Source organism: Panthera tigris, chromosome B1, assembly GCF_018350195.1.
Source record: "Panthera tigris isolate Pti1 chromosome B1, P.tigris_Pti1_mat1.1, whole genome shotgun sequence".
Classification (NCBI taxonomy): Eukaryota; Metazoa; Chordata; class Mammalia; order Carnivora; family Felidae; genus Panthera; species Panthera tigris.
In genome coordinates this window covers 52,412,898-52,557,076 of record NC_056663.1, presented here as the reverse complement: position 1 = coordinate 52,557,076, position 144,179 = coordinate 52,412,898, and the positions used below count along the sequence as shown (strand labels likewise).

Below are 144,179 nucleotides of genomic sequence, written 5' to 3'. Positions count from 1 at the left end.
AAAGTTCTCAGCTGGAGTCACAAGGGCATTTCTGCTATTCCAGGACAAAGGATGTGAGGGGGACTTGTATTGGGAAAACAATCTGAGGTCATAAGATGAAGGGGCTACGGAAGAGGCTTGTTTTTATTCATCACCACTAACAATTGCTTCAGCCAGAAGAGGGATCCTGGCAGCCTCCAGTCTGCACTGTGCTTTCCGGCCTTGAACCCCTGGCTCTCTCTGTGCTCACGGTCTCCCCCTCTTGTCCTCTTGTCTTGCACTGTTACTTTCGCCTGGTCCAGCCCACACAGCACACAGCGTCTTCAAGGCCTCACGCCCAGCGCGGGGGGTGGGGGGGGGCCCAGGATGGAATTTCAGACTAAACTTGCATTGGCAAGCTACCTTCTCAAGGGCAAGGAGATGTCTCAGGCAGCAGCTGCAGCCGCCCAGGGAGAGCCAGAAGGTTCTAGTTGCTTGTAGTGCATTGAAGGGGATGGTCCTGACAAACAGCCCAATCTGGGGAAGGGCCTGAGAGCCCCATTCCCAAGGGGCCAATCATCTGGGATCCTGGGAATGCACAAGGACATTCGCAGGACCACCAGCAGCTGGCAACATTTTTTAACTGCTGGTCTTGTGCCATTAACACTGCTACTTTGGAAAGGAGGTTTTGTTTCGTCAGGCGGTGGCTACTTAAGCAGCACGTGGCGAACACCATGTGGTTGGTGCTTCATGACCTAGAGTTGCCTCACAGACATCCCTCCATTGGATCTGCAAGGTAGAGGGTGGGGCAGATTTGACTGTCCGTCCGTACCCCCATCTTGCAGGTGAAGAAACTGAGGTTCAGCAAGCGTTGCTCAGCTGTTAGGTGGTGTGTTTGCATCTGGGAACAAACCCTCGGGCTGCTCTCTGCCCGCATGGGCTCCTTTGATCGCCTCAACAATGCCTGACAGGAGATTCTGGCACTTTTCATTTCTCAGGTGAAGCTGATGGCTTGGGGATTTCGTGGGTGCTCCAGATCACACAGGGTTGTGGCAGAGTTGACTTAAACGGACTCTCCTGACTTAGATCTCGGGCACTGTTTCCTCCACCACGCCTGGGATGGGCAGGACCCAGCAGGTTTGGGAACAAGCCCTGCCCTCAATGTGCTTACAGTGCAGCTGCTTGAGATGAATGGTGGCTGGAAGGAATGGAAGGGGGTGCAGGTGGGAGCGTACGCCCTGGCTAGGGGCCTGATCCATCCACCCCCTGCCTCAGCTGCTACATCTCCTCAATGAGCCAGGGTCTGTGCTGGCAGCGGCTCTTGGGCCCACAAACCTAGGAGCACCTTGCGCTTCCCCAACACCTTCCGCTGGGGGTGACCACTCCCGGGAAGAGGCATGAATCACGGGAAAATAGAACACTGGCTAGAGAGTCAGACACATTCAAGTCCAGATTCTGATGCTGCCACGGATGAGCTGCTCCACCTCGTGGGTGTTGGTTAATTTCTCCGAGTCTCAGTTTTTCCACCTGTAAAATGAAGGCAATAATGCCTACTTTGTAGGACTGCTCTGGGGATGAAAATGAGATTGTGTATATAAATTATTGGCACTATACCTGATGTGTAGTAGATATTCAGCAAATAGTAACTAACATGAAGATGATTAGCATGGTGGGGGCTGAGTCCCTGATGTACTACAGTCCTGAGAAAATGTGTTGGTGCCCGTGGCTCAGAATGAGGTGTTGGGTTGATGTGTGTGCTTCTCTGCACTCCTGTCCTCCTTGCTGGCTGACCAAGGGCCAAAGGCTATGTGAGCAGTGGTTACTAGCTGGGGGACCTCGGACACAGAATGAGTTTCCAGTATACAGAGGCATGATCATTATTGTCATTATTGTTCCCAGTGCTAGGTGGGCAGTGCGTGCCTGGGTTCGTGTTGAGAAGACTGGGAACCTTGTCACGGTTCAGCAGGGAGAGTGCCACAATTGATCAAGGTGATGTGCGCTAAAATGGATTAGGAGCCTGAAACCCAGGAGTTTTCCTTTCCTGAAGTAGGTGGTCTGCAAGATCCTATTAAAATATGACTCTTCCCTACATTGGGTCTCAGTTGTCTTCTCCATCAATGGGGGAGTGGAGCCGGCTGACCTCCGAATTCTTCTTTAGTTTCATCATGCTAGGACCCCAGCGACTCTGTGCCTTGGCCGAGCCAAACATTACCCCAAATGCTCCTCTACAAAAAGTTGGCTGCAGCCGGGAACAGGAAGGAAACCAGCTCCTGCCTGGTGGGGGTCCTCTGGGAAGCGGCTCCGGGCCTCAGCAGGCAGTTTCTGATTGTCAGCAGGAGTCCCTTCCAGCCTGCACACGCAACCCTGGAGCGAGCCCTTACCCCGTGTCTGTGTCCGGGGTCCCATCCCCGTGGGGAGCAGTGGGTGAGACTCGTTGCTGTGCTCTCTACCCCAGAGGCAGCGAGAGTCTGGTGGAACTTTGTCGGTATCAGGGCGGGCTGTTGAGTCTGCTTGTGTGTCCATGAAACAGGGCACTCAGAGCTGTTCAGACCTAAGGAGCGAGGGACCTTGACCGCCAAGAGGGCCTGTGAACAGGCCTTACTCATCTTCCCAGAGGAGAGAAACATGGAAAATTAAACGTGGTCTAGAGAGGAGAATTAACATCTGCTGGGCTTCTACTCTGTCGGCACTGCGTGGTTTCTTAGAATTTGAAGAGGAAGAAGACGAGAAGTCTACTGTCTAGGAGGCAGACAAGTTGCTTAGTTTTTAGAATTTTTTTTTTTATGTCTGTCTCCTCCAACTGGAATATTTGCTGCAGGAGAATGGCAATTTCCTGCATCCTGTTCACAAAGTGTCCTCTGGACCTGGCAGTGTCCCTTGCACGTGGCAAACAGTCACTAAATATTGATTAATTGAATGGAACAATTGACAATATTTCAGAGTAAGACCGGAAGTGTGATCAAGGTTCTGGGAGAATAGTGGAGAAGGCACAAGCCTGAGAGGTGACAGCTGGACTGAGTTTTGAAGAGTTAATAGTGGTTCATCAGGGCGTGAATGTAACAAAAGGTTGTTTGTTTGTTTTTTCAGTTAGATTTCATGATAAACTTTCTATTGATGATGCCTATGAGCCCCTTAAAGTTATGACAGGAGGTGAAGGTGTGAGCCGTAAAGAAATTAGAATAAATGTCTTGAGGTTGCCACAGTGGGGAAAAGATATTAATAGCATGCCTTTTCTGTGCCCAGTGCTATGCCAGGCACTTAATGCCTGATATCTTGCTCCTTCTAACCCTCCCATGAGGTAGGCATTTGACAAATGGGAGTGCGGGCTCCGGGGGCTTTAGTAACTCACTCTGGGTCTCAGCGCTCACTAGGGCTGGAGGCTGGATGAGACCTAGGGGCTTTCTACCTCCCAGAGCTCCTATTCTTTCCTGGGAAGGCTGGCCCTCCTTCAGAGCAGAGGACCTGGTCATCTTAACCACGGGGTAAATATATCAAATGACCCTCCAGAATTAGAGCCTTGTCTGAAAGCTCTAGGCCCCAAGGCCAGACCTTGAAAATAAACTCTGAGGCTTTGTCATTAAAAAGTTTTTTTGAGCCTGTGGCCTTTCTGCTCTGATCTCTCCCAGGCCACTCCTTTGCCCCCACTGTCTGCCCACCAGCACAAGGTCTCAGAAACACTCAGAAGCTCCAGGAGGAGGCTGGAGAAGCCCCATCCATCAAGACCTTGAAAGGCCCCAGGCAGGTCTGGGGGGGGGGGGGAGGCAGGGAGGAGAGAAGGTTGGGGGAGCCTAGCTGTTCCAGAAGGGAATCACAGCCTGGAGGTCCCTAGCCCCATTTCCCTGGAGGGGAGGGCCTAAAGTGTGGGGGTGGAAAGGGGGAGAGGGGCAGAGAAGGAGGGAAGATAAGCCAGTGATCATTTGTCTTTTTAATTGGCTCAAATGCTCAGAGGAGAGCTGTGTTGTTATCCGGGCTGGACCGGGTCCAAGCGCCAGGCTTTGGCCGGCCCGGCGCAGTGCGGAGCCGCAGAGGGAGGCCCTGGTCTGCCCTTCACCCAGGAGGGGCCCCTCGGGCAAGACGGTTCAGGAGACAGGGTGGGAGGCAGCAACACGTGGTCAGAGGCGGCTTTTGCTTCTCCGGCATTTCAGAAATTTAAAACAGTAATTCAGTGACTGAAATAGACATATTTTGAAGAATCCATGGCATCTGAAGGCCCCTCCTAATTCACTCTTCTGCCTGTGGATGAAGCCTGTCAGCCAGCTAGATGTCCACAGGAGAGTTTTGGAGCTGAGTTTTGGAACTTAGAGCTTTCTGTTCATAACAATATGACACTGTTAAAGCACCAAGGATAATAAGAGTGCTCCCTCGTATTTGCCAGCTGATTTATGATCGGCAATGCCCTGTGACATTTGTTATCCCATTTGGGTCTCTGACACCGTCTGGGGAGAAAGACAGGACAGGTACACTGTTTCCTGTGTCCTGATTGAGGGAAGGAACTATAGCTCTGAGTGGCTGGGTGACATATGCAGGGTGGTTCAGCATTGTGGCTGGGACTCAAACACAGGTCATCTAATTCTGTGTCTGGGGGAGGCGCCCCTCAAAGCTGTCCACACCCCAGAGGAACTGCATCGGTGGATGCCTGGTGTGCTGTGATGGTCCCCGATGGTGGTTGTTGGTACAGCCTCTAGGGGATAGATGGCTTGGTTCAAATGTCCGCTCAGAGCACATGTCGGGCATTGTGGCAGAAGGAAGGATGCCCCCAATGCAGGAGGGAAGGGTTCCCGGGAGCATGATTGGTCCAGAGAGGGGGGGACATGGGCAGGGAGGGGAGGGGGAAGATGGCATGGTCCCAGTTAGTATCAGGGTATTCAGAGAACTGAGATAGCAGATTTAGCTGGGCCTGAGCGGGTGTTTGTGGGTGAGGGCCCTCTGGAAGCTGGAGCCTGCTGTGATACCGGGTCATTCAAGATCTTCCTTCAAGGAGATGCGTTAACCTTTTCTGGTTAACACATACATCCATTGCCTCAATACATATAGGCCCAACGCACCCAGTTCAAATCTTTGAATCCAAAGCGAAGAAGACACTTTTACTTTCACAAGGGCTCCCAGACCCTTGTGAAAAGGTAGCTAAGCTTCAGAATCCTCCAGCTGGTGAGCCGGCAGCTTCAGTGCCTTTGCCCTCTGGTCCCAGCCTCGGCTGGTCTGCCATCACCTGAACAAAACTCCTCCTGACTCCTCTTTTCTTACTGGTCATTGGCTTCCTGCTCCTGCACCTCACCCTCCAGGGCACTGGGTGGGGGCCAGGGGGAGGTGGCTCTCATCTCGAGAGAGTAGGAAAGTATGTCCCCAGGGAGTGGCCTGGCCCAATAGAGGGCAGGCCGATGCCTTCTGCTCCCAGGGTTCTGGAGGACTGGAGAAGGAGGGAGGAGTGGGAGGAAGCCAGTGGTGAGATGGTCTACACCAGCCTGTTCTCGCCCACGAGGCTCCGAGAGGGGCTGGTGAGTTAAGGAGGGTGACATCATAAGGGCCTGTTCTGCTTCTTGTGGTGCTGTGGGAGGGGTCGCCTCTCAGGGTACTGACTGAGGAGCCAGCATGGAGAAGTCACATCAGAGAAAAGCCTCCGGTGGCAGGGATAGTAGTGCAGAGAGGCTCTGGGTTAGTCCTGTGTGGCATGGAAAGGACCCAGACTGGGGGTCGGCTGAAAGCCCTGCTGGGTGGGCCTCTGGAGGTGACCAGGCTGAGGCTGAGGAAGTGACCCGTTAGGTGGATCACTCGGGCAGCACTGAATGGGAGTCAGAGGCAGAGGTGGGGCCACATCAAGCCCTGACCAAGTCCAAGAACTGATGGCCAGTTTGTCAGCCCCGGATCAACTTCCAGGGTGGACGGGACTCACCAGATCTCACCTCTGTGGTTTCCAATCCAAGGCTGGATCTGACCAGTGCAGACCCGTGTGGAGACAGAGAACCCAGAGGGTTCCAGCCCCTCCTCCAGCTGTCTCCAGGATGCCACGTGCAAGACACCTCTCTGTGGCCCCTCTGTACTCCTCCCCTCCCCACCTTGCCTGCTCCAGGAGCCGACCTGCGTGCACATTGGCCACCTCCGTGCCCTCAGGCTTCTGATGGGCTAGGATTATGAGGGAAAGTTGCCCACTTCAGGCAAAGTTGTTTGAGAGTTCAGTAGCAGTACAAGGGCAAGATAGGTGCTGGGCAGACCCCACTTCTGTCCTATCTTATTTGCCCTCAATTCCATGCCTTTGCTCCCTCTGAACAGGCCCACTCCATTCCCGTTTTCTCTGGATCTTTCTGGTTCCTGGGCTCCAGGAACATGTCTTCCTCTTTGACCCCCCAGGTGCAGGGTGGTGTCTTCCTGCACTGCTCAGCTCCGGGGACCTCACTGCCCTTTGTCAGGCTTGTCGCCAATTCCATCATCTGATTAACCAAATCTTCAGTGTAGAATCCCATGGGGCACCTGGGTGGCTCAGTCAGTTAAGTGTCCAGCTCTTGATTTCAGCTCAGGTCATGATCTCATCGTTCAGGGGATGGAGCCCCGCTGTCAGCGTGGAGCCTGCTTGGGATTCTCTCTCCCTCTCTCTCTGTCTCTCCCCTGCTCACACATGCACTCTCTCTCAAAATAAATAAATAAACTTAAAAAATCCCATGGCTTTAAGTCTCAGAACAGATTTCTTTTTCCAGGTTGGATCCCGACTGATGCATTTCCCGAGGGCAGTTAATGTTGACCCCACCTTACAGATGAGATTAGCCCAAGCTGCGGGGTCCAGTGATTTGATCAAGGTCCCATAACCAGTTGTGGAGAAGTTGGGATTTGAACCTGGATCTGGTGAGTGTGCAGCCCAAGTCCTTGTCATCACACCCACCAGCAGTGGTTTCACTGCCACTGCTTCACGCTCCTGTGGCTTAGAAGGCTGACAGAGGCTGTTCCACTTAGTCCTCATCGACAGCGAGCAGGCAGGGATTAGCATTGCCACACTCTGCCGAGGACAAGGCAGAGGCGTAGACACGTGGGGTGACTTTCTCTAGGTAAATGCTTGTACCGAGGATTTCAAACTCTGTTTCCGGTACGGATCAGAGAGATGCTTCGTGCCTTTGCTGCACCTCCTGAGTGCTGCCACCACTGGCCTCCAATCTCCAAATACACCTAACTTTTAAATTTTTTTTTTAACGTTTATTTATTTTTGGGACAGAGAGAGACAGAGCATGAACTGGGGAGGGGCAGAGAGAGAGGGAGACACAGAATCCGAAACAGGCTCCAGGCTCTGAGCCATCAACCCAGAGCCCGACGCGGGGCTCGAACTCATGGACCGCGAGATCGTGACCTGAGCCGAAGTCGGATGCCCAACCGACTGAGCCACCCAGGTGCCCCAAATACACCTAACTTTTAAAAGAAACCTTGGTGGGGCGCCTGGGTGGCTCAGTCGGTTGAGCGTTCAACTTCGGCTCAGGTCATGAGATCACGGACTGTGAGTTTGAGTCCCGTGTCGGGCTCTGTGCTGACAGCTCAGAGCCTGGAGCCTGTTTCAGATTCTGTGGCTCCCTCTCTCTCTGCCCCTCCCCTGTTCATGCTCTGTCTCTCTCTGTCTCAAAAATAAATAAACGTTAAAAAAAAAACTTTAAAAAATAAAAATAAAAAAAAAATAAAAGAAACCGTGGTAAAATATACATGATCTAAAATGCACCATCTTGATTCTTGTTGAGTGTACAATTCAGTGGCCTGAAGTGCATTTATAGTGTTGTGCAATCATCACCACCATCCATCTCCAGAACTATTTCATCATCCCAAACTGAAACTCTGCACCCATTGAGTGCTAACTCCCCTGTCTGCTTCCCCCGGGCCTCTGGGAACCCCCAATCTACTTTCTGTCTCTCTGAATTTGACTCATGTGAATCATACAGTATTTGTTCCCTTGTGCCTGGCTTCTTTCCCTTAGCAAATGTCCTCAAAGTTCATTCATCTTGAAGCACGTGTCAGAATTTCCTTCCTTTTTAAGGCTGAATAATATTCCATTGTATGGGTAGACCACCTCTGGTTTATCCACTCATCTGTTCATGGTACCTCGGATTGCTTTTGCTTCTGCAAATCTACCTACCTTTCGCGGCCCAGCTCAAATGTCATCTCCACGAAAGTGCACTGCACAGAGTTGCTGAAGACGTGCGGGACTGGAGAATGAGAGCACTGGGCAGGCAGGCCCTCTCTCACCCAGCATCCCCAGGTGGCCTGGACAGGATAGACAACAAAGGTCTGCATGTTGCCCAAAGCTTGTGGCTAATCGGGGCGTGGTACTGTATTCTTGGCACTGACGGTCATTTGTTGAAAGCAACTGAATAAATCAGACTGATAGAGTGGCCTTTTCTCCCAAGAAGGAAATGTCTGTATCAAGTCCAGGTCAGATACTCTACTGGGTTGGAAGCTACTGGAGGATGGGATTGGGCCTCTTGTCTGCACCACATGGGTCCCCTGATCAGCCCTTAGAGCCTGAGGGAGTGAGGATGATTGAGCTTGTCTCTCCTGATTGTCCCTCATGGCTCAGGGTTAGAGATTGGTAAAGCTGGCTTATTCTTCAGCAAGATCCATAATTCATTATCTCGCCTGCTCCATTCAATCCTGAACAAGGCAGCAGGGGTTCGGGCCCTGGGAATGAGGCATCAACATAGGAAAGAAGATGAAAAAGGCAGAGTCAAGAAAGCAAAAGGGGGTAAGAACAGAGGCTAAAAGTATCTGGAACTGTGAGATGCTTTCTGAAATTTAAGAGGATTGATCTAGATGCTTAAGACTTTTTTGTTTGTTCTTATAAAATAAATTCAAGAAATCACTTTGGCTTTAACTTACACATCACCAACCCCCTTTCTGTGCTGAGACTCCTGAGACTTCTTTCTTCTCACATCCCATAGTAAATGGAAGAAAATAGAGAGCCACAGTGCTGTGGGCTGGCAGGAGCAGGGTCCCCAGGAAGTGGGGCGCAGTTCTGTCCACCACACGGGAGCTTGGTGTAGTCTTCCAGCAGGTGGCGGTAATGAGTCTTGGAGAGAGCCGCCACTTTCTAACTCACACAAAGGCCTTGTACGGGTTGGTGGGTGTACTGGGGTTGGGTGAGGGGCAGGACTCAGCATTACCTAATTTTCCTTTGCCATTTGACAGGTGTGGACTATGCCCTGCCAGTGGGTTAGAGACTACTTCACACAGGATTGTGGAGGTAGGTCGCCCTCGTTCTACTCAGCCTCAGAGACAAGGAGGAAGACCAGGGACTGGATGGTAAGGGAAAGCAAACTTTGGTCCAACACAGAAAGAGCTTTACAATAGTCAAGATTTGTGGTCGTGAGGTGCCCATCACCAGATGTATTCAAGCAGATGATTCTTTCCTAGGGATATTGTAGAAGATCCTCAAACTTTAGATAAGGATGGATTCGACAGTCTTTCAGGATCTCTTCCAACCCAGAGAGCCTACACAGTTATTTCACTGAGAAGAAAATGATGACAAAATCTTGAGCTCATTGAAGGAAGGAATGTGCCTTATTTGTCATGGACTCACTATCCCTAGAACATATGGGCACATATAATAAATATGTCAGTAGATACAGTAGCCTTATTCAACAAATGAGGGTCAGAGGATCAGGATTGGGGCTGCTGCTTGCTCAGGTGAGCCACATGTGAGGTCCCCGGTCACCTGGCTGATCTAGTTAATGAGGCCCCACCCCATCTCTCTGCTGGTTAGTTACCGTATCTATGTTGCCACCTTGAAACTTTGGGTGTGCAATTAAAGAACCCCCACCTCCAAACAGTGGCCCCCAGCATCCACTGGACAAAAGATGGTCAGGGCGACAGTCCCCAGACGCTCTATCGCCCTTCCTTTCTCTCTCAGAGATGGGGCAAAGCAGGAGTGACATTGAGACTTCATAACAGTCTGAAGAGCTGGCCTAAATCTAGCCGTGGGCTCCAAGTGTCCTAAAAATACCAGTCCCCAGCCCAGGGTCCCAGCCCGGCCCCCACGTCCGGAAGTCCTGACAGTGACCATATGCCACTGCGGGGTCAGTCAAAGCAACCTTGGCAAATGTCAGCCACAGCTGCTTGTAATCTCCAGGGAGGTAAGGCGGTGCCAGAAGTGATCGGTTTCTTTATCCACATCACCCAGATATAAACAATATCGGGGAATCATGACAGGGAGATCCTTCTAGGCCAGTCTCCCTAAACCATTTCTTCCTGAGTGAAGTTACCCTGTAGCTCGGGGCCCTAATGGCTCCCGGGGATTGCAGCCTGTCGCTCTTATCTGCCGGAGGCAAAAGCACCTCAGTGAAAGACATTTTTGGTGCCCTGTTCTGGATGTCTCGGTAATCCTCTCATTTATGTATGCAGACAAGGAGATCAAAGCCCCCCGGGGGTGCATAAAACATGTCAGGGCTGGGAATTGTACATCCATTAAAGCTGACAAATGCTTTGTCCAGCTGATGGGCTGCCAGATAGCCACCCTGGGGGACGGGAGAGCAGCAAGTGGTGAAGCAGAGGGTGGCATCCTGTGGGGCGGGGTGGGGGTGGGGGGGACAGGGACCAGGAGAGACAGGGGCTGAGAGGACCAGAGCCGAGCTGTGCCAGGACAAGCAGGGGATGCAGATGCCCCAATCTCCACAGGTACCTGCAGGCTCTGAAGCAGCCTTATAAAAAGAGCTGTGCAGAAAGTCGGGTTCAAGGTGCCCTTCCAAGAACCCAGAGACCCTTCTATGTGGACATTCCAGAATCAACAGGCATGGAATAGGGATGGGAAATCTTGAGTGAAGGGAGGGTAGAGAAAAGAAACAAGAAAGAAAAGACCAGGAAAAAAAAAAAACCCAAAACAACGTCATCGATACTCTTTTTTACAAATCACAAGACCGCAGAGTTCATCTGTCGTCATGCGTGTCACTATTGTAGTCGCCGTCCTGTGCTGTGGTTCTTCCATGGCGGGGCAAGAGTGTGCTCTCTGCAGCCCCGCCGAGAAGAGACTTTCAACTGGCATTGGCTTTCTGGGAGGTCACTCTATGAATGCAGGGGCAGAGTGTCCCTGGGGTGGCTTGTAGCTCTTGTGGCCTTTGGGAGGACACAGGCCACCACCTTCAAGCCCCAGATGAGAGGTCCTAGGTGAGAATATGCTTGCATGCATATGTGTGTGAGTGTGTGTGTGTGTGTATGTGCATGTGAGAGAGACAGAAAGAGATATAGACACAGGGACAGACAGGCGGACATTGGCACCCTGCTCTTGCTCTCCCAGGGCCAGGAACACAGAAGATGAAATTCATAGTTTTGGGAAACTGCAGTTGGAGCTGCTGCTGAGCTGTACCAGTACCCGCAAGCATTATTCTGGTTTCCTAACTCGTGTGCCTTCCAGGGGAGCCTCCTGGGAACTGCACGGTCTCTTCCGACTAACCAGACCCGGCTTCCTGCTGCACCTCTCACTTGAAAGTCCCACCTGTGGCCCTGCCTTGCCTTTTGTTCTGAAGGTGCTCTGCCCAGGATGTGAAGACGGCCCAGTCACTGGGAGAGCAGCCGGTTTTCACAATTGCTCTGGCTTTGCCCTCAGCCCCTGGCTCCCTTTGTCCAGCAGGGGTCTTGTGGTAGTATTTCTAGAAAGAGAAGTTCAATCACCGAGTTCTCTGTCTTCTCCATGTGAAGCGGTCAGGATCTGCGGTCCCCCTTGTATCTCCAGCTATCCCCGCAGACCTTGTCTCAACCGCAAAGCTAGTGGAGTGATGGCACAGGCAGCCCCTGCTTATGGGTGGCTTTATCTGCAAATCGTGACATGCCTCCCTGTAAAAACAACGTAATACTTCCCATCCTCCCAACCCCCTGAATCTATTAAATCCAGGGCCTCAGAGGCCATATATCTGCAATGAAAAGTGAATGCTATTGCAAATTCATAATTTAAGTGAACAAAAGAACAAGTTTGATAAAGCGGTCAGTTTTCTTCCCCAAATGCTAGTTCCCGAGGAGAGATAGATTTAATCCGAAGTGGAGACACAGATGGGGGCACTCATCTGAGGGGGCTTCTGAGCACCAATTAGTGCTGTGCTATGAAGATGGATGGCATTGTTCTGTTTTTTAAAATTGTGCTTAGCTTCAAACCTAATACGTTTTCCTTCCATTAATACAGACCCTTCGCTATCTGTTCCCAATTACGATTGGGGTCATTTAAGGCAATCTCCTTCTGTCCCAAAACAAAATGCAGAAAAGCACAAGAGAAAACAAGATCAGACATGGGGGAGGGAGCTTTCCTCTGAGATAATTGGGTGAGAGCTAAGGCCGAGATGCAGGAGCTAAGAGAGGACGTGTGTATATGTGAGCATGTGTCTGATCGGGAATGTGCTAAGCTCTGGACGCAGAAACAAAGAACATTGCAAAGAGGTGAGGGCAGAGTGTATGCATTCCTTCAAGAGAGAAGCGGGAGATGGCCGCCCTGGAGATCTGGTCTCTCAGTTTTTATTGCCCACCACCAGGTGGCAGCATAGACCAGAACAGTTTTGTTGCTTCCTCATCAGCTTGTGGAGGCAAGATGCAGCTCCTGTCAGGACCTGCCTGCTCTCCAGCTTTCATGAGGCTCCTCCACCTCCCCGCTAAGGCCACTCAATCACTACCTGCACCCCAGGCTTTGAAGCCAGTCTTGATCTTAGTTACCAGAGTTTTAAGGAGCTCTGGTTTTCATGCTTACCCTCTGATCTTACTACTGTATCCCCAAAGCTTTTGATTTGTGTCCTTGATACTAACTTCTCATCCCAGTTCCCACCACCCTCTTTTGCCTCTTAACTGCTACTTCCTCTTCTTAAAAAAGCTTCTCTAGGTTACTGTTGTGTCTCCATCTCATCTCTCCTCGCTACCCTCAGGACATGAGACCCCCAGTCTCATGCCACGGGCCTTACACCTGGTACCAGAACTTCCTGAACGTCACTGCCTATGTAAAGAATGCCATCCATTGTTGATTCCTCCAACGAAAACTGCTTACCTGGATACTGCTCTTGACCAAGATGGTAGGTCTTGTCTGAAATCTCTCCCATCCCCTGTGCTAGGATTTTCTCTTTAGCGCCTCTTCTTCCTGATCTGCCCCCCATGCTATTGCAGTTAAAATTCTTGTGCTGGTAATATCGTGAGGCATGACGGTCGCATGCTTGGAGCCTTGTTGGTGCCACATCGCTTTTAGGATGAAGGACGCACTCTAAGGGATGGAGATGGTAGATTCCATGATCTTTCCGCATCTTCTTCTCCAGCCATCCCTCTCCTCATTCCTTTGTGCACTTTGCTCTAGTCATACAGAAACTCCTTTCCATCTCCTGGGTAAGTTCTTTTTGCTTGTGTTTCTGAGTCCTTCATAAGTGTTTCCTTCTTTCTAGAACATTCTCCCAATATAAACCTGGCTAGTTCCTCTACTTGACTGCAGAGCTCAGCTCAAGCAGCATGTTTGACAGGAAGACTTCCCTAATTGCTTACCTGGCATAGGTGCCTTCCTCCTTCCTGTGTGTCTCCAGCACCCTATGCTATCCTCTATTCCAACTCCTATTGGATTGTTTTGTGGAATTACACAGCCCCTGCTAAACCAACTGCCCATAGCATCTCTTATGTGGTGTGTTTCTGGTGGACAAGGACTGCCTCTTCTGCATTTCTGCATTCCTTGTGTCTGGACAGCACAGTCCATCTTTATGAATAGGCATCAACTGTTTAATGAATCATGGGGTGTGTTAAGGATATTTGAATGATATACTTAAGCATTTTCCTAAATATATTCCAAGAAAGTCTATTTCCATAGAATGATAGATATTGGTAGACAGAGGTTTTTGTATTTGTAGAAAATTATTTTGGAGAAATGCTACATCAGGCAAAGTACTTAGGTTAGATTACTTCTTTATTGAAGTCTTTTTCACATTTTAAAATATGCTAATATGTATTGTTCTTTCAAGAGGTCTCATTATATAGAGCTGTAGAGCACATCCTTTGGGAACATCTGACATAATTCCTGTATCAATTCTCACATGAAGCACATTGACTGGAAGACAACAGTGTGATTATTTTTGTGGGAAAAGTCACATGGCCATAGTGACGTTTATTCTGCTGAAATGTTTAATTAACCATGTGTCCTCTACACATACTGTCGTCATTGTCTTCTTCTCCTTCTCTTCCTCCTTCTTCTTTTTAAAAATATTTTTTAGTGTTTATTTATTTTTGAGAAACAGAGAGAGACAGAACACGAGTGGGGGAGGGGCAGAGAGAGAGGGAGACACAGAATCTGATTCAGGCTCCAGGCTCTGAGCTGTCAGCACAGAGCCTGACGCAGGGCTCGAACCCACAAACTGTGAGATCATGACCTGAGCCGAATTCAGACACATACTGACTGAGCCACCCCGGAACCCCTGTCTTCTTATTCTTTTTAATATTTGTTTATTTTTGAGAGAGAAAGAGAGCACACATGAGTGTGCATGAGCAGGGACAGGACAGAGAGAGAAGGGGACAGAGGATCTGAAGCAGGCTCTGCACTGACAGCAGAGAGCCTGATTTAGGGCTCAAACTCAGGAGCCCTGAGATCATGACCTGAGCCAAAAATGGACACTTAACAGACTGAGCCACCCAGGTGCCCCTCTTACTGTCTTCTTATACTAGTAATACTGGTTATTCATAATCTTTAAGATCTATGGAAAACTGATTAAATTTCAAATAAGGTTAAGAGAACATTGGGAGATCAAGCCATCTCATCATTTCCTTATATTTTCAACCAGGCCATTGCCTTAGTCAGGGACCTTCTTCCTTCTTGTTGCCAGATATAAATCATTTGCTTAAGTTGTGAGTTTTGACATTACTTGTTTATATTTTCCTGTGGTGCCCTTTGGCTGTACAATGATTTCTCTGGGTTTTCAGTGAGACTCAGCAATCACTAGTTGGCCTCCCTTTGGCTCCTGGAAACACACTTATCGGAGAGAGTCTCCAAAATGGCAGCTCACACAAACTGGGGGTCTTCAAAGGTGGCCTCATTTGGCCTCACAGACTCTGAGGGAATTCCGTGACATGGTGAGGGAACTTCCTGAGGCCATGCAATCCATCTCCAGCCCCAGGGGAGACCTCACCAACCCTCATAACATTTTGTCTGGGCTGATAGTACTTAAAAGGTGGCTGAGTCCTATTCTTATCCAATATCTTCCCTTAGCCAAGCGTGGCACTCCCCTCCCCCCCCCAACCTGTTTCTTCCAGGTGCCTCTCACATCTCTTCATCTCTTCAGGGGTATGGGAGGTTTACATCAGAGCAAAAAAAAGAAAAAAAGTGGAAGAATGTCCCATCAATCAAAGAGTGTTTAAAACATGACCCCGGGGATTAGAGTGACCTCTTCCTTGGAGGCCTTCAAGAACATAGACATTGATTGTCTGAAACATTTATTCCTAGAGGAAGGAGCATGAACAAATGACTTCTGACAGTCCCCTCCACATGGGTCATCAAAACCAAGTCGGCTGACCACCAGTCTCTGACAAGGATGGGGAAGGGAAGGTAGTGGGTGGAGCGGGAGGTAGGAATGAAGGCACACAGGGTTTCCACTACAGCATTCATGCATGCATTCATTGATTCATTCACTATTTGCTGAGGGCCTGCCATGTGCCAGGCATTGCTTAAGGCCCAGAGAATATTTCAGTGAGCATTTTGGCTGGCTCTCTCCAAACATCTGGAGGGCTGTTCCAGATTCTGAAACAAAGATAACTTGTCCGACAAATATTTTTAGGGCTATTATTTACCAAGTTGGATGCCAACTTTAATTTTCTTTAGTTTTTTTTTTTATATTGTGGTAAAATACACATAATGTAAAATTTGCCATTTTGACCATTATGGAGTGCACAGTTCTGTGGTATTCACATTTCTGTGCAATCATCACCACCACCCATCTCCAGAACTCTTTACCATCCCAAACTGCAACTCTGTCCCCATTAAATAGTAACTCCCCGATCGCCCTCCCCCAGCCACTAGAAATCACAGGTACTTTCTGTCTCCAGGGATTTGACGACTACAGGTGGAATTATACATTATTTGTCTTTTTGTGACTGACTTCTTTCACTTAGCATAATGTTCTCAAGGCTCATTCATGCTGTAGCATGTATCAGAATTTCTTTTTTTTTTTTCTTTAAAGGTTGAATGTATCCCACTGTATGGATATACCACATTTTGTTTATCCATTTATCTGTTGATGGACCTCTGGGTCGTTTCCACCTTTTGGCTATTGTGAATAATGCTTCGCTGAACAGGGTGTCCAGTCAACTTTAATTTTACTGTGATGACATAGGCATGCACCACTTCCATGAAGAGCAAGGGGAAGAGACAGCCTCCTTGAATCACACGAGGCAAATTAGGATGTCATGTATCAAAGCTTCAGTCTCATTCCGGCAGAACTGAGAGGCAGGAAATAGAAGATAAGAGACTTCAAGGCAGATTCTGAACTCCTCTGAAGTGGGTCTTGCAAGTTTTGGTGAAGAGGTGGCCTGAGGAAGGAACTGTGAAACAGAACACGAAATTAGCTTGAGGATCCCCATATCCCCTCAAGGTGAGTGAGGCCAGATGAGCACAATAAAGAATATGAGCTGACGGGCAAGTGCAAGACCTTCCTTGGAGAGCGTTCTGTAACTGGACAGAGAGGCTGAAGAAATGGAACGTCAAGTTTCACCGGGCTCCAGAGTTCTTATATACGACAGTCCACAAACCTACTAGAACAGTCGTTGTGAGTACTGGAAACTCAGTCCTGATTGTTAGTTGGGGATTTTCCAGACCTCCGGTTTTCCCATCCTAGCGTCTCTTGCCACCCCTTTGCTACTTACTCTAAGACATGTGCAGAGGAAAAGAAATGAGGGGAAATGTAAATCTTTTAACAGATTCTTAGGAACAGTTAAAAAAAAATTTTAATATTTATTTATTTTTGAGAGAGAAAGAGACAAGTGTGAGTGGGGGAGGGGCAGAAAGAGAGAGGGAGACAGAATCTGAAGCAGGTTCTAGGCTCTGAGCTGTCAGCATAGAACCCAATGCCTAGGTTCGAACTCACTAACTGTGAGATCATGATCTGAGCCAAAGTCAGACACTTACCTGACTGAGCCACCCAGGCGCCCCTCTTATGAACAGTTTTGACCAAGGTGAATTGATTGAAATAAAAAAGATTGAATTGAGCATGTGAAGATTTTGATTTGTTAAACGATCACTAGAATTCTTTCCTGACTCTCTATCCTCTCAAACAAGAGGAGTCTCGGTCAGTGAACCTGGGATTCTGGGTCTGTACAGGGGATGTTTCAAGGCAGGAGGCAGGAAGCATGAAGCATGAAGAACCCCAGGAAAGCAGGCTAGGCGATGGGGAGAGAGGAGAAGACAAAGTCTGGAGAAAGTCCTTGAGCCACAGGGACCCAGAACAAACATGGCAGAGGGAAACAGGCATAAAGAATTACAAATTTATTCATTTAACAAGTATTTGCTGAGAACTTACTATGTGCCAAGCCCTGTTCTAGGCCAGGGAACAAAACCAGCTGCTCTCACGGGGCTTACATTCAGGTAGCTTGTAAATGTTTACAAAATGTGTGGTGATTTCTGGAAGCCAAGACGGGTTCCCTCAGACCTCATGGGTCAGAACCTTTCTCTTCCTCCCTCCTTCTCTTTCATGTGTTAACTGTCAACTAGTTAATTGTGGAGTTGTTAAGTAGGTAGAGAAGGGGAATTGTTTCCTCCGTGACACCACTGATTTCCTGTGGGAATTGGAAGGAGAGGCTAGGAATCGAGGAGGCACTGTACGTGGAGAAGGACACTCAGTGGGGGCTGGAGATGGAGCCTCTTTGTCGCCACCAGGACTCTGATCTGGCTCGCCTAGGGCATGGCTGACAACAGAGCTCAGAAGCTGACAGGATTGTTCAGAAGTAAACCCAAGCAGCCTTACTCTGAAAAGACCGTTCAACATTGGTGGTTTAAAAGGAACTGGCAAGATTATACAGAGGGCTGGAAAGAATGGCTCAAAGTTTTAGAATCACAAGAGGCTGGAAGATGTGCATGGAACAGAGGCTTAATCCACGGGACTAAGGAGACGGGAAGAGTATTTAGAAAAATGGTAGAAAAAAGGGCAAGAATTCTGAAGTCAGAAAGACCCACGCTGTGGTCCCATCTCAACTGATTGTCGGTCTAATTAGTCCTCAGTTTTCTCATCTGTAAAATGGGGATAAGAACCGGCCCCACTGCCAAAGGGCAGAATGAGGTCATAAGACCAACCTTGAGGGGTGTAGTGAGCAGTCAATAACTGGTAGTGACCATCATTTTTGTGGTCATGATTGTGATGAAGTCATATTCTCCTGGTGGGCAGGGTCGTGCCTGACTATGTGTGTGTCCCTTAGCACAACACAATACCTGGCATGTGAGGCACACAGGAAGGCTGGAAGGGAAGTCAGGGCATCTGCATCTTGGGGATGGCGGGAGAAGGACGGATTCACTGGGAAGGTGCAGGGCCTGCACGCAGGATGCGGCCCCCACATGTCAGCTGTTAGTACTGAATTAGGAGCGGCAACGATGGAGCCTGGCTTCGACCCCAGGACTGCACGGACCAGATCCCCGCACTGGCCACCCCACCATTTCTGTGGGCCAGGGAAGGGAGGAGGCATGAAGGTCAGGCTGGGGAAGTCTGATCCCAAGCTAAGTTGGGGGAGCACTTAGCTACTTGAACCCCAGAAAACAATACAAATAACTAGTAGGAACTTTAAATTTACGAGGCATTTCCTTTTACCTCATCTCATTTATGTGAGATTGGCAATGCAGACCTTGTTATTACCCCCGAAGTGGAGGCAAGGACCCTGGGGCTCGGAGGCTGAGTGCCTGCTTGAAGTCCATACAACTTAAAATTGCAGATCCGACCTGAGCCAAGGGACCTTTATAAAGTAGAAAGATGTGACTGGGCTAGCCCAGCTCTGCAGGGCCTTTCAGCATGAACATTCTGAAATGCCATCATGTTCTCTTTGCTGAGAGACATCACAGGCCAGGCTGCCTCTGTGGCCCATCCCAGGGGCCTTAACAACTTGGGAAAGGACTTTTGGAGAGGGCAGAAGCCCCAACAGGAAGGTACTGAATGCTTCTCTGTGTAGGGCACTGCACTGTCCGTGCTTACCGTCACCCGCGGCTAAGTAGAGAGGACACAGTAGCCCCCATTCACAGAAGAGACTGAAGTTCACAGTGGTCCCATAGAATTCAAAGGAGTATAACAGGGAATTTCAGGAGTAAGTGAGCCAGAGGGGCAGTATTTTGGGAAAGGAGGCTTTGGAGACTATCCCTTCACCCACCTTGGGCACACTTGTGGGACACTGGGTCCTTGGCACAGGTGCTCCTGTGCTGGGATGCTGCCATTCTTGGCCAGGATCTCCTCCCCCTGGTGCCTGTGACTTCCACCAGAGGGAGAGGTGCTTCCTGGTTCATTCAGATTCGCTGCGGGTGCTGTCGTGTCCCTCTCAGTGTTTACAACGTTGTCTCTGAGACGAGAGCCTCAAGCCTCCAGCAAGGTCCCCCAGGAGCAGGGAGCAAGGAGACATCGAAGATGCCTGACCAGCTGCTGGCCCCAGGCTGACCCCCATGACCCCAGAGTTATCACAGGGAGACAGTCCTGTGGTGGGCGCAGGACCACCAACGATGCAGCCAGGACAAGGGCAGTGATGGAGCAAAGGGGGAAACTAGGGGAGGATCCCTCAGGCCCACGGTCCCAGTCCTGGCTCCACACAGGTGCTGAATAAATAAATGCCCACTCCTGTCTTGCGCAGTAACGCAGACACTGGCTACCATCTGCTGAGCACTTTACAAACGTTTCCCCACTTATCCTCTCAACAGCTCTTGAGGTAGTTACCTTTACCAGCCAGGTTCTGTAGCTGAGGAAACTGAGGCATATAGTGGAGGGACCGTTAATACTCCCTGTCACCTGGGAAGTGACAGCAGCAGGATGGTGATCCAGGTGGGCTGGCCTTCAGAGTGCTTATCTCACTCTGCCGCCCTGGACTGAAGCCCACCCGCATTCCTGCCATGACTTTATTTATATCAGTGTCTGGGGTCAGGAATCCTTGTGGGACACAAGAAACACAGAGAGACAAGTGAGGTAAGGATTGAGTGTTTCCAGCGTTGGTGAGTAGATCACCCCTCAGTGCTCCCACCCCGGCTCCACTCTCCCATGGGCATCACCATCAACCCACGGCACATTAGCATTAGGGCTCTTCCAGCCACGGGGGAAGGAACTTGCCCAAGACCGGGCACCGCCTCCTCGAGGTGGGGTGGTAATGGTGTAGGTGGTATCTCTTGAGGCCCAGCCATCGTTTCAGCAAGGCTGATCATAATTGCGATTGAACTCCAGGGACAAATCATAGAATCCTTGAGCTGGACAGAGGTCTTTCTTTCCAGTTCCTGTCTCTGTCCATTTTTTTTTTTTTTTGCACAATTTTCCCAACTACTATTGGGTGGATCCACATGAAATTGCTAATATTCAATTATTTTTGACCAACAAAAAATGGCAGTTTCATATGGCCCAACTAAATACCTGAGAGGGTCACACTGATCCAAAAAAATTTTTCTGGAAAGCCCCTGATTGGAAGTCTGAAATCAGACTCTACTCTGAGTCTTTGCTCACCCAACTGACTTCTTGACACAGTGTTCTCCAGAGCCAATTGTGTTGTGAGTAGCTGGGTCACGGTCCTAAAGGGGGTACAAGACTGGAAGTCTAAAGCCACGGTGGACAATTCACCCAACCTTCCTGAACCTCAGTTTCTTCATCTGTGCCTTCTCATAGGGTTTCTGTACCATTACGCACAATGAGACATGTGAAGCATCTGGCTCCATGCCAGGCTCCCAGTGACTGCTCTTCAAGGGTGTGTTGGGTGAATCTGAGTCACCACGAACAATGTTCAACTCAGAAGATGCATGCCCCAGAATGGACATATTGGCGTCGATCACCGCCACCCCAACTCTCCGGCTGGGGGACACCTGCAGGTTCCTGAAGCGATTGCTGGTTACTGCCTGTGTCCACTCTAGCCTTTCTCCATCCATCTCCTTTGCCCACTCCCTCTCTTCTACCAGCCTGCATGGACGTCTTGCCAGAGGCCTCACAAACATGTCTGACCTCTGGTGGGGGCTCCAGGTTGAGGAGACTGATGCTTTGTAAGACACACCCCCACGACCCACCCAACCTTCCCTAACCTCCCCCCAAACATCCCCACACCAAGACATCTACACCTCCAACACACCCATCCCTCCATGAAACTGCACTCCCCAAAGCCCACCATGTGCCCATGACACACCCACCACTCTTTGATCTTCTTCCTGAACCCTGGGACAGCGTTCCCAGCACTTTTAGTCACCTTGGGAAATGATCCCAGCAGAACGGAGCACAGTCACCAAAGGCCTCTGGGAGAGCCAAGGAGTTGTCCATGTTTCCTCAATCAGTTCCTCTGTCTTGATCGGCATCCTCAGCAGCTAGGGGGCACTAGGTAAGGACTTTCTCCATGCCGGCCTTGCACTCAGCATTCCCAGTAACCTCAGGAGGTGGAGTGGCTACAATTTGCACAAGAGGAAACTGAGGCACAGAGAATCTAGGTAAGTTGCCAGCGATTGCTTGGAGGTTGGGCCCAGGCACAAGAGATTAGGGGAACTCGGCCTTTCCAGCTCTGACGGTCTAAAGGCCCCTTCTATGCTGAAGCCTGAAACAACTTTCCCCACCTGCAAATGACATCACAACCTGTAAGAAAGCTGTAGTTTCATGACCAAGTAGGGATGGAGCTAGGAACAGGGGTCAAGTTTCTGAAAATCCAGGTAACTTTTCCAAATTCCTGCTCCCTAAGCCCATGAAGGGGTTTTGTCCAGAATTTTCCAAAAATTTCCAAAGCTCCCTCACATTTCCCCGAGACACCACACAACAGACTCCTTCTCCTTTTCAGTTATGCCAACCTTTCTAGTGAGGTAAAGGTGAGCTTGGCTCCCAAAAGCTCTGTGGTGGAAAGTTGATCTTAAAAGTAAGATTTTCCCAGGGCGCCTGGGTGGTTCAGTCGGTTGAGTGTCTGACTTTGGCTCGGGTCTTGTTAGGCTCTGTGCTGACAGCTCAGAACTTGGAGCCTGCTTCGGATTCTGTGTCTCCCTCTCTCTCTGCCCCACCCTGGCTCTCGCTCTGTCTGTCTCGCTCTCAAAAATGAATTAAAAAAAAAAAAGTAAGATTGTCCTGATACTTTCAGGGGTATATAGTCACTTGAGGAAGGAGGTTAATGGAATTGCCAGGCAATTGCTTTCCAAGTAGAAAGCACGTTCTACAGTTTTCCAGAGGTTCTTGGAAGACTTAGGCAAGTTGTTTCCTCAAATACTCAGAAGTATCTCCCCTGCAGTCTCGTTACTCTGGTTTGGCCAATCCTATTTTTTTCAAAGAAGGTACCAAAGAAACTTCACCTTGGCTGGTCATGATTATAAATATAGTTGGGAGAACCCTAAAAGATCATCTAACCTTTCCTCTTGACTTTACAAATGAAGAGACTGAGGCTCAGAGATTGGCACAAATGAGGGTGGTAGCGATGGTGGTGATGATGATGATACCACAGTTCTTGACACCCATTTACTTGACACCTAAGGGCATGATGTACATCGATTCCTCCTTTACTCCCACAGGTACTTTTATTATACCTATTTTACAGATGGAAAAACCGAGGCTGGCAAACAGCACGGCTGAGGTTCAGGGAGGCCTGTCAGGTCTCTGGTCCTGGGAAGTGTTCTTTTCACCCCAGTCACTCCCTCAAAAACTCTCAATTAGCTGGGCTAAGTTTAATGACATATTTGTGAGCCACCCCCCATGGAGAGGGTCCCTCACTAACTACCAAGGATAAGGAGGCAGAATGAGTCACTTCTGGGGTGTGAGGCACCTGGGGGTGACCCAGGGCTGGAACTGATGAAGTCCGCTGGGAGCCCCTTTCTGGACAGAAATCCCTTCGGTGGCTCAGGTCCAAATCCTGGTTCTGTCACATGTTTGTTGGTGGCCTTGGTCACTCATAGGTCTGAGTGTTTCCTCATCTGCCATGTGGGCACCCCGGTACCTGTTAGGGTGGTGTAAATATTAAGAAGAAAACAAAGCATGCTCCTTGCCTAACACAGTGGCTGGTCTGTAGTAGGCATATATGATCAGTGTTAGGTGCTGTTACTGTTATAGGAAGAGAGGGCTGTCTGAAGAATGTCACAGGGATGTCACAGTAGTAGAAGGCGGAGATGCCGGTGGTCGGAAGTTGTTCCCCTACCCCCACCCCATTAGCAAGCCGCCCTGGGCTGAGAGGTGGGGGCTCCTCACCGTCCGGCAACGCCAGTCTACCGCTTGTGACGCGCAGTCTCCGGACCTCCCACCGGCCTCGCTCAGTGCTGGCCCGATAAGCCGATAAGCCACGTGATGGCACATGAAAGGCGTGGTGCGGGGCTCGGAGGACGGTGATAACCTGGTGGAGGGTGCTATCTGGAGAGGAAATAGGCTGGGGCTGGGTTGGGGGGCGGGTAGGTAAGTGAGGCCCAACATCAGGAGGCCGCTTACAGCCCCAGGGCGGGACCCAACCCCAGGGGTCATGTCATCCATTCTCTGCCACCAGGCACAATTGCACCGAGCAATCCATCACTGACCTCTGCCTGTCTTTTTTTTTTTTTTTTTTCTTCCTCCAAATGCATTAATGCATTCTCATACTAAAAGTTTGGAGCAGTTCCGAAGGACAGGATGAAACGCCAAGTTCCCTCCCTTATCCGCCTTTGTCCTATTAACCACACCCCGCCCCTGGAAGGTCACACAGGGCTCTGTTGGGTGGGTACCACTTGGATCCCCTTGCCACACCTCTACATACACATAAATGTGTGTGTGATAAATGTAAAATCGTATGTATGTAAAATCATGCCACGTGTGTTTTCCTCCGCCTCTCCCCCCTCCTTGACGTGTCTTGGACGATTTTCCTTATCGGTGCCTATAGAAGTGCCTTGTTCATTTTGATGACACGACAGTAGTCCATGAAATACATGTGCCGCAATTTACTTACATCTTCCCCACCGTTGTACCTTTATGTGGTTCTCAGTGTTTGCTGTTGGCAAACCTGTTGCCATGAAGGGGATCGTACGTATATGTTTGGGAACAAGAGCATGTTTGGGAGGTGGATAAACTTTCTGGAAGGACAACTGCTCCATCACGGAGTAGATGCATCTCAGATTTGGGGTGTTACTGCCAAACACGCTCCCCCAAAAGGCTTTATCAGATTACACTTCTAGCAACACTTGATGAGGGTAACCCTTTCCCCGTGACTTCACCAGCATTATTGGAATTAGCAGTATTTCCATGTTGTCATTCAGAAGGTATTGCACTGCCATTCAAATTGCGTACTGCTGCGGTGGGGCGCATTTTCCTATGCTTATTAGCTGTTTGGAGTTCTCCTTTGGTGCAGTTCCTTCCCGGGTCTTACCATTTGTCCCTTTGTTTCCAGTTGTTTAGAATGGGGAGAACTCCTTAAGTTTTCTTTGCAGTAATGCTTTTGATATGGGTACCACAAGTGTTTTCGCCTGTCTAATGCTTGCTTTGAACTCGTTCGCCTGTCCTGCATGAGGTTCTCCTCTGTATCTTACGTTTCTGGATGTTTAACCCACATTTCGTCTGCGGGAATCTGGTAAAAATATTAACAGTTACCTTTCTATTGAGTGCCCATTGCATGCAGGCTTCCCGTGGAGGGACTGGGGAGCCACCGACTCGTCCACTCCAGGGCCTCTGACTAGTGGATGCATTTGACGAGCTGGAATCGGCCTCCCAGCTGAGCAGGACTTGAGGCTCCAGAGGTTTGACCCCTGTGTTCTTTTCTCCCCAGTCTCAGCCTCCTTGTCAAATATGGCTCAAACCATCCTTGCCTAGCCCAGATGGAGCATGTTTTGACTTATCCGTTACTATCTATGGGATGTGAGCAAAGAGCAAGATGGCAGCTTGTCCCTGTTCATTCATATATTTGACAAATAACCACTGTGCACTTTCCAATTCCAGGCCCTGTGCCAGGAGCTGAGGACACGATGGGAAAAAGAATAGCCCAGCTCAAGAGAGGGGACAGTCTAGCCAAACCGTTCTTTATTTGGCTTTATCATGTGTTTCCTCACTGAATAAGTATGTGTGAATCACCTGGGATTCAGGTGCGGTGCATGGGGTGGGTTGGGCCTGCTGTTTAATGCTAAGAACTAGAAATGAGTAAGATGATGTCATCAGATGTCACATAGGCGCCTTGGAAGTAAGAAAGAAACAACACGGAGAATGATACCAATGATGAAAAGCGTGCGCAATTCTGTGATTACATCTCCTCCCGGGGGCCCTGGTTTGGTTAGTTACGTGTGTAGGCATGTCCATCCATGCACACACACATACACACCTTCATATACACACCTCACCCTCTTGTCCAGCCTCCTGAATGGAAACACACATTCTGTTTGCTGTCTGGAGAGCAGAGGGCATGGCCTAGGCCCTGTCTGTACAAGGTCAGGTCCTGGTGGTTCATGGGAAAAGGCCATTCAGTCCAGAGCAATGAGCAGGAAGCTAATTTTAACCAAGAGATGCAGAGCGACATTGGCACAGAAGGAAATGCCTCCAAATCTCCAGCAGAGATGCCCCCAAATGGTACCCTTGCCCTCCCAGAAGACATCAGGCTGAGATTAGGGAACTCCTTTACCCTCTTGTCTTCCCATCTTCCCAGGCTGTGCTGTCAGCTCATGGAAGCAGGCCCTCTCCACCTCATCAGTCCTCAGTAATCTGCCTTCAGACCTGTTGGGACTGGCTCCCATCAACCCCTGTCATCCTCTGCTGCCCACAGGGACCTGGTGGCCTAGGGGCCAAGCTGCTGATTGCAGATGGAGGCAGATGGGATGGGGATGGGCAGGCTGGGCTCCCACACTGGCTCTCAGGTGACCCCAGGGAAGATGCTGTCTGGCTTGAGCCTTGACAGGGGGAAGGGAGTGTGCATGTTTTGACATCCTACTGCATGCACGACCCTGTACCCAAAGCTTTATCTATATTATCTCAGTTCATATGTTTGTGGTATGTTTGTGCCATTTTAAGGATGATGACACGGAGGCTCAGAGAGTTTGGATAATTTGTTAGAGGAGTAGAGCCAAGAGGTAAAGTGAACACACTGCCTGATTCCTCCAAAGCCTCTTTGTCTACAACACGATTTGCAACTGGCAAGGAAGAGAGGTCAAAGGGCTATGGGCAAAGCCCCCACCAGTGGGTTCTGGAGCCCGTTCCAGCTCTGCCTTCAGCTTGCGGTGTGGCTGGTGGCCTTCAAAGCCTTAGCTCCCTCCCTCTGCTAGGGAATTCTCGCTGGGGGAGGCTCTGCAGAGAGGCTGATCTGGGCTCGAGTCTCAGCTGTGTGAGCTTGGCAGATGACCTCACCCCTCAGAGCCTTGGTTTTCTCATCTACAAAAGGGACCAGCAGTAGAACCTACTTCCGAGGGTTGTCTTGTGGGCTAAATGAATTTGTGCACATAGAGCGTAAGTAGAGCGCCCGACACATAACGAAGGTAGGTGATGTTGCTACCACCATCCTCGGTAGTGAGCATGGGTGATGTGAGATTTCAGCTTCTGTGGACGAGGGCATATTTAAGAGTTCTTTCGGGGTAGGTTCTTGTCCTACTCATAGCTATATCCCTACACGGTCAAGAGATGACCTGAGGTCACTAGGTCCCTACAGGTGCCAGTTAGACATTTTCCATGTGCACCCACCCCTCTGCCCACAAAGTCAAACTTTCCCCCATTATCTTCTGGACATTCCCCGATGGCTATTTTTAGGTCTTCGGCTGATGTCAGGCAGAGTTGTTATGCTGTGAATCATCGGCACATTTCCTGACCTCATGCACGGGGACTCTGGCCACCTCACCTCTCCAGGGACGGCAGTTACTGTCACAAGTATGAGAACCCATTAAGCCCAGTGGCCTCATAAGTGCCAGATGTTTCTCTTCCCTGCTTCTTTTCCACCGGACATTCACAAAACCTCCCTGTCATCCTCTCCGAACGGTTTGCTTAACCTTATTAAAAGGATTGCCCGGTGGGGGCCACTCCACAGGCCCTGTTCCCCACTTCTCAAGAGCACTTTCAATCTCAGTGCACTTGCTGGTCCCTCAAGTGCTGGGCACAGAGCCAGGGGCCCAGGATTTGCGCTCCTGCCCCTCCACTCTCTAGTGCTGTGATGGTGAGTGACAGGCCAGCATCTCTGCCTTCCTCCTGTCCTGAACAAAGAGAAACGACAGCAAACACCCAAGGCCACACAGAGACAGGACACCCCTTGGTACAGTGGCAAGTGCTGCACCCGTTCATGCGAGTAACTGTTTTAAAGGCGTTATGCTCTGTTCCATGAAATAAGTAGCTATTCCGGCATGGCCAAGGAATGCGGTTTTCCAGGGAACCAGGGAACCTGATTTGGAGAATTCTCAGTAAGGATTTCTGATTTTCAGAAAACCCTGGAGTAAACGAACTTCTGTCTACCAGGAAGCTGAGGGCGTTTGGGTGGACAGAGAAAGGACCTTGCCAAGTGTCTGGAGGGCTGGGCCCTGGTGTACGGGCCCTGTCTGGCTATGGGCCCTTAACGAGGCTTCAGTTTCCATTTGTGAGATGGAGAGGGTGGACAGAGCTGGACTAGATGACTGATCTGCGAAACAACTTGAGAGCCGCACCGTGTTCAAACAACCCTTGTAACGCAGCTGAACAGTGAAACAGATGCAAGAGGGGCCAGTGCCTGAAGTGAGTGGGTGGAGCCTTCTTGACTCCCACCTCCATCCCGCTGTGAGCTTCCGACTCCTGAGACCCCAGCATAGATCCCCAAGGCCCCAAAAGGGGCACCGCTTGAAACATCTAGACCAGATTCTTTCTGGAAGCACGGTTAAGTGATGAGTCCTCACTCCATCACTTATCAGCTGTGTGGCCTTGGGCCAGTTATTCACCCTCTCCGTGCCCCAGTTTCCTCATCTATGAAATGAGGCTCACAGGACCTACCTTTCCAAGTTGTGACGGCGCTTTAGACCCAGTAAATGTTGACTGATCATGAAGGTCTTATTCAGCTAAGATTCTAGACATGGTATCAAGGGGGGCTCTTTATTCCAGAAGAATTTAAGCGCTCAGCTTGGCCACAGGGTGCACCAGCAAAACTTTCAGAGGTCCCGGTGTCCGTCACCTTCCCCGATCTGCCTGGGGTCACGGTGGTGGCTGCCTTCTGCTCTCTCCTCATCACCGCTGTGCTTGAGCGCCCCAAACTGGACATGGTTCTTTCTGGTGACGACTGAGATGCTGTGTGTCACGCAAATCCTTGTGAGCGCTGCGAGGCAGAGGCCTGAGCACGTGCCCACCAGGCTGCAGGCCCACCTGGGGACATCTGGTGAGAGCCTTTGACAGGTTCCAGGAGCCCCTGAGGTGGTGCTGTGTGTGTGTTGGGGTGTTGGGGGCGGGGGATCACCCAGGGGGAAAGCTGAAAGACTTTCCTCGGAATAGAGTCCTGCTCCCCGCCCAGGCACCTCCACCCAGCTGGGACCTCTCAGCCAGGCCCACGAAGCCCCTTCACTCCCAGCGCCCAGTGGGAGACAGCAGAAGCATCGGCCTGAAGAGGTTTGTCATGAGCACATACGGGGGAAGAACACACCCCTAGAAACTCAGAATCCCCTGAGGGTGTCTCAGAGAGCACTGGGGTTCTGCGGGCCCAACGTCGGAGGAATTTGGGTTATTGCTGTTAAATGGCACTATTCGCCTGACACCTGCTAGGAGGGCGATGTTGAAACAGCGGAAGATATCAATGCGGGAAAACGCATTGCTTGTGCGCTGCTGGGAACGCACGGCAGTGCAGCTGCTACGGAAAACAGTAGGGCAGCTCCTCAAAAACTTAAAAATAGGACTGCTCTCTAAAGACCGAAGACAAAACAATACATTAAAAACAGGGGAGGAAAAAAGAAAACTAGAACTGCTCTCTGATCCAGCCCTACGTCCTGAGGAGCTATTTGTCCACTCACGTTCAGAGCAGCATTACTCGTAACAGCGAAAGGGCAGAAACGGCGCCAATGTCCCTCCACAGACGAATGAATGAACAACGTGCGGTATTTACAACACACGGTGGAATAGCATTCAGCCTGAAAAAGGGAGGAAGTCGTGACGCAGCCTACAGTGTGCAGAGATGGCCCTGGGTGAGGTTCTGCTGAGCGAGCTAAGCCGGACACAAAAGGACGCATGCTGTGTGATTCCATTTACGTAAGGGACCTAGAGACAGAAAGGAGAATGGGGGTCGCCAGGGGCTGGGGGAGGGGGAATGGGGAGTTGGGGTTCACTAGGGACAGAGCTTCAGTTTGAGAAAATGAACAAGTTCGGGAGCCTGGTGGTGGTGACGGCTGCACCACACCTAGTGTGGTTGACGTCCCTGAACGGTTCACTTAGAAAGTGTCTACAGGGGTAGGTATATTTTATGCCACGTGTTTTACCACAATTAAAAAAAAAAAAAAATTGACAGCACGAGCCCTGAGGAGACTTGAATAGCACTTTGAAAGTACCTCAAAGAAATGTGGTAGAAACTTTTATAAAATACATCATTAAGGGCAGGTTTCTCTTTTGTGGAAATCTGGACTATCGTATATGAGTTTGCTTAAAGCTGGCCCACAGTGGTGTGCCCGGCTGGCTCAGTTGGTAGAGCGTGCAACTCTTAATCTCAGGGTGGTGAGTTCGAGCCCCAGGTTGGGTGGAGAGATCACTTAAAAATAAAACCTTGAAAAAAAACCCTGGGGGGCTCAGTCAGTTAAGTGTCCAACTCTTACTCTTGGCTCAGGTCATGATCTCACAGTTCACGTGTTTGAGCCCAGCATGGGACTCTGCGCTAATGGCATGGAGCCTGCTTGGGATTCTGTCTCTCTCCTTTTCTCTGCCCCTCCCCCACTTGTGCTTTCACTCCAGATAAATACATAAATAAATAAATAAATAAATAAAGCTGTTCCACTGGTATTCCAACTTAGCTTTGGATCTTATTTGTAAGTGGGAGTTTATCCACATCAAATATTCCTGATTCTGAAATTGATCACTAGAATACACGACATCTACTGTGGGCCTCATACTGGGTAGGGATAGGAGAACATTCAAAAGAAGAAATAATTATTACCTTTATGTGTTACTATTTGATATGGGTTGAGTTGTGTTCCTCCCAAATTCCTATGTTGAAGCCTGAACCCCCAGTACCTTAGGATATGACTATATGGAGATAGGGCCTCTAAAGAAGTAATTAAATTAAACAAGGTCATTGGGATGCGCTAAGATGACTATTGTCCTTAGAAGAAGGGGAAATTAGGACACACACACACATAGGGAAGGCCACGTGAGGACGCAGGGAGACAGTGGCCATGTGCCAGCCCAGGAGAGAGGCAGGAGAAATCAATCTTGCCAACACCTTGATCTTGGAGTTCCTGTCTCCAAAGTTATGAGAAAATACATTTCTGTTGTGGAATCGCCTCCAGTCTGTAGTATTTGTTATGGCAGCCCAATATACAATCCTGTTTTAAAAGTACTCTGTAGGGGTGCCTGGGTGGTTCAGTCAGTTAAGCATAGGACTTTGGCTCACATCATGATCTCACAGTTCGTGAGTTTGAGCCCAATGTGGGCTCTCTGCTGTCAGCACAGAGCCTGCTTTGGATCCTCTGTCCCCCTCTCTCTCTGCCCCTCCCTCACTCATTCTCTCTCTCTCTCTCTCTCTCTCTCTCAAAAATAAACAATTAAAGCACTCTTTATATCCTTAAACAACCCTGCAGGGGAATCATTGTTCTCTCCTGTTTATAGACAAGGAAGTTGAGGCTCAGAGAACTTGAGTTCTTTGCCCAAGGTCACACAGCTGAAAAGTGCTGGATAAACATAGGTCCTTGACTTCAAATTCTGTGTGCTCTTTTTGCAGTTCTGCTCGAGGGTGGGAGATGCATGAAAGCAAAGAAAAATCAAAGAAACAAATAGAGAAAAACACTGGGGGTACAACTAGAATCCCAAGCCAGGAGACATATCACTGAGGACAGGGGAAACCCAGCTAAGGGTGCTGGAGTTTGTGTTTGAAGACCTTTCTTTGGGGGCTATACTAACAATAATAAGAGCTAACATCTCTCTCTCTCTTTAAAAATGTTTATTTATTTTGAGAGAGTGTGTGAGTGAGGGGAAGGGCAGAGAGAGACAGAGAATCCCAAGCAGGCTCTGCACTGTCAGCACAGACATCAGGGCTTGATCTCAAAAACCATGAGATCATGATCTGAGCTGAAATCAAGAGTCAGACACTCAACGAACTGAGCCCCCTGGGGGCCCCTAAGAGCTAACATTTCTGAGCATTTACCAGAAGACAGGCACTGTGATAAATGCCTCACTGTGATAAAATACTATTTTGTCTAAACCTTGAGACAAGCCTATATTTCAGATGTTTTTAGTATGTCCATTTTATAGATGAAGAAACTGAGGCTCAGAGAAATCAAGCAAAGAATCTACGGTTGTATGTCCTGGGAAAGGAAGTGTTTGGATTTGAACCCAGATCTATCTAACCCCAAGGATGTTGTTGTTCATTTTCCAATAGCGATGCAAATGTGTCCTGGCTGCGAGGAAGGAGAGAGAAGGGAAGACACAGCCTCTATCACGGTCAAGAAGGCATCTGGGGTCTCAGGCTGGGTGTGCTCCTCTCCAGGGCTCTGGGTGAAGGGCAGCGATCAGGCGTCTCAGGCCCTGGCCCCGCTTGCAATCTCCTCACGCATGCGGATCATGGCAGGGAGAATACGGCCTCCATAGCCATGCGTAAGCTCCCCTTCCACTCAGAAGACAAACTCACAGAGCAGGAAACATTGCTTTTGCACATTCAATACTCTCTCTGTCTCTGTTTCTCTGCGTCTTGTCTCTCTGTCTCTATCTCTGTTTTTATCTCTGTGTTTCTGTCTTGCTGTATCTCTCTTCACATCCTCTCACACTTCACTTTGTGGCTGGGAATTGAAAGGCTTCTTGTGCTTTATAAACATATGTAAACGCCTAACAACCCCCCCCCCCTGCGGGGACCCCCCCCCCCCCAGTTCTGGGCATCGCCGAGGCAAGTGCGCCCCCTGGTGGGGAAAGGTCTCACGGCTCCTTCAAAGTTTGCCTCCAGTCTGACCCCCAGGAAACCTCTGAGAATGTGCCGATCTTGTGGGCTTCTTTTCCACTTTCTGCAAGTTCTAACTTGCATGTAGAACTGGGAAGAGCCACAGACATGAGCTGGTCCTGCAAATGCAGGACCTGAGCCTCACACTGGAACCCCAGGTACCTTGCAGCCTGCCCTCCTGGGAAGGATACTTCCAAACTCCACACAGCCTAGCCCGGGGGTTTCCAGTCCTGGCTGAACTGTAGTACCAGCTGGGGACACTTACAACGTGCCACAGGCCTGGCCCCGCTGGGAAATCCAGGCACTGGTATTTCCAGATGTGCTCTCCCCCATGTCCGCATCTGACCTCCACTGCATTGTGATTTGAACTGCAGCCAGGGCGGAGAACTATAGAATCACTTAGGGTGCTTAGGAAAGATGGGGTTTCCAGATTCTACCTTAGACCGGCTGGATCAGAATCTGAGAGAGGGAGGTCTAGAAACCTGCTTTCTAAAATGAAGACCTGAGGTGATTTTTATAAATCGTGAGGTTGGCAAAGCACTGGGAGACCATCTTCATCTTTAGGGGAAGGTGGTGGGGTCCTGGGAGGTGATGAGCCAGCCCCGGGTCTTGCAGCTCGTGGCCAGCTGGGGCCCGAGTCTTGGGAAAGCACTTCAGAGGGACCATGAGAGGCAGGGTGGTGGTGCCCAGGCTGTAGGTCCAGGCTGCTAAGCCAGAAGGAGGGACTCATTTCTTATCCTAGCTCTTTTCAGTCCTATCTCCAAAGGCACCCTTAGGTCCTCTCAGAGTCCTCCTCATCTGTGAGCCCTGAGGGTCAGATTTGTCTCTGTCTGGTGCTCCCCCTGACCCTCCACAGGGGCGGTCTGCTCTCTGGTGCCCTAAATTCCAGCTTAGCTCCCACCGGCCATGCCCCCTCATCCCAGGGTCTGGGTGTGACAGCCCCAATTCCAGAGATTCTGGGGGAGATGAGGTGTGGCCATAAGCCCCCTCCAGGGTGGGAAAGGCCGAGTCACATTTTTTTTTTCTTGACAGACTCAGCAGCCACCTCCCCTAAGAGCCCTTGGTTCCAAGGGGGTGGGGGTGGAGCCGCAATTCTCTGGGGGCCCCCACTGCCCCGTGGACAGAGTTCCCTGTTCCTGGAGCCCTCTGCCTCCTAAATACTGGACCGCCCAGGGGAGATCTGTCCAAGCCCCAGTCTGACCACATTGCTGGCTACACACACACACACACACACACACACACACACACACAGGTCTCCTCGTGAGACTTACTCGGTGACTCTGCCTGATTTACCGGTACAAACACCTCCTACTCCTGAGAGTGCTGTGCTCCCTACATAATAGCTTATGGCAAGGGGCCGGGGGCAAAGAATGGGTTCAAATCTGGGGTCCAGCACTGGCCAGCTAAGAGCCTTGGGACAAGCTGGCGGTGTAGAGTCTCTGCCATTTACTTCTTGTGTGGAGAAGAGTGTAGGCATAATGACAATGGTGATGCCTACTTCACAGAGCTGTTCAAGAATCTATAGACAGTTTGGGAATGTACTCTGGAAATCACAAAGACTATACGGACACGTGTCCTTCTTTGCCTAGTCACCTCTGTTTCCCTGCAGAGGCAGCCCCCTCTGTGAGGTTCTCCCAGGCCAGCAGCAATGCCCTTCCCCTCCCCCAGTACTCTGCTGCCCAGTCCAGCTGGGTCCACATCCCCATCCCAGCACTTATGAGTAGTGTGACCTTGGGAGTACTACCCAGGCTCTTTTGTGTCTGGGTTTCTTCCTCTGTACATGGCATGGTAATAGTCCTACCTTCTTGGGTTATCACAGGATCAGAAGTGTCAAAACATGGCAAAGGGATGGCCAGGGATTCAAAGGGTGGGAGGGAAGCACAAATACCAGCATAAGGGATTTTTAGGGCACTGAAACTACATATGATAGTATGATATTGGTGACATATCATTTATGCATTTATCTAAACCCATAGAACACAACACAAAGAGTGAATCCTAATAATATATTAATGTAAACTATGGGCTTTAGTTAATAATAACGTGTCGATTTGTTTCATCAGTTGTAACAAACGTACCACACTATTGCAAGATGTTAGTAAAAGGGAAAATTGAGGGGCGGGGTGAGGGGTAGATGGGCATTCTTTGTACTTTCCGTGTATTTTTCAGTAAACCTAAAAGCTAAAAAAATCTACAATAATAAATCTATTTCATAATAATCTATTATAATAAATCTATTCTAAATAAAACAAAAAATAAACAGCGAGCCCCCTGAGCAGTGCGAAGCCTTGAACGGTTTTGGTGTTACCATCGCCTGATCATCTGCGCATGCGCCTGGTCCCGAGACTGGAGCCTGGGGCGCTCCCTCCTCTCTGCGTGCACCTAGCACCCTTGTAGCTACCGCTGTCGCTGTCGGAGCAAAGCATCCCGGAGGCCAGGATTGCTGAGGTGAGGGCGCCACCTGCTGGCCCTGCTCAAGTCTCCCCTAAAGGCAATGACCGTGGAGTCTTCTTCGGTGTTGTCCTTGGAGCTGGGAGCTCCACCGGAAACCCAGGGCCAACAGCGAGTCCCTTGCTGTGCCACTCATGCAAACCACCTACGTCATGTAGCGATGTCCAGGCTTGTCACCAGTAACGACACGGCAAAGGTCAGATCTTGTGACTTTATTACAGAAGAGTCCCAAAGTGCTGGAGTGCAGTCTAGGTCAGAGCTACCGGCCCAGAGCCGAAGCAGGTGGACACTTCTCGGAGCGGACAACTCGGAGGACCCAGTCCTGCTTCTGGGGTAGTAGAGAGGGAGCCGCACCGGGGCGCGGTCCGCACAGGTGGGAGCAGCGCGATTCCTGGCCACTTGCCGCGGACTTCTCGCTTTGGGCGCCAGCACAGGGGAGTCTTACAACGATGCCAAACACTTAACGGTGTGCCAGGAGTGTGCCAGGCGCTATTCTGAACATCTTACTGGGGTTAACTAATGTAATCCTCTTGAGGAACATAAGGAGGTAGGTACTATTATGGTTCTCCCCCACTGTGCAAACGAAACAGTGGAGGCACAGAGAGGCTAAATAACTTGCCCAAGGTCACACAGCCCAAGAAGGGTGGGACTGCGATGGGATCTCCGGACTCCATGCTGCGTGACCCACCTGTGAGGCTGCCTCTCTCTCTCCTTCCCTCATCTAGAAACGGGCCTATCAATTCCTCCCTGCCCTTCCAGTCGGCCTGGGGCTGGGGTAAGAGCCTCGAGGTGAACACGCTTCGTCAGTTCTACAGGTTGGGCGGGGGGCGCGAGACGTCTCCGGGCCCTGCCGCCACCAGACCCGTGTCCTCGAGCCGGGCCTAGGGCTGGAGCTCGTACTGCCCTTCGGTGGCCGTGTGGAAGTCCTCGAGCACCGACTGCAGGAACTCGAAGGTGGGCCGCTCCTCCGGCCGGCTCCGCCAGCACTCGGTGATGACACCGTGGTACAGCTGTGGCGGGCACGTGTCGGGGCGCGGCATGCGGTAGCCGCGCTCCAGGCAGCGGATGACCTCAGGGTTGCTCATTCCTGCGGAGGGGATGGAGAGCGAGGCTGAGGGCGGGGCCGAGGTGAGGCGCACAGACCGGCGTCCCCTCCCTGGCAGGTCACCTGGCTGTCTGGCTAGTGCCACCTCTAAACATCCCTCTATTCACTTTCCATCGCTTGGAGGACAGCTGGAGAGGAGGCTGTGGGGCCAGTCCTCGGGGTGGGGAACACTGCCTTGCTTAGCTGGGACTTCCCCACCGCGGCCCAAGCCCATCACTCACTGGGAAGGCGCTTCATGAAGGCGCACCAGCCCGCCCAGGGACACGGCTCTTCGGCAGGCGGCTAAGCTGCCCACGCCCTCCAGACATGGGACAGGGAGACTGGCAGATTTCACAGTCAGGAGAGGGCTTTGGGGAATCCACCCAAGGTGGAAGGCCAAGGGGGAGACGACCCACCCCCAACGGAGAACAAACCAATTCAGGGTAAACTTGAGTTCAGACCCTGACCTGTTCTTACTTCCAGAGTTCGGAGGCTCACTGACCTCTGCTGACCCAAGGGCATGCGGCCCCGTTGCCAGAAGCAACGTTGAGGAAGGAGGCGGAAACTCCGTCCCCAGAGTGACATGCGTGGGTCTCTGTTCCGACTGCGGGGACTCCATTCTGGCACGTGTGTGGGCAGCCCCAGGCACTAAGCATGGGATATCTGTCATCACAGCCATTTCAGGACAGCAGGGAGCCCACCTAGTCCCTACAGGATGAAGCCACCTACCTGGGTAGGGTACACGCCCGTAAGTGACGATTTCCATCAGGAGGATTCCAAATGACCACACGTCTGCTTTGATGGTGAACACCCCGAAATGGATGGCCTCTGGGGCAGTCCACTTGATGGGGAACTTGGCGCCTGTGAGAAAAGCCATGAACAGCTTTGTGAGGCCATGGCTGACTGTCCCTATGCACCTGCTCCCTCCCCTTGGCAGGGCTTGGACCACTGTATACAGTGGAGATGCTTCCAGAGAGCCACTAAGCCCCACTAGGACACGTGGCCAGGCACGTGCAGACACTACTGGGGCTCCATAGCGCAGAAGGACAACATGACACAAATGCCACCTCCATCACCCCGATTGGGTCATTGCCCAGTGGGCTTCAGAGGGCCACCAACATGTGTTTCCACCTGGGACAGAAGAGTCATTCTCCGCCTCATGTGTTTAACCACAGGAATCACGGCTTGGGCAAATCCCCTTAACTCGTCCCTGCCTCAGTTAATCCCTTCCTGCCGAATGGAAACGATGACGGATGACTCATGTCCCACCTAGGGTCCCAGTAAGGAGGGGATTCCAATCCTGCTGTCCCAGGAAGCCCTGTGGACAGCTGCAGCCCTGGCCAGCATTCAGAGTAAACTGCACAGCTCGGCACTGGATTTCCCCTTACCTCGCCTCGCTTTCTTGGTCTCTCCAGCCAGCTTGAAGCTTCCTCAGCTGACGAGCCCTATTGATCCTTCTCCTGTGCCAACTGATTAACATGCTCAGCTAATATTGCTTGCTTGCCAGCTTACTTGATCGATGTATTGGACCGTTTCAAGTCCCCTTGGGAAGAGAAGCCCCACCTCGGGTATACTAAGGAACTAAAGCAGAGTGCTCTGTGGGAACCCTAATTCAGCTATAAGCGTTTGCTGCTCATGCTTCAGAAAAGTGTTTTCCAAAGTGTATTCTGTGAAAAGCTAGTTCTGTGGGGCATTGACGGAAAAAGTATCTCAGGCTCCAATTCGTTTGGGAGCGACCAGGCGAAGCCCACGTCCGCCGCTCCTTTGCTGCAAGACTTCTCAGGGCCTTTCGTATGTTGGTGCGCATCAGGAATCTCTGAAGGAGGCCTGGATGGACCATGCAGCATCTCCAAACCTACTTGACCCCAGAACCGTTCCTCATAGTGCCCTGCAGAGCGCCTCTAGGGAAACGCTGATCTAGGTGGGTGTAAGGCCAGAACTGTGAAAACCACAAAGCTTCTCAGATCTCTTCACACAAGGCTCTGCTCTGTAGCAACGAGGAGAAGTCCAAGGGGGTTTAGGGAGGTGGGGAAAGTAAGGCCCAAGGTCTCCCTGTAGATGGGGGCTCTCCTCACCTTCTTGGACAGTGTATTCACTGTCAATGATGCGGGCCAGGCCAAAGTCAGCGATTTTGCAGCACAGGGACTCAGACACCAGGATGTTGGCTGCCCTCAGGTCGCGGTGGATTGAATTCATTTGCTCGATATACGCCATTCCTTCGGCAATCTGAGGGAACAGGTCACACAGTGAAAGACAGCAGAGGGACCTCCGTGCAAGGATGGAGCCCACCCAGCGTCCCCTGCACAGCCCCTGTCAGCAGAGGGAGGACCCTGTCTGGAAGGCCAGCCTTCATCCTCTCACAGCCTGGAAGGGGCAGGAACGCTTGGGAGTGTGTGTTTGGCTTGTTGGTAGGTGCATAGAGGGCGGTTCTGCTGCTGGGGAAGGAGCAGCTCCCTGAGTGGAGAGGGAAAATGGCTTCAACCACTCCTCCGTTAGACAAGCCAAGAACTCCAGCCGCCTAAAAGCCCAGCAAGGCATATCCGCTGGTGTCAGAGCCAGAGAGACCTGAACCCCCACCCACTTCTCTCTCCTTGCAAGTGTCTGCAGGGGAGGAAGATAGCAGAATGAAAGCAAGAGAAAATGAAGGTCTCTTAGGGGGCGGGGGAAGAGGACAGGGAAGGAAAGGGTCTCATCTCCTTGCCACACTGGACTCCCTGTTCCTGGAGCGGCGAGCCCTGGATTGGAGTCCTTGACCTCCACCCCTGGAAGGTTGCTTAAGCTCTCTGAAGGGTCACTGTCCTGACTAAGAATTGAGCGAAGGGGGCTCCAGGGTACGGAGTTGAGGTGAGCATTAGGTGGCCAAGGCCCTAACCCAGCACCGCCCGAGGCAGGCGCTCAGAGCATACGCAGAATCCCAGTGGCACCCAGGTAGTTTCTGTTTCTGTCCCCGATCGCCAGCTCTGGGCCAGGACTAGCTGCTTGAGTTGCTCTTGTGTCTTTTAGTGGAGGACACTCATTCGGGTTTTATCCACTGTGCTCCCAGTTGACGGATGAAGACACTGAGACTAGAATGCCGGTTTCCCTCCTCAGATCTGCTATCACCAGGAAGCCAGCACTGGAGTTTATCCCACTTCTCCCTATGTGTCTGTTTGCATTGGTTTATTCGTGAAGCCATTCACTTATTTATTCTTTTGCTAAATCATTCCATCAATATACATTTATTGGTATGGTTCTGGCCGGGGGGCTATGAAGCTGAATACCAAATGCCTGGTATCTAGACAGCATTTACTGGTACTCATCCTATTAACAAATATGTATTCAGCAGTACCAGAAATGATTTTTTTTTTAAAAAGGTTGAGAGGGACCCAGGTGTGCTTTCGAGGAGAAGACTATACGGCGCTCAATGCCAACAGAAACGCGTGCACCAAGTGCTCTGTGCCACTTTCCTGTCCAGGGAAACTTAATTTAATTTAATTTAACTTAGGTCTTGAACACCGATCAGGAGTTTGCCAGATGAGTTTGCCACTGATCAGGAGAATGCCAGGGTTCTGCCCAGGCATTCTGAGCAGAGGGGGAGCCTGAGCTCACAGGTGTGACAGCACTTTTGGGACCTTGGTGACTCTGCCAAGTAGGGCACGTGGGTGGTGGTTGTAGGGGAGGTTTGCATTACATCCTGCAAAGCAAGAAAAGGAGTGCCCAGAAGGGTAGTGTGTGTGTGCACGCATGCATGGTGAGGCGCTAGCATGATGAGAATGTGGTTAGAAGCCGTTTACCTGGAAGGTTCTGATTTTCTGGTTTCCTAACCCTTAGATTCTTGGCCACATCTAGGTCTAAATGCAGGTGGCTTTTCATATCCTTTGTCCCTTAGTGATCCAAGATTTCTCCAGGGATTGAGAAAGAGACAGAGAGAGAAAAGGAAAAGAAAGAAAGTAAAAGGGGTGGACAGGTTTATCACTGTGGTTTGAAACTGGTTAGCAGCGTGAATTTTCCGAGACCACTCACCAGCCTGCTCAAACCCATCTGTGCTTACCTCAGTGGAAAAAGGGCATCGTGACATCAGTTCCTGAACTGATACTAACAGCAGATAATACCAGATAAGGTGGAGATGGGGCGGTGTGGGGTGAGGGGGAGGTTTCCTTTCTGTAGCCGGATGTGTGTGTGTGTGTGTGTGTGTGTGTGTCTCACAGGCTGACCACAGACCAGAACTTTTCTGCTGAGGGTCCCAGTTTTAACAGACACACACACTCAGGGCCACCAGATGTGTTTTCCTGCCAGTTAGAACCCTCAGCTAACTGAGGAATCCTCGGGGAGGAAAGATGCCTCCTCTCCATTTTACTCTTCACTTCATGAAGTCTGGATTGTGATTCACCTGCTGTAGAAGGCATTTCTGGGCACCATCAGAGGAAGAAGTGAGGTAACAGCAAAACATCTGCTTACAGTGTTAAATGGGATTCATGTGAACGGATGGGCTTCCCACACCATCCATTCTCCCTCTCTAGTAATAGGACTCACCTCATCCCATCCTGGCTGCCCAGAGTAGAGACTACATTTCCCAAGCTCCCTTGCAGCCTAGGTGTGGCCAGGTGACATGGTTGGTGGGAAAGAGGAGGGTGTTAAAGCAAGTCTAGTAGGTGACTTCAGGGACACGTCTCTACAGGGAACATGGTGGGCTTTCTTCCCCCTTACTTCGTCCTGCCTGCCGAGGAGAGGACAAGATGATGAAGTGTGAACAGCCGTCTTGGACAATAAGATGACATATGCTAAGTACCCAGCAGGTGGAAGAATCGTGTGGCTTTGAGGGGCGGACCCACCTACCTGCCCCAGACTGCCCACCTCTGGATGTTTATGCATGTAAACCATTATTGCTTTGGGTTTTCTGTCCTTCACAGCCCAACTTAAATTTAATGGATACAACCTCTAAATAGCTGACTTTGTTAAGCCATAGGGCACAGAGGAGAGGGCCTTGGGTCCTGGGTCCTTTTGGGCATCACGACTCTCGGGGCCGCTGCCCTCGGTAGCTCACAAACCTGGGCTGACATGTCGATCAGTCTCGGGAGGGACAGTCGGCTACCTTCATCTGTCTTCAGGAAATCCAGTAAGCATCCTACGGAAAGAGATGTGGCATCTGCCCTTCTGCAAAATGATCCAAACCTGGCTGTGCCAGCCTCTCCCAAGCGCGGAACGCTCCCTACCTGGTGTCAGGAAGTACGGGGCGCCCTGTCAGATCTCTAGTACGTCAAAAGAAACCCACCCATCGCTGCAGAGTGCTTTCTGCTTTACAGAAATTCTTCCCACAGTCCTCATAACACCCCAGGGGGCAGCGAATGTATTCCCAGCTGCTCAGAGGAGGTTGGGTTTCATCCAGGTTCGGGATCACCCAGCCAGGGAACCAGGCACGGAACCTGCTCTTTGACTGTAAGTTCAGTGCTTCCTCCTCACGTGACTTTCCAAAGTGTCTCCTTGCCCCCTTCATCCTTTGTTGGTAGAGATTCTGCCTCCGAGGACCAAGGGGGCAAGAAGATGCGAATGGAGAGACCTGTCCCTGGGGTTTGGTGCAGGAGACCAATGCAGCTCCTCTTTGGCATCTAAGAGCTGGGAGGGATGGTCACCTGAGGTGGGGCTGAGAGGTGAGCAGGGGAGCCATCGTACTCCCAGCTCAGTGTGGGGTCCCCTTCACGACGATTTCTAAGGAACTGTGTTATCATGGCACCTTAGTATCCTATAGGAAGCAATGGGCAATCAGGATCACAGGAAGGGTGGGAAGGAGGTCACAGGCTGAGGCCCGACCCCTGGCCCACTGACCTATGAAACCTTGACCCCACCATGGACCTCAATGGCCAGCTGGACCAATTTCTCTTTTCATCCATGTCAAACGCTCATATGGTTGTCAAAGGTCTCACGCCTAGTAAGTGGTAGAACTGGGACCAGAACCCATGTCTGGATGCCCGGCTCGCTACTCTTGTGATGCTGTGTCCTCCCGAGTGGGCATCAAACAGTGCTGGGCACAGAAGATGCCCTCCAAAAGTGTGGGTTGAAGTGCTCCTGAATGGAGGACACAGCTCTGTAAGAACCACTGATCCATCTTGTTTCTGATCATCTGCCCTCCTGCTCCCCAGGCACACGGAACAGAGTGGACATTGGCTAATTACTCCGGCCCGTGGCCGAGTGATCCCCCATGGAGATCCCCTCGCCGGCAGACCCACTGTGGCACACCAGCCTCACCCCTGTCCGCCCCTCCCCACCCCTGTCTGAGGGATGCAGCCCCACACAGGGCACCACCTCTGGCCATGTACTCGGTCACGATGTAAATGGGTTCCTTGGTGACCACGGCGTAGAGACGAACCAGCCTCTCATGCTGGAGAGTTTTCATCAGGTTGGCCTCACCCAGGAAGGCCTCCGGAGACATGGTCCCCTCCTTTAGAGTCTTGATGGCCACTTTCACGGTGTTTTGGTAATAACCTGAGAGCGGGTAGGGGAGAGAATAAAGAAGCCATTCAGAAGACCCAGAGGTTGTGGAAGGCGATCCCTTAACCAAAATGTACATAAGCTTCCAGGATCCCTCCTCATTCTACAGGTGCAGGACTGAGGCCAGAGCTGTCCCCCTAGGAAGAAGCCCTGGGCTAGAATGTACAGCTTCGAAGGGTGAGCTGGCTTATTTGACAGAATGCCAGCCTGTCTCAGCCTCTCGAGCTCAACTGGAACCTCAGGCAGTTAACCTCAAGAACTTACCCTGCCTGGGAGGGGACCGTTTTACCTTTGCCCCGAGGGATAAAATAAAACACGGTCTTTTATAGTCTGATAGTGCCCATGGTGAACAGGGGAGTGATCATCAACTATACACACAGGAACCTGAAAGTTAAGTGACTTGGCCAGAGTCACACAGCCACAAGCAGTGGCTTGGTCTATTATCAGACCCCTGGAGCTCCTGGTTCACTGCTTACTATGTTTAACAGGTCATTTCTGTCTGGCAAACCAAAGCTAAGAGGAGATAGCCTTATGTTCAAGTTCACACACCTGTCAATTGCAAGCTAGCCCTGGGCAGTGAAGAGTGAGTGAGGGAACCAACCAAGGTTTGGGGAGAGCTGGATTCTATTCCTGCTGCACCACCACAGTGTCCTGAGGGCAAGTGACTTCAATGTCCTAGCCTGCCGTTCATTATCTCATCTGTAAAATGGGTATCATGGCCTCTGTCCCTCTCCCGAACAAATATTTTGGGGAAGCATGATGAACTGTGCGTATCTGGGGCCTTCTGTGCTTCGGGACACAGGGCAGGGAGAGAGAGGCTTCTGGCTGCCACATACTCACCCATCCAGACTTCACCAAATTGCCCAGACCCGAGTTTCCTGACCAGCTTGAGAGACTGCCGGGGGATTTCCCATTCATCTTGGACCCACAGGTCTTGGGAAGCCAGGCTGACACAGGGTTGGGTGAGCCTCTGGCATAAACCATCCCCTTTCTCTGCATGAGGGAAGAAGAGATGGGGCTGGAGGTTACCAGAGCAGCCAGATCACATGTCTCCCTTGGGGACCATGTCCTTCCCAGCTGTGTCCCCCTCTCATTTTTGCCAACTATACTCCCATTTCCAAGTACACATGTGCACGGGCACACACATACTACACACACACTCAGCTATTTGCATTCATTTTGTATAAAGTGAGGCATGCTATCATTAACCTGCTCTCTCTAAGATTGAAAATACTTGTTATTCTGCAAGTGGTCACATGCTGAGCCAGTAGAGGGAATTAAGGACATAGACTTTGAGTCATTATGTTGACATTTGTCCAGCCTTGGGATAATCCACCCACCCCCACCCCCAAGATGGCACCAGTGAGTCACATGATCATGAGATCTTAGTGATAGGTACAAGGGGTCCTCTGCTCCCCACCCTCACCACATCCTCTCTTCTTACGAGAATAATGTTGCACCAAAGCCTGGAGAGTGGGGAAGGTGATGCGGGGGGAGATGTAATAGCCCCCTTCATCCAGGGAGCGGATCTTGTAGTGTTTGATCACCTCCCCCTGGGTGGTCACATCCTTCACAGTCAAAGAAAAGGCACCTAGACGGGTAATAGAGATACACGCATGAGAAGTAAGGCATACAAAGGGAAAATCAGGATTGGGATTTGGGCTTCATGTCACTGCCACTGGAAATTCTGCTTTCCATTTTGACCCCTTCCACCATAATCTCAACCCTCAATCTCAACCCTCCAAAAAACCTTTACTATCATCTCCACCCAACTCTGACCTTGATATTCCTCCCCCAATTTCCTAAAATTCAGTCATGGGATCACAGAACTCTGGAGCAGACAGGATATTCTCCCAGCAAACATGATGTCCCTCACATGGGCCCCTAGTCATTCGGGGACATTTTGCCATGGACTACTGAGAAATGTAGAGTTATTGGAGGGACTAGGGGGTTGATTCATTGATTCATTTGTTCATTCATTCTAGCTGAAAAGGCTGCAATAACAAATCCCAACCTTGAAGCACTCATGTTTGTGGAGGAGAACATAAGTAGCTATTCACTGGAGTTCTGTTCAAATTTATACACACACCTATGCATTTTATCATGTACAAGGGGTAGCAGGTACTAAAAGTTAAGAACAATTTAGGAAGCAAGAGTTTCCAATGGAGAAACTTCCTTTCACAAACTTGGTGTTTTTATAAAATGCCTCTGTCCAGCTCTCCGGGTACCACACCTGCCACTCTTATGCAGAAGATGAGGAAACTGAGGCCAAGAAGGGGAATGCTGCTTGCTCCTGGTCACTCTGCTGGTTAGCAGCAGGCTTCAGGGCTCCCGATCCTCCCTGAGGATGTGTTTACCGCAAGCAATACCACTCTTCCCCGCCAGGTGTCAGGCTCGGACACCTCTTTTTCTGGTGTGGACCCTTGATTTTTCACTGTGCTGTTTGTTTCCATCTCAAACCCCCTTTCCCTCTCATCTCCCTTAGGTATCACACCTCTCATCACCTACTTGCAAAAGGATGCAAGATATGTGCACACCTTGCCGCTGCTAAGCCCATTCTTTGCCCATGACACCAGCCCCAGCCCGAGTGCTGCAAACGGTCTCCCCCATGCCCCTTGGTAAGTGCAACTGTGCCCCAGTATCTAAGAAACCAGAGAGTGGCTTTAGTAAGTTCATTTATCCTCGCGTCACCCTAGCAAGGAAAAGGGTCTTTCTCCTCATTTTTTCAGCTGCACCCTGCGTAGGCTGCATCATAAGTAGCCAAGGAGACCCTGCTTTCATCCACATAGGCCTGCTCTCCAAGCTCGTGATTTGGGGCCTCCCTCTTGCCCCGGTTCATCCAACAGCCTGCCCCTGGTATCTTTTGACAGCTCAGTGTTCTTCTTAAAGGGGACCTCCAGATCCAATCAGCTTCCGGTTCAGGCTTCTTAGAGATTGAGATTTCTTTTTTTTTTTTTTTAAGTTTATTTATTGAGAGAGAGAAAGAGAGAGTGTGTGTGGGCCCTGCGTGTGGAGGAGGGGCAGGGAGAGAAGGAGAGAGAGACTCCCAAGCAGGCTCCATGCTTTGTGCAGAGCCAGACACGGGGCTCGATCTCACGACCATGAGATCATGACCTGAGCCAAAATAAGGAATTGGATGCTCAACTGACTGAGCCACCCAGGTGCCCCCAGAGATTGAGATTTCTTAACACTGGCAGAACTGCCTGCCTTCAGACAGGGAAACTAGTTGGTCCTCATACAGATATGAATAAACTGACGCTTGAGAGGTTAAGGGATGTCCTGGAGGCCACAAGAGGCTAGAATTCACTTCCCTTGCTTCTGAGGGCAGCATTCCTTCCCTGTCTGGCATCCCCTGGCTGTGGCTTTCAGATGCACTTGTTTTGGAGTTCTGAGAAGTATGTGTGCACATGTGTGTGTGTGTATGTGTGTGTGTATGTGTGTGGGGGTGGTGATGCTGGGACGGTCCTCAGCTCCAGCTCTATCTGGCCAATTTCCAGCTTAGACTAGTGTGGACAAGGACAGGAGGGGATACCTCTACCTTTGGAGAACCCCCTCCTCCGTACTGAGGTCATGAGTCCCTTTCTCTCCACTGGGCACCTTAGCAATAGGAAATGATTAAAACATCATTTCCAGGGTGAAATGACACGATTCTGGAACTTGCTTCAACATAATAGGGATGGGTGGGGATATACATGAGGTAAGATTGGCTGAGTGATCATTTGTTGAAACTGAGTGTTGGGTACCAAGGGTTCCATTATACTATTCTCTCTGCTCCTGTATATGTTCGAAATATTCTACAACCACAAAACATTATGTCATCTCCAGTGATTTCCATATTGTTTCTTGGTCATACGTGCTTTGCTGTTAAAATGGAATAGTGGCAATATCCTAATGTGTGTGTATGTGTGTGTGTGTGTGTGTGTGTGTGTGTGTGTATAATTTAATGCATCCATTGGTGCATTTCCAGAAATTCTGCACAGAGCACCCAACTTACCAATGCACCCCTCCTCCTCCTCAATGTGACCCTGACTCCCTTTTTTTTTTAAAGTTTGTTTATTTATTTTGAGAGAGAGAGAGAGAGAGGGGGAGATAGAATCCCAAGCAGGCTCCACACCATCAGCGTGGAGTCAGATGTGGGGCTCAAACTCACAGAAGCATGAGATCATGACCTGAGCTGAAACCAAGAGTCGGACACTTAACAGACTGAGCCCCCCAGGCACCCCAGCCCTGACCTTTTGAAGGGCTGGGAGGCCTAGGGATCGCCCCTGAGCCTTACAGGGTGTAATGAGCATCTCTCTTTGTCCAGCTTTTGCGGCTCTGGTGCTTTCACTCGCCGCAGTTCTCAAGCCATGAATGGAGCTGAGGGTTGAGTCTGGGGTGGGGATGGGGGGTGGAGGGGCTCCTACTACCCAAACCTGTCTATTCTCTTTGCCCAACCACAGGGTATCCACTAACAATCCAGCCATCCTCTCTCGCCTTCCTCCTCTGATGTCACTGTCACCACCTCCTTTCTCTCTAGTTAAAAATTGGCCACGAGGATGTAATAGGTCCTTATGTGCCGTATCCTGATAAACAAATGATTACTTTACACATCTTGGGAAATTCCCTTCCATCACCCCAGGTTAGGCCAGCTTGACACATTTTAGAGCCGTTTTTTTCTTTTCTTTTTTTTTTTTTAACGTTTATTTATTTTTGAGACAGAGACAGAGCATGAACGGGGGAGGGGCAGAGAGAGAGGGAGACAGAATCGGAAGCAGGCTCCAGGCTCTGAGCCATCAGCCCAGACCCCGATGCGGGGCTCGAACTCACGGACCGCGAGATCGTGACCTGAGCTGAAGTCGGACGCTTAACCGACCAAGCCACACAGGCGCCCCCGTTTTTTCTTTTTAAAATTTTTAAATGTTTACTCATTTTTGGGAAAGAGACACAGAGGGAGGAAGAGAGAGAGAGGATGTGGGGGAAGGTCAGAGAGACAATCCGAAGTGGGGTTTTCCAGTGACAGCAGAGCCCAATGTGGGGCTCAAAGTCACAAACCATGAGATCATGACCTGAGCCAAAGTCGGATGCTAAATTGACTGAGCCACTCAGGCGCCCCACATTTTAGAGTTTTTGAAGCCTCTTAGATGAGTTGGGATCTGAGCCTTGTTCACTGTAGGCCTCATGTGAGTCACTTCCTCCCTCAGGGACTCATTTTCCTCATCTTCCAAATGGGGGTATTGGCTCAGCATCCCGAAGATGGCAGACATGTACCAAGAAGCATATATATATATTAAGGTTCAGAGCAACATGTTCACAACAGCCCCAAAGTGGAAACAACACATGTCTACCAACATTAGAAAGGAGAAATAGCTTATGGAATATTAACATGCTGGATTCTGGATAGCAGTGAAAGTGAACAGACTACTGCCATACTCAACAACATGAGTGGACCTGTTATGGGCTAAATTGTGACCCCCCCCATCCACCCCCCACCCCCGAATTCTTATGTTGAAGTCCTAACCTCCAGTACTCAGAATGTGACTATATTTGGAGATGGGATCTTTAAAGGGGTGACTATGAGGCCATTGGGGGATTCTAATCCAATATGACCGGTGTCCTTATAAGAAGAAGAGATTAGGACACAGACTGAGGAAAGACCAGGTGAGGACACAGGGACAAGAGGACCATCTACAAGCCAAGGAGGGAGGCCTCAGAAGAAATTAGTCCTGCTGACATCTTGATCCTGGACCTCTGGCCTCCAGCACTGTGAGACAGTACATTTATGTTGTTTAAGCCTCCCAGCCTCTGGTACTTTGTTATAGCAGCCTGGCAAATTAATAACGAATCTCACGATGCCAAGTGCAAGGAACAAGACACACACACACAAAAATAGTACTATTCCACTCTCATAAAGTTGAAGAACAGACGAAACATGGATGGTAAAACTGTAAGGAAAACCAAGGAAGGATTTCCCCAAAGGTTGAGATAGCAGTGACCTCTCTGGGGGGGCGGGGGGCGGGTTGTTGAATACAGAAGGGGCACAAGTGGAGCAGTGAGAGGGGCTATGGATGTCTGGAATGTTCTCTCTCTTGTGGTTGCACAGGCATTTACTTATTACGACTCTATATGTATAATTATGGACTCATCTATGATTTATGCAATTTTTATATGTTCTATATTTTATAACAAAAGGAGCTTTAAGATGGAAAGAAGGAGAGAAAATTAAATGAAAGACAACGAGAAAGCCCAGTGGCCTGCGGATGGTGGCAGAATTGTGTCTCTCAGTCAGCGGGTTTGAATCCACGAGTGCTCCCAGTTCTCCACAACGGCCACCCCCTTCCTTCATTTCCAGCCACAGGCCATTCTGCAAACTTATGTTATCTTCCAAGCTCCTGGAAGTGTCTGAGGTCACAGCCTTTGGCTGAGATTATCTCTAAGGAGTCTCAGCTCTCAAATCCTTTGATTCCAAATGTGGCTCTGGGTTGTGCCCCTTCTTCAGACCCCACCAGCCTCAGCACCCCCGCTGAGCCAAAGATGGTGCGCAGTGGCCCTGGGTGGGGGCAGCTCTCCAACTGCACCTCCTACCTGCACCCTGTACATTTCCAGCCTGGCCAAGGGACACCTGTTGGCACTGAAGCCTCACACTCAACTACTAGGCACTAGATGGGCTGTCCAGGCGGGGCCTGAACTGGAAGGGAGACCAGAGGCCTGGAAGCCGCTGGGCTCTCCTGGCTGGTGTCTCCCTCCCATCCTTCCCTCCCAGACATAGCCTCAGGTCGGGGTTCCCGGGGACCGCACAAGAAGGACATGCTGGGCGCCATGCTTACCTTTGTTGGTTTCACTCTCTCTGATAAGAAAGGAGCCCGCCTTATTGATTGGAGCCAGAAGCTGCCTCTCAGCATCTTTCCGGCTAATTGATCTAAAGAACCACCTGAAAAAGGAAGGCAGACAAACCTCAGAGGCTGGTCATGCTCCGCAGAATATTCTTTTCCAAACCTCCCTCCTAAGCCATATGCCTCACCCCGAGAAATAAAATAGTGTCTTCCTGTTTTCGACTTAACCATGAACTAACAACACTCCTCACATCTTGATTCATGAAATGCCCCTTGGTCCCTGTGCCTCTCTTTTCTTCTCATTTCCCATCAGGGGATGGACTTACTATTTTCTTGAAATGAGAACATTTTGGGGGGTGCCTTTTGTTAATTCTATTCTGGGAAAATGCACCCAACCACCATCCCTCAAAGGACACCCTGAGGTACCTGGGTGGCTCAGTCAGTTGAGCGTCCGACTTCGGCTCAGGTCATGATTTCACAGCTTGTGGGTTCGAGCCCCGCATCAGGCTCTGTGCTGATAGTTCAGAGCCTGGAGTCTGCTTCAGATTCTGTGTCTCCCTCTCTCTCTGCCCCGCCCCCATTTGCTTTCTGTTTCTCTCTCGCTTAAAAATAAATAAACATTTAAAACGTTTTTTCTAAAAAGCACACCCTCCTCAAGGTCAAGTCTCTGAATTTAGACAAAGTGCTGAGACTCTCAGAGCACAGATTCCTGCCTTGTTCCTCTCAAGCCTGGACCAGTCAATGTGGAAGCAAGTGCCCATGGTCCCACATCTTTACTGCTTTCTCAGTCCTTGGGCAGAGTCAGGCTCTGGGTACTGTTTGCTCAGTGCGTACTGTGTGAGGGAATGAATGACTGAGGCCCTGACTGGCTGAGGTAGACCTTCCTGGTGTCGTGTGGAAGTAGGTTATGAGGACGTTGGGGAGTGCTGCCCTCTGTAACCCAATTCTGAATGAGGTCACCACTCTGTGAGCCCCCCTGAAGTCTGAGCTCCTGAGTCCTGCCCACTGGAGGCTTTGGAGGAGAAGTGCTGATCGCTGTGCCTTGATGTTAGCTTTGCGAGGCCATGGGCCAGGAAAGGGGCCAGGAAAGGCCCCATTTCACAGATGGGAAGAGTGTGCTGAGCACGGAGGGGTGGCTTCCTGAGCACCAGACACCAGACAGCACCAGACACTCAAGATGACCTGAGGGTCATCTTGAATGGTGGACAAGTCTTCCCCAACAATCCCAATTCCCTTTCCCTTTCCTGTCTCCTCCATGCTGGGCTCACAGAGGCTCTCTTTTCACCCCTTTTGGCCCCCTTCATGCCCAGCAACCCCCAGAGCAGCAGCAGCAGCAGCAGCAAGCAAGCCTCTGCTTTTGAAGGGCCTTCCGATGGTCCACCTACTTTTCCACCTCCAGGGTCTCTACTCGGGCCACAAAGTTGCTGGGCACGTAGCCTTCTCTTCCTGTGATGAGAGACCTGGCCAACCACCAGTCTCCAACTCTATGGAGGAGGAGGAAAAACAAAAATGAGATCGTGGTTCCTGTGGGCCTCTCCTAGGGGGCAGCCCCCAGCCCTCCCCCCCCCCCAGCAGGATCTCATCCCAGAGGCAGAGGATTCAGAGGGCTGGTGAGAGGGAATCTGGGCAAGATGCTCAGGGAGAGGGTGCTAACTTGCCGAGCATCGGGCCAGCCCAGGGAGGAAGGAGATGGTGTGGCTTGTCCACACGTCCTGGCCACCCCAGAGGGCCCCTGTCTTCCCTGAGTAGGCTTCCTCTGGATTAATGGGACAGAGGAAGAATTTAGTGAGTGAGTTGGGACTGGACGGGAAAGCCAAAAGCAGGAGGAGAGCTGTTCAGAAGAGGAGCCGGGCTCCCCGCAGCGTAGACCCAGAAGGCCCGGGTTTTCGTGCTTTTGGTTGAAGGCCATTGCAGAACTTCAAGAACAAAAGCAGACCCCCAGGGCTCCACAGGACAAGCCAGATGTTTGAGAGAGAACCGGCTTTGGAGGAGTTTCTGAGAAGGAAGCCTGGAAACAAAGCTGATTTCACGAGTGGAATCCTGTGTGAGATCTTGTCCAGCAAGGGAGACACACAAAGCTGTGGTGGAGCAGCTAGGCAAGCACTGTCAGAGGGCTGCATGGAGGAGGTGATGTTAGCAGTGGGTTTTGAAGGAAGAGTAGGCTTTTGGCAGTGGAGCAGGGGATAGAGAATGGAAACCACCACATGAGGCAGACTTTGGAATGGTAGCTAGAGGAAGACGATTGGGTCAAGTTAAAAAAAAAAAGTGGGTGACTGGGCTGGGGCAGGGCAATGGAGAAGATCTTCTGGACGCAGCCATGGAGGGTGTGGGTGTGGGTGGGGAGGTGGACGGTGGAGTGGGAGTCCTGCCATGACAGGGAGCCACCGAGGCCTCTGACCACAGGACAGCTTTCCAGAAACTTACTCCTTTAATATCTGTAGCTTCTCCCCTTTCAGCATTTGCAGGTCCCTGTCATTCACTGAGGTGTAGTCATACTGGGCCACCACGAAATGCTCCTCTAGAGTGAACAAGGAAGAGATGGGCACCACCCCCCCCCCCGGGCCCACCAGGTAAGTCGGTGCGATGGGCCATCTCTGGCTGCTAAGGGGTCAGGATGAGGCAGGGACATAGGGGAGGCTGTGGTGAGCTTTCTTGCTCACTGGTGCAGCACAGGCAATTCCTGTCTGGCAGATTGACCTCCTGACCTTGCTGCTGGGAACAAGGAAAGGGCTGCCCCTCAGAGCCCATCCTGGCTTCTCTTCTGCTCTCCACATAGGAGCCTTAAGGCCTGGACAGGGTACGGTCTAAGGGAAAGGACAACCCAAAGATCTAGGGAGATTGGCCACATGGGTCTGATGGCTGCAGTCCCAAGTCTGGAAACGAGTGTTGGCTGATTCCTTATTGCCTCAGAGAACATGAGCATCCCTACTCTTCCTCTTCCCCACCTGCCCCTTCCCACCTCTTTTCCAAAGAGGGTAGTGGTCTTGGAACATGGCCACTGTAACCTTGACCTGTAACCATGCCCAACACCCTGTCCCAGTGCTCTTGGCAGGCAGTTTCTCTGACTTGCCAGTGGTTCCTGGAATGGACGTTCAAATGACCACTGCTAGTGAGGAGGGCTTTTCTGCAAAGCTCCAGGGAGCCAAGACCCGCCTGGAAAAGGTCAGCTGGAGACTACCTCGTTTACCTGGGAGAAGATCACCCAGCTTTGTCACCAATGTGTGGTGGTGTGACATTGGGCTCATCACCTCCCCATGGTGGGAAGAGGCAGTTAGAATAGATGACAGTGGCCTCCTCCAGTCCTGAGATTCAAGTTATTGCACCAAAGGCAGTTCATTTATTTTTCGCCCCCTGGGCTTCCTTACTGGAGATATGAAGCTCCCGGCAGGAAGTGAAGGGTAAACCCTGGTAATTAATGGTGAATCATGGTAATTAATCATGATCCCCAGTAGGATAGGATGAGGAACACCAGGTAGGAGAACTAATCTCTGTTCAGCATTTTGCTCATGAGTTTGACAGACTCTGAGCTCTTTCAGGGGAGGAGACACGTCTTACTCAGTTCTACAGTTTCCCCAGGACTCGAACCCGGCCAGTCTCTGGCTACTATTTGCTCAGTGCGTGCTGTGTGAGGGAATGAGTGACTGAGGCCCTGACAGAGCTCTTGGTGCCGTGTGGAAGTGGGTTATAAGTGCCTGTAAGCTGATTCTGAATGAAGCTACATCCTGTGAGTGCTCCCAAGGTCCAGAGCCCTGACCCAGGAAGGCCAACGTCACTCATTATGGGACCCCCAACTGTCCTATCCATCAGAGTGGAAGTAGAGACTGGGGGTGAAGGAGGATGGTGTGAGTGGTCAGAAGGTCAGCAGTGGCCTTGAATAGTGGGGAAGAAGTGGGAAAAAAGATGGTGATGGGACACCTGGGTGGCTCAGTTGGCTGAGCGTCCGACTTTGGCTCAGGTCATGATCTTGAGGTCTGTGAGTTCGAGCCCCGCGTCGGGCTCTGTGCCGACAGCTCATAGCCTGGAGTCTGCTTCAGATTCTGTGTCTCCCTCTCTCTCTGCCTCTATCATCTATCATCTATCTATCTATCTATCATCTATCTATCTATCTATCTATCATCTATCTATCTATCATCTATCTATCTATCTATCCATCTATCTCTATCTCTCGGAGGGAAAAAAAAAGATGCTGCTTCCATTCACGGAATAGACTGAGGGCAGGAGGGAAGACGCAGACCAATTATAGGCCCTCGCCCTTTGAGGTTAGGAGTTAGAATCTTTGAAAATTTAGGTTTGTTTTTATGCCATTTGTATTTACTGTAATGCTTTTTCTTTTTGTCCCATTTATAGTCTGTGAAGTCCTTTTTTAAAGAAAACCCACCCAGGGTCAGATACAGGAACTGGTGCTTGGTTTCTGGAGAGGCCCCTATGGGCAGGTGAAGACTGGGGCAGAGCTGTGCCCAGCTCAGCACCCCCACCCCCAGCCTTCTTTCTGACCCTAGAAGGCCCACCCAGTCCTTTCCAGGAAGTGGCCCCCTACTGGGCCCCTGTGCTGACTGCTCATGGTCGGGAGGGGAAGATGGCTTGTGGAGCCTCAGCTTCCAAAGCAGCCCCTTCTAACCTTGGTCTGGGTGCATGTCCGGAGGTGAAGGAGCCAGGTGGTTAAACAGGACCTGGAGTAGAGACACAGGAACGCTGCATTAGTTCAGCCCCTGAGGCCTGGGCAGGCCTGGTGTGGCAGGAAGGCTGCTGGTTCCGGCAGCTGGGTGGTCTTAGGGGTGCTGCTGTCAGCAGGAGGTTGCACAGGTAAATCGTACACACGGTGCCACCACTCTCAAGTACCACTGCCATCTCACACAGTCCCTGGACCGTACACAGGGTTAGAGGAGGAGGGTGTGGGGGCGCCAGCTTATTCATGTTATGATTCACTCCGTCTCTCTCTGCCCTTCCCCTGCTCGTTCTCCCTCTCTTGCTCTCAAAATAAATAAATAAACATTTAAACAAGAAAGAAAACACAAACACATAATATAAATAACACTGAGAAAAAGGGTCTGGCAGCAGGAGCTCTGGAGTGCGAACTCTGGGTATCGTTGGTGAGTGGGATAATGAGTTATTTACAATTTTTCTCCATAATTAGTATATATTATGTGACTTTTTAAAGTCAAAAACAGTCCAGGTTCTATTACTTATTAGCGTAAGTAATATGCTAATATTACTCTATGTAATCTGAGTTTACCCCGCCATCATTCATTCATTCAACAAACATTTCATTGTTCCGTGCCAAGCCCTGGACTACGTTGGGACACAGATAAAATGCCTAGTGGTCTAAGAAATGAGATTAGCAATCCCCACTCCTCATCAGGTCACTGTTGGAGTAAAGTGATGACCAGCTGAATGTGCTCCTGGAGGCAGAGAGCAAGAAAGCAGGTTCCAGGCATGACTCACCGCTGCCCAAACCAAAACTCACCACCTAGTAAGGGGCTAGGTGGGGGAGGGGGGTGTCACAAACAATCATCTAAAAATGCACTTTTGGAATGCAGTAGCCTCCGTGCAAGGGTGCTAAACGCTTTGTAAATAAGACAGAACTGCATCACCAGCTCCAGGAAGGGGACAATGACCTCCAGGAGCTTCTGGGTAGGAATGGAGCAGCAGATGTTGCTAAACGCCCCAGACCCTTTCCCACCACACCCTCCTCTCAAGCTGACCTTTTTGATTTCTTTTTCTCTTCAAGGCTCCCCTTGCGAAATGAAAACTGGGTAAGAATTATTGGAAACTAACCCGATGCCGTGTAAAGGTAATATATAATGGGATTGCACAGTTGTATAATACATCATGTACTGTTGCATCCCTGTCAGAAAGGCACTTTCATTATACCCATTTTACAGATGCAGAAACTGAGGCATGGGGGAGTTAAGTAACCTGCTTCAAAGTACACAGCAAATCCATGTAAACACTGGCAATCTGGCTGCTAAATGTTCCACTATCCTGCCACACCAACATGAGGTGGGTGCCACGTTTTGGTGGCAGTGACAGGGGGCCGATTTGTCAGAGCCCTGAATTCTCTAGAGGTGGCTCTGGGCTGGCTGGAAACAAGCAGCAGCCCCCAGGGAGCCGCCCTTGCTCCCTGCTCTTCTTCCTCCCCCTCCCTCCCCAGCTGGGACCGGCCATCACTCACCAGGGGAGGCAGTGGTGGGGGATCTTTGCTCTGGGTGCTGACCTTCACAGGGCTCCAGAGGCCCTTACCTTTCTCCTTCACCTGCTTTTTGCTGCTCACCACTCCCATCCTGTCGGAGAGCACACAGCAGATTGGTGATGTGAGTAGGTCTTCAAGAGCCTCAGTACAGAAGAGCTCCCCCAACTCCTTCCAGGTGGCCAATTAGAAAGGCGGGACGGAAGTGGGAGGGGCAGTGAAGGCCAAAATCAGAACATGAAGTCAGTAAGCAGTTGGGTAGGCTAAGTTTGTATCCATCTTTTTTTCCCAGAGCAGGAAGAAGTAGACCAGAGAGGACAAATGACTGGGTTTAGGACAGAGATCATCCAGGTCTGAGCGAACTGCCAGAAACTGCTGGGGTGAGCCCTAGTGCCTTGGGGATAGGAACCATCTAGAAAGAGTCTGACCAACGTGCCTGATGGTCCGGGTTTAGCCTTCATTTTGCCACTGGCTGTATTACTTGGGAAGGTCAAGTTCCTCTCTTGGTCCATGTTAGGACCCGTCTGAGGTTCTTTCCCACTCAGATTTTCAGATGAGATGCTATAAATTCAGGGCACACTGATGGTATAGGCGTCTGAGGCCAACAGCGTCTTCTCAGTAATATCAGAGAGTCTTCCATAAGTGAGAGAGATCGGCCAAGCTTTTTCTTGGGTAAAGGATCATAGAGTTATAGAAGTGGGAAAGATGCCAGAGACCACAGCCGACACCACCACATCAGCACCGCCCTCATTCCAGGGGCAGCTATTAGGAAGGACTTACTCTTGAACTTCACAAAGCCTATGTCATGTCATCCTTTTAACTCTAAAGTAAGTGTAAGTAGGCATCATCCCTGTCCCAGGACTGAGCTTTGAGTTGTGAAATAGCTGGTTCCTGGTCAAACCAGTAACCAACGAAGAGCCAACTGTGGAGCCCTGGCTGACCCCAGACCACTACACTCCACCTCACACCCGGCCCATCCCCAAGACACAGACATTTATAGAAGAAAGGACCTTGAGTCCCTGTTCTTGTCGGAAGGGCCGTGTGGTTGATGGAGAGTTCCTGACTGCTTTCGCATGTGTTCATATTTCATTGATTCCGGGATGCACCTTTTTTCACTCAACATCTCTTGAAACTGCGATGTGTTTTACACCCAACGATGATTCATAAAGTAAATAGCAGCATCCTTTTTCCCTCTCTTTTAGTGATACATAGAATAAATGTTAGTCTTCCAAACAGCGGTGTCTTAGATTTACTGAAACGCAGTGATGTTTTCTTCTAGAAAGTTGAAAGCACATGTCTCATATTAATTCTCCTCAAACTCATCTTGAAAAAAAGGAAGACTGGAGTAATTCTAAATACAGGAGAGAGATCCCCAATAACAAATAATCCATAATTCGTTTTTTGAGCGTGCTTCGCGTACAGAACATGTAATACTTCACATTTGTAAAGAACAGCACTTCTCTGTATTCAAGTAGTTTTTTTATGTCAGTTCGCATAAACCTTAGCAGCAAATGAAATGCCAAAGTTACAGGCCAACATTTTACTTTTCAGAGATTCCTTTTATCAGAATTTTGGAAAAGGGATTATGGATTTCTGTTAAGAATTGATACTGAATCTTATCAGGTACCCTATTTAGTGTCTTTTAATATGATCGTTTTCTTTAATTTGTTGATGTAATAAATTATGTTGATAAATTTTCTGCTACTGAAATCCTTGTGTTCTGAAATAAAAGCTATTTGTTTACAGTTCATTAGTCTTTTAAATACATGGATAGATCCTATTTGCTAATGTTTTATTTCAAATGAGAATCAATATTCCCAAGTGGGGTCTGTCTATGAGGAGTTAACATTAAGATGATGCTGACTTTGTAGTATTAGGGGGTTCTCCATCTTTCTTCCTATGGCTTTGAGTCATTGAATTACACTGAGACTCTCTGTTCTTTAAAGGCTGGATATAACTCAGCCAGTAAGTCATCTGTTCTGGGGTCCTTTTTTTTTTTAATGTTTATTCAGTTTTGAGACAGAGAGACACAGAGAATGAGCAGGGGAGGGACAGAGAAAGAGGGAGATACAGAATCCAAAGCAGGCTCCATGCTCTGAGCCATCAGCACAGAGCCCAACGTGGGGCTCAAACTCACGAGCTGTGAGATCACGACATGAAGTCAGATGCTTAACCGACTGAACCACCCAGGTGCCCCTGCTCTGAAGTCCTTTTAAAAAGTCGATCTTTGGGGCGCCTGGGTGGCTTGGTTGGTTAAGCGTCTGACTTCAGCTCAGGTCATGATCTCACAGTCTGTGAGTTCGAGCCCCGCGTCGGGCTCTGTGCTGACAGCTCAGAGCCTGGATCCTGTTTCAGATTCTGTGTCTCCCTCTCTCTCTGCCCCTCCCCTGTTCATGCTCTGTCTCTCTCTGTCTCAAAAATAAATAAACGTTAAAAAAAAAATTAAAAAAAAAAAGTCGATCTTTAATTTAAGAAACAAAACAGATGAACATAGGGGAAGGGCAGGAAAAATAAAGTAAGATAAAAACCTAGAGAGAGGCAAACTGTAAGACTCTTAAATATAGAGGACAAACTGAGGGTTGATGGAGGCAGGGTGATGGGCATTGAGGGCACTTGTTGGGATGAACACTGGGTGTTGCATGTAAGAGATGAATGACTCAGTTCTACTCCTGAAACCAATACTACACCGTATGTTAACTAACTTGAATTTAAATTAAAAAATAAATAAGTAAAATCTTCAAAAAGAAAAAAATGTAAAATAAAATTTAAAAGTTAAAGAAAAAAGATCTTCAAAAAAGAAAAAAGTAGATCTTCAAGTGCACTTCCAATTCTTCTACAGGAATTTGTTGGTTCCCATTTTTCCTCCTCTTTGCACCATTTTGACGATTATATGATTTATTAGGAGACCTTTGATTTCCTCTACATTTTCTAATTTGTTGCCATAAAGTTTTAGGTAGTATTGTCTTGTAATTATTTTAATCTCTTCTCTTTCTTGATTATGTCCTCTTCCTCATTCCTAAGATAAATTAAATGTACTTTCAATAATAATTACAATTTTTAATTGGATAAAATCATCTGAAGTTTTCTATGACCAAATACAATTTTAATCTAGCTTTAAAACTATGAAAAGAACACTGTAATCAAAATAGCATACAGTTGGAATAAGAATAGAGATATAATCAGTGGAGCAGAATAATAAATATGTAAACAGATTCTAGTACATTTGGAACTGCATATATGAAAAAGGTAGCATTTTACTTCAATGGAGAACTGATAGTTTATTTTTAATAAATGGTATTAGGAAAGAAGAAAATATAATCAGACCCCTACCTCACACCATATTAAAAAATAAACTCCATGTGTACTAAAAAAAAATATTAATTTTTTAAAATTTAATTGAAAGAAAATTTAGGAGACTATACATATGATCCAGAGTTCAGAGATAGCAATTAACAAAGACAGAATAGCCAGAAGCTAAGAGAGGACAAAAAGACATGTTGATAACATAAAGACAAATTTACAAACACAGAAGGTATTATATGGTAAAAAAACCAAAAAACAAAAAACAGCAACATTATGAAATCAGTGCATAAGCAACAGATTGGGGAAAAGATTTGCAAACCACACCACAGATAAATGTCTATTTATAATATACACAGAGCTCATGAAAATTAACAAGAAGTATGGGTCTAGCATACAATCTACTTGATAGAAAAATGAGTAAAGTTTATATAAATAGGCAGTTTATCCAACACAAATCCATATAGCTAAATAAACATGTGAGAATGTTAAAATTACTTACCAGTTGGAAAATGCAAATTAAGATAATAAATATACATTCTATCAATAAGATTGGGGAAAAAAGAAAAGGAATGATAATATCAGTTGTCGATGGTAAATTAAAGGAGAATTGTGTTTTCATACATTTCTGTAATTAAAGTATTTATTATAGTTATGGTTATTTCATTTCTTCTTCTCCACTGTATTTCTTGGATGAGCCTTCCATGAGGGCTGGGATCTTTTTCTTACTCATTGTTGAATCCAAATTGTTAAAACAGTGCCAGGCAAGGGGTAAGGGCATAATAAATAGTTATTAGAAAAATAAAATATGAAATGTTACCAATCATGTAGACATTTTTAAAATTCTATTAAAACTTAAAAATACAGGAGCGCCTGGGTGGCTCAGTAGGTTGAGCATCTGACTCTTGATTTTGGCTCAGGTCATGGTCTCATGATTTGTGGGATCAAGCCCCGAGTTGGGCTCTGTGCTGTCAGCGCGGAGTCTGCTTAGGATTCTCTCTCCCCCTCTCTCTCTGTCCCTCCCCCACTTATGCTTGCTCTCTCACTCTCTCAGTCTCTCTCAAAATAAATAAACTTAAAAAACTTAAAAAATGCATATACCTTTCAGTTTACAATCCCACTTCCGGGAATCTCACAGAGTAACAAAACATCATTATATATGAATGTATGAGATATAAAAATGTTTATTGCAGCAATATTTATAGCTGCAAAAAACAAAACAAAACAAAATTTTGTAGCTGCTCACCATTTGAATAAATCTGCATTCTAAAAGTGACTAAATTATGCAATTCTAAAAAAGAATATGCTAGATCTTTACAGGTAAAGCTAAAAGGAATTTCTGGGGCGCCTGGGTGACTCGGTTAACCGTCAGACTTCAGTTTAGGTCATGATCTCGTGGTTCGTGATTTGAGCCTCGTGTTGGGCTCTGTGCTGACAGCTCAGAGCCTGGAGCTTGCTTCGGACTCTGTGTATGTCTCTCTCTCTGCCCCTCCCCTGCTTATACTCTCTCTCTCTCTCTCAAAAGTAAATAAACATTAAAAAAAATTTTTAAGAGGAATTTCTACAACATGCTGTTACATGAGAAAAGCAAGATTCAAAAAAGTGCATGAAGTTATCCCATATTTGGAAATACCAAAGAATGAGAAAAGAAACCTCTATAGGTAGGCATATGCATATGTTTTTATGTTATGTGGAGAGACATTTGGGGGATAAACACAAACTTGTTTACTTTCGTTATTGATGGGGGAGGTAGAAACAGACAAGGGAGGTGGAAAGGTAAAAAAACAAAAAACAAAAAACAAAAGTGAATTACAAAAACTGTGTGTGTGTGTGTATGTGTGTGTGTGTGTGTGTGTGCATGCGTGTTGTAGGTGTCGATGCAAAGCAGTGCCCCCAAAAGATCTTTCCGAAAATATTAATGTTGTTTATCAGGTGACAGGACTTCATGCAACTTTTACCTTCTTTCTTATAATTTCATATGTTCCATGAATTTTTTAATAGTAAGCATATATTGTCGTTGCAAGCAGAAAAATCAAGAGAATGTGGACGACTTGCCCAGCCACAGAGAGTCATGAGGCCTGGAGCCAGGGCCAGCCCCTGTTCTCAAGAATGGCCACTGAGCAGCCCCCAGGGCTGCCTGAGACTCACGCCTTTTCCGACCTCTCCCAGCCTCCTGGCCTAATGAAGTGTCAGCAGGCAACAGCTTCTAGAATTTTCCCAGCTTGGACTCCATATTGCCACCAATTTTAAACTTCCTGAGCAAACATTTATGTCCATTTAAACAACACAACTGGTCATCTAAATAACTTGACACGCAGTAAAATTCCTAAAATGAAATCACCCACTACTTACACTTCTTTGTCCTTTGACTCCTTAGCAGTATATATATGGATGCTTTTCCATGGTTTTTATAAATACATAGGTTCGCTATGGGTCCCTCCACCCCAGTGGTTCTGACTGGAGACTAGAGTTACTCAGAAGGCCATCTGATCGCCAGAGCCACGTCTGGGTGCTGGGTTGCCACCCTGCTGTGATATTTTAGCAGTTTCAGGCTGGGTGGAGCCAGGAAATGCAGAAGTCCTTGCAAAACTGAAGTGTGACATGTGCAGGTCCTCAGTGGTTCCAGATGGCTTTGCTGCACTAAGAAGGCACTGGTCTCCTTTCCAGTGGTGAAGGACAGATGAGAGAAGGGTGTGAGTTCGTGTGTGTGTGTGTGTGTGTGTGAGAGAGAGAGAGAGAGAGGGAGAAAGAGAAAGAGGGAAGGGGGAGAAGGAGGGAAAAGGAAAATGGTGGGGGGGAGAGCACGCACTTGTGCACCTGTGTGTGTGCATGACAGAGCAAGCATGTGCACGTACCCATGTGTGTGTGCTTGTGGGTGTGTGTGTAGTGGGGTGGGGGGTGGCAAGAGGAGAGGAAGATGAGGGAAAGGGGCTTCTATTTGTTTATTTGGCGTGGATTCATCCCCGCTGCGCAGACTTTGACCAGAGCAGGGAGATCAGTGTTTGCCCCGGGGGAGATGCTCAAAGCCCGACACACAGCCGCAGCCTGACAGAGGATGTGGTGGAACAGCAACTAAAAATAGAGAAACTAGAAACCCTTTATTTACAGTTGCCCAGCAGTTCACAGGTAGAAAAGCACTTGGCATATACGATTTATGTGATATTCAGGAAGGCATCCATAGTTTGATTACGATTATCCTCATTTTATGGCTGAAGATAAAAGCGGTGAGGTGGCTTGCTAAGGTCACACTGAGCGTGGCAGAACCAGGAGCTGGAGGGTGTTCTCTGCCCCAGTGCTGCCTGGAACTTGCTGCTCGGAGCAGGTACACAGGTATCCCTGCCTAGGGTTCCATCCCCCTTGACCCACAGTTCAGGTTCAGGTTCAGATACCCAGTCCTCTCCTCTGTGGGGGCTGCCACCTGCCTCAGAAGCCCTCCATCCGGAGGAGAGACTGGGAGGAGAGACCTCGGGGGTTCCTGCTGGAGCCGGGAGGCCTGTGGGCTGCTCTGGAGCTCAGGCACACTCAAGCACATTTCTCCCTTCCCTGGTGCAGTGGGGGGAAGACAGCGGTTCAAGGAACCTGGACTCGAAAGCAAGCTAGGCATTGGCCGTGTGAACTTGGGCAAATCCCTTAATGTCTCTGAGTCTCAGTCTCCTCTACAAAAATGGGGAGGTATGAAACTGTTCCTCGTTTTTGTACATAAAGCCTTCCCGCAAAAGCATACTCAAAGGTGAATGCCAAAAACAGCAAAACGATCGACTTTGCTGTTTTGTGGGGAGGGAGCAGTTTTCTACAGAATTAAACCACGTTACGAAATTCTCAGTTACGTCTCGCCCATTTGGCAAATCTTCACAATCTATTTTCGGTCTTTCACAGATGTTTTTTTAATGATGCACTCACCCATCATCATGGGCATCAGTTCAATGACTATTTGACTAATTTGTGTAAAATTAGAGAAAAATGCACCAAAACATTAAAACAGTTGTGCAAACACTACTACCTAGGCGAAAATGGTTGTCCTGCCAAGACTGAGCTGCTGGCAGGCGGTTGCAGGCCCCCGTGAGGCTGGGAATGTTCATTCACCAGCTGACGTGCTCAGGTTCAAATGCAGCATACGGAAAATATTTTGGGATATTGACACACAAAGATGTATGTTTTATAAAGGTCAAGACCAACAGCCTGTACATAATTCTCATGGTTGTCATGCAAACTAGCAAGATGAGGGAGAGAAAGGAACAGAGCATAGAGAGTGGTAAATAAACGTTAACTAGAGGCCACTCAGAGCAACTTGGGTGACATTTTCCCTTCCCAGAGATTCATGATGCCCAAAGGTGGCCCTGAGATCCTTTGGGATTTCCTACCTTTTTTTTAAGAGGAGGGTGCCGAGGGCCTGGTGTTGGAAGTCAGGGTGTTTGGTGGTGGAGGTGGGCAGGGGGACAAAGGCCAATGTGGATGGTGGCTGCTGTGTGGCCCAGAAAAGTATTGATGGCTCTAAGTCCCTTTATCTGCATTGGCTGTTCCAGGCATGTTATTTTAGAGGCAGGGGGATGATTTGGTTGGAAAAAAAGTCTCATGCATGAAGTTAGCTGTGAAGTACATATAATTTTATGACTGAAAACTCCGGTAAACTCTGGTTTACCTTTTATTTCAAAGTTTATTTATTCATTTTGAGAAAGACAGAGACAGGGCTAGTGGCAGAGGGGCAGAGAGAGAGAATCCCAAGCAGGCTCTGGGCTGAGGTGGGGTTCAAACTCAAGAACCATAAGACCGTGACCTAAGTGAAACCAAGAGTCGGACGCTTAACTGAGCGAGCCATCCAGGTGCCCCTCTAGTTTACTTTTTTAAATAGCAAGTGCTATAACGTGTTGAGTGTTCCCCATGTGCCATACCCAAAGCCAGACATGCTACATACACTGTCATGTTGGAGAGACACCACATGGCACACTAGATAAGGATGCTGAGCTCTGGATCCTGGTTCTGCTATTATCTACTTGGGTGCCCTCGGGCGAGTTGCTTAACTTGCTAACTTCTGTCTCTTAGTCTTGAGATAACAGTTTACAACAGAGTGTGGTAAAGGTTAAATTAGTTATTATAGGCTATTAGGGCATCTTGGAATGGTGCCTGGACCATAGTAAGTATTTAATAAAGGTTTTACTATTATTCCACATTTACAAATTGTCAGTAATGATTTCTTCAGTAACTGTGTGAGATAGGTGTTACTACGTTCTTTCTACAGATGAGATGAACTTGGGACATGAAGTGTCTCTCCAGGTCAAACAGCTAGTAATTTGTGCGGATGGCCTTACCTCCAGTTTTGACTAGCTCCTAAGTCTGCAATCTGGAAACACCTTGCCTTGTTATTAGCTGAAAGCTTTATCTTTCTGACTTGACCTGTCAGACATGGAAGGGAGGCATTGAGGTGGAACAGCATTGAGCCTATTAGCAAAGCCAGGTCTCACCCGGGGTGCTGGCTGCCATGCTGAGATAGTGTCTTCCCTTCAGTGAGTTCTCTCGTGGAGTCCTCACGGAGTGTTTGCCAACGTCTTGGCATTCCAAGTCCTGCCCACCTCCTAGATGAGAAAACTGTAGTAATGGCCCTGCAACTCTTAATCAAAGAAGAAGCCAAAGAACTTGAATTGAAACCCATTTTTTGAGTCTCGAGTTCAGGATAGCTCAACTTGAATAATATGGATCGCTCCACATGCGAACATAAAACGGTAGCAGTGCTGGCTCTTAGAACTCTATATCGCTGTGTTCAGTCGCTGCCAACTATGTACTGTGTTAGGCAAAGACAGAGAGAGGAAACAAGGAAGGAATCTGCCCTCGTGGTAGGATAAAGAGGTGAGACGTATACGCAACTCACAACAATTCAAGGTAGGCAGGATTATATAAAGAAGAGAGGTTTTGTGAACTCAGCAAGAAGAAATCACTTCCACCTGGGAGGAAACACTAGCTAGACCATAAAGGACAATTCAGATACAGTTTTTTGGGTGAAAACTATTTTCAATGAAAAATTTCAAAATATAAAAAATAAAGAGTATAACGAACGCATGCATATTCATCACCCGTATTCAATAATTATCTTTAAAAATTATTTTCTTGTTTGAAATATTTGAGGACAAATAATTTTCTAAAAAACGGATTGAAGCTTTTTGAAACGAAATGAAACAAATGGCTTGAAACATGCCATGTTACCTCCACATATTTTGCACGTGTCTCTAAAATGTGGAGACGGTTTCTTACATAACCACAATGTAGTTATCACACCTAACAAAGCTAGTAATAATTCCATGGCATTATCTAACGTCCAGTCTATATTCAGATTCCCCCAATTGTCTCACAAGTGGTTTCTTGTTGGTTTGTCCAATTCGGGATTCAAACAAGCTTCCTACATCACATATGATTGTTATGTCTCTCCCTCAACTGGAGTAGCCTGCACCCTCTACTTGGGTTAGTTTCATGCCATCAATTTGAAAAAAACACGTTGGTGGTCCTATAGAAGGTTCTACATTCTAGATTTTGCTTCCTTGTGTTGACTTGTTTCTCTATCTCCCTATTCGTAGTACATAGAATTAACTCTATGGGCTCCATAGACCTAGATTCATCTTTTTCTCATAGGGATGTCTTATGGAAGGAGCACGTGCTCAATATCGCATACTATCAGGAGGCTCACACTGTCTGGCTGCACCACTTTAGTGATGCTAAGACAGATCTGGGTTCAAGTGATGCTGGTCTGACGTCTCCATTGACAAGCTTCTCATCAACACTTCAATTAATGTTTCCATTAGGGGTTACTAAATATTACTAAATACTGATGTTCTCATTCCATCATTCTTTCCACGTTTGTTAGTTGAGAAAGTAAAAGATCAGAAAGAAAAAAGGCCATGCGTAATTCCACCAGGGTTGAATAGTTTTTGGATACAGAGAAACAGTGCTTTCCCAGAGACGTGGTGATAGGAACCTAATTCAGGAAACAGAGTTTTTTCATTGGCTGGATTGTAGAGTGTATGATAGAATTATTCAAGAAACCTCAGTCAACACCTTGTGTGATACTTTTAAATACCAGTAGCATATTTGCCCCCACTGGTATAGGACCTGATACAAAGCTGTAACTCCTGGCTGAGTAGGTGGAGCCCCTGGGCACATACAAACCCCTGCCAGGGGGCAAGCTAGCAGTGACACCTTGCGACGTGGTTGTGCTCTTGGTCAAAGTGGCTGCCAATTTAGGCACAGTGAGGAGGAGACACACATGTGGCTATTTCAGTTTTGTAGAGTGAAAATTTTTCCACTGTGGAAATTTGCTCCGCACCATGGTAAAATTCATAAAGAAGATTTTCAAGTGGTAAAAAGTTTGAGGGTGCTGAGCAAAGCTTCAGGAAGGAAGACAGCACTCTTGTGAAGCTGTGTTAAGTAAACTACAGACACGTGTTTACTGAGTCACTGACATTTGATTCTGCTGACATAGAGAAGCTTGAAATTTGGTAGGCAATTATGAGGAAAAATGACACCATGTTGATGTCTAAGTTCTTGTTATAATTACTAACCTGTGAATAAAACTATTTTTTTTGGAGGCACCATGCAAATTTATATTTTCAAAACACTCACAGTAGTGATAATTAAAACATGCCACCAATATGGCAAAACATAAATACAACTACTTTTGTGCTTTGTATTCATGGCACTATGAGCCTTAATCTACTTTGTAATTTCTAAATTTCTTTGCATTGTTTTCCTTTAAGAAAAAATTAACCAAAAAAAGCAAATCATGAGTTCACTACTGTCTAACGGAGTCCATTACGTTTCCTCAGCCTAACTGTTCTCAAATCTCAGTTTGCATTACAACCACTTGGGAATTTGCAAATTCCTGAGGCCCAGGCCTAGCAGTTCTGATATTGGGGCCAAGGTGGGGTTCCAAGGTCTCCATTTTTAACAAGTGTCCCCAATGATGCTGATGCAGACAGGCTCACCAACCCTGCTTCATGAAGACCCTTTCTTTCTTTCTTTCTTTTTTTAATTTTATTTATTTATTGAGAGAGAGAGAGAGAGCAAAGGAAGGTCAGAGAGAGGGGGAGATGAAGAATACCAAGCAGGCTCCACACTGTCAGCATAGAGCCTGACGCAGGACTCAATCTCAGAAAGTCAGATCATGGCCTGAGCTGAAATCAAGAGTTGTACACTTAACTGACTGAACCACTCAGGGGCCCCACGAAGACCTTTTCTTAATTTGGCTGCACTTTTGGAGTATTACTTGTAAAAAGGATTAGAAGTATTGCCGACCTTGGGTATTTCTTCGTATGAGTGCCTCATAAATAATGCTTATAGTTCTCCTGCCAGTGATCTGCTTGTCTTTAAATGAAATGAATTTCTTCTATCCTCCCAACATTCATTCCTTACATATTAATATATTTCTACAAGATTGTGACAAAGGGGGAAATAACTTCCCTTTCTGTAATACTAGCTGGCATCTCTATGATACTTGGCAATTTGCAATTGACTTTCACACACTGTATCTCAGAAACCTCAAAATGAGCCTATGAGCTAAACAGACTCACCATCATCCTCCTCGTCCTCAGACAGAAGACTGAAGAAAGAGGTACAGAAACTAAAGTGCAGAACAAGGATTTGAGTCTCATCTCTGCCTTCAAAGCCTTGCTCTCTCCCACTGAGCTCACAGGTATCTTTTCAGATCTATATGTTCACGACTTGAACTTCTTTAAAAAGACACTATCCATTATTCAGCCTTTTCGAGCCACCTCCCCCATGTTGATTAAGCACAACCCAGAGACGGAATTTGTGCAGAGAAACACCTCTATCTACCAGGTTTTGGGGGCAGGGTGTGCACACTTGGACTGGAAACATTGACTCTATTTTATACTTTCAAAGATGAGGCTGGAAAAGGTTAGAGACAGAAAAAGAAAAGACGACAAGGGTCTCAGGCCTCTGACATCTTTGGGTTAATCGTGATTATTGAATGGATCTAGAGACACAGGTGTCCAGCTAGAGATACAGAGATTTAGAATTAATGTATAAAAGTCTTTGTTGCAGGATTTGCCAATATATGAAAATATGAATGCTAATGATGACTAGCACAGTGCCTTGTGCTCTTTCCTACTCAAGGCTAGACACTGTGCTGTGTTCTTTATGTACAGTATGTCTATGCCTGACAGCAGATGCAGTCCCTCCCATTTTACATGCAAAGAAACCAAAGCTCAGTGAGGTGTAAGGACTTGCTCAAGACCACACAGGGAACCATATATTTAAAAATCAATTATATCTGTCTTTAAAGTCTGGTTGACCCACTGTGTTCCAAAGTATGGGAAGTAATGAAAATAAGACACTTATGATGACATCTGTAAAAAACATGAAACTGATTAGAAAGTTATGTAGGAGTGCTAGACAAGAGAAGGTGAATTCTGGTAGGATTTTAGGATAGGAAGGGCATCTTGGTGGGGCACCTGGGTGGCTCAGTCAGTTAAGCATCTGACTTCAGCTCAGGTCATGGTCTCATGGTTATGGGTTTGAGCCCCGTGTCAGGCTCTCTGCTGACAGCTCAGAGCCTGGAGCCTGCTTCCGATTCTGTGTCTCCCTCTCTCTCTCTGCCCCTCCCCTGGTTGTGTTCTCTCCCTCTCCCTCTCTCTCTCTCAAAAGTAAATAAACATTAAAAAAAATTTTAAAGGAAGAGCATCTTGGAGAATTTCAAGAGATTCATTTATTTATAATTACTGCTGTAAGTCTCATTTTGGGCCAGGTTTGTTATCCCAGGGTCAGGCGATTGTGTCTGAGTGAGCCACCCTACTGAGTAGTGCTAAAGGATAGATTGATCTCACATTGAGGAAGGACTATAGTGGCATGCTTCAGAGTTCTATCTTCAGCCTCTCTTAGTTAATATTTTATTAGCAATTTGTGTGCAGACTCAAAAATTCTGTTCATTAGATTTTTGGAAGACATAAAGTGAGAGGAAAAACTAACAGAGCTAGATTAAAAAAAAAATCCCTCAGGAATGATTGCCTGAAGCTAACAAGTTGAATTAAAATAAGAGTAAAAATGCATGCAATTTAAGCTCAAAAAAATCAGCCAGCGAGGTGTCATAGCACAGAGGCCTGACTCCTTAATAGTGTGTGAGGGACAATGTGGCGGGTGTGATGCGGAGAGTACTTCCCGACTTTGGAAACTCACAGAATTGTGTGGACTCCTGGATTTGCTGCTTAATAGCCATTTGATAGAATGATGCGATCTATTAACCCAAACCTCTGTTTCCTTGCCTGCATAATGGAAATAGTATGCTAACCTTGAGGAATTATTGCAAGGAATAAAGATCGTATACACAAGAGGCTGGCATGTAGTTTGTGCTTCATAAAAGTAGCACTTTTTGACTGGAAAGGACTTAGAAGTGCCAGCAGGCATTAAGTTTACAAATCTGGGTACAACCACTGTCATGACCACCATGGACAGTTATAGTAACTAACATGAATATTGGTGCCAAGCATTATGATTAGCTTTACAAACCTTGTATGGCTTTTTTAGAATACCAATCTTATTGCCTTCTTACTTATTTCTCACACCTTTGGAGGTCCCATACAACTTATGCAAGATGCATACAGTCTGTCATTCCATTCAGGGAAGGGGCCTGTGGGGAACTAGTCTTGCACAGCTGCAGAGTAAATCCATATCAACTACCAATACAGAACAAAGTGCTTTATCCATAAATATAAACAGCAAACCAAGTGTCAAAAGAATCAGAAGAAAATGAGCAATATTAAAAATAGGGTTAAAAATAAACAAGTAGAATAGTTCAGGAGAAAGCAGAGACAGAATGCAGAAAGTGACTTTTAAGAAAACCTCTAATTAGTGTCCTTAGAGAGATTATACAGGATAGTGTATAAATTTAAAAGGAATATGTTGATGTGAGAAAACAAAAATTATTGTTAGAAAAGAGGAATTATTGTAAATTAAAAATGTGATTGAAAAATATTAAGATGGATACAATGGACGTTCCAAGTTAATGATCTAGAATATAAAGTCAAGCAATATCCTAGAAAGTAACATAAAAAGACTAATGTATAATATCGGGAACAATCAAGAATGTTCATTGTCACCATTCGTATTCAATACCATACTGGAGGTCTGAGATAATGAAATAATACAAGAAAAGGAAAATAAAAGGTATACAAATTGGGAAGGAAGAAAAAAAAACTGTTTGTTCACAGATGACATGATTGTCTATGTAGAAAATCCCAGAATATCAACAACAACAACAACAACAACAACAACAACAACAAACCCTCTTGGAGCTAATCAATGATTATAGGAAGGTTGCAGAATAAAGGTTAATATAGAAAAGTCAATTGCTTTCTTATATACCAGCAATAAATAATTGAAATTTAAAATTAAAAACACAATACTATTTACACCAAACAAATGAAATTATAAACTATAAATTAAACAAAATATGAACAAGAAGAAAACTATGAAACTCTGATAAAGGAAATCAAAGAAGACCTAAATAAAAGAAAAAATATTCCATGTACGTTGATGGGAAGATTCAAAATTATTAAGATGTCAGATTTTCCAACTTGATCTACACTTTTCAAGCAATCCCAACTAAGATCCCAGCAAGTTATTTTGTGAATATTAATAAACTGGTTCTAAAGTTTATTTAGAGAGGCAAAAGATCCAGGATAACCAATACAAAATTGAGGAACAAAGTCAGAAGACTCAACTTTAAGACTTAATATAAAGCTAGAGTCATCAAGACACTGTGGTATTGATGAACAAATAGATACACAGATCAATGGAATAGAACAGAAGGCACAGAAATAGATTCCCCACAAATATAGCTAACTGGTCTTTGACAAAGGAGCACAGGCAATTCAATGAAGAAAGTATATTCTCTTCAACAGATAGTGCTACAACAAGTGGACATCCACATGCCAGAATATGAATATGAACATACACACACACACACACACACACACACACACAGACCTTATACCTTTCACTAAAATGAACTAAAAATGGATCATAGACTTAAATGTAAAACATGAAGTTATAAACTCTTAAAAGATAATAGAGAAGAAAACTTAGCTGACCTTGCTTGGTGATGACTCTCTTTTTTTTGTTTGTTTCAAACTAATGATTTTATTTCTATGTTTAATGCAAGCAGAGGGGTCCAAAACAGACTAATGTACATGGATATAGTTTAAATGTAACAACAACAACAAAAATATTTGAACTACATACACCAAAGAAGGGAAAGGGATTCTTCCATAGCAGCCTTGTCCTATTTTGCAGTTTCTAAATAAGTAGAAACTAAACACACATTTCACCCAACTTAACTCAGGATGAAGTAATACAACTTTTTTGATCAACTACTCAAGACTTATTTAAGCATAAAACTTAAGAGACTTTGAAATGGAAGTCACTGTATTTTTTAGTCAATTGGATAAATGGCCTCCTTGGCTCCTGAAGTCTGATTAACAAAAAAAATCTTTCCATGAAGCTCAGAAGGAACTCAATGGCAATGAGGTCCAGTTAGGGGATTGACACTCTACACATCATGCTAATGAAAACTGAGATGCTTCTGTCCTCCTTGATGCCAAGTGGAAAAACATTATTATTTTTTTCCAAACTAACAGGGAATGGAGCCAAAAAGTTAAAAAGTCAGAATGAATACAATTTTTCTTTTTACTCAGAGAAGAGGGACACTTTTTCATTCCCTTTTATTATTATTATTTTAATTTAATTTTAATTTTTTATATATTTATTTATTTTTGAAAGACAGAGTGAGACAAAGTGAGAGTGGGGGAGGGGCAGAGAGAGAGGGAGACACAGGATTGGAAACAGGCTCCAGGCTCTGAGCTGTCAGCACAGAGCCCGACGCGGGGCTTGAACCCACAGACCATGAGATCATGACCTGAGCTGAAGTCGGACGCCCAACCGACTGAGCCACCCAGGCACCCCATTATTATTTTAATTTTAGAGAAAGAACATGAGCAAGGGAGAGGGGCAGAAGGAGAGGGGGAGAGAGAATCTTAAGCAGGCTTCATGCTCAGTGCAGAGCCCAACGTGGAGTTCAATCCCATGACACTGGGATTATGACCTGAGTTGACACCAAGAGTCAGGTACTTAACCAGCTGAGCCATGCAGGTATCCCTTTCATTCCCTTTTAAAAAGAATTCCATTCTGAGTCCTTGCTCCTTTAGAACTGTAATCTAAAGGTCAGTTATTGCTAGCAAAGTCAGATGTGCCTCTTTGCCAAACTTGAAAATGATTCACATGAAGAAACTATTGGTTCAGATCTGAGGAGGCACTGATTTCTTTACTATAATACTTATAGCCTGATAATGTATAATATCGGGAACAATCAAGAATGTTCATTGTCACCATTCCTATTCAATACCATACTGGAGTTCTGAGATAATGCAATAATACAAGAAAAGGAAATAAAAGGTATACAGATTGGGAAGGAAGAAAAAAACTGTTCACAGATGACATGATTGTCCATGAAAGAAAAAAATTGATAAATTGGACTTCATTAAAATAAGTAATTTCTGCTCTGTGAAGGATCCTATTGAGAGAATAAAATGACAAGCCACATTCTGTGAGAAAATATTTGCAAAACATATTTGATAAAGAACTGGTACTCAAAGTATGCAAAGAACTCTTAAAATTCCACAGTAAGAAAACAACCCAACTTAAAAATGGGCAAATATTCTGAACAGACACCTCACCACAAAAAGATATACAGATGGCAAAACAGAATATGAAAAGATACTCAACATCATATGTTGTTAGAGGACTGCAAATTAAAACAACAGTAAGATACTAATAAAATGGCTATACTCCAAAACACTGACAATACCAAATGCTGGTGAGGATGTGGAGCCATAGGATCTCTCATTCATTAATGGTCAGAATGCAAAATGATACAGCTACTTTGGAAGACAGTTTGACAGTTTTTACAAAGCTAAACATACTCTTACATATGATTGAACAAATATACTTCTCAGAATTTACCCAAGGAGTTGAAAACTTAGGTCTGTACAAACACCTGCATGTGCATGTTGATAGCAGTTTATTCATAATTGCCAAAACTTGAAAGCAGCCAAGATTTCCCTCAATGACATGAAACTATGGTACAGACGATGTAAAGTTATTCAACATTAAAAAAAAGTGAGCTATCAAGCAATGAAAAGACATAGAGGAAACTTACATGTATATTGCTAAGTGAAAGAAGCCAATCTGAAAGGTTACATACTGTATGATTCTAGCTTGATGACTTTCTTAGAAAGGCAAAATGATAGAAACAATAAAAGATCAGTAATTGCCAGGGATTCAGGAGGGGAAGAGAGAGGTAAATAGAGCACAAGGGATTTTTAGGGCAGTGAAATTATTCTTTATGATAGTGTAATAGTAGATACATGTTATGCATTTATCAAAACCTATAGAATGAACAACACCAAGAGTGAACCCTAATATAAACTATAGACTTTAGATAATAAGAATGTATCAATATTGTCCATCAACTGTAACAAATGTACCACATGAATGTAAGATATTAATAATGGAGGATAATGGAGAGAGCAAGGGAGGTATATGATAACTCTCCCTACTTTCCATTCGTCTTTCTGTAAACCTAAAGCTACAAAAAGTAAAGTCTACTGACTAAAAAAAAAAAAGATGAATATATGATCAATTCATATAAGAGAAATTAAGAAATAATCATTAGGAAAATAACACTAAGAGTTCCACTCATACAAGGAGAGAATCAGAACAGGAATAAAAACTATAGAAAATAAATAAGGTAAAAATAATAAAAGAAATTTACAAGAATTAAAAAAAATAAGTCTTAAAATGGAAAGATCCCTCTGATAACTGAAAAGGTTTTTAAAGTATATAAGCATATTTGATAAAAATGTTAGAGCTCCAAGAATACATATGAGGCCCTACACTTTTCTATTTCTCTCTCTAGAAAAAGAGTTTTCCTATAAGGGAATGTGCATCAAATGATCATTAGATTTGATGCTAGAAATGGAGTCAGGCTTTGAAGATTCCTCATGGGAAATATTTCAAGCCTAGAATTTCATACCTAGTAAAATGATCAACCCAGTTTGAAGATAAGGACAGTTTTGAAAATGCAAGAATTCAAAAAAATCATCAAAACTACATCGTATATATCTCAAGAGATTTCTGCCTCCACTCATGAGTAGTTAACTCTACAGGAATTGCTGTATCCCCCAAAATGAGTAGAAAATTAGACAGAAAACTATTTTCCAATATTGAACAACAGGCAGCATGGAATTATGATCCCTGGGAAAGGGAGAACAAATGAGGTCCTATAATTGCCCCAATTACTGCCAGAAAGCAGTTCCTAAGCCAGAGATTTGAGGAACCCAGGAGTTTCACCGAGTTGACGGAACAGAGATCAGAGTGTGAAGAGGCCATGTTGTCTAGAATTTGCCGGCAGAAGGGGGAAAAAGAGCTGCTCACAAAGAGAGCACACAAGCCACAGATCACAGAGGGGTGCACTCTTTGACCTTCTCTTGAATATCAATTTATGCATGCATGAAACCACCAGAAAGAACCACTAGCAAATAGTAGTCTTATCAATTCTCAGAGTTTACACAGGGCTGGAAATAGTTCAACTTCCCACCATCCCGAGTAGAGAGACTTTACAGTACATACAGCATTGGGTAAAGTCATTTGAAAGGTCTTGCATTAATAGTGGGGCTAAATTGGCTGTAAAATAAAGGCTCTGAACAGGCCCTAATAGAGCTTAAAATCAAACCTTGGAATGATCAAATTGGTCCACAAAAGGCTTAATCGTGTGCCATAATAAAGCCTAATACTCTTTAAAGAAACACCAATATTCAACACTCATAAAATTCAGTGCCTGGCATCCAATAAAAATTAGTAGGCATGCCATTTGCAACAACATGGATGGACCTAGAGGGTGTAATGCTAAGTGAAATAAGTCAATCAGGGAAAGACAAATATCATGTGATGTCCATCATATGTGGAATTTTAGAAACAAAACAAGCAAACAAAGGAAAAGAGAAACAAACAAACAAACAAATCAGACTCTTAAATACAGAGAACAAACCGATGGTTACCAGAGGGGAGGTGAGTGGGGGATGGATGAAATAGGTGATGGGGATTAAGAGTACACTTATCTTTTTTTTTTTTTTTAATTTTTGGGACAGAGAGAGACAGAGCATGAACGGGGGAGGGGCAGAGAGAGAGGGAGACACAGAATCGGAAACAGGCTCCAGGCTCCGAGCCATCAGCCCAGAGCCTGACGCGGGGCTCGAACTCACGGACCGCGAGATCGTGACCTGGCTGAAGTTGGACGCTTAACCGACTGCGCCACCCAGGCGCCCCAAGAGTACACTTATCTTGATGAGCACGGAGTAATGTATAGAATTGTATCACTGTAGTGTACACCTGAAACTAATATAACACGGCAGGTTAATTATACAATTTTTAAAAAAGAGAAGAAAAGTTACTAGTCATGCAAAAAAAAACCCAGAAAAACATAACATGTAACCAGCAGAAACATGAATCAACAGGAACAGAACTAGAAATTACAGACTGTATAATTAGTAGACAAGAACCTTAAGACAGTCATTACAAATTATATAAATAGGCTCAAGAATATAACTGAAAATAATGAATTATAATGAGAAGAGAAAAGAAAGACCTAAAGACCTAAATTGACCTTTAAAAATACGATCTGTAAAACAAACAGACCAAAAATCACCTCTAGAGGGGATTAATAGCACATTAGACCCGTAGAAGAAATGTCAGTGAGCTTGTATGGTAGTAGAAATTATCCACCGCGAAGCACAGAGGAATAAAACAATACTGGGAAAAAGGAACAGCACTGGTGAGCTGTGAGACAGTATTACGTGGCAAAAAAAAACCCATGTAATTGGACTATCAGAAAGAGGCTGGAAGAGAAAAAGAAATATTTGAAGAAATGAAAGGTGGAAATTCCAAATGTGTTGAAAACTATAAACCCAAAGATTCAAAAAAGTCAATCAACCTCTTGTATGCAGAAAACTATATTAAGTTATATCATAATCAAATTGCTGAAACCCAGTCATAAAGGAAAAGAAAATCTTAAAAGGTGCTAAAAAATATATACATTATATTTCTAGAAAAAAATATAGCAGAAAATCTTTTTGATTTTAGCTTAGGTAAAAAAATCTTTTAGAATATAAAACCATGCACTATAAAAGAAAAATCGATAGACTTTTTCAAAATGGAAAATGTTGGCTCTTTATTTATTTTATTTATTTATTTTAATGTTTATTTATTTTTGAGAGAGAGACAGAGAGACAGAGTGCGAGTGGCAGAGGAGCAGAGAGAGAGGGAGACACGGAATCTGAAGTAGGTTCCAGGCTCTGAGCTGTCAGCACAGAGCCCGATGTGTGGCTAGAACTCACAAACCATGAGATCATGACCTGAGTTGAAGTCGGAGGCTTAACCAATTGAGCCACCCAGGAGTCCTAAAAATGTCAGCCCTTTAAAATACACTGCTATGGAAACCCCAGATAGGGAAAAAAATATTTGAAAAACATATATCTGATATAAGAATATATAAATACATTTTATAACTTCATAAAAGAAGACAAAAATTCAATTTGAACAAATACTTGAGCAAAGCAGATACATGAGTGGCAAACAAGCACTGAAAAGATGCTCAAGGGTATCGATTTTTAGGAAAAGGACTTTGAAAACCACAATGAGATATCCCAACACACCCACCTGAATGGCTCAAATTGAAGATTGATCATACCAAGTGCTGGCAAGGCTGCAAAGAAACCGCCATTCTCTTACAATGTTGATGCGAAGGTGAAATGGAACAGAAACTTTAGATAACAGGTTCAGAACTTGTGCTGTGACCTAGATATTTCATTTCTGGTATTTATCAAAGAAAAATGAAACCATATGACCACAGAGAGACTTGTACGCCTCTGTTTATGAGTTTTACTCATATTAGCTCCCAAGTGAAATTGATCAATGAATTTAAAAAATTGTGGCTGGGGGCACCTGGGTGACTCAATCGGTTGAGTGTGGGACTCTTGGTTTTGGATCAGGTCATGATCCCAGGGTCATAGGATCAAGCCCCCAGTCAGGTTTCACACTGAGCATGGAGTCAGCTTAAGATTCTCTCTCTCTCTCTCTCTCTCTCTCTCTCTCTCTCTCTCTCTCTCTCCCTTCCCCTCTCCCCAATTTTCTCTCTCTCCAAATATTTTTTAAATTGTGGCTGTAACAGACTACTGATACTATAACAACATAGGTGAATCTCAAGAGCACTGTGCTAAGAGAAAGAAATCAAATGTAAAAGAAAACACATTGTATGACTCCATATAGATGAAACTCTGTATAAGGCAAAACTATAGTAACAGGAAGCAGATCAGTGGTTCCCAGAGGCAAAGGGATGGGGTAAGGGGATTGAACCAAAAGAGGCTTAAGGAAACTGGGAGGGGCGATGGAAATATTTCACATTTGATTGTGGTGTTGATCCAAGTGAATATATTTGTAAAACTCATAATTGTACACTTAAAATGGGTGAATTTTATGAAACATGATCTATACCTTATTAAAGCTGACTTTTTTAAAAAAGAGCATTTAGAATCTATTTAGAATCTATTGAAGGGTGTTGAGCATTGCGTATTCTGGGGGGGGGGGGGTGAGTTCATAGCATGGCAGAAAAGACTTACTCCTGTCCAGGCATCTTAAATGAAGCCTTGATAACAATGAAATCTCCCCTCGCATACATGTACAAGCCCACACATACACAGGGGAAAACCAGTGACACTATGATATGAAATAGATGACTCTAGAAAAAATGGGGGAAAAAAGTTTCGAAGACAGAGGATGGCGTGTGAGATATAAGAAATAGCGGCAGCTGAGTGTGACTCCAGATACATAAAGGAAAACAAAAGAGGCTTCATTAAACCTTGATATTTGGAAAATTCCTCCTCAAATGACAAATTTTAATAACAGGGTGTCATAGGTCCTTCTCTGTGTTTCCAATTATTGGGCTTGATTCTAAAGAAATGATTCATGTAATCAAATTATTATAATGCCTGGTTTTCAATTTTTAAAATTTTGAGTATTAACCTGTCAATAAGGTACTGTAAAGTTAATAAAGGCACAGAATAGAATATACACATTGGGAACCTATGTAAAAATAGTAACAGAACAAAAAGTAGGATGTGAAGTTGAAAGGAGGACGTGTATGTGTTGGGAGGGAGGGGTCAGTTTAAAGTTGATAAATCAAGATATAAAGACTTAAATATATTAATTTAAATCATAAAGTCAATCATGAGAAGGATGAAACATAACTGATAAAAGCTTAGGGGTAGGAGAGGAGAGGATACAGGCAGAAGGAAGGTAAGGAAGTGCCCTCTGCATCTTTCATGGTGGAAATCAATTAGCCCAGAGATATATTTAAAAGTGTTAGTATTCTTTAAAGTTGTAAAGGTAATGAAAAAAGAGATTCAGCCACAAAAACTATTCTCTCTCTCTTTTTTTTAATATTTATTCTTGAGACAGAGGGGGACAGAGGACAAACAAGGGAGGGGCAGGGAGAGAGGGAGACACAGAATCCGAAAACAGGCTCCAGGCTCTGAGCTGTCAGCACAGAGCCGGTCCGGGGCTCAAACTCACCAACCATGAGATCACGACCTGAGCCAAAGTCCGATGCTGAACTGACTGAGACACCCAGGCGCCCCAACCATAAGAACTATCCTCGTTGCTGATTTTTGTGGTGATGGCAGGGGAGGCAAACTTCTACTCTTCAACTGAGACCTTTTGGGGCTGTTCCCATTTTGGAAAACAATTCTCATGGATAACTTATATAATAATAAAATCTAGCTCAGTAAATGAGTGGGTAGATAAATTAGTAGAAGAAGAAGAGATCTAATGAGCCAAGGCAAATGTCCAGAATACATTACTGTGAAGTGAAAGACTAGGATTGCAGGATGTTTTGTATAGTACGATCCTTGTTGTATAAAAGAAAAACTAGGCGTGGCGGTGGGGGGGGGGCCGGTTGGCAGGGAGGTGTATAAATATATTTGCAAACGAAAAGAAAATGTCTGGAAGCCCTTCGTATAAATGAAACTGCTACCAGAGCCACTTCTTGAGAATGACATTCACAAGCCAAAGGACTAGAGGACTTTATGTTTTTACTTTACATACCTCAGTGCGGTTTGGCTTAAACACACTTAACACAGGATACATGTTACACACACGTATGTATTAAATACACTCAAATACGTGATACCATTAAATATCATCTTAAAATGTGAAGTTAAGAAACAAAGAAACTAGTCAATTACCTAAAAATACATGGGGACGTGTGTCCTTGAGCGACGTCAGAAAGGATGAACGAGGGGACAGAATTCTATCCTTTATGTGTTCCACCTCTGCTTGGAGGACTCAGCCTCCTCCTAAGAATCACATTAAATATGCTCTCCTCTCTACACAAATAATTTGCTTTTGTTACAGGAAGTCCAGAAGGCAGAGAGGAAGGTAAAAATTGCCTACAACACCATCATCCAGAGATCACCACTATCAGCATTCTGGTATGTAATTTTCCATCGCCAGTTTTTTTAAAAAAGCAAAGCTGGGATCATTATCTACATCCTGTTTTGTGACCTGCTTTTAAAAGAGTGTATCGTGGCCATCTGTTCATGTCAGGACCCATTTTTCCTGTAACATAGCAGGCAAGGCTGCAAGGCGTCTTATTGGAAAGTGGCATCCGTAAGTCTTGTACCATTCCTTTTGGAAACGCGCAAGCTGTTTCCATCTTTTTATATCAGAAATAGAGCTGCAAGGATGCCCTTTGTTCATGTCCTCTATTAATCTGGATTGAGGTTAAAAGTCCTAAAAGTGGACTTGGTAGGCTCAAGACCATAACATGTTAGTTTTCTGGCAGATTTTGCCAAATCAGCCTTCAGGTATTTCATATCACAGGATGTGAGTATGTCCTTCCCTGTACTTTCTCTGATAAAGGTTATTATTCTGTTTATACTCACAAAGTTAATTTATTTTTAAGAAGTTGTCTTTTACTTTTTTAAAAAGTTTTTGTTTATTTATTTTATTTGAGAGAGAGAGAGAGAGAGAGTGAGCACGAATGAGCAGGAGAAAGGGGCAGAGACAGAGATGGAGAGGGAATCCTAAACAGGTTCCATGCTCAGCACGGAGCCTGATGCAAGGCTTGATCCCACGACCCTGGGATCATTACTTGAGCCGAAATCAAGAGTTGGATGCTCAACCAACTGAACCACCCAGGTGCCTCTGTCTTTTACTTTTTAGCCTAGTTTTTCATAAGTAAGTAATACATGCATGTTGAAAGAAAAATTCAGATCCATGCAAAGAACAAAATAAAAATCATCTGTAATCCTACCACGTGTAGAGAACCACTATGAACGCTTTGGTGATGAATTTCCAGAGTTTTTACAGATGCATATACACTTTTTAAAAAACGGGGCCAAATTTCAGTAAGCAGTATAGTAAACTATATATAAATAAATACAATTTTGAAGCCAATATTATAAACTGTATGCCACTGTACAGACTCAACATTAATTTATTTAACCACTATTAGTCAAATAAGTTATTTGCACCCTTCAACTATTACAAATAAACCTGTAATAAACATCCTTATAAAATATATATTTAGTTGTTGGTCTAACATTTTTAAAGCTGTATTTCTATAAGTGGAATTACTAAGTCAAAGAAGATGCACATACATAAGGATCTTCATCTCTGATGGTGGGTTGATTTCTACAAAAGTAATGCTGATTTACATTCTCACAGTGAGGAAAGAAGCTCATTTGTCTGGCCCTTCGTCAGTGGCTTTTATCAAGTTTTCAAGAAATCTTTGTCAATCTGCTCAACTAAAATGGTAACATAGTTGTAATTTCATTTTCTAATAATATTTATGCTGTATTTGTCAACCACTTGTATTTCTCAGGTGATGAACTGGCTGTCCGTATCCTTGACTCATTTTTACATTGCGGTGTTTATCATTTTCTTGATGATGTACAGGGCCTCTTTAGACGATAAATATATTTAATTCCTACATTAATTTGTCACATATATTGTAAATATTTTTCTCAACTTATCTTTCGCTTCTTAATTTTATGGTATTTGTTGTTCACAAAAGATTATCATCTTACGTCAATTTATTAATCTTTCTTACCAAGTTTTGCCTCTGCTGTTCACACTTAGGAATATCTTCCCCATCCCAATATGACAGGAATATACAAGCAGTCTAAAATTTTTTCACTATTAATTATGAATATTTTATATGTATGAAAAGAACAGAAGCTAATGTAACAGCACTAATGTCAAACAGATATTTATATTTTGTACACTTACTTCAATTCCCTTTTTCTTCTTCCCCTCTCTTTTTTAAAAAAATTTTTTTTTAACGTTTATTTATTTTTGAGACAGAGAGAGACAGAGCATTAACGGGGGAGGGTCAGAGAGAGAGAGAGGGAGACACAGAATCTGAAACAGGCTCCAGGCTCTGAGCTGTCAGCACAGAGCCCGACGCGGGGCTTGAACTCACGAACCGCGAGATCATGGCCTGAGCCGAAGTCTGACGCTTAACCGACTGAGCCACCCAGGCGCCCCCCCTCTCTTTTTTTTAAAACATAATTTATTGCCAAATTGGTTTCCATACAACACCCAGTGCTCATCCCAACAAGTGCCCTCCTCAATGCCCATCACCCACTTTCCCCTCTCCCCCACTCCCCATCAACACTTAGTTTGTTCTCAGTCCTTAAGAGTTTCTTGTGGTTTGCCTCCCTCCATCTCTGTAACTTCCCCCCCGTCACTTTCCCCCTCCCTTAAGTTTCTCAAGATCCCCATATGAATGAAAACATATGGTTTCTGTCTTTCTCTGCCTGACTTATTTCACTTAGCATAATACCCTCTAGTTCCATCCACATTGCTGCAAATGGCCAGATTTCATTGTTTCTCATTGCCAAGTAGTATTCCATTGTATATATAAACAACATCTTCTTTATCCATTTGTCAGATGATGGATATGTAGGCTCTTTCCATAATTTGGCTATTGTTGAAAGTGCTGCTATAAACATTGGGGTACATGTGCCCCTAGCATCAGCACTCCTGTATCCCTTGGGTAAATCCCTAGCAGTGCTATTGCTGGGTCATAGGGTAGATCTATTTTTAATTTTTTGAGGAACCTCCACACTGTTTTCCAGGGCAGCTGCACCAGTTTTCATTCCCACCAGCAGTCCAAGAGCGTTCCCATTTCTCCACATCCTCGCCAGCATCTATAATCTCCTGATTTGTTCCTTTTAGCCACTCTGACCGGTGTGAGGTGATATCTCATTGTAGTTTTGATTTGTATTTCCCTGATGAGGAGTGACATTGAGGATCTTTTCATGTGACTGTTGGCCAGCCATCTAGATGTCTTCTTTGGAAAAGTGTCTACTCATGTCTTCTGCCCATTTCTTCACTGGATTATTTGTTTTTCGGGTGTGGAGTTTGGTGAGCTCTTTATAGATTTTAGATACTAGCCATTTATCCGATATGTCATTTGCAAATATCTTTTCCCATTCCATCGGTTGCCTTTTAGTTTTGTTGATTGTTTCCTTTGCAGTGCAGAAACTTTTTATCTTCATGAGGTCCCAATAGTTCATTTTTGCTTTTAATTCCCTTGCCTTTGGAGATGTGTTGAGTAAGAAATTGCTGTGGCTGAGGTAAAAAAAGTTTTTTCCTGTTTTCTCCTCTAGGGTTTTGATGGTTTCCTGTCTCACATTCGGGTCCTTCATCCATTTTGAGTTTATTTTTGTGCATGGTGTAAGAAAGTGGTCTAGTTTCATTCTTCTGTATGTTGCTGTCCAGTTCTCCCAGCACCATTTGTTAAACAGACTGTCTTTTTTCCATTGGATGTTCTTTCCTGCTTTGTCAAAGATTAGTTGGCCATACTTTTGTGGGTCTAGTTCTGGGGTTTCTATTCTATTCCATTGGTCTATGTGTCTGTTTTTGTGCCAATACCATGCTTTCTTGATGATAACAGCTTTGTAGTAGAGGCTAAAGTCTGGGATTGTGATTTCTCCTATTTGGGTTTTCTTCTTCAATGTTACTTTGGCTATTCGGGTTCTTTTGTGGTTCCATACAAATTTTAGGATTGTTTGTTCTAGCTTTGAGAAGAATGCTGGTGCAATTTTGATTGGTATTGCATTGAATGTGTAGATTGCTTTGGGTAGTATTGACATTTTAACAATATTTATTCTTCCAATCCATGAGCATGGAATGTTTTTCCATTTCATTGTATTGTCTTCAATTTCCTTCATAAACTTTCTATAGTTTTCAGCATACAGATCTTTTACATCTTTGGTTAGGTTTATTCCTAAGTATTTTATGGTTCTTGGTGCAATTGTGAATGGGATCAGTTTCTTTATTTCTCTTCCTGTTGCTTCATTATTGGCGTATAAAAACACAACTGATTTCTGTACATTAATTTTGTACGCTGCAACTTTGTTGAATTCATGTATCAGTTCTAGCAGACTTTTGGTGGAGTCTGTCAGGTTTTCCACATAGAGTATCATGTTGTCTGTGAAAAGTGAAAGTTTGACTTCATCTTTGCCAATTTTGATGCCTTTGATTTCATTTTGTTTTCTGATTGCTGAGGCTAGGACTTCCAATACTATATTAAACAACAGTGGTCAGAGTGGACATCCCTGTCACGTTCCTGATCTCAGGGGGATCTGTGTTCCTGTGTCTTTATGTCACAGACAGAACTAAGGCTTGATCATTATTTTCTCCCCTTTGTATCCAAAAGTAATCATTACTTTGAAGTTAGTGAGTGCTATTACCATGTACGGGTTTGTACATTAGTGACATCTGTATAAACAGCCACAAACAATATATATATTCTCTTGCTCAGTATGTTTTGCAAAAATGGCTTCATGATGCATGTAACCTTTTTTCAACTTGCTTTTAAAAAAATGGTGTTTTTAAGATTTGCTCATCTTACTACATAGATCTCTGGTTCTTCTATTTTTGTGTGATTTGATTCCAATAAGTGGATAAACCTCATTTTATTTATCCATTCATTCATTTTTTACAAATTACCGTGTGATGAGCATGTCCTCTTGTGCACATCTATGAGAGTTTTGCTCACCAATGTGGCTTTAATTTACTTTGTAGACTTAAGGGCAGTAGGGCGAGCTCTTTTAGCGCTACTGTGAATTCCCAAAATGGTCTCCAAAGTACCAATTTATGCTCCCACCAGCAATACCTAAGAATTCTCATTTCTTCCATATTCCCACCAAACCTGGTGTTATCAGACCAGGGTTTTTTTTTTTTTTTACTTTTAACTAATTGGATGGGTGATAAATGCAATTTTTTTGTTTCAATTTCTTTTTCCCTAATTACTTTTGAGATTTTTTTGATTATATGGGGTTTCCCTCTGTGTATGACCTTTATATCCTTTGACCATTTAGGAAAGTGCAATTTTTTTTTTAAAAAGAGCTCATTTCTAATACCAACTAAAAATAGAATTGCTTAGAAATATATGTAACATAAATGTGCAAGTTTACATGATGATATAAATTTAATTGAAATACATTAAAGAAGTATCCTAAGGAAAAGGAGAGATATACATTGATCAAGATTAGGAAGACTCCGATCTTAAAGATGTACATTCTCCCCAAATCACTCAAAAATTGAATTTATTTTCAACCAATATTCCACCTGTTGTTTTTGAGGAACTTTATAAACTGGTTCTAAAATTTTACCCAAGAGCAAAGGCCCAAGAATGGAAAATATATTCCTGAGGAAAAAGAATAAGATAGGAGACCCCTATGAGATACCAACAGTTATTAAAAACTGTAGCAATTAAGAGTGGAGATACACAGGTAAAGCAGGGAAACTAGACCCTCACCCACATGGGCAATAGTACATTCCAGAAGAGACATGGAAGATCACCAGGAAAATAATGAGCCATTCAATGAATGATGCTGGGACAACTGGTTTTCTATGTAGAAAAACATGAAACTGTATCCTTACTTTATAATCACTCTCAACTGTCCTATCCAAACTGATGGAAGAATTAAATATCAAAAGCAAGAATTAAAACTTTTTAAAAAATGTATAGAATATCTCAAGAATAAAGAGAAATTTTTTGTTGACAAATCAAGTATTATATAATAATTTTTTTAATCCATCTTTCTCAATGATTTGAACTGCTTCCCTTATCACATATTAAATTTCCACATATTCATGGGCCTATTTCTGGACTCTGTTTGTTCCTAAATATTAATTACTCCAGTTTAATAATACAGTTCAATTTCTTCCTTTAAGGCTTTCTTTATTGGGGTGCCTGGGTGGTTCAGTTGGTGAAGCATCTCACTCTTGATTTTGGCTCAGGTCATGATCTTATAGTTCGTGGGATCGAGCCCTGCATAGGGCTCTGCGCTGACAGTGTGGAGCCTGCTTGGGATTCTCTCTCTCCCTCCCTCTCTCTCTTTCTAAATAAATAAATAAATTTAAAAGAAGACTTCTAAAAAAAAGACTTTATTATTCTTTCTTGCTCATTTTTCTAATATGATTTAAGAATAATTTTGACAAGTTGGGACGCCTGGGTGGCTCAGTTGTTTAAGCGTCTGACTTTGGCTCAGGTCTTGATCTCATGGTTGGTTAGTTTGAGCCCCGCAATGGGCTCTGGGCTGATAGCTCGGAGCCTGGAGCCTGCTTTGGATTCTGTGTCTCCCTGTCTCTCTGCCCTTCCCTCCCTTACACTCTGTCACTCTCTCCCTCAAAATAAATAAACATTAAAGAAAATTTTTAAAAAAGAATAATTTTGACAACTTAAAAATGACAGTGCTAGTTTTCGTTGGTATTACATTTAAGTCCATGTTTTATTTTCAAGAAATTGGTTTGCTAATGTTAATATTAGAAAAAGAAACCTATTGGTTTTTGTATATTTGAGTTATGTTTATTAGTTCTGATAGTTTTTGAGTTACTTGTCTTAGATTTCTCAGGAAGAAGAGATATCATCTGTTACGTCTTTTCCTTATATATGTAGTTTTACTGCTTTTTCTTGTTATATTACACAGGCTAAATTTCCAAAACAAAGTTAAATAATATCAGTGTTAGGTACATCTCATTTATCTTGAATTTGTCTGTTGGCTTTCAGTAGATAATCTGGAAAGTTTTCCTTTTCGCTGGGTTACAAGAAGCTTTTACAAGAATGTCACTGAATTCTGTTGAATGTCTCTTAAAATACCTACCAGGACAATTGTCAACAATTACCTTTCTATTTTGACTTGCTGGTGTGACAAATTACACTAATACTTTTCTTAATGTTGAATTCTCCTTTCACGATGGGATGAATTCTACTTAGTCACAATATATTAAATATCATATTTGACTCAAATTGATTTTAAAAAATACTTTTGCTTCTGTATTGATAAACTGAATTTACCTATAGATATGTGTGTGACCGAATTTATTTTAAAATAAAACTCAAAACTTTGTATAAAAATAACATGTAATCATGATAGAAAAAAATTTAAATGGAAGTAGTTACAAAGAAGATCATTTCCTATAATCCCAACACTCAGAGGCAAACTCTGTGAATATTTTGGCGTGTTTCTTCTTAGTCTTTTTTGGGATATGGGGGAGGGAGCTTTTCCAAAGCTGAAATCAGTAGGGACCATGGTTGAACGTGGAATTTTTGAAATGGACTTAAATCCTGACTTTATGATTTATAAACTACACCACACTCATCAATATCCCTGATCTTTTGAAATCTCACTTTCCCAGCCAGTAAAATAATAATAACTGCCTCACAAGCGTTGTTGAGAGAAGCAGAAAAATATAAGTAAAGTCCTTGGCATGACATCTGGTACAAATAGCCTCTAAATACATATTAGTTCTTATCGGGCTGTATGTACACTTTTGTCTTCCTCTTATCACCGAACACTACATCATAGGCTTTTGTTCATATCATTCAAACTTACAATAAACACAATTTAAAATTTTCCTCTTCCTGTATGTGTGTGCACACGTACACACACATACACATAGAGCTTTATCTAATATTTGTGTATAAAATTGCTGCCTACATTTCAGATTCCCGCCCCCAACCCTGGTTTTGGCTCTCAGAAGGAAAACTGATTGGGACAAATACTGTATGGAACTGTTTCAGGATTCCTGATCCAAACTATCAAATTGCTTTCCAGAAAGACTGTGGACTCCCAGCAGCCGCGTGTGAGAATGAGCATGGTCCTTTGGCACCCAGCACAGGCTAGAACTATCTCATTCCTCCTCAAGAGCACCTCATTCTCCCCCGACCCCCGCCCCAGCAAATACTTTTGAGCACAGACCCAGGGCACTCTGGGGTGAGCATCAGACACGAGTGAGAACAAGACAGACCAGGTTCCTGCTCCTGCTCCAGAGCTCGCTTTCTAGTTGACAGATGGCCAGTAGAGCAAATAAGCAAAAGTAAATGGCCAATCACTTTCCAAAAGAGGTAAACGCTGGGCAGAGAGTAGAGGACAGTGTGATAGAATCACCGCAGAGGCACGGGGTTATTCAGAGGATCAGGAAAGACCTCTCCCAGGGGGTGGTGGCCTTAAACTGAGGTGGCAGCTCTTGCAAGGTCAGGAAGGCCAGGGGAGGTGAAGGCAAAGGAGGGAGGCAGGCGAGGAGTTGGGCTTTCTTTTGAAATGCCCCATTTAACTATTGTAAGCAAGGCTGACTTACCTTTTAGAAAGATCACTGTGGCTGTTGTGTGGATGAGGCTGTGGGGCGTGAGCCAGAAGCAGGGTCGCTAGGAGACCTTGGCAGGAGGCCCAGTGAGAAGTGGTGGGACAGGGTATTGTCAGTGGAAATGGAGGAAATGCATAGAAAGCGTGAGGTGCTAATGACAAGGTGGGGCTGACCTTCACATGTGGAGGGGAGGGGAGAGGAAAGAGATACCCCTCAATCCTCCAGAAGAATTAGAACCTTCCGCTGCACTCCCAGCCCCCTGCTGCGGGGCCTCTGCATTCAGAATTCAGAAACCAGCATCCAGCAGGGATTTGACAGATCCGTTTGTGAAAATTGAACAAGCTGCATAAACACACACGCAAGTGGGTATTTGATCTGGGAAGCCAAGCTCTGCCGGGAGCACCCACCATCTAAAGCCTTAGCTGGAGCCCAAATTTGAAAGTTGGTCTGTACCTAATGGATGAAGGGCTCCCAAGATCTGTGTGAAGCCACAGGGCTGCTCAGTGGGGGCAACCAGGAAAACCGGGTTCTAGGCCTGATCCCACCTTCGACCTGCTGTGGACCCTGCACATTCCTTTGCCCTCTCCTGGCCTCAGTTTCCTCTTCTGTAAAATGAGTTTTGAGAGCCTGGCATCCATGGTGCTCACTGACAGCCAGCCATCTGAGGATGCTGGCTCCCACATCTTTCTGATGACTCTTCCTGGAGCTCCCCCCATTGTGGGCACAGAGCTGGGCTACTCTCAGCGCAGGGAAAGGGTATTTCTCTGGCTTTCCAGAAGCCCCTCTCAGCTCTGAGAAGGGGCCCTTGACTCAGGGCCCAATTCTTGGGGTATAGGATGCCACCGTGTCACAGGGCCAAGAGCCCAGACTGCAGAACTCGGGCTGCAAGCACTCGGCTGGGCTAGGAGCATGGTCTTGAGGAGCTGGGCAGCTAGCTTCTGCCCCCACACGGTGCCACTCACCCCCACATGCCCAAAAGAAGCTCTCTCTCAAATATGACTCCAAAAGCAGGTGAGGCACAGAGGAGCAAGGTGTAACGGGCAACGGCAGGAGGCTGTCCGAAGTCTAGAGGTGTCTGGAAGGTCCACGTGTGCCTGGAAGCTGGGAGGTCCATGGCAGTCATGGATCACACAACAGTGTGAATGTGGTTAGTGTCACTGAACTGTGCACTTAAAATGGTCAATGTTATGTATATCTTACCACTCACAGACACACACACACACACACACTCCAGAGTCGTTAGGAGCCACACCCTTCTCTTCTCCCTCCTTGTCTCCTTCCACTCTCCCTGTTGCCCACTCTGCTCTCAGCCCACTGGCTTCCTTACTGGCCGTTCAACAAGCAAACACGCTCCCACCTTAGGGTATTTGTTCTTGTTCTTCCTCTGCCTGGAACATTCTTCCCCAGATATTGCCAGCCCCTTCACCTGCTTCAGGCCTCTGCTCAAATGTCACCTGAGTAGCAGAGGGACCTTCCCTGACCTCTGAAGATAACACAAGCCCCATCTACCCCCATCCCAGGCACTTCACTCTGATTTATTTTATTCCATAGTCCGGATCACCACCTGACACTTTGCATTTACTAATTCGTTCAGTTTCTGTCTTCCCCCAGTAGAGGGTGAGCCCCGTGAGGCTAGACCTCATTGGGTATAACTGCAGTGCCCGCACCACGTAGTAAAAGCACACAGATGTTTTTGAGTCACTGAATGGATGGCCCCTCTTCTAACATGGCCTCTGTCCTCTATGTGGCTGGCAAGTGAGTGTGTCATGAAACGTGGTCTTTGCAACAGCCTTGGGGGGCTTGTGGAGTGGGTGCCGAGCTTGGGGTTATTAACGAATATGTGAGGATGGGAATCGCATCCCTTCACTGCGTCCATTGCCATTGCCTTTTCGCTTCTCCTCGTGGCCCAGAGCCACTGTTGTCACTTTCCAGGGGGTAGCAGGAGGAGTAGGGATTTAAATCACGGTGAAGGCGTTGAAGTCCCAGCTCTGCCTCTTCCTCGTGGAACTGCACTCTCCTCACCTGGGCCACTCTGGGGGTGGGGCTGGGGGAGCTCTTGGCATCTTCTGTACACAGCACTTTCCAGGAGTTATAAACCCGGTGCTAATGGTAGCTGCTTTATTAAACTCGCCAGACACTTTCACTTTCAATCAGTCCCCCTCCATAATTGCTAGAGAGAGAGAATGCTTCCCTTTGGGCATGCCTGTAGGGCAGTTCTCAGCCACTTCTCCTTCCCCAAAAGGAGAGCTAGGGGGTACTCCCTGAACACCCAGCAGAATGGGGTGCTTCTCCTCGTTGCTCCTACAGACCAAGCCTGAGATTTCCTGACCCTTGTTGAAGCCTCGGGACGGCTTCCAATGAGCCTCTTAGCTTCCTGAGGTTACAGAAGGTTTACGTAAAATCTGCATACCTGAGAGATCTGGACCAGTCCATCTTTATTCCCATCTATCTCCTTCCTTCTGCGATTCCCCCCTCCATTCCTCCATCCTTTCCTTCCTTCCTTCCCTCCCTCCGTCCACAGTTACTGAGTGTGCTAGATACTTGTCATTTCTTTTCCCTTCCACATCCATTGAGTTTTCAGACTTTAGTTCTTGGGAAAAGTGGAAGAAGGTGGAGAATGTATAAATCCTACTAGATCATCTCTTTCTCAATAGACACCAATAAGTGTTTCTTGAGATCAGGAAGACCCCTGGGAAGTAACAATAGGTCACCAGCAGCCACTCTGCTGAAGGCTCTGTGCCCGCACCACACCAGGAAGGGAGGTCTCCCTACACAGATTGCAGGTGTCCTCCCTGCGCTGTGTGCTCTGAGGTTGACCACTGCAGTGTTTATCAAAATTCTTTGCCTTTTTCACAGTGACCCTCAATAAGAAATACTGTACATCTGTAAGACAGCACATACCCAGGTACACATATACACACCCTCACCCCCGCCATGAAACAAAGGTTCATGATTTTTTTTACCCTTACTTCAAGCAATGCACTTGGATATATTCTATTCTACTTAAAAATATTAATTCATTTTGAGAGAGAGAGAGAGAGTGCACGCATGTGTACGTAGGGAGCAGGGAGGGGCAGAGAGAGAAGGAGAGAGAGAGAATCCTTTGGAGGTTCCCCACTCTTAGTGCAGAGCCTGACACGAGGTTTGAACCCACGAACCATGAGATCATGACCTAAGCCGAAATCAAGAATCAGACACTGAACCTACTGAGCCACCCAGGTGCCCCTATTCTACTTCTTCTTTTTTTTTTTTTTGTTAAGTTTTAATTGTGGTAAAATACACAGAACATAAAATTTACTATCTTAATTTTTAAGTGTGACAGTTCAATGATGTTAAGTATATATTCACGTTGTTGTGTAACCAATTCCAGAACTTTTTCATCTTGCAAAATTGAAACTCCATGTCCATTAAAGAATAACTCCCCCTCCCCCTCCATCAGCCCCCAGCAACCACCACTCTACTATCTGTCTTTATGAATTTGACAATTGCAGATGCCTCAGGTAAGTGGAATCATTCAGAATTTGTCCTTTTGTGACTGGCTCATTTCATTTGGCATAATGTTCTCAAGGTTCATCTCATTTTGTGGCATGTGTTTGAATTTCCTTCCTTTTTTTTTTTAAATTTTTTTTTAACGTTTTATTTATTTTTGAGACAGAGAGAGACAGAGCATGAACGGGGGAGGGGCAGAGAGAGAGGGAGACACAGAATCGGAAGCAGGCTCCAGGCTCTGAGCCATCAGCCCAGAGCCTGATGCAGGGCTTGAACTCACGGACCGCGAGATCGTGACCTGAGCTGAAGTCGGAGGCTTAACCGACTGAGCCACCCAGGTGCCCCAGAATTTCCTTCCTTTTAAGGCCGAATGACATTCCATTGTGTGGATATGCAAGAATTTATCTGTCCATTGTTTATCCCATGTGGTTTATCCAACCATGGCTACTGTGAACAATGCCACTATGAAAATGAATATGCAAATTTTCTTTGAGACCCGCTTTCAATTCTTAGGGGCATATACTTAGAAGTGGAATTATTGCATCATAAGGTGGTTCTATTTTTAAGTTTTTGAGGAACTGCCATACTGTTTTCCATAGTGGCCGCACCAGTTTGCATTCCCAACAGCAGCGCATGGGGGTTCCAATTTTTCCACATCCTTGCCAAAACTTGTTTTCTTTCTTTCTTTCTTTCTTTCTTTCTTTCTTTCGTAGCCATCCTAAAGAGTGGGAGGTGATATCTCATTGTGCTGTTAATTTGCATTTCCCGCAACAAGTAGTGATGTTGAACATCTTTCATATGCTTGTTGGACATTTGTATGTCTTCTATGGGAACATGTCTATTTAAGTCCTTTGCTCATTTTTGAAAAAAATGTTTATTTATCTACTTTGAGCGTGAAAGCAAGCAGGGGAGGAGCAGAGAGAGTGGGAGAGAGAATCTCAAGAGCTCCATGCTCAGCATGACTGTGAGATCGTGACCTGAGCTGAAATCAAAAATCAGACGCTTAACCGACTGAGCCACTCAGGTGCCCCTGTCCATTTTTTAATCAGGTTATTTGTTTTTTAGTTTTGAATTGTAGGAGTTCTTTATATATTCTGGATATTAATCCCTTATGAGATATATGATTTGCAAACACTTTCTCCTCTTCTATAGGCTGTCTTTTCACTCTGTTTATGTCATTTTTGAAAGGCTCATGACAATCCACTAAGTTGATTTTATGAATAACTAAAGGTCCATAATTCCCCATTTGAAACCACTGCTCTGAAGAAAACAGAGGTAAATGAAGCAGCTCAGGGACTTGATGTCCCCCGCAAGCTCCCTGCCTCTTTCAACATGATTATGTAGAATATGAGGTAGAAAGGAGTGCCAAGGGCTAAAATTGTACTTCTGAGAAAAGTTACACTTTATGTTTTTTTAATGTTTATGTATTTTTGAGAGAGAGAGAGAGAGAGAGCAGGTGAGGGGCAGAGAGAGAGGGAGACACAGAATCTGAAGCAGGCTCCAGGCCCTGAGTTGTCAACACAGAGACCAATGTGGGGCTTGAACTCATGAACCATGAGATCATGATCTGAGCCGAAGTCGGATGCTGAACCGACTGACCCAGGCACCCCGGAAAAGTTTTATTTTAAATGCATATACTACTATTAGAAAAGGCAAGGACCTGAACATGAATGGGCTGACTGAGAAGAATGAAGTCAAAGAAAATGGAGGGGAGGTGAAAACAAAGTGCACATATTAGGGCAACAGCAAACAGAGAAAGGAGAGGAAAGTAATGTGAGAAATATGCCAAATTAAAAGCAGCAAGGGAAGAACCAATGGGTACCAGGTGCCCACTTGTTCTGGGCACTCCACCAGACCCTGGGGGCATAGAGTGAAGTCACAGACATGCTCCCTGGCCTTTCGGCACTGTGTTCTAGCTCCCATTTAATCCTTGCCACCACCCCCCATCCAGGAGGCAGGCATCGATTACCCTACTTAACAAATTAAAAACTGAGGATGACAGAGGCAAAATTTGCTTGAGATCCCTCAGCCAGATGTGGAGTCGAGCAGGGCCGCAAACCAGGGCTTGTCCACCATCATTCCTCTGCTATGGCCACCTCCACTGCCCAACCAGGGAGGAATCCCATCCTCATGTTGCCTACTGGCAAGACAGCAAAACCCTGAAGACGTGTGCATAGGACTGTGGGTGTTTGTGGTGACTGCTGGGCCCATATGGGGGAAGCAGGGGAAGGATTCCCAGAAAAGACACCTGATCAGGGAGCGGTGGGAGGATTCCAAAGAAGGCTGAGGCCATGTGTGACTGACCCTGGAACAGGAGGTGGCCAGGAGGGGGCAGAGGTGAGGCCAGTGGGTGTCTGTTCCTGTGCAGGAAGAGCCTATGCGGAGACACTCCTGGCTGCTTATGTTAGGTACCATCCGGGACTGTAATGGATTCCTGCACTCCTCACACAATGCAGAAAGTCTGAGGTGGGGCCAAGAATCTGTATTTTTAAAGCCCTCCCAGCTCCCCCAACCCTATGTGTGGCCAGCTCCACAGGCACATTCACCAGCAAAGCCGCCAGGAGACAGCGGTCTAGGGGTTACCCTAGCTCAGAGGTGGCAGATGGGAAGGTCGCAGGGGGTTGGGTGGGCAGAGAAGGCCCACAGGGGCAGGGCAGCCAGGAGTGTCTCCGCACAGGCTTGCTTCCCACCCCACTTCTCCCCCCACACACTGCTCCCCTCTCCACCTCCCACCCCTCAGAGCTCAGCATTCAGAAAGGGCCTTCACTCTGCTCTTCAAGTCTTGGCAGAACTGAAGGGGCCTGCTGGGCCTCAGACACCCTCAAAACACCCTTGCAAGTCTCTTCCCTAAGGCACCCAGACACACTTGTCCCCACATTTAGTTCTGCTTATGACTATGACTTCTGAGCAGAACTGAGACATGAATGCTTCCTTCACAAAGGGACAACTGGGCTTTCTCATCACCGAGCTGTGATGGGAGAACCGCATGGATAGACCGTGGCCCTATTACTTAATTGTGTTTTTTGGCCGAGCTGGAATGACCACTTTGGTAAACTCTAAAATTCACCTTGGCTGGGTGGTGGCTTGTTCTGGTTACCCAAAGTCTTGTTCATGCAACGCCTCCATATACAACACAGGATATGTGGCCAGCCAACTGACCAAGTTCAAATAACTTGGCATTTAATAAATGCTCCCAACTTGTTCCAAGTATGTCCTACCTCTTTCTGAGTGTGCAAAAGGCAATTTTGCATCTTGTAATGCCTTCAGGGCCTCACTGGGTCATTATCAACTTAATAGCCCATGGTGTATCTCTGGCCAGTCACCGCACTTCCTTGCTTCCCCCTCTTCGTCTGTATGATGAGGGCTCTGGAAGGATGATCACCACGTGGCCCCCAGCCCTAATGTGGTGGGCCCATAATTCCCTTGCAGATTTCTGGAGGTGCAGAGGAACAGTGGGATCTAGGGGGTAACCTGGGTTCTGCTGAGGACGCCCTAGAATGACAATGGAATACAGAGATAGTCTAGCCCCCACATTCTCATTGCCCAAAGGAGCCCAAGGTGGTGACTCCGAGGTCCCACAGAATGGTTCTCTGGTTTCTCTTCCTTTTTCAATTCCCTCTCTGCTCTCATCACGTCGGTCCGTGAATCACTCCATCTTTATTTCTGCCACCTTCAGCTGTTCCCCTGCCTTTGGCATCTCTATCTCCCAACCTGCTGTGACACTCACTTTAAGATCCAGGGTCCTGGTTCCTGAACCAGCCACAGAGTGACATCAGCAGTGTTAGCCAGACCCAGGATGTGGACGTGCACTGGAAGGGTTCGACTCCAGGGCAAATCCAGGCGGAGGGTATGGAGGTAAATTATGATAAAACATGAAAATAAATATTCTATCAAGGGCCAAAAAATTTTGGGAGAAACTCACTTCAGCCTTCCTTGAAGAAATAACCAATTTTTTAGAAAGGCAGTCATGTTATGTTGCCCAGAAAACCTTGAAAGTGAATAATCTGGATTCATTTGTAAGATGGGGCAAGGACTGAAAAGCCAAAAATGCTTTTATGAAGGGAAGTTCCTCAATGATTTTATATTAAATAAGATGAAATATGGAAAGTACTTAGAATAGTGCTTTACCACATAGTAAGCATTAAATAAATGTCAGTTTTTGTTATTTTAGCATGGCACAACAATATATTATAGTGGTGGCCCCAAATCATCAAGAAATCATATTTATTTATTTAGAAGCCTGTCTGATTTGGGACAAGATTTTTAACGTTTTATTTATTTTTGAGACAGGGAGAGACAGCATGAACGGGGGAGGGTCAGAGAGAGAGGGAGACACAGAATCTGAAACAGGCTCCAGACTCTGAGCTGTCAGCACAGAGCCCGACACAGGGCTTGAACTCACGGACCGCGAGATCATGACCTGAGCCGAAGTCGGCCGCTTAACCGACTGAGCCACCCAGGCGCCCCGATTTGGGACAAGATTTTTAAATCGCTCTGAGCCTCCGTTGCTTTGTCTATAAAATGGGGCTAAGACTAGGTTTCCCAATTGCCTTAAAGGATCAAATGAAATCATTAAGGCAACTTCTAAACTATAAAGTACTATCTAAAAAATCTCTGTTGAGACCACAGTTAAAAAGCAGAAAAGTTTAGAACCATCAGTCTTCCAGACTATCCACATTTCTGTCGGATAACTGACATGTTATCAGGTTGATTTCAGTGAGAATTTTTGCATGCTAACAATCTTGATTAGACCACGTTAAGAAATGATAATAGGTTCTGGAAAAGAGCTAAAGAACACCTAACATGATTTTCTTGGGTGTCGTTCCCTGGGTCTGATTGAACAATAGTCTTTTTTTTTTTTTAATTTTTTTAAAGTATTTATTTTTGAGAGAGACACAGAGAGCATGAGCAGGGGAGGGGCAGAGAGAGAGGGAGACAGAATCCCAAGCAGGCTCCAGGCTCCGAGCTGTCAGCACAGAACCCGACAGGAGGCTCGAACTCACAAACCGTGAGACCATGACCTGAGCCGAAGTCAGACACTTAACCAACTGAGCCACCCAGGGGCCCCTGAAGAACTAGTCTTAAGACTCAGTCCAGATATCAGCAGCTCTGGGGAGGCTTTCCTGGCACTCTGTATCCAGTCACCTCTCCCCTGTGCCCACAGAACTTCTTACACCACCAACCACAGTATATTAGGCCCTTGATTTAATGCCTGTCTCCTAACTTACACTCCTGTGAGTGTCTCAAGGGAAGGGGGTATTTTTTTTTTTTTTAACCTTTGTATCTTTGGGGCCATTGACAGGATTTAGAACATATTAGATATACAGTGAATCTTTCTCTTGTTTTGAATAAATGGATGAATTAATTAATCAGAGAAGCCCAGACATAAGAAAATGCCTTTTGGGGAGCTTACATGGCTCAGTCGGTTAAGCGTCTGTCTGTGCTGACAGTGCGGAGCCTGCTTGGGATTCTCTCTCTCCTCTCTCTCTGCCCCTTGCCCGCTCTCAAAAATAAATAAACATCAAAAAAAAAAAAAAAGAAAGAAATGCCTTTTTATCCATCTCCCCCCAGTACTCCATTGCCATAAAACATAGACAGTTTAATTTACCTGGACAATGACAGAAAGGTGTCATTTATACTAAAGCCAGTATTATTCTAAATACCGATTATTGATCATTAGCCAATATTTTGGGGCCAGGAAAGCACATTGATTTAATGTTTAATGTTGTATTACATCTAAGATGCCCAAAATTAAATTATAATTTCTTTTCTTTTATCGCATAATTATTTCCCATATTTCAGGAAGTCTTCTGCTCACCTTTTTTTTTTAAATTTTTTTTTAAAGTTTTTTTTTTTTTTTTTTTTTTGAGACAGGGAGAGACAGAACATGAACAGGGGAGGGTCAGAGAGAGGGAGACACAGAATCCAAAACAGGCTCCAGGCTCTGAGCTGTCAGCACAGAGCCCGATGCAGGGCTCGAACTCACGGACCGCGAGATCATGACCTGAGCCGAAGTCGGACGCTTAACCGACTGAGCCACCCAGGCGCCCCTCACCTTTTTTTTTAAATTGAGATGTAGTTGACACACATATTACACTACTTTCAGGTGTATCACACAGTGATTTGACAAATCTATACGGTCCCCTTTGCTTACCACAGGTGGAGCTACCGTCTGTCACCACACAAACCATTAAGGAAGCCCTTCCCTTTTAAGGGCTGTCATTGCAGTAGTAATGAGTGGCTCATTTAGCAGAGATTCCCAGAGGAAGCAAGGAGAGTGAAGTTGAATTATGCCCCATCTACACATACCCAGGTATGTGCTAGAGTTTAAGAAGATGTAGCCCAGGAATACCAAGAGAAAAGAAATCAACACATTTAGGAAGCCAAACTCACTGGTGCCAAATGCTTTGCTGTTAATAAAAACATTTGTTCAAAAAGGCCCAGTGACATTCAGGGAATCACGAGCTGAAATCTCCCACCGTTGGCTTTGGTCTCTTGAATTTCAAAGTTTCTTTGGCTCCTTAAGCCTTGAGTGGTATTTCAGTTTGATAAACAACAGCTCACCTCCTATGGTTAATGCTTGTAGCAGGAAAGAATAATTAGCCAGCCACAAATATTTCTGTACCAGCCTGCCTCCCTGGAGAAAAATGCAAGGCTTTCAAAAATGCCAAAACATTTCCTTTAGTTAAGCACCATGGATGGCCATAATCATAGCAGAGTCTTTCACTTTCACGCATTAGCAATTAGCTTTGGTTAAAGAAATAAAAACAGAAACAATTCTTTTAACCATAGGGCACTTTAGTAAAATGGGTATGCACATACAGACTTGCTAGTGAAACAGACTTGGGTTCAGAACCAAGGCTCCCTGCATGCTAGCTCTAGGCCCTTGAAGTATTTATTTTTTTGTAAAAACTTTTTTAATGTTTATTTATTTTTGAGAGAGAGACAGAGTGCGAGTGGGGAAGGGGCAGACAGAGACAGAGACCGAATCTGAAACAGGCTCCAAGCTCGGAGCTGTCAGCACAGAGCTCAAAGCTGGGCTCAAACTCACGAACTGTGAGATCTTGACCAGAACCCAAGTCAGACACTTAACCGACTGAACCACCCAGGCACCCTGCCCCTAGAAGTATTTCTGAGCCTCAATTTCCTCATCCTTAAAATGGGGATAATAGGTTCTCCATATCATGACTGGACCTCTGTATATATAGACATAGATCATTAGGGTTCTTTCATTTCAATCCCAGACTCCCAAAAGGAGCAGTAGTTGGGGTAGGAGGTGGGTGGAGAGAGAGAGAGATCAGTTGTCTTTTAAAGCATTTTTGGCGTCGGGGTGCCTGGGTGGCTCAGTTGGTTGAGCACCCAACTCTTGATTTCGGTTCAGGTTGTGATCTCAAAATCGTGGGATCGAGCCCTGTATCAGGCTCTGCACTGAGGGTGGAGGTTGCTTGGGATTCTCTCTCTTTCTCTCTCTGCCCCTTTCCTTCCCCCGTTCTCTCTCTCTCTCAACTAAATAAATAAAACATTTTTGGGGTCGCAGCCTTCTTTGAGAATCTGGTGAAAGTACAGATTTTCCCCAGAAAATACACTTTTGTACATACATATTATATTTTGTGCCCAATTTCAGCACCCTTCCCCCTAAAAACTCCCACAGCACTTCACAGACCTCTGATTAAGAACCTTGGGACAGATGAGGCCAAAGCCTTGGGTTTTCTTTCTTCATGAGTCATTTCATTTCATAGAGAGGAAAGCCTGTTCTCTGGCCAAAGACCACATCGGTCACCCTGGCCAGAAAATATGGTTGCTGACAACAAGGAATTGATGGCAGAGGATGAACTCAGGCCACTATCACCATGACGTAAGATGCAATCCCAAATCCACCCGACTCCACCCTCAAAATGAGCATTTGGGCTCCCTGTGTAATTGTCTGTCCGTCCTTGGAGGGATTAGGAAAGAATAGCCTTCAGCTGTGTCATGGGGTTCAGCATGGCTTTGCAAACTACATGTTATTTTGTTTTTAATCAAAGCCCTCTATGATGTTAAAAAAAAAAAAAAAGCAAGCCAATGTCCAGTTGAAATGGTGAAATTAGAGTTAACACAGTGAAATGAAATTATGCAGCCATAGAAATGATCATTGTGAAGACATACAGCCACGGAAAAGATGCGTTTCCAAAGAATCCAAGAATCCAAACTGCCATGTCCCTTGTGATTCTGGCCGTTAAAAACTGTATCATGTGAACCAAGACAAGTAGCTCTTGGGTAAAAATGTGAGGTTAGTAGAATTATTGATGGTTTGTAGCTGCTTTCAATTTTCTTTTTTGGTGTTACATAAAGTTTACAGTTGTGAGGTAAGGAGATAAATGATAAATCTGTACAAAATTTGCCTGTTCTTCCAAATGGCTGTGGCACTGTCCCGCCTCCAAGCAGCCGGCTCTTTCTGTGGCTTCCCTTCTCAGCTGGCTGAGAAGGCAGGCAGGGTGGGCAGACCCCGTCAGAGCTCCGCCAGACCCCCCTACACACAAAACCAAGTGAGGGACTGAAAGAGCAGTGAGAGCACATTCATTGTTCCCGCCTTCCATCACCCACCCTGGCGGACCCTCCATGCGTTAGGTCCTTGGCATCTGAGTCCAGCCAATGGGGAGACTGGTTCATACAAGCAGCCTGAGGACATCCGTGTCTAAATCCATGTGAACCTCTCTGGTGTTCAGATTCATGCCATGCACAAGTGGACTGACCCACAGAGTCAGAGGTAAATGACTTGTCTGATGTTTGCTGATGCTGTAAACAGGCATGGAGTCCCCGAGGGGTCCCAGTGGGCGCTGGGAGGTTGGCTGCTCTCAAACAGACACGAAGAGAAAATTACAGAAAAGCTTCCTGCAGTGCAACTTGCTGGAGGGGCAGCAGCTTCAGGCGTCAGGAGGCCACTTGACCTTCTTAAAGGTCGTGGTCAGCATACTAGTCATTAGCACAGAGCCTCCCACGTAAAAGCGGTCTGCGCTCTGGCTCACTTCCCCCCGGCTGAGCCCCAAACTGCCTCCCTCTCCTCTGGGCGCTTACCGCTGGGGAATGTGAACAGTAGGGGGCGGTAGTCCCCACCCCAGAGCTGCACGCAGGGGTATTGGGCCCTGCGAAACCCCTCCTCCAGTAGCTCCTCTATCATAGTTCTTCTGGCCCCTGGATAAATGAGTGGCTTCCTCATCTGATGTCCTCAAAGCGTGTGGCAGGACCTCGGCGACAGCCCCGTCACAGACGGATGGGGGTGGGGAGGATGGCTATTCACGTCTTACTTAGTGACTCTCATTTCTGTGTCCTCGGGGCCTAGCATGTATCTGGCTTAGCGCATGTCACAATAAATAACAATGGACAACTGACAGTTCCAGGGCAGGGAGACAATGGGGCAGGAGGAATTTCAGGAGATGACTGATCCCTAAGGGTGGGCAGATGTGGGGAGAAACAGAGAAATGAAAGGTGATGTCACGGAGGCTGGAGCTCCTGGGTAGACAGGAGCGATGCTCAGCCAGCAAGGGAAAAGGCAAGTTGACAGGTGCTGACCTAGCCCACAGGACAAGAGAGGCATTCTATGGACAGCAAGCTTGTGCTGGATGCCCCCTCGGGAAGAGGTTTCCCAGATGCTAAGTGAGCGTGACGCTGCGCTCCTCCATGCTTGGCGGTCCATTTCTGCTCAGTTGCTGTGTGTGGCTGGGCCAGCTGCAATTTCACAGCAGGGTTTGGCCTCTGCCTCGATACGGGCGATAGGCTTCTCTTGCCCTTACTGTTGGCCTGGGTCAGTGCTCTGCACACAGTGGGCAGTTGATAGACTGAATAACTGAAAGCGAAGAGCACCGGTTTTGGAGTCACACAGACCTGAGTCTGCATCTGGGCTCTCGCCTTCTGGCCCCGGGCCCTCGGTGGGTTCCTGATGACAACACGGGACTGTTGCAGGAATTAAAGGAGTTCATTGCACAAAGCACCTGGCACATTTCTTGGCACTCAAGTACTGGCAGCTATTCCACATTTGATCGATATGCATTATGTGCCCAGTAGACCCAGCAAAGGGTTGACTGGATGGAATGCCCAGAGCCCACTTAGCCTACCCCCTCGTTGGCAGGGTCGGAACCTGAAGACCAGAGAGAGGAAGTCCCCCAGCCAAGATGGCAAGACCAGTGCCCAGCTGTAGAAACGCAGCCTCAGGGACAGAACCAGCTTGGCACAGGCTGGCATTCTTGGGCATCCTCATCTCAGCTCTCCCAATTTCTTCCCCCACTGGTTTCAAGCTCCTCCTCCAGTCCTAACTTGAGGTCACTATCCTGTCTTACTAAAGTCATTTGTACCCCTAATGCCTGGTTGATCTTTGGCACCCATTCTGCTTTACCTCCACATGAACCCTCGGATCTCCCCCTCCCCAAACTCTCAAGTCTGCCCACTGGAATTCTCTGGCCCCTTCTAGATTCCGAGTACTATCTGGCTTCCTGAGCTGGATCCTTTATCTGGGATCACTAGGCTCCTGTCTCTTTAAAGTTCCTTTAGAGTATTGTTTCCCTTCCTCTGATGGCTCCCAGAAGCTGAGGTGGGTGGTATCTTCCCTTCCAATCAGGGCAATCTGTCCTCCTCAGAGGCAGCGACAGGCCCCCACCTCAGCAGGAGCCATCAGTGCCCACCTGCATCTCGATATCCTCCTGGTGGTCCAGGCTGGACTCACTGGATCGAGGATCACTCCTGGGGGTGGGATGGTCTACCACAGGTAGGAAGCTAGGGTGCTCTGCTTTCTTTCCAAGTTCTCGTGTCCATTCCTCCCACAGCTGGAGCTGGTTGGCAAACCGTCCGTCCTCCCTCGTCTGCCTCAGTCCCCTTCCCCTATTCGTCCTGATCCATGGGCACTCTCACAGTTCCCTAAGTTTGTAGACACAGTTTGGAAACAAGATTTACATTTGTACTCTATGTTGGAAAAAAAAAAGTCAAAGCAACAAGTCCAGTGTTGCTTACCCAGGGTTTCTGTCAGCAGAACGTTTTTGTGAGATGTGAATGGATTTTTTTCTTCTTCTATTCATTTATTATTTTCCTCCTTGCCCACGTTTAAGCCACTGCCACAGGGAAACAGAAAGGAGAAACAAGAGAACTCTCCTGGCTCAGATTGAGAGAAATGTGATGAGTTGGTCTGGGCAATACGGGGACCCAGGTGGTCTCACCAGAGTCCCTTGGTCCAAAGTTGGAGGGGAGCAGCGTGATGACTGCTGGACCCATGATGTGGCACAGAAGTCCTGGAGGAGGGCTTGACCCAGGTCAGAGGCCAGAACTAGATATCCTAGCAGTGGCCTGTGTGGATTGATGATGAAGACCAGATGTGTTGCACTGCCCCAAAGTCCTAAGACCCATTAGCACCCTCCCCCCAGAACTGGGGCCCAGCCCTGGAGAAAGGGAGAGAGCACTGAGTTCACTGGGGCTATTTTCCACTACCAGCAGAAATCAAGATGTTCAGACTAGATATTCTATTTTTGCTCACCAAGTGTGGACTCAAGTCTACACTCACCCCACATGAATTTCCTCTGTCATGACTTCACTGAGCCCTCCAGATGTTCTTCCAGAGGCCAGGACCACCTTCGTAACAGACTCACTCAACCTACTCTTCCACTTTCTCTGAAGTCGGTGTCCTTATCAACAATTCCAAAGATTCCCCCTTAGCCTCACTGTTCTTGCAATCAGCACGTTCTTCTTCTTCTTCTTCTTCTTTTTAAATGAATGACAAATGATCGAAATACATATTTCTGAGTGTTGACCTTAGGAAGGTAAAAGGGAATAAAGCAAAGGACAAATTCAGCCATGCATTGTCTACCCCTTAGATTTGCAAAGGGGTCATGGGAGAGTTTCAGGGTGGTTTGAAGGCTGTGTTAGAGACACCCTATGGTGTGACCAGACAGAGTGAGGAGCTAGGAGGTCCAGCCTGAGGGTCAGGCTGGTCACTGATTATCTGTGTGACCTCAGAAAAGGAACTCTGCTCTCCAGGTGTGCCACTGGGAACTGGCGATACAGTGGGGTGTGCAAACAGGGAATGAGGGTGTGTCCTTGTGTGTGCATGTGCCTAGCATGAGGCCCTTGCTACCCTAGCCCCCTGTTGCGCTCATTAGAAGAAGCCATCAGCCATGCCTGCTGGTGCCTGGGCCAGGGTGGCACAGTTATAGGAAGACTTGTGGAGGCTGAGACCTTGGGATTGGAACTTCAAGGATGCACAGGAGCTTTCTTCACAGAGGTGGGCATGTCAAGTGGAGAAGAGGGCTCAGCACAAGCTCTGAGGTGTGATGGGCAACAGGGAGTCACTGGGGACAGGACTGCTGGGCCCAACGTGCCTAAAGAAGAACACCAGGAGAGAAGCTGGAACAGGAGACTAAGACATCTGGTCCCAGGAGGCCTGGGTTTTGTTCTCAGGCACTGAGGAGTCAACAGAGATGTTCCTCTGGGGGTGCCAGGGCCACATTTGAGCTTCAGAGAGACCTTGCCAGCCACAGAGAGGATGGACTGCAGTGCAAATCACTGCGGAGAAGACAGGAGCTCTATGGATGTGGCAGTCATCTAGTCTAGAGGCAGGAAGGGCCTGAGTTAAAGCAGTGGAGATCCAGGGACAAATTTGAGAAAGGAGGAGACAGATATTATCATAGATGTTATCACAGCATTGCCCTCAGTCAGGGAAACCAGTGAGTGTTCTAGCCCACCCTCTGGCCTTTGCTAAGGCTCCCACTTTCCCCGCACTTTAGGTTTCTTCCGCAGGGAACAGAGCCTCCTCCAGAAGATGCTGGGGTAAAGGTTGGGGTCGGGGGACAGGGGGGACTCAGTCACCCTTAGCAGGGCAGTGGAAGATGAGGCAAAGATCCTGAGGATTTCAGACCCTGCCTCTTCAGTGTGGAGTCGGGTGAAGGAAGGCCAGCCCCAGAGAAAGAAGGAGATGGGGCCCCTCCTGTGACCCCCATCCCAGCATCCCCATGGAGCTGCTGGCCGCCAACACACCATTCTGGGCTCTGAGCTGAGGGGAGGAGGAGGAGAATGCTCCCTCCCTTCTCAAGACCCACTCAGACTAGAAGACAGGCACTTCTTGCCATTTGACAGCAGAGAACTTTGTTTGATGAGAACAACAAGCGAGAAGAACTTTAGGGAGGAAGGTGCTTTAGCAATAGGATTGCTACAAAATGGATGAAGCTTGGAAACCTCTTTATGGGGCAGACTTTATTCCTTACTCTGTCACAATGGCCTTGGCAACAGTGGGTTTGGGCATCTTTTGTTGTTGTTGGTAGGTATGTGTGTCACCTCTGTGTGTGGGCCTCCCTGTATCTGTGCATGTGCTTGTGTGTGCATGTGCCTGTGTGGCTGTGTGTGTTCGTGTGTGTTCGTGTGTGTGTGAGATGGAGAGAGAGCATATACTACATCAATAACCTCTTCCCCTGGAGAGATTTTCTTTTTTTGTTTTTCTAGTTATAACATCTTTAAAACAGGGTCCAAAATGGACAACTTCCCCTAAACACCACATGCCAGAGAGCTCCAGGACATCCCAGGCTGGAAGTAGAAGCGCTCCCTTCTCAGACTGAATCTCAGGTGGGGCAGGTGGGAGGTGGGGGACACCCTCAGTCACTCGGGCAATCTCCAACAGCAAACCACCACACTGGAGACATTTTTGAGCACGTGCTCAGTGGAGGCTGGCTGGCGGCCATTCCCACGTGCAAGGAACTAAAGGCATGGAACTATGAAGATTCACAGAAGTCCATTTAAGATTCATTGATCTTAAATATCAAACTTATGACAACATTCTATAGGGACAGAGTCAGCTCCCCAGAGCCCACATTTCTTCCCCATTCTTTTTCATGCCTTTTCTTCATTCAATTTCCAACAGGCTTTCCAGTTTGACAGGAAAGGAAGGACCAAACATGGAGATGTCAACTTTCTTACATACAGGCTGTCTCTCCGTGGCGGTTTGGACAGCACACAAATAAATAGGAGGGGGGAGTTGGCAGGAAGGTGGAGCACACGTCATCAGAGTGGCTTTATGTGCAGGCAGCAATTAGAGGAAACTGATTTGAAAACAGAAGGCTCCAGACCCACTGGGATGAATGTCGCAGAGTCATTTTGCAGGAATCCAATGAACGTTGCATTGCAAGCCATGTGCACCCTAATCAAGGGGCCTCATGGAGAAAGATTTTAAACCCTTTTTCCTATGCCACAAAGGAGTATGACCTTTCTGTGAGGAAACTATTGTGCAAGCAAATGAGATCTCTCTAAAGGCCAGAGTCCCAGCTCTGAGGAAGACATCAGTCACAGGGCCTGTCCTTCATCTCTGAGCCAGAAGCCTCTCTGGGGGTGTTACTTTCACTTCCCATTTGCTCGTTCTCAGAGGCCGCTTGTCTGGGTGACAACATGGAGCAAAGGAGCCTCGGAAGATTTATTTGACCAGGAGGAGAGTTTGGGAGCTGGCTCCTTTCTCTGGCAGCCCAAGAGGCTAGCAGCTTCAGCTGAAGTAAGGTCCCAGCAGAAACATGGGTACAAGTGACACCCCACCCTTACCTCCTCCACACCTGTGACAGAGCCACCAGGTCTGGTTGTTAAGGCCGATGTGAGCAGGTATCTCCTTGCCAATCTCAGCCTCAGACAGTTGCCAACAACAAGCACTCTGTACCTCACAGAGCCCTGTTTCCACTTGAGGAAACGTCTCTGCTTTCTACGTCTAACTGACGCTGGTGGCAAAGGCCTCCCAGGAGTGATTCTTGGAGCAGGAAGAGAATCCCATGTTGACTCAAGAGCATATGGGAAAGCCACGTTCTCCCCAGCAATTAACCAGAAGTCAATTCTTTCTGTACCAGCAAGTCCCAAACCCTCCTGGATGGATGAAGTCTGATGAAAGCCAGAAATGCTCTTTGTAGAGGGTTGCCTGTGTCCACAAAAGTTTACATGCAAGTTAAAGAAGCTTATAAGCTCCATGAAATGCCTCAAGGGGCTATGGTCTCCCAAAGTTAGGTCACCAGCACCAGCAACTGGTGCAGGGGCATGACCATTGTGGGAAGAAAGTCTCTATCCAGGGCCATATACTTCCCCCTCTTTCCCTGCCACCAAGCAGACAGCAGGACCCTCTGGGTACCTGGGCCTCTTTTGCAAGGCTCAGGACTCAGGAAAGCCCAGGTGGCAAGCTATTCTCCACTGGTCCCTGCTTCGCAAAGCCAGATGCAGACAGGACACTGATCTGTGGTTTGAAACTGAGGTATCCTGCTTCTCATCAGTAATGTGCTGGGGCCAACTCGTGCAGGTTTGTAAGAGCCAGTTGTTAAATTCGGGGGAACTTTACGAGCCATTTGTTAAGCACCTCATTATTCAACACCAAACCATATAAAATGAAAATGATCTAAAATCAAAATTAAATTATATAAAATACAATTAAATGAGTTATATTAAAAACGAAGGTAGTAAACACCCAAATGTCATCATTTCCCAGTTATTTCACTACATTTCACTATTATCACTGAGGTCATTTACATCAGTTGTGTGCGCAGTGGAAATGCTGTATAATGGTGCACTGTTGCACATCTCTTCCCAGCCCCATGTCCAGCCAGGTCACGTTGGCAGCTTGAAATTGGCAATCTAGGAGTGTTTACACCACAGGAGTAGGAAAGGGCTTCTGGGGTTGATTTGCTTTTTTGTTGATTTTTCAGACCTAATACCGTGATGGAGAAAATGTTAAAATAATGTAGGTAATCCTTTAAAATGTGCCCTATTTATATCTGTTAATAGCACAAAGGACTTGAGAAAAGTGTTTTGAGTAATTAAAAACTATTAGCCAATGTAACAAAGAAGCCAGTGACATCACTGCCTCATGAGTGCAATTCCAACATGTCTTTGTCACGTTGGTCTACTTAACATAAATGAAAATACCAATGGATGTTCATGCCAACACTATATTTGTGCATCAGTTGCAGCCCATGGATATGAGAATTTGGCAAAAGTCAACAAAAACATTCTGTGGAGAATCGATCGCTCTATGGTATTTATAATGAATATTTTATTAAAATTGTTTTCATGTTTATTTATTTTTGAGAGAGAGAGAGAAAGAGACAGAGTACAAGCAGGGAAGGGGCAGACGGAGAGGGAGACACACAATCTGAAGCAGGCTTCAGGCTCTGAGCTGTTAGCACAGAGCCGGACATGAAGCTTGAACTCACAAACCAGGAGATCATGATCTGAGCCGAAGTCAGAAGCTTAACCGACTGACTTAACCCAGGGCCCCAAGAACGTTACATATTTTATTTGTAAATTATGTGTTACATATTCTTTATACCAGTACAATGTTTAATAAACTTATGTGTGTATTTATGTGTGTGCATTTGTTTCCCGGAAAGCTGGTTGTTGAATATTTACCAGCATCTGACTGCTCTCAGTCTAGGAGATACCTATCTTAACCTAATCTCCCCCTGCTGTACTGGCAGATGGCAGGATGTCCATCAGACAGACACCACAAGGGGGAAATGATTCCTTTCCATGTCAACACATGGGAAAAAGGGATTTGAGCCTTTCCCATAAAGCTACCCAAATAAAACCATGAAATGGGTTATTGTTTTTGATCCCATCTTCAAATGAAATAGGTTTTTTTGTTTGTTTGTTTGTTTGTTTGTTTACTTTGAGAAAGAGAGAGTGAGAGCAAGGGAGGGGCAGAGAGAGAGAGAGAGAGAGAGAGAGAGAGAATCCCAAACAGGCTCTGCACCACCATCACAGAGCTTGTTGCAGGGCTCAAACTCATGGACCGTGAGATCATGACCTGAGCCAAAATCAAGAGTGAGATGTCACTCAACTGACTGAGCCACCCAGGCACCCCTCAAATGAAATCGTTTTTTTTAAAAAATAAACATCTTTTTAAAAATCTGATTCTACTATAGAAATGGTAGGAATTAACAGAATCTTCCCATGGAATAACTACATTTAATCTTTGTAGCAGTACCAAGAGGAATATCTGTAAGAATAGGCAGTGAAACAAGCTCCTTGTGTATGTCTAACAGACCCACAGCTGAATATCTCACCATAGGTGGCACCCTTGTAGAAACAAAACAAGCCAAACAAAAAACACAAAGAATTGGTCTATGTTTTGTACACAGAAAGGAAACTAATTCTTATCGAGCACCCATACCATGCATCAAGCGCTTTCAAAAATGCTGTTCTGTTTTTGTTTATTGACTTATTCATTTTCTGGTGCTTCCAAAAAGATTTGAAGCCACTTATAAAAATACGTATGAAATGATAGCAGAGGAAAACAAATGAAGAAATCAAGACCAAAGGACAAATTCAGGCAGGAAAACAAATCTGAGCGTCAAGCTTATACACAGGAATACAGACCATGAGATGCGTTGCCCAATTGCTAGTGGTTGGATGCAAATTAGGCTCTCAGTGTCCTGCAGTCCAAAGCACAGAGTAGGAAATCATTGGTTTGAAGAGTCAGTGTCTTTAAGACATCCTTTGCTCTGGAGAAGTGTGGATTTTCCAGGTTTGGAGCCTGAGAGTAATCATCCTGCAGCCGTTCGTAGGGTGATCCTGAGTGTCATGGTGGACAGCAGTCTCAGTGGCATCTCAGCAATGATGACACAGTGAGGTCCCTACCTTGTGTCTTATAGCAGCCTTCAGCTGGAGCCTAGGATGGCATACCCTCACCAGGAAAGGGTGCCAAGCCTGATTCTGGAATGCAATTCCCTGAACACTCCAAGCATTGAGATCCAGACACACAGCTCTCAGACTGACTAGCTTCATGGTAGGGGGAGAAGGGTGAGGAACACCCCAAATATCTAGATTTATGTTTCTCAATCATATTGACCTCATGGCCTCTTTGAGAAACATAACAAAGCCATGGTCTCCCTTTGGCAGATTTCAAGATAAATATCATGCATAAAAATAAATGTTAAAAGTTACAATGTGAACTGTGCTTTTTCTTTTTTTAAAATTTTTTTAAAAACACTTATTTATTTTTGAGAGACAGAGAGAGGCAGAGCATGAGGAGGGGAGGGGGAGAGAGAGAGAGAGAGACACAGAATCCGAAGGAGGCTCCAGGCTCTGAGCTGTTTGTTAGCACAGAGCCCGACGTGGGGCCCGAACTCACGAACCGCAAGACCATGACCTGAGCCAAAGCCGGACACTCAACCGACTGAGCCACCCAGGCGCTCCTGAAATGAGCTTTTTCAAATTACAAGGACTCCTCTGGTGGTTCTCACACAGAGACCTGAATAGAATCTAGGTGGAAACTCTTCAGTTTCAACTCACCTAAGAGGGCATTGAGAGTTTATTCTTATAACCCTATGATGGGCTGCTACCAACAAGTAAAGAGCTAAGACTCCAGGGCAAAGTAACCTACCTGAGTTATGCCAGTAGAGAGTGAGGTCAAACTATTATTTCAGAAAGACATTCAGTGACTTGTCCAAGGTCACAGCAGGGCTAAACATTGAACCAAGCCTTCTGGCTCACAGGCTGGCCATCCACTCTCTATGCAAGAGAACCTCTCAGCCACACCTGCTTTGTCATACTCCTATGCCCAAGTTCTTTCTAATTCTGGGATCCACAACACATTGAGAGATAAAATTAAATTATCATTACTAAATATTTGACTTGGTTATTCCAAATATTTTGGGTTGGCAGATGCTTTCAGGACTGTGATAGAAGCCAGGAGCACTCTGTGGAGAAGAGTGAAGAGTGTGAATGTCCACAAAAACTTGCAGACAACTTCACAGCGCTCATAGACCCCATGGAACTCATCAAGTTTCCATGATCTTGGAGGTCAGAATTCCTGACCCATTAAGCACAAATCATCTCATATCTTTGTAGGCACTACACAAATATGCACAAACATTTCCTGCACTTGAGCACCCCTGAGGGTGAGGGCCTCCTTAAATTCTGCCTCCCAGGTGCCTTGCTTGCCTCACCCTTGTCCTAGCCCAGCAGCCCAGGTATCAAGGTATACAAAGAAGCCAGAAGAAAGTGGTGATGACAAGGCACCCAAAGGAGCCTCCTTCTACCACATGGCTTGGGAAACATCAGCCCTTTGATGTACACAGTGGCCTGTTGTGAGTGAAGGTCATGCAGGGTCAGCAGGGACCATGGCATAGCCTCTTCTATGCCTCCGTCTCTGGCTCCAATCATCTGGTTCAATTTAATTCTCATATCCGTGCTTGAAGCTGGGTGCACCTTTACAGAGAACTGGGCCATTTGCTCACACCCCCCAGCTGGAAGTGGCAGAGCCAGGTCCTAGTGCAGAACTGGCTGGCCCCAAGGCCCAGCATCTTCCTCTGGCCAGCACCGCCTTGCAGACACCTGCTGACAGCCATCTTATTCTTCAGGGGCCCCTATTAAAACCCCGGCATGACCATGGCACTGGAGCTCATTGGGCTAAAGGTGATCATTAAATCTTACATGTTTTTCCTCCTTTGAGCTTTCTTCCTCATAGTTTAATCTTCACTTGCATTCAAAAACTTGTCCTTGTTTCTTTCACCCAAGGACCATTTTGCAGGGTACCTGCCCTGAGCCAGACATTGTCCTGAGTGCTGGGACCCAGAGAGGGATGAAAGGGGGACAGCTCCCTGTCCTGGAGGAGCTCATATCCAGAACTCTTACAAACAAGTAGCCCTAAGCATGTTGCTGGAGGTTCACGGGGACAACGAATGGATTTGGACACTGGTGACAGAAGAGAAGGAGGTGGGATCAGTCAAGAGAATTAGAACAGGTGGGCCTTGCCCAGATGAGAAAGTGGGGAGGAGGTCCCAGGCCAAGAGAGCAGCAGGAGCAGGTGCCACCCGCCCTGTCCCCCCACCCCGGGCCCCCCATGCATTTCAGAGAAGCGAGTGACCGGCCCAGTCAAAGTGCATATAGGTTAGCAGTGGGAGCAGCAGGAGATATAACAGGAAAGGTACTTTAGGCCCAGTGGTAATCACTGTTCTTGGTTTCGATCTTCATCTGAGTGTTGTGATTTTATCTAGGTGCTGTCTTCCTACAGCTTCACGATTCTTTCTTCTTTCTCACCTGCTTTCTCTAATCTGGCTGGGACATCACCCCAGAACGAGGGCACACCTGCTCTACTGGGCCTGGTGGAGGGGGGCCTGTGTGGGGGTGGGGTGGGATAAAGGTTTCTCAGTCTCCCCTGTTACCTCCCCACACACCTGAACTTTCCACACAAGGATGTTGGCCCCTGATGGCTCTGTCCAGCTGCTGCAGATTCTAGGGCAACACGGTGAGCTCCCAAGGCCATGGCGTCACTCCATCAGGAGCTGGTTCTACGTTCCTCAGGCCACAGCTTAGTTCAGGGAATTATTTTCCAGCACAGCTCATGGCTGCTTGGCTGGCCACAGATTCTGTGGGGGATGGTTGGGACCAGAGGATGGCAGATTCCATCCTGGTATTCCACACAGGGTTGGGGCTCTCACCTGCCTCCATTCTGGCCTTCTCCTTCCTCACTGAGGAGAGGTCAGGTTTGGGTCTCTGAGCATGCACTTGGAGGCCTGAGAGCCTGACCCAGCACAGTGAGCTCTGCTGGGCAAACAGAGGATGGGGTACTTAACCCTGAAGCCCCTCACATAGAGTGAGGGCTCAACACATGTATGCTGAATGAAAGAATAAATGAGTGATAAGTAATGCCACAAAGAGAAATATAGAAATTTCTAGGACTAAGGTTGGGAGAGACAATGGTAAAAAAAAAAAAAAAAAAAAAGCAAAAGGCCTGCTATGTTCCAGAAACTTCAAAGAGAGGGTAGGGACCACTGGACCATGCTCGGTTTCCCCAAGCATGTTCACATTTTGACCATGTCTGCTTTAGGGCAGGAGCATAATTTCTTTTAGCTTTTTATTTTGGAATAATTTTAGGTTTATAGAAAAGTTACAAAGATAGTGTAGAGACTTCCCATATACCCTGCACTCAGCTTCCCTTAATGTTATCATCTTACCTAACCATGGTACAGTTGGCAGAACTAAGAAATTCACATTGGCACAATGGTATTAATTAAACTCCAGGCTTTATTTAGATTTCACCTATTTTCATTAAGGACTTTTCACAAAGACATTTGGTGACTTGTCCAAGGTCACACCGCCAGGAAGCATCCAATCCCATCCCAGATGTTAATTCCAGATTTAGTTGTCAGGTCTCCTTACTCTCCTCTGATGTGTGACAGTTTCCCCATCTTTCCTCATTTTCCATGACCTTGACAATTGTGAAGGTCAAATGTTCTGCAGATTGTCCCTCCCTTTGGATTTGTCTGATGTTTTCTCATGATGAGACCGGGGTTAAAGGTTTGGGGGAAGAACAGCGCAGAGGGGAACTACTTTTCTCCTTTCACCGCAGCCAAAGTTACACAATATAACACAACATCCCTCAAGACGTTAACCTTGACCACCTGCTTAAGGTGGCGTCTGCTGATGTTCTCCACTACAGAGTTACTGTTTTTCCCTTTCCGTACTTCATTCTAAGTCCCTTCCGCACTCAAGGTGAGCAGAGTCAAGCTCCATCTAGAGAGGAGAGGCATCTACACATATCATGTGGAATTTTTCTCTATAACAATGGAAGCAAAATGGCAATAATTCTTTTTTTAATGTTTATTTATTTTTGAGAGAGAGAGAGAGAGTCCTAAGCATACTCAGTGCTGACAGCACAGAGCCCCACACAGGGCTCAAACTCACAAACCATGAGATTGTGACCTAAGCCAAAATCAAGAGTTGGACACTTAATGGACTGAGCCACCTAGGCGCCCCAATGATAAGAATTATTTAGTTTCTTGGTAATGTGGATAGTTGAAAGCAGTGTTCAATTATGAAATGACTAGAACAGTTGTCAAAACCTAAGAATTGGGGGTGTGGGTTAAATGGGTGATGGGCATTAAGGAGGGGACTTTTCGGGATGAGCACTGGGTGTCACATGCAAGAGATGAATCACTGGGTTCTACTCCTAAAACCAAGACTACACTGTATGTTAACTAACTTGAATACAAAAAAGCAAAAACAGACCCCAAAAAACCCAACAACTTAGAATTTTAAAAATCCTCTCAAAATATGTTATCAACTGTTCTTTCCTTCTCAGAAATGGCTCTCTTAGCCAAAAAAGTCATCATTAAACCTATTTCATCACCCAACCCCTGATGTCTGAGAAATGGATAAACTTATTTAAAAACAACATTTAGAAAGGGCAACAACCAACCATTTACATTGAGCCAAACTGACACTCCCCTTCCGTCACTGCTAATCTCTATCATGTCTGCCTCTTAGGTACAATTACCCTGGTTTATAGAGAGGCCGAGTAACTTGCTTGGAGCCCCACAGCTGGCATGTATGTGCCCACCCATATTCCCACCCCTCAGTCTTCTCCTACCTTTCCTGTGGCACATTCACTGACTTTTCCAGCTTAGAAAACCCAAGAAGCAGAATCTACCTGGATGGATAAGCTTTTATTTAAAAAAAAAAAAAAAAAGGAAGAGAAAAAGAAAAAGAAAATGAGGAGCTCCTGGATGGCTCAGTCGGTTAAACATCTGACTTCAGCCCAGGTCATGATCTCACAGTTCATAAGTTCAAGCCCAGCGTTGGGCTCTGAGCAGATAGTACATAGCCTGGAGCCTGCTTCGCATTCTGTCTGTCTCTCTCCCTCTCTCTCTCTGCCCCTTCCATACTTGTGTGCTCTCTCTCTCAAAAATAAATAAACATAGAAAAATATGGGGAAAAAGAAAGAAAAAGAAACACATAAACACACACAACTAAAAAACTCTCCAAAGCAGAAACCAACAAATGATCGGACAATCTATTCATAGCTATGACTCAGATCATGTTAATGTCTTCTCTCTCTGTAACATCCAAAGTGATGTTCCTGACCACTCTCCCAACCACAGGCCTCAGAACACTGCACGGTTTAAAAGAATAAGATGGTCAAAAAGGTAGAAGATGCAGTCTTACCTTGACAAATGCTCAGTAGCTTTTCACCATGGCTTTTTAAATCCCGGCACCCTTGTGATGCAACAGCTTTCTAGCTATAACCAGCAACTCTTGATGCAATCCCAAAGAAAAAACCCATGCCTGTTGTCTCAATCGGTTCACGTAGCTTGTGGCTTCCTGCTGGCAGCGAGCACCAGGCAGAGGTGGCCGGCTCCTGGGTTTGTGGTCAGAGCTTCACCAGCTTCCCCCAAGGAGCCCTGCCCCTCTCACTGAGCTCTTTGAAGGCTTCTGTGGGTTCACTAGGTCCAGTGGGCACTGCTGACCCAGAAAAACCTGTGAGGAAGGACCGCAAGCAGCTGGTCTTTCTCAGGCCCTGGGCTCCACTGGTCCCGATGACTCTCTGCCACTAAAGTTTTCTCATGGGGTTTTGGTTTAGTGACATGGGTGGTGCCTTCCTACACCAAACTGGGCAGAGTTAGTAAACCTCCAAGCTAACTCTACAGGGTATTTAGCTCTGCCTAGCAGTATTTATCTGCAAGACAAGAAAGAGCTTGGTCTCTGATGCCTTGTGCCATCTGTATGAGCCTGGGCAGCTGTTCTCTAGCCTTGTTGGTTTTGTTTTGTCTTCCAAATAGTGCCGATGATACCCAGCCCAGAGATACTATGGGCACAAATGATAGAATGGGTGGGAGTGACGGGCACAGAATGGGCTCTCAATAAATGCGAATTCTCATTTCTAAAACAAGTGGCCCTCTAGCCAGTCATTGGTTCTGATTGCAGAATCTTTTCAGTAGTGCCACTTCACTTGACTCGGAACACTCAGGGGAGCAGAGAATGATGGACCTAACAATCTGGAATGGTGAGGTGGTGCCTGTCCTGTACTATACCAGCTAAGGGACCAACAGGACCAAGTTGCTGAGACAACCTCAGGAGGCTTGCGGGTCCAGCCAGACATGGTAAGCCACTGGTCACCTACTTTGTGATCCAGGGACAGAAGGGAGCCCATGGGCAAGCTCCTTTCCTGCCTTTATGTCTGGGAACCTTGGCAAGGATGGAATTCAGATAGGCTTGCTTTACTCCTGGCCTGGGACCACAGTCCAGATCTCATTTTCCTCATGGATTTTAAGACTAAGACAATAAGTTGCTTTCAGTTTTCAGTAAGAGTTTTCAGTAAGAAAGAGCTTTTTGATAGATATTCATAGCAACAGCAGCAGCAACACAGATTTTTTGGGTTCTAAGCCTCCTTGGAAACAATCTTCTTAATTTCTCCAAAAAGTTTTTGTGACAGTAAGTGGATTAATGCATAAAACATTATATCTGTTACAGTATTTAGCAATAGTAAACTCCAAATAACCAGTAGCTGATGTGAACACACCTAATCTGAGTTCCAAATCTAATCCTGATCACTGCTTTGTCTTCTATTCTTGGTAGTGAAGAGCCCCAAACAGTGTCCAGAACCACTTGTGCTCAATGCATCATAGCTCTTATTAATTTATTACTTATTCATCTCCTGACACCTGAGAGTTGGATCTAAGCATTAAATGCAAGTTGAAAGGATCCCAAACTCCTTAAGCATATGATTTAAAAATTGCTGACTTGAGATGAGATTAGTCTTTTTATTTCAATTCAATTAACACAATAAATTTTGTGAATGTTTGCTCTGTGATAAGCACACGCCAGAGGCTAGGGGTAGAAATATAAATAAACATGACCTTCCTCTGAGGGAGTCAGCCTAGGGAACCTGGGAAGGGTGTCTGGTAGACAGACATTATAATGGGGTATGATAAGTGTGGCTATAGAAGCCCAACAGGGCAGAGTAGTAGAACAGAGGCAGGAGCTATAGGAGCATCAGGGATTATTGGGGGGAGTTAACAAGGAGATGGTTTTGAACATGATTTGTGACTAAGAATCCTTCAAACTCTCAGAGGCAGATACCTAGGTTGAGTCTTCTACTGAGCAAGGACTCAGTGATGCCGAGTTATGTCCAATTATGTATAATTAAAGAAATGACTAAATAAGTGATTTGGGGACAAAATTTTATATTGAGAGCATAGTGGGGAATAGGAGATGCATCTTCCTAAGGAAAAAAAAAATCTATTTTCCTCTGACTCTGGGTCATCCATTCAAGATTGGAGTGCAAGGGGATGTGAGTGTTTGCAGGGAAGGGAGGATAAGCTGATGTTTTTGTGGTCTGGAAAAAAAATTTTTTACCTTTCTATCCACCTCCAAGAGACAGGGGTTCAAAAAAACCAAAAATGGATTCTAGCAGCCACTCAGAAAAGAACAAGGAAATGACCTTGCTCTTGGGTTTCACATGTCTGAGCAGAAGTGAAAATTAATTTCAGCCATTTTCACCCTCACAGAGTCATAGAATCCACCAGAAAGGCAGAGGGGAGGCAGGGGCAGGACCCAGGGGAGAAGGTAAGAAGCAGTGAAACGTGTCAGGTGAGACTAAGAGTGTCCTTATTAGACATGTTTGTTAGAGAACCTCAGAGAGGGCTTTTATGGCTGCACTGAGACTAGACTCTGAAACCCCCATTTAATGTTCAGCCTCACTGCCTCCCCCATTTATTTTTGCACTTTTGAGATGACTCATGCAAAATTTCCTCTCCTTCCATGGATCTATACCAGTCTCCTGACACCAGTACATTTCTGATCAAAATCAAAAGCTGTGTGCAATAAAATATTTGAGTAGAAGAAACATTAAAATAATCCAGTCCACGATTCACTGCAGGAATAGTGGTGTGAGAAGCTGGGTGATCTCCCTTTGAAGAAAACACGTGTAAAACTAGACACAGTTGTTGAAACCAACCATCTCAGAGCACTGGAAAATGAGCAGAGGCAGATAACAAATTAAGAAGGTTTAATCTTGGGGTGTCTGGGTAGCTCAGTTGGTTAAGCGTCTGACTCTTGATTGCCGCTCAGGTCATGGTCTCACAGTTCATGACATCGAGCGCCACGTAGGGCTCCGCATTGACAGTGTGGAGTCTGCTTTGGATTCTCTCTGTCCTCTCTGTCCCTTCCCTGTGCACATGTGTGCTCTCTCTTTCTCTCTCAAAATAAATAAACATTAAAAAAAGAGAAGAAACTTGAAAAGAAACTTGAAGAACTTGAAGAAAAGAAACTCAAGAAACTTGAAAAACTGCTACTACATTAGAATGACCGTGAGTCTGTGGTCTTCTTGCTTATGTGTTCTACTGCTTTTCTAGTGGGAATGAATGGTGGGCTTGGTTTGAGGGCTGTTAGTTAGTGATACCAGTGGCTTTACCAGCTAGTGGTGACAGATGTGGTCTGTGATGGGGAGATGAAAATTGGTAGTTTTATGGGTTAAAGGTCATGGAATCTCTAGACAGGAAGTGAAAATCTGCAGCTTTACTTGCTTGAGTTTGTATCCTCTGTTCAGAGTGGGCAGAAAATCACCCAGAAATGTAAGGGGGAGGTTCTGGAAGTAAGAGAGCCATGAAAGGGCTGAGCTAATAAACACCCCATACATATTTGACTGACTGCTATAATATGCATGAGTTGGGGAGAACTGAGAGAGTGAAGCAAAAAGTGAAAGTCAAGGGAAACCTAAGGACTTTCTGTAGATTTGAATTTTTTCCTCCAACCACACACAGCTGGGCAGCAGAAGGTGGAACATTTACATATTCAAGGTGTCTGAGAATAACTTCTGTCCAAATAATTGCCTGACCATTAAACAATGCAGAAGCAGGGGTTACCCTTAGAAAGCTAGACTAAAAAACAAAATAAAACACTAAAAATAAAAATGCACAGTGGTGCCAGTGGCTGCACACCATGGAGGGAAAAAAACTTCACAATTTAGGTGTAGTTAACTTAGTAAAACAAACAAAAAAAATCAATAGCTTTCAGGAAAATAAAATAGAATTCAGAGTCACTACAATTTTCCAATTTTCCAACTAAAAATTACCATACATGCAAATAAATAGGAAATTGTGACCAGAAAAAAAAAAATCAGTCTGATTCCAAATGAGCCCAGATGTTGGATTTAGCAGACAGACTTCAGAGCAAATATTATATTTATGTTCAGGGAATTAAAGAGCAATATTCTTGGGGTGCCTCGGTGGCTCAGTTGATTAGAATCAGACTCTTGATTTCACCTTAGGTCATGATCTTACAATCATGAGCTTGAGTCCCATGTCAGGCTCCATCCATGTCATGGAGCCTCCTTAAGATTCTTTCTTCCTCTGCCCCTCTCCCCTGCTTGAACTTTCTCCTTCTCTCTCTCTCTCTAAAGAAACAAAACTAAAATAAATAAATAAATAAATAAATAAATAATAAATAAATTTCAAAAGGACAATGTGCTTAAAATGTGAAGATAATTTATGTTAAAGAGCCAAGAAAAAGGGATTCACAACAGAGAAACGGAAATTATAAAAACGGAATCAAATGGATTTTCTAGAGCTGAAAATTACAAAAACTAATTGAAAATTCACTAGATAGGTTCACTAGCAGATCTGAGATGGCAGAAGAAGCTGTGAATTTGATGACAGAGCAATACAACTTATCCAATCCAAATAACAATCGCAAAAAGAAAGACAAAAAAAGAAAAGTTAAAACAAATGAACAGATCTTTAGAGATCTGCCAGACAATGTAAAGGGTTCAAATATAAATTTAATAGAAGCTCCAAAGGAGAGGAAAAAGAAAAAGACCCAGAAAAATTATTTGAAGAAAACATAGCTGAAAATACCTCAGTGTTAATAAATAACATTAACTTAAAGAGTTAATGCTATCATCTGAATGCTTGTGTCTCTCCAAAATTCATATGTTGAAACCTAATGCCCAATGTGGTGGTATTCAAAGATGGGTCGTTTGGGAAATAATCAGGTCACGAAAGTGGAGCCTCAGGTAAGTTGCATAGAATCAAATTCCCTCAGTAGTATTTACCTGGAAAAGAATGAAAATTAATGCCATTTTACCCCAGGAGAGCCCCTTCCTCCCTTCTACCATGTGAGGTTACAGAGAAAACATAACCAGTTATGAAGTAGGCCCTCACTAGACACCAAATCTACTGGCACCTTGATCTTGGACCTCCTAGCCTGTAGAACAGTGGGAAATAAGTTTTATGTTGCTTATAAGCCACCTAATCTATGGTATTTTGTTATAACAGCCCAAACAGACAAGGACAAGCAAGAAACTGAGTGAACTAGGGGCGCCTGGGTGGCTCAGTCAGTTAAGCATCTGACTTTGGCTCAGGTCATGACCTGCACTGGGCTCTGTGCTGATAGCTCAGAGCCTGGAGTCTGCTTTAGAGTCTTTGTTTCCCTCTCTCTGCCCCTCCTCCACTTGTGCTCTGTCTCTTTCTCTCTCAAAAATAAACATTAAAAAAAAAAAAGAAAGGAAAGAAACTGAGTGAACCTAATATAACATAAACACAAAGAGAACCACACCCAAACATCATGGTTAAAATACAGAAAACCAAAGAAAAAAGATAGTCTTTCAAGAAAGAAGAGGAAAAATAATGCATCACATATATGTCAACAATAATACAACTCATGGTTTACTTCTTATTGGAAATAATGGAGGCTGTAAGGCAGTGGAATGACATATTTAAAATGCTAAAGGAGGGGCACCTGGGTGGTTCAGTCAGTTCAGTGTCCAACTGTTGATTTCAGCTCAGGTCACAATCCCAGAGTTGTGGAATCGAACCCTACATTGGGCTCCACGCTGAGCATGGAGACTGCTTAAGACTCTCTCTCTTTTTCCCTCTGCCCCTCTCCCTCACTCATGTGCTCTCTGTCACTCTCTCTATAATAAAAAATAAATAAAAGCTAAAAAAAAAAGTTGCCACCTAAGAATTTATTATCTAATAAAACTATCTTTAAAAATGGAGGTGAAATAAATCATTTTCCAGATGAAGAAAACTGAGAGAATTTGTTTTAATCTAACTTAAACTACAAAAAAAAAAAACCTAAAAGAAATTCTTCTAGCTGAAAGAAACCAGATGGTAACCAGTTCACAAGAAGGAAATGAAAGTTACTGGGAATGGCAAGCACGAAGGTAAATAAAAAATACATATACAATAATATAAATACATATTATGTTTTCTTTTCTTAACTTTTTAAAAACACATAGGATTTTTCAAAGCAGGAATGATAACATCACTGGGGGTTTATAACACCTATACATGAATATGACAATAATAACATGGGGGGAATGAGAAATGGAGCTAGACTAATGCCAAGTTTCTTTTTTCACCAAAAAAAAAAAAAAAATCAGTTTTAATTTAAAGTAGATTGTGATAAATTGAAGATGCATATTGTAATCTCCAGGGCAGCGACCAAAGGAAAAAAATTCAAAGAAACTTAGTTAAAAGTAAATCAAGAAGTGATCTTAGCAAGTTAGCACACTAGGACGTCTCAGTGTGTGTCCTTCCCATAAAAGACAACATCCACAAAAGTATAGAGTAAAGAATTACAAACAGATGAAAGTAGCACTGGGAGAAGTCTCGAATACAATGAAGAATTTGCAGCAACTCAGTGGAGCACAAATCCAAAAATGGTTGCATAGAAAAGCATAGAAAGTATCTTATCTAGACTACTCTATGCTCCAGTCTGACATAACTCAGTACCAAGAGAGGTTCCCTCAACATGACCTCCCCACATTGGGGGAAAAGAGATCAAGAGGATCCCAGCACCCCTTACCACTGCTGCAGACACTCAAAGCTTTCACCATCAAAGACTCCCACAGTATTTATTGGTGCTGCCTTCAGATGATGAAGCTGCCTGGAGTTGATACTGTTGATACTGCTGTGCCCCCCACCCAGAGAAGAAGCCACTGCTATGCCCCTCCCCACCAAGAGAACCACTGCCATGCTCCCTTCCCTGAGAAGGTGCTACTGCTGTATCCCCTACTCCCCCTACCCAACAGTAACACACATGCCTCAGACCTTAGCTCAGCAGCTGCTCCATGTATAGTCATGCCTCAGACAATGGCATGACCACTACAACAACTGTACCTGTGTCCTTGATCCCAGAGCCACGGTCAGTTGACATGTGCTTACATCTTAGACACCAGTACTCCTGCTGCAACAAGCATGTCTGCATCCCAGACCCTGGAGCTACAGTGGCCCTGCACATGCTCACGCACCACACCTGGCACTATGATCACTTGAATGTGCATCAGACACTGGTACCATCACTGTAGACAGCATGACTGCACGTCAAATCCAGCACCAAGAAAGATCTTCTGGGCCATAACATTGCCCTGTGGGGAATAAAAAGAACAGGAGGACCCCAACAACCTTTGCCAAGATGGACCCCAATACATAAAGACCTATCACCATCACTGTGAACACCTGCCACCTTGGCTGCTAAGAACCTCCACAGTCTTTGGTGATGTTGACCTCAGCTTCCAGAGCGACACAGAGACTACACCACTGTGTCTTCCCCAGATCTGGAGCTAAAACTATGCCCCCAGAGCTGGAGCCATAGCACCTCACCCAGCCAGTGCCCTAGAACCCACCCAGAGGTGAAGTTCTTTCCCCACTAAAGCCAGTTTGTAAAGTGTGGAAGAGGTTATGGCTTCCTTAAATGTGCAGTCATCAACATAAGGCTCTAAGGAAAATGAAATATCAAGGAAACATGGCACGATGAAAGGAACACAAAAACTTCTTAATAACTGACCTCAAAGAAATGGAAATCTATGAATCTATGATAACAAAACAACTGTTTTAAGGAAGCTTAGAAGCTATGAGAGAATACAGACACATAACTCAGTGAAATCATGAAAACAACACATAAATAAAATGAGAAGTTTAACAAAGAGATAGAAATCATTGAAAAGAACTCAGCAGCTGAAGAATATAATTAACAAAATGAAAAATTCAATAGACAGTGTCAACCACAGACTTGATCAAGCAAGAATAATCTGCAAACTCAAAGACTTGATAGTTTGACATTATCTAGTTAGAGAAGAAAAAGGAATACAAAAGTGAAGGAAACTTATGCAGTTTACAGTAAACTAGCAAATAAATCAATTTATGCATTATGGGATTTCTGGAAGAAGGAGAGAGAGAACTTATTTTTAAATATAGTGGCTGAAAAATTCTCAAATCTTGGGAGGAGAAAGGACATCCAGATTCATGAAGCTCAAAAGTCCCTAAGTAAAATTAACCTAAAAAGGACTACATCAAGACATAATCAAATTGTCTAAAGTCAAGGACAAAAAGAACTTTGAAAGCAGCAAGAGAAAAGAGACTCATGTCATATAAGGAAATCCCTATAAGACTATCAGTCTTTCTTAGCAGAAATCTTGCATTCCCAGAGAGACCTGGATAATATATTTGAAGTACTGAAAGAAAAATATGCCAACCAAGAATACTATAACCAGTATAGTATCCATTAAAAGTGAAGGAGAGATAAAGTTTTTCCCAGAGAAACAAAAACTGAGAGAGCTCATCATCACTAGACATGACTTAACAGTAATGCTCAGGTTCTTCAGATTGAAACAAAACATGCTAAATAGGATTGTATCAAATGAAAAAAGCTTCTGCACAGCAAAGGAAAAAATCAATGAAGTGAAAAGACAATCTATGGGATGGATGAAAATATTCACAAGCCATGTCTGATAAGGAATAATATCCAAAATATATAAGGAACTCATACAACTGAATAACAAAACAAAACAAAACAAAACAAGAAAACAAAAAACAAATGGGCAAAGACCTGAATAGACATTTCACAAAAGAAGACATACAAATGGCCAACAGGTACATGCAAAGGTGCTCAACTTCACTAGTCATCACAAAAATGCAAATCAAAACCACAATGAAGTATCACTTCACATTTTTTAAAATGGTTATTATCAGAGGGACTAAAGATAACAAGTTGGCAAGGATGTGGTGAAAAAGGAATCTTTGTACACTGTTAGTGAGACAGTAAATTGGTACAGGCATTATGTAAAACATTGTGGAGTTTCCTTAAAAAATAAAAAAAAATTAAATTACATTACGATCCCACTTCTGAGTGTATATCTAAAGAAAATGAAATCGGTATTTCAAAGAGATCTTCATTCCCATGTTGATTTCAGCATTAAAAAATCACAATAGCCAGGATATGGAAACAATGTGTTTGTTGAGTTGATGAGTGGATAAAGAAAAGTTTAATATATATTAAAAAGAAGGAAATCCTGCCATTTGTAACAACATGGTAATAAATAAATGAACAGCTAAATAAAGCTGAGGGAAAAAGTAAAGAGGTATTAAAATGGTATACCAAAAATATTTTTTCATACAAAAGCAAGCAGTAAAGGATGAACAAAAGAACAAAATGGAGATGACACAAGTAGAAAACAAACAGTAAAGTCATAGCTCTAAATACAAATAATTGCATCAAATATAAATGGATTAAACACTTCAATCAAAAGGCAAAGGTCATTTAAGACTGAAAAAAATAGCAAGCTAGCTACAAAACATGCACTTTAAATTCAGACCAACATTAAAGATAGACCAACAAGTAAATTAAAAGATATAAAAATGTATATGAGCAAATAATAAATATAACTGGAATGTCTATGTTAATATCAGACAAAATAGACTTTAAGGCAGGGGCTATCACTGACAAAAGAGGTTTAGTTTATAGTAACAAAATGTCAGTAAAGCTAGAAGATGTACAAAATTATAAACGTGTATGCACTTATACAACAACAACAACAACACCCTGAGCGTATGATGTAAAAACTGACAGAATGAAAAAATGTAGTGTAGGGGTGCCTGGGTGGCTCAGTAGGTTAAGTGTCCAACTTCAGCTCAGGTCACAATCTCATGGTTCGTGGGTTTGAATCCTGCATTAGACTCTGTGCTCACAGCTCAGAGCCTGGAGCCTGCCTCAGATTCTGTGTCTCCCTTGCTCTCTGCCCCTTCCCCACTCACTCTCTCTCTCTCTCTCTCTCTCTCTCTTTCTCTCTCTCTCAAAAATAAATAAACATTAAAAAAATTTTAATGTAGTTTATAATACAAAAATTTTAGTGAAAATTTTGATAGTGTTCTTTCAGGAATTGATAGAATAAGTAGAAAGAATATCAGTAAGGTCAAGATCTGAGAAATGCTATCAACTAACTCAATTTAACTGATGTGTATAAACACTCCACCCAGCAACATCAGAATACCTATTCTTTTTAAGTCAGCATGAGGCATTTATCAGGAGACTCTATGCTAGGCCATAAAACAAGCCTGCAGTGACTGTGAAAAGATTAAAATTATACAAAGTACATTCTCCAACCACAAGAGGTATTACATTAGAAATCAATAATAGAAATAAATCTGGCAAATCTCCAAATATGTGGAAATTGAACAACACATTTCTAAATAACTTCAAAAAAAGAGAAATTAGAAGGGAAATTAGGAAATATCTTGACCTGAATCAAAATTTTAAAAATGCACATCGAACTTTATGGCCACAACAAAAATTTATAGCTTTAAATGTCAACATAAGAGAAGAAAAGAAATATCTAAAATCAATGAAAAAGAAGAGTAAGTCAAATCTAATGTAAGCAGAAAATAGGAAATAATAAACATCAGAGTAGGAATCAGTGAAATAGAAGGCAAACTAACAAAAAGAGAAAATCAATGAAACCAAAAGGTAGTTTTGATAAGACTTTAGCTAGAGCAATCAGTAAAGAAAAGACCCCATTTTCAATACAGAATCTCCAGAAGATTCAGAAATTTAAAATGAGGGTAAAAGTATACTAAAGAGAAAATAATTAATGAAAGTTTACTTAAAAAGCAGTTAGACTCCACCCTCTTGCTTTTTCTGTCCTACTCAGCACACCTTGGCCTTTGCCTCTCCTCATCCCAGCAAAAGACTGGAGGTTTATTCTCTGTTGAGGTTACAACAAAGAGACTCTGTACTGGGAAACACCAGGCACAACTGAAGACACAACTTATATACTGATCTTAGAGGGATTAAGTGAAAATTTGCTCACTGAAGATTGAGAACTGCCAACCTCAGCTTTCTTCCCAACTCTGTATGCAGAGCACAGGCATCCAGACCTGTGCTTCCAAGCTGGAGAGTAGAAAGGTCTTCTTTGGGTACTCTGACCAGCCCAGAGTCTAAAGATGCTATCATGAAGAGTTTTCATGGAAACATCCCAAGTCCTATCATTCTATATTGAGAACAATCCCCCTGCCCCCACCCATGGGCTCAGTGCTTCCAAAGAGATTTTTGGGTATACCGCTCTGAAATATGAGCAACCAATCAAGAATAAGTATTTGAAAAAAAGCATCTACTCACTACATCAGACAAAAACAAAGCAAACAGGAGGGGAAAGAAAACAACTTGGAGGAAACAGAGCCTATGCAGGAAGGGGCAACTTTGAAAAGACTATTACTGATATTCTTAGAGAGTTAGCAGATAATACTGAACCATGAAACCAGAAAAAACAGGATGTTTAAAAAAAGGAGAAACAGAGACTTTAAAAATAAAAAGAGTCTTAGGAATCAACAAAGAAATGGAAGGGCTGAAAGATAAAGCTGAAGAAATCTCAGAGAAAGAAGATAGAGAAAAGTAAAAATTAAAGAACCATAAAGGAGGTCCAACAAGAACAAAAACCCCACAAAGATAGAAAAATAAAACAGAAACGTGGAAATTATCAAAGAACTAGTTAAAGAAAATGTCTGAGTTGAAAGACGTAAATTTCCAGATTGAAAAGGCCCATTGAATGTTCAGCTCAGTGGATAAAGATAAACCTACACTGGCACTGCATCACAAAATCTCAGAACAATGATGTAAAAGGAATATCCACACATTTCCAGAGAGAAAATCAGTGAACCAATGGCCAAAATACCTCCGGACTCCTCAAAGTAACACTAGAAGCTAGAAAGTACCATAATGTCTTCAAAATTCTAAGGGAAAGCTATTTCCAACTTAGAATTCTGTCTTAAGCCAAACTATTAATTAGGGTGAGAGTAGAATAAAGACATTTGGGGGCATGCAACACCTTAAAATGTTGATTCTCAGGTGAGGTGCAGGGAAATCTCAAGAAAACAGCTGTGAAACAGGCTTAGGAAGAAACCCATACATTTCAGAGCAGGTCAGAGGCCTCTGGGGGATTTCTCCAGTAAGGTGATATTACCATATTGCTTTGTCATGTTTGAACGTGTTGAGAAGAGATTTACACAACTAGTGACAATTAATTTGGAGGGGGCTAAATTAGTGATAAGCACATAGATAATTAAGCAAATGAAAAATCAAGTCAGTTATATCCAGGGAAAACTTAATATTGTGCTTTAAAAAAATAAGCATAGTATACTATATCTTTCAACTGTGAGTAGAGTTTATATAATCATAATACAAACAATGAATATTTATCTAATAAACATTATTATATAGCTATACTGGAAAGATGGTGCTATAAACAGGGTGTCTCAGACAGACTAAGAGCTAAATTTATTTCATAGTAAGAAGTAAAAAGGTCTTGTCCGAAACTGAAAAATCAAGAAATAACAGTCTAAGCATGCTGTTTGGCAAAATGGAGGTAAATGTCACACGTATCAGTTGGAAATGCTAAGACTAGGAAGCAGAAAGTGGCAGGCAGTTGGCAGAGGCAAAAAAAAGAAAAAAAGGCTTTTGTTTTCATAGCAAGCCTCTCTTGAGTCTTTAAACCACATACATGTATTACCCTGATAGACACTAAAACTAGATTTTTTTAAAAGAAGAATCAAAAGAGAGGTGACCCAGAACATGGGGAGGAAATGTTCTCTGCCCACAGGTGGACTAGTGCCCAGACACAAAGGGAGAATCTGGGACTGTGGCTCTGAGAAAAATTGCAGAGCACTGGATGCAAAAGGCAGCAAGGGAATGTGTTTTTTAGCAGCTATCCTGAAGTTGACCAAATTGGTAGTCTTGTCCCTAATCCTTGGGAATTCCAACAGGAAATGAACTTGTTGTTTCAGAAATAGCTCAATTCAAAACTGGAGAGGGTTCAGGGCCTATCATAAATATCGTAACTCCTGGGTCCTAGAGAAGGTGCCTGCAACCAAATGGTCAGAAGAGCACAGAGCAGTGGCTTCCAATTTTTTTTTAGTGTGACTCAGTTTACATTACAGCTCAGTACCTAAATGGGAATAACTAAATGCAAAGTTTTACCAAAAAACACTTCTTTTTATGTGTTTTATTTTATTCTACTGTATTCTATTTTTATCTCTTCTTTCTTCTGCGTACTTTATTCTTTTCCGAGCTATTTCATTTTTTAAAAGGCTGGTTTTGACATACTAAATTGATTCTCACTACCATTCAGTCATCGAGTCCCAAGGAGCCAAAAACACTGGCATGAAGGACCGTGAAGGGACTTTTGCTAGCCTGGGAAGCAGCTGGATCCGGAGTGAAGAGCACAGGCTTTACTACCACACAGTTTGGAGCTGAAATCCCAGTTTTATAAACTTACTGGCTGTGTCACTTAACTGCCCCCAGCTACAACTTTGTCGTCTCTAAAACTAACATAATGAAACCCAGCTCTGAGGGTTCTTGAGCAGCAGATATGCAAAGTGCCTAGCCCTCAATAGGCACTCAGAAAATGTCCATTATCTTCTTTTTTAAATCAAAAGCATAATGCCCCCAAGAATGTGGGTCCTTACAAGTAAGTCCTCACATATCCCTGAAATAGCTTAAGGGTTAAGACCTTGGAATCTGGAACAAGACTACCTGGGTCAGACCCTGCCCTAGATACTTAACAGCCCCAAGAACTTGGGCAAATGTCTAACCTAGCTGGGGTTAGCTTCCTTGCCCTAAAACGGGGACAATAATAATGCCTTAGGATCTCTTAGGGTTTTGTGAGGATTCAATGAGCCAATACATACAAAGCATTGAGAATGATTCCTGACATATGAATACCATGCACATATTTACTATCATCATTATAATGACACATGAATGCTATGTAGACATTTATCATCACCACAGTAACAACACTTGAAGGTTGTGCAGAAGTTTACCATCATCACCACAATTGTGTTGGCTGGGAAAATAAATAAATAAACTAAAAAAAAAAAAAAAAAACAAACTGTACTTGTACCTATTTGCTTAGAAAGGCCTCTCAACCCCCTCAAACTGTCCTCCCTGCCAGGGATGAGAAAGCTGAACATGAGGTAGAATCCAATTTGGAGTAATATGCAAAAACAAGGATGGGCAGAGCCTTGATATGGTTGTTTAGGATTTTCTAAGCACTCGGATTGTCCTAGGATCTGAACTATAGTATGGATTTGGGCAGTTGACCCACTCATCCATCAGAACCAGGCAAGAAATGAGTGGCAGATGTAGAGTATATATAAGAAAGTCATCAAAGATGTCTGCTAGGGAAAATTGAGAAGGGTTTGGAGCAAAGTTTGCACTTGTAACTTTCTCATGCCCAAAAGACAGAGGTGAGAGGACCCCCATCATTGCCTAACTACCAGGAGTGGGCAGCTGAGAGGGTTGGAAAATGTCATAATATCTGTGGTTGCCTAGCTAATGTCCACTCTCCTTCCCCCTTCTAATAAAACTCATTTTTGTGCAGGAATCCTCTTCTCTCCTTCAAGTCCAAGTAATCTGAGGAAATCTGGCCCCAAACTACCCATGAACCAATCAGTATATTTCACCCCTGAGACCATAGCTATCAGTTAAATGGTGGAAACTGTTTTAAGTGGATCCAACCAGGGTGAAAAACAGAGTTCTTGCTTGGAATTATAAGATAGGAGGGCTTGACTTGAACTTCCTACTTTCACTAATTCCCCCTCTCTGTGCAATGTGGGAGCTCATGGTAGCTACCTTGGGATCATAGAGGAGTAGGATTAGAGTAAAGCCAACAGTGCAGATGGAAGAGAAGAGAAGTGTAAGGGAATCAGTCCTTTTTGATGTTGTTGGCTTGCTGGATTAAACCAAGCCTGAAGTCTTCCCTGCTTCAAGACTTTCCAGTTTTGCGAGACTGTAAATTCCCTCTAGTTGAGTTTTTAGTTATTTGCAGCAGAAAGTCTTGATTGAAAAACAAAACAAGCATAACAGGAGTTGCTGGGAGTGGGGGCGGGCAGGGCAGAAGTCGACACAGGATAAAGATGGCTGGCAAATGTTCAAGTCTTCATGTGATATTGTGAAATATATATTTGATCTTTGTTCCAGTTTCTAACACAGGCTCCTAAAATCCTTAGAATTCCTTAAGTGGTGAGATGACAAAGGTGTCTTTTGTTATGCTAATGAGGTGGCTTTTGGAAAACCCCTTGATAGCCTAAGGATGGGGGCTGGTTGCCGGGGAAACCAACATGTGATTTTACCATGTGATTACAGCTTTAGAACTTTCAGTCCCACCCCCCAAACTCTGGGGTGTGGAGAGCTGAAGATTGAGTTCAATCACCAATGGCCAATGATTTACTTAACCATGCCTACGTAATGAAGCCTCCTTAAAAAAAACAGGACAGGCTTCTGAGAGCTTCCAGGTAGATGAAGACATGGAGATTTGGGCATGGAAGCTCCAACCCCTTTCACATTATTGTGCCCTATGTATCTCCTCCATCTGACTGCTCTTGAGATCCTGTTGGTGATTTCCGAAAACCTCCTAAAGTCTGTATTCTGTACATTCCAGAATTCTGTGCATGGAATTAGTCCTGGGCTGAACTGCATCCTCCTCAAAATACGTATGTTGAAACTCTAATATCCAGAACCTCAGAATGTGACAGTATTTGGAGACAGGGCCTTTAAGGAGGTGATTAAGTTAAGAAGAGGCCATTGAGGTGGGCCCTACTCTAATCTGACTAGTATCTTTATTAGAAATAGAAATTTAAACTCACAAAAGAGACTCAGGACATGCAAATGAACAAAGAAAAGGCCATGTGAAGACACAGGGTGAAGGTAGCCATCTGCAAGCCAAAAAGAGAGGCCTCAGAACTAAACCTGCTGACCTTCATCTTGGACTTCCAGCTTCCAGAACAATGAGACAATAGATGTCTGTTATGTAAACCATCCAGTGTGTGGTATTTTGTTATGACAGCTCTAGCCAACCAATACAAAGTTCCATGACACTCAACTCTAGATGGCCACAGGCTAAGTGCTCCTGAGATATCCATTTAAGTTGACTACTATTGTCTAAGACAGTAGACAAAACAGTTTGGAGCAACCTGTGGATGACGTAGAAGTTGTTGTTTTTACTTTTGCTTTGGTTTTCGTTTTGTTTTGTTGACTTTTTCTAACTGCCTCTCAAAATTTCCCATTTCCCATTTCCCTAGTCACAGGGGAGAGCAACAACCCAGGGCCTGACCAGCCATAATACCTTACCTCTCTGACAACAAGGATTGGTTTTAGATCCCAGCATGGACAACAAGAGCTCCTTGATTGCTGTATAGATAACGGTAATGACAGCTGACTTTGATTGCACCTTACTATAGCCACCTTTTTTACACCCTTTAGTTCTCAAATAACTCTACAAGATGGTTTCTTTCACTATTCCCTGAGAGATTGAGTGACTTACCCAAAGTCACTGGGTTAGTAAAAGGCTGAGCTGAATAAATACCCAGAGAGTCTGGCCTTAGTACCCATCTCTCTGCTGAGGGCACTAGGCTAGAGCCACTGGATGGGTGTTTTTCCCACAAGGCAGAACACAAAGAAGCTAGGTCCCTGAGCATGAACTGTTCTCTGCTGGACCCTTGAGTAAGTCAGAGCTCATCTGCCCTCTTGCCAAGATCCCAGACCTTGTCCTGGAGATGAGGTAAAGATCCCAACTTGGCTGACAGTCCCAGGTCCCTCCTTAATGAGCCATCCTGCCCCTCAATTGCAAATGGAGATGCCAGTATCTATTAGATAGACTGATTGTGGGCTTTAAAAGGAACTGACAGGGAAAAGGATCTCATACTGGGCAAGGAACAGATGCTCATTAGGGACCCCGTTCACTTTAGTATCAACCTGGAGACAATGGAGCTTATCTGTACAGTTGCTAAGATGTTTCTTTATCCCAGAGTGCAAGAGTGCACTGACCTTAGCTGTGTCACCAGAACATAAACCTATAATTTCCATGCCTGATGCAAGGATAAGAGCTGCCATGTGGGGTCTTTGGGGCACCCCTTTACCAGAAGCCAGCATCCTATTTGTCTTCTAAAGTTCTCTCAGGACAAAAGGCTTTCCCCTGTCCAAGAAAGCTCCTCACATGGAGATCTTAAGGCCTCAGAGGGTTCTGAACTGCTCAAAGCCAGGCTCCAACCTAACACACCCCAACAACTTCCCAATACCTTTGGATTGGGACATTGTTCCTTTGCGCCTACATGAACCCTCTCCCTATCCCCAAAAAAGAGAAGGAAAAATACACCACCAGAGAAAAAGAGGCCCAGTGTCACTGATACCTCAGTGAAAGGTAGTCTGTGGCTGCTTTCCTACTTGTCAGCTAACTGGGAAATGTGCCCAAGGGCCCAGGATGTAACTGGTGTGGATTTTGTGCCGAGAAGTGGGAACAGCCCCAGAGCCACCCATGGAGGAAGTTTGGGACCAGCACTGGGATACTTGAGGCACTGGGAGAGGGGGCCAGTTAGAGGACATTTGAAAGGGGATGGAGTGGGTGGAACATGTGTAAAGTGCCCTGGAAAGCTGCATCCACACTTCTGCTACCTCTTCACCATGTGTGAGCCCTTTGAATCTGCTCTATAGTTCTAGGCCACACTTTCAAACAGGGTGCCCAACTGCCTTCATCTTATCCCCACTTGAGTGTCAACCTAGGATCTCAGACTTGACGTGTCCATGACCAATCTCTCAATTTTCCCTCCCAGACTTATTTCTTCCCCAATTCAATGAATCAACACTGCCATTGACTCTTACTCAATCTAAAATGCCCACTAGTCATCCTCTTGATCCCAATCAGCAAATCCTTTGGGCTCTATCTCCAATGTGATCTAGAATCTGCTCATTTATCTCCACCCCCATGGCTGTCACTTCAGCACAAGGCATCTGTGGCCTTCTCTGGCACTTTTAACTCCCCTCTCCCTAGTATTTTCCTTTGAGTCACCATTTTATTTGTTTGATGGTATTTATCAAAAGCTCAAGTTACCTTGTTCATTGGTTTATTAGGTTGCTACTGCCAGTCTTTGCTCACACTAGAGTACAGATAAGCCCCACAAGAAGGGGGCTTATCTTCTCATCCATCACTGTATCCACAGCCCCTTGAACAGTCCTTAGCACATTGAAGGTGCTAGGTCATTGTTATTGAATAATTGAAGGAATCCCCATCTGGGTCTTATCCCCATTTTACAGAGTTCAGAGAAGGAAAGAGATCTGCTCAAGGCTGCAAGCTGGCAGTAACAGCAGGACTGGGTTCCAGGTCTCCTGACCCACAGTCCAGTCCTCTTTTCTCTCCAACATTTCACTGCTTAGAAAACTCTTCCCAGATTTCCATTCCACAATCCCACTAATTACTGGTTTGAGTTGAGAGCAGATGTTCTGGAAGCTTCAAACCCTGAAGGCTGAGCTGCCACAAATCAAACTTTCTCAGTAGTTTAGAGAGGTCAGCAACATCTCCAGCTTGGCAACTCTAGGCCTTCCCCAGACCACCCCCCGGAGGCCGCCAGGCCTGCTGGGGGCCCACTGCTGGTGAGTCATGGCTGAGTCAGTGGAAGCTCTTTCAAGGATGAGTGCCCAGAAGGGTCCTGGCCTCTCGCAGGGCAGTAGCAGAAGCTGAGGCTGAGACAGGCAACTCAGTGGAATACAGACCAAGCCCCAGAAGCATGGAGAAACAGGCCACTGCTGGGGCTGACGCTTGGGAGACACAGTGGCTATAGGGGATGGAATCTGGGGAATTCGCCCCATTGAGGTGGGAGAGGCCCCCACACAACTTTGGAACCTTCTAACTCACTGGGATCAGGCCCCAAATAGCTCTTACCACTATCTGAAATGCTTTAACTTTTCACTTATATCACCAAAAATCTTTTAATTTATATTACCAAGAAAAAAAAAAAAGGACTGAAGTCTAAGTAAAAAGATACACATCAACAATACACTAAAATAAAACATTTTAAAAGTAGATGAGGGAAGAATGAGTCAAAGGATAGAATGAGTAGAAAAGTAAGACAGAGCCAAGAATGAAGACAGTAGGCCCAAAGCCTACTATGAAGTCCTCTCTACTTGCTAAGGAGGGCCACACACCTGGCTCTGAGTTTTCTAGAACCCAGAGTGAAGAGGGCCCAGAATAAAGAGCACCACAGCTCAAGAATCACAATGTCCAAAAGAGAAAACCAAATCAGTTGCTCAAAGAACCTCAGTTCTTCTGAGGCTGAGGTTACAAATAGTCCATTCATGCTCTGGAGTTATCCAGCGGGTCCCCTTGGGGAGGGAGGGGGCGATGGGACACTATGTCATGTAGGACATAACTCCTCAGTGCTCCTCACAAAATCTCAGGGATGAGGCTGTTTTCTGCAGTGCACCATGGTCAGTTCAGGTCACATCAAAGAGTGGCAAGGCCGAGGAAAACAAAACAGGCAGAGTAATCAACAGAATCCCATCTGAAGCCCCTTTCAGCCTTCGTACTGGGTGAGACAGGGCATGGACAAATCATTTTAACTCTCTGGGCATCAATTTCCTCATCTTTAAAAAGAGAATAATAATTACCTTCACAGAATTTCTATGAGGATTAGCAAACTAATATTGGCCCTGTAATGGGCTAAATGTTTGTTCCCCACCCCCCCCCCCCACACAAATTCATATGTTGAAATCCGAACCTCCAAAGAGATGGTGTTTGGATATGGAAGCTTTGGGAGATGATTAGGCAAGAGGGTGGAGCTCTCATGAATGGGATTAGTGCCCTTATAATAAGAAACAAGAGAGAGATCATTTCTGTCTCCATCAAATGAGGACATAAAAAAAGGTGGTCACCTACAAACCAGGAAGAAAGCTCTCAATAGACACCAGATCTACACCACTTTGTCCTTGGACTTCACAGCATCTAGAGCTGTGAGAAATAAATGTTTGTTGTTAAGCCATCCAATCTATGGTATTCTGTTATAGCATCCCAGTATGACAGACAGATACTGATATATAATAAAGCTATAATAATTAAAATAGTGCAGTATTGACTGATTCAGGAATAGACAACTTGATCAGTAGAACTGAGTAGGATGATCTGTGCATATGTGAACATAAAATATATTAAAATGTTGGCATTTAAACCAGTGGGAAGAGGATAAATGATTCAATAAATTATGGAGTATTTGGGTATCCATATAGGAAAAAAATATATATGCTCAACCTCAGAGGCAACCACAGAAACAAAAAGTAAAAGCAAGATACCATTCTTCCATATCACTGAAAATATCAGACAATATCAGGAGCTGGCTTGGTTAATGGGTATAAATGGGTCCTACCAGTTGGGATGCAAAGGACTACATCTCCATATGGAGGGGAATCTGTTAGTATATAGCAAAAAGGAAAAAGGCTTAGTCCCCCACAATTTCACCCCCAGGAACCTATGTTGGAGAAGCACAGGTAGATGAGGATGATACTGCCCTCCTGTGACTGGAAACAATGGAAATATATCCATCAGGAAGGGAGTGGATCCAAGTGGCTCAGATCAATCTATATTAGCGTCAAATCCTATTGGGGAGGTAAAAGGTAAATGGAGTCAGTGGCTCTTGAAATTTGCTTTGATATACAAGTGCTTTAGGTTATAAGCATTTCTGGAACAAATCATGCTCACAAAAGGTTTTACTGTACTCTCTCCACCTCCCAGAGGTCTGAGCCCCTCTTTCTGTGGCCACTGCTCCTCCAACCTACCTCAGAAAGGCCTTTAACCTCCCAGACCACTCCGCTTCCTTCAGGATCTGCTCGGTTCCCAGTGCCACTCAAGTTACAGAATGCATCGCACAGAGGAGCCTGGGTGGCTCAGTCAGTTAAGCGTCCAACTCTTGATTTCAGCTCAGGTCATGATCTCATGGTTCGTGGCATCGAGCCCTGTGTTGGGCCCCACTCCACACTGACATCATGGAGCCTGCGTGGCTTCTCTCTCTCCCTCTCTCTTTGCTCCTCCCCTGCGTGGGCTCTCTTCTCTCAAAATAAATAAACTTAAAAGAAAAAAAGAACGCGGGGTGCCTGGGTGGCTCAGTCGGTTGGGCATCCGACTTTGGCTCAGGTCATGATCTCGGCGGTTTGTGAGTTCTAGCCCCGCATCAGGCTCTGTGCTGACAGCTCAGAGCCTGGAGCCTATTTCAGATTCTGTGTCTCCCCCTCTCTCTGCTCCTCCCCTGCTCACGCTCTGTGTTTCTCTGTCTCTCAATAATAAATAAACATTAAATTTTTTTTTTTAAATAACAGGGAAGAGATCCTTCCCTGTCTTTCTGTAAGTCAGAGTGGGTGAGGCAGGTGATGGCCAGGCCACACCTGAAGTGAACTAAGGGAGTCCCATCAAGCTCATTTCCAGGTGGGAGAGGACAAATGTCCTAGCTTTCAAACCGCCCACCCCATAGCCAGCTGCCCATCCAGAACATTCCTGGCATCCCTGATTTAGCTCATTTCACTCCTATAAGAATACATGCTCGTTCATTCATTCATTTGTTCACTTAGACAAGCATCACTGATTAGGGGCCCATCAAATTTCAGCCCTGTCCCAGGCACTGGGAACAGAAGTAGGACACCATCCTTCACCTCACAGGGTTTGGAATCTAGTAGGAGAGACAGACAACAGACCAGTGACCTCCCAGTGAAGTGTTAAGTAGCTGTTTGCCTCGGGGGACAAGGAAGCATAGAGGAGGGGCACCCATTCCAGTTAGAGGAGTGGCTACTGGGAGAAGGGAACAGAGAGACAGGATTAATACCCTTGGGGAAAGAGTGGAAAACCTATGTATTCTAGGATCTGCAAATAGGTACATCTGAACAGATTTATTAAACATTTATTAAACAGCTCTACTCCCTTCTAACACTTAAGGTAGATCACACAAGTATAAATAGCCCAGAACCTCATATTTTGCAGGTACAGGATATATTTGCATAGACATGTTTATATGTGAGTGGGCTTAAAAAATCTTCGTTCTGGGGCGCCTGAGTGGCTCAGTCAGTTGAACATCCAACTTTGGCTCAGGTCATAATCTCACGGTTCACGAGTTCGAGCCCCACATCGGGCTCACTGCTGTCAACTTGTCAGTGCAGAGCCTGGAGCCTGCTTCAGATTCTGTGTCTACCTCTCTCTCCGCCCCTCCCCTACTTGTGCTCTGTCTCTCTCTGTCTCTCAAAAATAAATAAACATTGAAAAAATTTTAAAATCTGATGGCAAGAAGTCTTTTGTAAAGACATAGTTCAGAAGTACTATGATGTTTAAAGTTTGGTTCTTATTTTAAACTTGAGACTCTGAGATTACACAGGTGTGAGTCCTTTGCACAGCTAGACTTCAGGGTAAGAAGGGCCAGTGAGGGGTGGGATGGGGTTGAGAGGATTCTGTGCAGTCACTCTAAGCTGCTCTTCTCTCCCTACTGCCAACAGGTCATTTTTCCCCCTTGGTAAAATTCAAAGAGAATCCAACTCTTCAGCACCATAAGCCCTGACTTGCAAGGATGCAGAAATGCCTATGTAGGGAACTGGCTCTGGAAATGGAGGTCAGGTTCAAGGAGAACAGAGTAGGCCCTACAGAGAGAAGGTATGTTGAGGCTGTCTTGAGGTGGGGTACACCATGGGTAAGGCTTAGCTGCACAACTCTTGGCCCCAGGCTGACCCGGCCCTTCCTACAACAGTTAGACTACCTGGGCCTGCATGGACCAAGACCTTCATTGGAGGGGCAAGGGGGAAAATCAGGAGGAATTTCATTAGTTCATTAGTTCATTCTGGCTGTGTCATGTTCACTTACACAGGCTCCTGACTCCAGAAGACCAGGCCACTGAGGAAGAAAGTGTCCCACTGTCTTAGTTTTTTGGGCTGCTCTAACAAAATACCCGACTGGGTGGCTTATAAACAACAGAAATTTATTTCTTACAGTTCTGGAGGCTGGGAGTCTAAGATCAAGGCAGTAACAGATTGGGTATCTGATGAGAGCCCACTTCTTGGTTCATAGCTGGTCGTCTTCCCACTGTGTCCCTACATGGCAGGTGCAGAGAGGGAGCTCTCTGGGGTCTCTATAAGGACACTAATCCCATTCATGAGGGCTCCACCCTCATGACCTAATTACCTCCCAAGGCCCCACCTCCTCATACCATCACAGTTGCAACATGATGAATTTTGGGGGGACATATGCAGACCGTAGTATCATTCTGAACATCTTCCTTTTCTTTACCTCCTCTCTCCTTCTCCTTCTCTCCCTCCCCCTCTCTCTCTTCCCCCTCCCTCCTTCCTTCCCCCTTCCTCCTGTTTCTCTGTCTCTCTCTTATTCTGTCTTTCCTTCTTACAACTTATGACATCATCACAACCAACCATAGTCAAGGAGGGCTGATTCTGTTTGCGAAACATTTTGAGCCGATCATGAAACATTAACCTGAAAGTGATTTATCAGGGGATCCTGCAGAGATGTTTTCTCTGTGTTCATCCATCTGTCAGTTGCACCTTGGCCTTCTCCCATCCCTGAGTGCAGTATAAGCCCATCTTTGTGTGCTATTCTGTCTCCACTGCCAGTTCTCTCTGTGAATCAGGAGCAGTCCTAGTCATGAGATGTTAGCAGAATGGCAGCCGACCATGCCGAGCTCAGGCTTGCTACCTACATTCCCCACCAGAAAGTGCTCTGACTCTGTGCCTAAAACCCGTGACCCAACCACAGGGCACATTTGTCTGCCCCATGCTCCGTCCTATTTTCCTGGTGTCAGATTCCAAACAGAGCTACCTCATGTTCAAAGAAGACAAACAAGGCAGCTAAGATATTCGGGAGTACTGCCAGCCTGATTGTTTAACATTTGCTCACGCTGGGCATTAGACTACAAAGAGCAACAGGCACACCTCTTTTCAGATGGTACACAATCGAAGAATCAGTTGGCACACAGACAACAGAAGAAACATCATTTATTAGGTGCCTACTCTGTGCCAAATGTTATGTCAGGCATTTTATAGGCATTAATTCTAATCTTCATACTAACCCACTGTGGAAGATACTGTTACCCCCAATGTGTAAGTGAGAAACTGAGGCTCGGAAGCCCAACCACAAGTGACAGAGTCAGGACTAGACCCAAGGTCCCCGAAGCCTGAAGTGTGCCCTACAATATACTTCCTTCCAACCTCACTGGTCGGGATGGGGTGCAAGAAAAAGTGTGTATCCCACTTGCTTTAGCATCTATGGGGACAGCTGGTTTGAACTGATGTTAGGAAAGCAGTGAAGTATAAGGGGGATTCTGTCCCCAAGTAGGGAGTTCTGTCTTCTGGCTAGGATTCCTGGAAAAGGGGCTGAATATGAAGATCCACAGACAGGCTTCTCCTAGAATCCCTCCCCAGTGCTCTGTGACAGATGACCAGGACTCTGTTATCTTTTGTGACCAGGTCTTGATCTGCCTGTAAAACCCATGCTTATGGCCTAGGTTTTCTTAGTGATAGAATGATTAAGTTGGACTTCATGCCTGTGTGTGACAACATCTCCTCCTGACACCCACCCCTGACCTCTGGTATCATCAGATGTTGGCTGATGGAAACGAGAAGAATAAACTCAATTAGCAGTAGCTGTTGGATTGGCCTCTAGGAGCGCTGTTCAGTTTGTGAAGCAATTGGGCATCTCCGCTCTCTTCTTTAAGAGGGAGAGTTCTATGGCAGGCTCTAGGGACTTCTTCATCCTGCCTGTGGCTCTGTGACCACCTCATTACCCACCCCACCCCCAACTGGTTTAAAGCAGGGCAGAGAATAAGCAGGCTCTCCTCCAGAATATGGGGGTACAGCTGTTCATGTATGTCTTACCTGCTAGCTCTCATCCCAGCCTCTGTCTAGCTGGCTTTGACGTCTTACTGGCCCAGTATCTGCCAGACCCTCCCACTTCGCAGTTTCTGGTCCTGCTCCCTGCCACTGCCCAGCATGATAGATGGGTAGGAAGTATCGTGGAATCATGGGTCAGAAGATGCCAGAGCTTGAACCCCTCATTTTGGTGAGAAGGAAACCAACCAAGGGGGAAAGTGATTTGACACAGGTCTAATTTGCCACAGAGCCAGGATGAGAACCTGGCTCTCCTGGTTCTTTTCCAGGGCTCTTTCGATCATTCAAAGGAACCAGGCTCCTTGGGTGAGGTAATGCTTCGAAGAATCTAGAAAGCTCTCCCTTACCCATCAGGGCTGTTTCACTGCCATCATTAGTGGAATCATTTCTGGTTTCCATCAAATGCTGCCCATGTCCAGGGATGCCTTCTTCCATTGTCACTAGAATGTGCTGGTTCTGTGCCTGGAAATACTCTCTGCAGCATCTTCTAGATGATGATTCTTACAAGTGTCCACAAGATAAAGGGACAAACTCTGCAGGAGATACCATGATTCCACGATGGGGGAGAGAGTGCTCCCAACAGCAGTGGCTCCTGTTTGAGTGCAGGATGCAATTTGCTTTGCATCTTAAACCAGAGAGACAGCCCTGTAATCAGGCCCACTGCTAACATTTGAGAGGTCCAAAGCAAATGTATAAATGGAGGCCCACATGCCATGTGTCTAAATATTTGAGAGTTATAAACCAGGCTAACAAACTATTAGATAATATTTGTTCTTTCCTCTTGCCTTGACAAATGTACCTTTATAACAACCTCAAAGGCAGGTTCTAATTCTACACCCTTGGATTCCTGGAACAAGGTGGGCTGGGGGCTGGGGGCTGCCCACCCATGGCCCTCCCTCTTTCTTTTCCTACATGAGGGCCCTTATGCTTAAGCAGGGGACACCGCAACCCTCTCCCACATTCCATAGACCAGGAAAGAGGCCTGCACAGACTCAAATTTGGGCAGGAAATTCCTGGGTCCTGGATACTTAGAGCTCTGAGTAGAAGGGAAGGTGTGGACCTTGAGAGGGCATGTCCCTGGCCCCATGGCCACCTTACTTGGAGCAGGCCCAGAGCAGGGTTCTCTAAAGCACATGATCCAAGGCAGGCCCTCTTGCCCATTATAAGGACAGGACTATTAAAATTATTTCCATTTTAGGGGCACCTGAGTGGCTCAGTCAGTTAAGTGTCTGACTCTTGGTTTTGACTGAGGTCACGATTTTGTGGTTCATGAGTTTGACCCCCACATCGGGCTCTGCACTGATAGCACAGAGCCTGCTTGGGATTCTCTGTCTCCCTCTCTCTGCCCTTCCCCCACTTACCCTCTCTCTGTCTCTGTCTCTCAAAAATAAATAAATAAACATTAAAAAAAATATTTCATTATTGTAGATGAAGGAAGTGCCGCTCAGAAAACTTGAGTGACTTTTTACAGGCACACATCAGCAACCAGAAAATCCAGGGCTTGAACCTGACTCTGCCTGCTTCCAGACACCTGCTGTTCCCCTTCATCACGCTCCTTTCCCCACCACCCATCCTCACCCGGGAAAGGCAGTGAGCCACTCCCTGCCATGGGTCTAGACTTTCATGGCCTCTTACCACCAGTAAAATGGAAACAACCTCTTTATTGGTATACTTGCCTCCTGCCTTGTCCCCACATCCATCCAGTCTCTCTGAGATACAAAAGCCATGACATGCTCCCTTCTTAACCTCTTGCCTTCAGGATCACATCCCAAGGCCTTATCTGGCCCATCATGCCCTTTTGTAGTCTGCTCAAGTGCATTCCTGTCCTGTCCACACTATTCCCTCTCTTGCCTCACTCCACCTCCGGCCTCCCCCAAACCTCTCCCACCCAGCTCCCACTCATCTTCCTCATCTGGGCTTAGATGACAGCCATCAGCTCTCTGACTCCAGTTCTCAGGTCAATGCTTTGCTAATTACCGGCCTACACTAATGAGCTGCAGGTGCTGTACCCCAGTGCCTAGCACCAGGTGACACGGTGAGCTGCCCACATATGCTCATTGAACTAATGAGTTCCCCACAAGAGGGGAAGCTGGTCTCCATCTCCCTCCCGTGCTTCAGCCTGAATGATCCCCTCCTGAGGGATACGGGCAGGAAGAAGCCATTATTGTTGTAGCACCAATGCCAAATGACCAACACTTCCTGGATCCTCTTGAAACACTGGGCCCCTGGCTGGAAAAGTCTCTCCTAAAGGCCAGTGGTAGAGCCTAGTGGACTCTGGCCCACGCCTACAAATCCTAATCGCTCCCTGGAGCAGGAGAGTGTCCTCCGTGCACCTCGGCCAAACAAATTTCTTCCTTCCTTCCTGCTCTCATTCAGTGGACGGGCACCAAATTTCAACCACCAAGAGGGATACATAGGAGCCTCAGACAATGGAGTTTGCCCTGGAGGAGTACCTTAGAAACTCCAGTGGGAACCGGTGAGACTAATTTAGATAAAGCTTTGTGATGTGGGAGGGCCAAGAAGGCAGAGGCCCAGCCCAGCTGTGCAATCTGTGCAGTCCCTTGGGGGAAAGGCGAGGCCTGGCGATGGTCCGGATCTGGCCCAGCACCTCCACCCTGTCATCTCCCTGGTGTCATCTCCCACACCCCTTGTGACCCTCCCCCCATCACTGCACTCCAGTGTGAAGCCCCCTTGCTCTTCCTTGACTGTGTCAGACATGTTTGCTCAGCAGGCAACTTTGCCCTGGCTGTTCCCTCTGCTAGTTCCCCAGATACCTCATGACCAACCCCCTCATCTCCTTCAAATCTTTCTTCTAAAGTTACCTTATTGGGACACCTGGATGTCTCAGTCAGTTAAGCGTCCAGCTCTTGATTTCAGCTCAGGCCATGATCTCGTGATTCAATGAGTTCGGGCCCCGAGTTGGGCTCTGTGCTGGTGGTATGGAGCCTGTTTGAGATTCTCTCCCTTTCTCTCTCTGCCCCTCCCCAGCTCGTGCTTTCTCTCTCTCAAAATAAATAAGTAAACATCAGAAAAAATAAATCAAGTTACCTTATTAATGAAGTCATCCCTGCGTGCTGCGATCGGCTATGGTCACTGAGGCGGCTTTGCCGTTTGCATCCAGGGACTGGTGCAGTGGCATGAAGTGCCCTAGGCTCAGGTCAGACCGTTCTGGGAGCCCTGCCACTACCTGCTGTGTGACTTTGAGTAAGTCCCCTAACCTCTCCAAGCCTGGCACCCTCGCAGGTAAGAGGGAGACTATTTCTTGACCTCCTTATTGCACAGGTTTTCTGTAAAAACAGGAGAGATGTCATCTCACCCATTCTGGGACTGCTGGAAAGGAAGCTGCTCGATAACCTGTAAAGTGCTATGCTAATGTCAGCGAGGCTGCTGTCCGCCAACACACACACTCGCCAAGGCGGTGCAGACATCCCACACATCATTACGCCTTGCCCCTTGAAGGTCAAATTGGATACCTAGACCGACCCACAAGGCAGCCCTAGACCCAGCGTGCTGTCTCAGGGTCCGGACTCGTCCTCCCAGGCTTGGCCCAGTGTTCCCTGGTCCGCACAGCCAACTGGAGGGGAAGAGCCCCCAGATGGCCCTGCTGCTCTGGGCCATGGGGATCCCCCACCCATCACTGGACTCCAGCCCAGCCTCACAGGACCCCACATAAAAGGCATGAAAGGCCATGCAGAGCAGGAGACACCGGGTACCCCGAACATAGGACCATTCTTAGTCTGTAGTAATATTTCCTGATGTTGCCATTCACAAAAACTATGCACTGCAGCCAACAAAGAAAATTAATGCAAGTGTATAGAAGATATTTGAAAGCCTGTTTTTTCTACCACCCAGAGATAACCACAGCCAGTATATGCATATACCCTCCCAGTCTTTTTTTTTCCTACACATATAAAAAAACTAGACATTAGATATTAGAATTAAAGCTTTCATAATGTCTCATTTACTTAGACATTTGGTACTCCTATCGTATTTACTTGGCGTGAAATCAGCAGCATTTTCCCACATCGGTATATTTTTTGAAAATATTTTTGTATGCCTACTTACTACCCTATGCTGGAGCTCTACACATAAACTCATTTGACCAGCACATATGGTTAGACATTAGGGTTAAGACTGTTCCAACAGAGACCTGGTTCCTTCCCCTTCTCCTCTCTCCCCACTCACTGACTGTCCTGGTCTTTATCACTGACTGACCACCCTCCTGCCCAGGCATGTGCCAGGCAGAGTGGGAGGCACAGGGGAAGACCCCATCCCTGCCCCGGACAGGCTGCCTGTGTACATGAAGACAGAAAACAGTGCACTCACAAAAAAGCAGAATAGGAGCCCCATGCCGAATGACGGGTTGATAGGGTGAAGAAAGTTGAAAGCATTTCCAGATGGGATGGGACGGCTCCACCAAGAAGACATCGGAGCACTTACCACATGTCGGGGCCAGAATACACTGGCGGCCAGCAGGGCAGATGATCAGTATCCAGCACAGGGCCTTGTGGTCAGGTCCGGCCAGCCCAAGAGAATGCTGAGTCTGGACCAAGCCGTCTCCCTGCAAACATGGTTCCTGCCCCTTTGAGCCTACAGCCTCAGAAGGAGAGAGATATTAATCAAATAACTTCACAAATAAAGATCACATTACAACTGGTCCACAAAGGAGAGGTAGGTAGGGCTAGAGGACATGTAACCTGGGGCTCCCTCGGGAGGCAGAAGTGTGGCCAGCCCCATGTGGAAAGAGCAGGTGCGGAGAAGGACCTGGAAGAGTGTCTGTCTGGAGAGCAGAGCAGCAACACAGGATGGACCCCAAGGGGTGGGCAGAGCCAGGCCCGGTGGGCCATGCTGGGTTTTAATCTTGGGAGGAATGGGGGTTGTTGGAGGGCTGTAAGCAGGGAGGAGCGGGGCTTGGATTTCCCTTTGGAAGAGTTTGCTCCGGCTGTGGACGAGTAACTGGCCAAGGGGTGGGGGCAAGAGTGGACGCAGCACAACCGGTTAAGAGGCCTGCTGTAGGAGCTGGGGCAAGCTGATGGTGACCTGCGCCAGGGTAATGGCCAAGGGGATGGGAAGAAAGGGAAGGACCGGATTGGTATCTCTAGGATCAAGAGGTTGGGTCGATGACAGGACTCTCCTAAAAAACGCCCGTTCAAATACACTTGCTAGCTTAGAATCATGAACCTGTGAGCATGGTGCTCGCAATTAGCAGGACATCTCTGTGGACAAAGTCCCTCTGCAGACGTCCTAGCGAAGGCAGAAAGGAAGAAGTGGGATGGAGCCCAGATGGGGAACTGCAATGAAGGACAGAGCACCAGGGGAGAGCACCAGGGGCTGGGCATCTGTGGGGACTGAGTTGTCCCAAGCAGCCCAGCCCATGGGACCTGGGGCAAGTCACTGTGCAGCCCCACACCTCTGTGCGTGGGCACATCTGTCCATGGAGGAAACAACACCACCCTTGCACCCCCAGTATGAGTGTGATGGCAGATTAGATCACTTTGGAGGATCCTGCCAACCTCAAGTGTCTTAGGAAAGGAACTTGGCCATGTCCCAGACTGCCCTAAGAATGAAGCCAACTTCCAGTAATCAGCCCTGAGGTCAGGGGTTCCAGAAGGAAGTGGAGCCCTTCCGCTCTGGACTGGAGCCCTGTGTCTCCAGTCAGGACTGACCCCAAAGGCCAGGATGGGGCAGCTGAGCTGCTGTCCTGTATATGTTGTAGGTGCCTGGACCTGTAGACTCTGGTGGAGCACAGACTGGTTCTTAGACCATAACTCCTTCCAGTGGTTGACAGGGCACATAGTAGTTAGTACGTGTCATCAGGCAC

General features: G+C 45.8%; 1 protein-coding gene and 2 long non-coding RNA genes across 5 annotated transcripts in view; 2 read left to right on the top strand and 1 right to left on the bottom strand.

The window, feature by feature from the left end:
• LOC122237917 overlaps positions 1 to 9,529 on the top strand; it is a 12,294-nt gene extending 2,765 nt beyond the window's left edge. Inside the window, exons 2-4 of the long non-coding RNA XR_006216682.1 lie at positions 6,648 to 6,792; positions 9,109 to 9,222; positions 9,334 to 9,529. This is a non-coding gene — a long non-coding RNA (uncharacterized LOC122237917). The remainder of the gene's footprint in view (positions 1 to 6,647; positions 6,793 to 9,108; positions 9,223 to 9,333) is intronic.
• A 24,918-nt stretch (positions 9,530 to 34,447) lies between these two features.
• On the bottom strand, positions 34,448 to 114,099 carry BLK (BLK proto-oncogene, Src family tyrosine kinase). 3 transcript variants are annotated; one of them, XM_007097135.3, is made up of 13 exons: positions 113,564 to 114,099; positions 55,070 to 55,178; positions 53,516 to 53,567; positions 51,322 to 51,415; positions 50,283 to 50,381; positions 48,892 to 48,995; positions 43,530 to 43,676; positions 42,926 to 43,078; positions 41,900 to 42,079; positions 40,648 to 40,724; positions 37,696 to 37,846; positions 36,350 to 36,481; positions 34,448 to 35,623 (listed from the first exon to the last, which is right to left on the bottom strand). In XM_007097135.3, the coding sequence occupies exons 2-13, from the start codon at positions 55,175 to 55,177 to the stop codon at positions 35,418 to 35,420; spliced, it is 1,503 nt and encodes a 500-aa protein (XP_007097197.1). In that variant the 5' UTR covers position 55,178; positions 113,564 to 114,099; the 3' UTR covers positions 34,448 to 35,417. The 3 variants fall into 3 exon arrangements, with proteins under 3 accessions (XP_007097197.1, XP_042839515.1, XP_042839514.1); XM_042983581.1 differs by lacking the exon at positions 113,564 to 114,099 and adding an exon at positions 60,737 to 60,862; XM_042983580.1 differs by lacking the exon at positions 113,564 to 114,099 and adding an exon at positions 56,095 to 57,103.
• A 324-nt stretch (positions 114,100 to 114,423) lies between these two features.
• On the top strand, positions 114,424 to 136,095 carry LOC122237635. Its single transcript, XR_006216222.1, has 3 exons — positions 114,424 to 114,498; positions 129,751 to 129,873; positions 135,968 to 136,095. It is a non-coding gene; the product is annotated as an uncharacterized LOC122237635 (long non-coding RNA).
• The last annotated feature ends 8,084 nt before the right edge of the window (positions 136,096 to 144,179 follow it).

Excerpts from the sequence above, each read along its gene's own strand:
- BLK (XM_042983580.1), bottom strand. The coding sequence starts at position 56,207 with ATGTTGAGTGAAAAAAGGTGCATCCCGGAATCAATGAAATATGAACAC. Across the intron at positions 50,382-51,321 it reads AAGCTACAGATATTAAAGGA|AGTTGGAGACTGGTGGTTGG; the intron begins GTAAGTTTCTGG and ends CCTCCTCCATAG. Across the intron at positions 48,996-50,282 it reads GAGACCCTGGAGGTGGAAAA|GTGGTTCTTTAGATCAATTA; the intron begins GTAGGTGGACCA and ends TTCCTTTTTCAG.